At 43.4% G+C, this 140,532-nt stretch overlaps 9 protein-coding genes across 23 annotated transcripts in view; 4 read left to right on the top strand and 5 right to left on the bottom strand.

Annotated features, from left to right (window-relative positions):
• LOC133399999 (ral GTPase-activating protein subunit beta-like) overlaps positions 1 to 20,507 on the bottom strand; it is a 34,802-nt gene extending 14,295 nt beyond the window's left edge. For 4 of the 6 annotated variants that reach the window (XM_061672104.1, XM_061672113.1, XM_061672121.1 and 1 more), the window contains exons 1-19: positions 20,184 to 20,507; positions 17,831 to 18,052; positions 17,321 to 17,523; positions 15,609 to 15,775; positions 15,240 to 15,426; positions 14,619 to 14,750; positions 14,059 to 14,237; positions 13,667 to 13,735; positions 13,140 to 13,291; positions 11,663 to 11,906; positions 8,778 to 8,979; positions 6,495 to 6,662; positions 6,235 to 6,349; positions 5,988 to 6,135; positions 5,633 to 5,697; positions 5,369 to 5,513; positions 4,103 to 4,224; positions 1,521 to 1,703; positions 1,268 to 1,416 (exon numbers count right to left, since the gene is read on the bottom strand). In XM_061672104.1, coding sequence (XP_061528088.1) covers positions 1,268 to 1,416; positions 1,521 to 1,703; positions 4,103 to 4,224; positions 5,369 to 5,513; positions 5,633 to 5,697; positions 5,988 to 6,135; positions 6,235 to 6,349; positions 6,495 to 6,662; positions 8,778 to 8,979; positions 11,663 to 11,906; positions 13,140 to 13,291; positions 13,667 to 13,735; positions 14,059 to 14,237; positions 14,619 to 14,750; positions 15,240 to 15,426; positions 15,609 to 15,775; positions 17,321 to 17,523; positions 17,831 to 18,007 — 2,807 coding nt within the window. In that variant the 5' untranslated portion in view covers positions 18,008 to 18,052; positions 20,184 to 20,507. The remainder of the gene's footprint in view (positions 1 to 1,267; positions 1,417 to 1,520; positions 1,704 to 4,102; positions 4,225 to 5,368; positions 5,514 to 5,632; positions 5,698 to 5,987; positions 6,136 to 6,234; positions 6,350 to 6,494; positions 6,663 to 8,777; positions 8,980 to 11,662; positions 11,907 to 13,139; positions 13,292 to 13,666; positions 13,736 to 14,058; positions 14,238 to 14,618; positions 14,751 to 15,239; positions 15,427 to 15,608; positions 15,776 to 17,320; positions 17,524 to 17,830; positions 18,053 to 20,183) is intronic. The other 2 variants (XM_061672139.1, XM_061672146.1) reach the window with 1 other exon arrangement.
• A 1,104-nt stretch (positions 20,508 to 21,611) lies between these two features.
• Positions 21,612 to 31,126, bottom strand: vwa1 (von Willebrand factor A domain containing 1). The gene is made up of 6 exons (XM_061672092.1): positions 30,748 to 31,126; positions 26,589 to 27,146; positions 24,661 to 24,990; positions 24,248 to 24,523; positions 23,249 to 23,518; positions 21,612 to 22,684 (listed from the first exon to the last, which is right to left on the bottom strand). The coding sequence occupies exons 1-6, from the start codon at positions 30,827 to 30,829 to the stop codon at positions 22,656 to 22,658; spliced, it is 1,545 nt and encodes a 514-aa protein (XP_061528076.1). The 5' UTR covers positions 30,830 to 31,126; the 3' UTR covers positions 21,612 to 22,655.
• An 11,512-nt stretch (positions 31,127 to 42,638) lies between these two features.
• Positions 42,639 to 58,725, top strand: tmco4 (transmembrane and coiled-coil domains 4). Its single transcript, XM_061672024.1, is given in 17 exon segments — positions 42,639 to 42,848; positions 47,349 to 47,499; positions 47,612 to 47,786; positions 47,868 to 47,895; positions 49,269 to 49,398; positions 49,517 to 49,614; positions 49,727 to 49,870; positions 50,022 to 50,141; positions 50,798 to 50,883; positions 50,885 to 50,963; positions 51,911 to 52,047; positions 52,247 to 52,331; positions 53,868 to 53,985; positions 54,121 to 54,238; positions 55,591 to 55,888; positions 55,977 to 56,075; positions 57,302 to 58,725. Coding segments are annotated over 17 exon segments (2,085 nt in total). The 5' UTR covers positions 42,639 to 42,805; the 3' UTR covers positions 57,478 to 58,725.
• Positions 58,726 to 64,438: 5,713 nt separating this feature from the next.
• micos10 (mitochondrial contact site and cristae organizing system subunit 10) lies at positions 64,439 to 69,035 on the bottom strand. 2 transcript variants are annotated; one of them, XM_061672079.1, is made up of 4 exons: positions 68,267 to 69,035; positions 67,117 to 67,164; positions 65,955 to 66,055; positions 64,439 to 64,640 (listed from the first exon to the last, which is right to left on the bottom strand). In XM_061672079.1, exons 1-4 carry the CDS (start codon positions 68,328 to 68,330, stop codon positions 64,632 to 64,634), a joined length of 222 nt encoding a protein of 73 aa, XP_061528063.1. In that variant the 5' UTR covers positions 68,331 to 69,035; the 3' UTR covers positions 64,439 to 64,631. The 2 variants fall into 2 exon arrangements, with proteins under 2 accessions (XP_061528063.1, XP_061528055.1); XM_061672071.1 differs by lacking the exon at positions 64,439 to 64,640 and having other exon boundaries at positions 64,986 to 66,055.
• A 74-nt stretch (positions 69,036 to 69,109) lies between these two features.
• sike1 (suppressor of IKBKE 1) lies at positions 69,110 to 75,746 on the bottom strand. 2 transcript variants are annotated; one of them, XM_061672058.1, is made up of 5 exons: positions 73,835 to 75,746; positions 72,736 to 72,841; positions 72,508 to 72,650; positions 72,281 to 72,394; positions 69,110 to 69,518 (listed from the first exon to the last, which is right to left on the bottom strand). In XM_061672058.1, exons 1-5 carry the CDS (start codon positions 73,967 to 73,969, stop codon positions 69,390 to 69,392), a joined length of 627 nt encoding a protein of 208 aa, XP_061528042.1. In that variant the 5' UTR covers positions 73,970 to 75,746; the 3' UTR covers positions 69,110 to 69,389. The 2 variants fall into 2 exon arrangements, with proteins under 2 accessions (XP_061528042.1, XP_061528035.1); XM_061672051.1 differs by having other exon boundaries at positions 73,811 to 75,744.
• On the top strand, positions 74,688 to 98,012 carry csde1 (cold shock domain containing E1, RNA-binding). Of its 4 annotated transcripts, none has more exons than XM_061671969.1 (21): positions 74,688 to 74,778; positions 79,373 to 80,052; positions 82,445 to 82,627; positions 84,449 to 84,647; positions 84,730 to 84,896; positions 86,083 to 86,169; positions 86,844 to 86,941; positions 87,029 to 87,110; positions 90,830 to 90,958; positions 91,052 to 91,177; positions 91,268 to 91,483; positions 91,628 to 91,768; positions 91,868 to 92,032; positions 93,286 to 93,393; positions 94,261 to 94,439; positions 94,547 to 94,659; positions 94,785 to 94,904; positions 94,994 to 95,172; positions 95,260 to 95,423; positions 95,545 to 95,677; positions 96,657 to 98,012. In XM_061671969.1, exons 3-21 carry the CDS (start codon positions 82,466 to 82,468, stop codon positions 96,702 to 96,704), a joined length of 2,616 nt encoding a protein of 871 aa, XP_061527953.1. In that variant the 5' UTR covers positions 74,688 to 74,778; positions 79,373 to 80,052; positions 82,445 to 82,465; the 3' UTR covers positions 96,705 to 98,012. The 4 variants fall into 4 exon arrangements, with proteins under 4 accessions (XP_061527953.1, XP_061527963.1, XP_061527973.1 ...); XM_061671979.1 differs by lacking the exon at positions 82,445 to 82,627 and adding an exon at positions 81,225 to 81,491; XM_061671989.1 differs by lacking the exon at positions 82,445 to 82,627.
• Positions 98,013 to 99,557: 1,545 nt separating this feature from the next.
• rassf11 (Ras association domain family member 11) lies at positions 99,558 to 101,835 on the bottom strand. Its single transcript, XM_061672038.1, has 3 exons — positions 101,804 to 101,835; positions 101,210 to 101,322; positions 99,558 to 101,123 (listed from the first exon to the last, which is right to left on the bottom strand). The coding sequence occupies exons 2-3, from the start codon at positions 101,310 to 101,312 to the stop codon at positions 99,865 to 99,867; spliced, it is 1,362 nt and encodes a 453-aa protein (XP_061528022.1). The 5' UTR covers positions 101,313 to 101,322; positions 101,804 to 101,835; the 3' UTR covers positions 99,558 to 99,864.
• On the top strand, positions 100,043 to 117,504 carry ampd1 (adenosine monophosphate deaminase 1 (isoform M)). Of its 2 annotated transcripts, XM_061672011.1 has the most exons (16): positions 100,043 to 100,167; positions 100,316 to 100,434; positions 109,191 to 109,356; positions 109,889 to 110,018; positions 111,035 to 111,200; positions 111,482 to 111,701; positions 111,982 to 112,111; positions 112,182 to 112,376; positions 112,659 to 112,790; positions 113,834 to 113,997; positions 114,082 to 114,208; positions 114,529 to 114,692; positions 114,778 to 114,898; positions 115,543 to 115,716; positions 115,798 to 115,908; positions 117,190 to 117,504. In XM_061672011.1, exons 3-16 carry the CDS (start codon positions 109,205 to 109,207, stop codon positions 117,343 to 117,345), a joined length of 2,142 nt encoding a protein of 713 aa, XP_061527995.1. In that variant the 5' UTR covers positions 100,043 to 100,167; positions 100,316 to 100,434; positions 109,191 to 109,204; the 3' UTR covers positions 117,346 to 117,504. The 2 variants fall into 2 exon arrangements, with proteins under 2 accessions (XP_061527995.1, XP_061527986.1); XM_061672002.1 differs by lacking the exons at positions 100,043 to 100,167; positions 100,316 to 100,434 and adding an exon at positions 107,066 to 107,144.
• Positions 117,505 to 118,471: 967 nt separating this feature from the next.
• dennd2c (DENN/MADD domain containing 2C) lies at positions 118,472 to 139,789 on the top strand. Of its 4 annotated transcripts, XM_061671937.1 has the most exons (21): positions 118,472 to 118,715; positions 119,358 to 120,082; positions 122,268 to 122,321; positions 124,329 to 125,260; positions 127,564 to 127,688; positions 128,114 to 128,196; positions 128,615 to 128,761; positions 129,802 to 129,880; positions 130,111 to 130,155; positions 130,825 to 131,009; positions 131,153 to 131,262; positions 132,522 to 132,591; positions 133,049 to 133,126; positions 133,324 to 133,464; positions 135,860 to 136,008; positions 136,132 to 136,309; positions 136,506 to 136,547; positions 137,203 to 137,329; positions 137,642 to 137,884; positions 138,719 to 138,805; positions 138,891 to 139,789. In XM_061671937.1, the coding sequence occupies exons 4-21, from the start codon at positions 124,443 to 124,445 to the stop codon at positions 138,920 to 138,922; spliced, it is 2,739 nt and encodes a 912-aa protein (XP_061527921.1). In that variant the 5' UTR covers positions 118,472 to 118,715; positions 119,358 to 120,082; positions 122,268 to 122,321; positions 124,329 to 124,442; the 3' UTR covers positions 138,923 to 139,789. The 4 variants fall into 4 exon arrangements, with proteins under 4 accessions (XP_061527921.1, XP_061527904.1, XP_061527912.1 ...); XM_061671920.1 differs by lacking the exon at positions 119,358 to 120,082; XM_061671928.1 differs by lacking the exons at positions 119,358 to 120,082; positions 122,268 to 122,321.
• The last annotated feature ends 743 nt before the right edge of the window (positions 139,790 to 140,532 follow it).

The following is a 140,532-nucleotide window of genomic DNA, read 5'->3' as shown; positions in this document are numbered from 1 at the left end:
TGACATAGTGCAATCGTGAAAGACTAGATTTGTCTAAGAATAAGTAAGAGAGTTTTTGGGTTGTGGTATTTTTAATGGGGGGGGAAGGTCATTGGGGCAGGGCCCTGGTGCAGAGGGCTCCTTGAGATGGTGTTTTCTCACCCGGATGCTCTGTGCCCAGCCTCAGGTTAGCGCTTATGCTCACTAGGGTCTCGGGCTGCTGGAGCCTATCCCAGCTATCTTCGGGCAGGAGGCGTGGTACGCCCAGAACTGTGAAGCAGATGTGCTAACCATTCGCCCACCGTGCCAGCCATTTTGGGATTATGTTTTTTTTTGTGAGCATGTGTGTTTTTGGTCATTACGATATATATATATTTTTTTAACCCGTTTTTGTGCGCATGTCTGTGTGTGGTAGTGGTGGTTGGGGGGTTGATTATAAGTGAAAAGTTCTAAACAAATAAAGTTTGATTGATTGATTGACTGATATTTGGGCCATGTCCACACGTGCACAGATATTAAAATGCTGATTTCTCTATACCTTCTGGCCATTCACACACAAACATTGTTTTATGTCCTTAAAAACTGAAGTTAGCTTTTGGAAAACACTGTCCAAGGTCGAAACTGTCCACAAACTGCTTATTCATGTTTGTGTGCAGACAGGAATAAGTGCGCTTTTTTGGCTTTTGTCATTTTAAATGTGTGACATTATTAACTGCATTTATACTTTATATAATAAAATCGCTAAAGATATTATCGTGTGCCGACTTCATTTTGTAGAATAAAAGATGCACACGCAATTAAAAATATATTATTTCTTGTCTATCAGGATCTGTACAGAGAAGCGCATATTTTAAACAATGTATGTCAGCTGATGTTGCTTTTTCACGCATATTTGTATAAACAAATACACAATGGGGTGTAATTTTTTTATTATTTTTTTTTAACTTGGAACTATATATACATATTTTTTAAATATCTGTGTTTATGCCATACTAAAAAGACAGCATGGCTTCTCTGGCCAAAGGCTGAATCATGGCCGTAATGTTCCGATTTTATACTTGGAACAACTTTGAGCCTTGCTTTGTGGAACCAAGTTGCGTAGATAAGCAACTTTATTGTCACTGTCATCAAACAGCAGTAAATCAAAGATAATGAACTCAAACATTTTTATAATACAGTGAAATGTGTGGTTTAGCGTCAATAACTTAATTACTGGAGAGAGCTTGACTGTTCACAGCCAAAAAGACCGACTCTGATGCATTCTGTACAAACAATGATTGCATCTTACCATGATAGAGTGGCCTCGGCTGCATCTTTCACCCTCATTGAAGCGGGGTTATGCTCCTTCTCCCCTTTGTGTCGCACTTCCTGTTCCTGTCGGGACTTGCTGCCAGAGATTCCCAGCTCCACTATCTCCAGCACTTCCACCAAACAATCCTTATGCAAAACAAGGTTATTATTAAAGATGAGCTAGTACACAATAGAATACTATTTTAATGGCTGATTTAAGAATTATTCACTTTGGTCCATTTAAAATGTACCTTTTCATCCAGCATGTCAGGATGTTCAGTGAGCCACACACAAAGAAACTGGAAGGCAGCTACAATCATTGAGTGAAGGTCCCTGGACTGAAGAGGAGCTGGACGACTACATTGGTACACAATGTACCCACATATAGAGCTGACGGCCCGTTTTCGGTCCGCAGAGTCAACCCCCACCTTGACCTGAGCAAAAGACAAAATGAACATAAGTGTGCTCATATGTTTCACTCACTCAAAATCAACCCTTAAAATGATTGGGAGACATCGGTTCTACTTTTTTTAGCAGCAGGAAGTAATAATATACAATACATTAATTTCATATAATTAAAAAAAACTTTCAGATGTGCAATTATTTTGGGATGGCTTTTGCCATTTTCTTTTATATTTCTGTGAAATTTTGTCTCTCCAGAAATTGACATTTTATGATGGTTACTCTTCCCAGGATGTTCCCTTCAAGTCATGGTGACAAACCACATATTAATGATGTTTAAAGAAAACCCAGAAATGCATGTCCACAATGTATTCTGTTTGGCATCTTCTGGATTTTGAGATGCATTTCAAGACGCAAATAATGAAAGCAAAATTACAGTCTAATTGCTTCTCCTAGTGGGTAGATTGCTATTAATTAATTAGTGTCATTAAGGTTTAAGCAAAAAAATTAAACACTCAGCCTAGTGTATGTATTTATGCTGGGCTTGTGTGATTTTTTTTTTTTTAAATGATATATTCCACTGGTTGCAGATGGCATTCTGGATCGGAACCACCCTTAAGCTACGAGGCTCTTAGATCGTAGCAGTTCACTTGTGATTTAGAGGATTATGCTACTCTTCCTTTAAATCTATCTATCCATACATACATATATATAGCGATATATAGATAGATAGAGAGAGAGAGCGAGCGATGTTTCCCATCACCAAACAAATTTAAATATTAGTCGAAGACAACAAGTAAACACAAAATGCAGTTTAGAAATGTAGGTTTTTGTTTTGTTTTTTGTTAAGGGAGAAAAAAAAATCCAAACCTACATGGCCGGTGTGAAAAGGTGATTGCACCCTAAACCTCGTAACTGGTTGGGCCACCCTTAGCAGCAACAGCTGCAATCAAGCATTCGCAATAGCTTGCAATGAGTCTCTTACAGCGCTGTAGAGAAATTTTGCAGAATTGTTGTAATTCAGCCACATTAGAGGGTTTTCGAGCATGAACCGCCTTTTTGAGGTCATGCCACAGCATCTCAATAGGATTCAGGTCAGGACTTTGACCAGGCCACTCCAAAGTCTGCATTTTGTTTTTCTTCACCCATTCGAGGTGGACTTGCTGGTGTGTTTTGGATCATTGTTGTGTTGCAGAACCCAGTTGGTTTCAGCTTGAGGTCACAAACAGATGGCCGGACAGTCTCCTTCAGGATTTTTTGGTAGACAGCAGAATTTCATGGTTGCATTCACAGCAAGTCTTCCAGGTCCTGAAGCAGCAAACAGGCCCCAGACCATGCCACTAACACCGCCATATTTTACTGTTGGTATGATGTTCTTTTTCTGAAATGCGGTGTTACTTTTATGCCAGATGCAATGGGACACACACCTTCCAAAAAGTTCAACTTTTTTTCTCGTCAGGAGATCATCAAGACATCTTCTGGCAAAATTGAGACCAGCCTAATGTGGTTGCCGTCTTGGAACTCTGCCATGCAGGCCATTTTTGACCAGTCTCTTTCTTATGATGGCGACATGAACACTGACCTTAACTGAAACAAGTGAGGCCTGCAGTTCTTTGGATGCTGTTGTGGGTTCTTTTGTGACCTCTTGGATGAGTTGTCGTTGCACTCTTGGAGTAATTTTGGTCGACCGGCCACCCCTGGGAAGGTTCACCACAGTTCTATGTTTTTGTCATTTGTGGATAATGGATTCCCAAAGTTGTAGAAATGGCTTTATAACCTTTTCCACTTTGATAAATCTCAGTTAGTTTCCTTCTCATTTGTTCCTGAATTTCTTTAGATCTTGGCATGAGGTCAAGCTTTTGAGGATATTTTACTCTACTTCACTTTGTCAGGCAGGTCCTATTTAATTGATTTCTTGATCGAGAAGGGGTGTGGCAGTATCAGGCCTAGAGAAATTGAACGGAGGTATGATAAACCACAGTTATGTTTTAACGGGGGGCAATCACATTTTCCACACAGGACAATGTAGGTTTGGATTTTTGTTGTCATTTAAAAACTGCATTTCATGTTTACCTGCGTTGTCTTTGACTAATATTTAAATTTGTTTGACGATGGGAAACAGTTACTTTCCGTTCATGTATTTTGCGCTCTAAAGCAATTTCGTGGTTTACCAAATATGTATGAGATGCATATAATCAGTAGGGTTTCTTTTTCTGCCTAGAACAAGAGCCCAGTTGAGCTGTGAGTCATTGCTGCCACATTTAAATAATTTAGCCTATAAAACTGACGGTATCAGAGATGTGCATGTGAGTAACTGCACTACACTGACCTTTAAAAAAAATACACCATGCACTGAATCTTTAATAAATGAACCGCTATATAGCAAGGGATTATTGTACATCTCTGTGGGGTTTGGACATACTAGCTTTACCTTGGCAAGACCAGCTAGAAGTTCCAGGGCAGCTAGTGAAATGCTCATGTCTTGCCTCCACTGGGAATTGAGCCTCTGAGTGACCAGATGGATGCTACGCACCAACAAGCCTGCCGCTGTATCTGGAAGAACTAAAACATATAACAGCCCGAAATACCAAATAGAGCACAGCATAGAAAACAGACCACATTTCTTAGTGTTAAAAACATGCCTTAAAACCAAAGATGGAAGGGGGGGGACAAGTTGAACAGAATTTGCACATTTTCAGGCCTAGATATGAATGTAAATTGTGCAAAATAGGGCAGGGCAATGCTGACATTTTACTTTGTTCATTACTTTGCTTTTTAATTCTTTTCACGTTTAAAATAAGTGATGGTTCCATGGGTTTGGCGCTACTTTAAGAACATCTTTTTTTTTTGCTATGTCACAAATCCTAGTCAAAACTGAGTGCCTCGTGGTTGTTGTGTCCATGTTAACATTGGACCATAAGAATGGTACATGCCTACTGTCTGCACTTTTGTAGTTTGTCACAATCAATGTCAAAAATGTATGTTGTAAACATTGCTCAGCCCTAGAGTACATTTGAAAAGGATAACATTGTGTTTGGGAGGAGAATTTTTTTTTTATTTCAGGCACAGCATCACAGCAAGTTTGTTTGTCATCACCTACAGAGGCATTTTATCCAACGCCTCTTAACTCTGCATACCACTTTAACCACGTTAGCTATTAAGGAGGAAAATGGTCATTTAGTATTTCTCATAGTCTAAATAGATCAGAAAGCAGGCAAAGATGACATCTGATGATTTTCATGTTACCGTATACAGTAATGTCCATCCCCCGCTACTTCGCAGATTTCTCTCTTAAACGTATCTAATTTTTCTATTGCAGAAATTCTTGCTATACTGCGGAAATCTGCAGTTAATAACGCTTGTTGTTGTTTTTTTGTTGGTTTTTTTAATTATGGGCACAGCAAAGTCCCCGGCTTGAAGGAGGAATTTCCGGCCAGCCACGACACAGGCAAGCGGGAAGGTGACGGTGGTCGGCCAACTTAAACGCTCACATTCGCCCTATGGAGCGAGGCCAAGATACTTGCAATTTTGTTTGTGAACAAAAGCTGTGTTTTAATAAGTTTAAATACATTCAAAGAGTCGGGGAGGGATGGGTCTGGAAGGCAACTCCCACAACGAACAGAGGATCATTGTAATACCATAAACATTAAAGGAGTATAAAAAAAAAAAAATCTTTTTTGTGTGTTAATGCATCCACCATAGTCTCGAAGCAGGGCTTGGGCAGGACGCTCAGAATCTGGGCTGGTGGCCTCTGTGCTTCCCCCACTGCTGAAGCTAATGCCACTGTTGTTTCTGCTGTGACTCCGGGTTCTCGCAGTCACATGGCTGCCATCTACGCTAACCTAGCGAGGTCAAACATAGCTGGTTAGAAGGCTGGTCCAACATGCTGAGCACGATACCATGAAATACTGCTTTTTAATGAGCTTTAAACTAATTATAATATTTCAGTACTGAGACTTACTGTTTCAGTCTGTGCACCTATGGACTCCAACAGTGCTGAGTCTTGAACGATATTTAGCATTGCACCTGAGAAGGGAAAACAGATTAAAATGTCGACAAAATTAAAAAAAAAAGGAACATTGGCTACAATGCAGTTAAACAAGAACTCTTTTCATAACTTTGATGATTACAATCACGTTTAATTCTTGTGAATTAGAATGTTTAACCTAAACAAAAGGTTTTCTGTTGTAGACATTTACATTGAGTACTGTACTGTACAGTATGCATTATCAAGTGAATAATTCAGTCAGATTAGAAATGGGTACAACTCATGGGATGGCTCATTTCAAGTACAGAAAAGATGTGTGCGCGAATACCCAAGATGAGCTGTGTGTTGGCGGGGTCAGTCTCCGTCTGCAGGGCTCCGATCAAAATATTGACGAGACGCAGCCTCAGGGACAAAAAAGACACGGGCTGGTCATGAGGCAATCCTTCCTCCTCGTTAAACTTGCCCTCCAACAGAACCTTTGAAGAGACAGCATCCTTCTCAACACCGAAGTGGATGTACTGTGCAGAACAATCAGCTACTAAAAGCTTAGGGAATGAATAGACGCTACAATTTACCTCTGATTTGATGTTGCCAAAGTGATGTGGCAAAGGCAGCATGGCCAGTAGAATGTTGATGGAGGCTCTCCTCAGATCAGTGGGATTCACATAAATCTTGAATTTGGATAGCTCCCTAACAGAAATGACCATAGGATGTACACTTGAAGAAAGTCAAGGTGATTATAAATGAGAATGATGCCCAGTGGAAACAAACCCATAGAGATACATAATTTGCTATTATTAACCTGAAACTTATTGCAACACGGTACTAGCCTGACCTGTCTGGTACAATAGTCTCCAAAGCTGCTATGAAGTAAGGTACAACCACATTGATGCCCTTCAGGTCAGTACAGAAGAGAGAGGAAGAGTTAAGAATGATGGAGGCCAAGACGGGTCTACAGATGAAATCAGAGATCTGGAGACCTTGAATCAGCACCATGTAGAACCTGTTGGACAGGAAAAAGGAAATCTCTCAATATTGTTAAAAGATTTGAAACAAAAAAAATGTGAGCTAGAACTAGGTTCATTAACTAGGAATGGGCACATGTCCTAAACGAATGCAAAAGTAATAGTAACAATCAAGTGCTTCTACAGTATGTACAGTCAGGTCCATAAATATTGGGACACACAATTCGTATCCTTTTGGCTCCAAACACAACCACAGCAAAATGCATTTGAAATGGAACAAACAAGCTGTTGTTTCAGACTTCAGACTTTCAGCTTTAATTTGAGGGTATTTACATCCAAATCAGGTGAACAGTGTGGGAATTACAACAGCTTGTACAACCGCAATTCCAACGAAGTTGGGATGTTGTGTTAAACAAATAAAAACAGAATACAATGATTTGCAAATCATGTTTGACCTATATTTAATTGAATACACTACAAAGACAAGATATTTAATGTTCAAACTGATAAACATTATTGTTTTTAGCAAATAATCATGAACTTAGAATTTTATGGCTGCAACGCGTTCCAAAAAAGCTTGGACAGGGTCATGTTTACCACTGGGTTACATCACCTTTTCCTTTAACAACATTCAATAAACGTTTGGGAACGGAGGACACTAATTGTTGAAGCTTTGTAGGTGGAATTCTTTCCCATTCTTGCTTGATGTACAGCTTCAGCTGTTCAACAGTCCGGGGTCTCCGTTGTCGTATTTTACGCTTCATAATGCGCCGCACATTATCAATGGACAGGTCTGGACTGCAGGCAAGCCAGTCTACTACCCCAACTCTTTTACTACGAAAACACGCTGTTGTAACACATGCAGAATGTGGTATGGCATTGTCTTGCTGAAATAAGCAGGGGCGTCCATGAAAAAGACGTTGCTTGGATGGCAGCATATGTTTCTCCAAAACCTGTATGTACCATTCCGCATTAATGGCGCCTTCACAGATGTGTAAGTTACCCATATTATTGGCACTAACACAGCCCCATACCATGCTGGCTTTTCAACTTTGCGTCCATAACAGTCCGGATGGTTCTTTTCCTCTATGGCCCGGAGGACACGACGTCCAATATTTCCAAAAACAATTTGAAATGTGGACTTTTCGCACCACAGAACACTTTTCCACTTTGCGTCAGTCCATTTTAGATGAGCTGTTGTTGATAAAGGGCTTTTTCTTTGCATAGTAGAGTTTCAAGTTGCACTTACGGATGTTGCACCAAACTGTATTTTTACAATACAGTCTGAAGTCTGGAACACATATACATCACCAGACGCTGGTTTTTATCACTGATGATGCTCAGCCAGGCCTCTGCTGCAACTGTCTATAGTTCCTACTTGCTGTTGCGCAGGGCATTTTCCCTTCAGTTTTGTCTTCAGCAAGTGAAATGCATGCTCAGTAGGATTCAGGTCAAGTGAATGACTTAACCATTGCATTCCATTCCAATTCTTTGCCTTAAAAAAAAAATCTTTGGCTGCTTTCACAGTATGCTTCGGGTCATTGTTGCTTTCAGACTAACTCCTAGCAGCAAAAATGCCCCTCGCAGGTGCATGAAAAATAATCTGCTGGCACTGCATTTGTCTTTGCCAATTAATATCATGTAATACGTCGACGTTCGGATGCGATTGGCATAATGTGGTAGGGACAAATTACTACCATTGAGAGTATGTGGGCCAGGTGTCTCCCGGACCGCCAACACGAGTCAGCCGCTGGGCCGCCACCAGCCATCGGAGGCTCGGAGCAGCACGGGAGCTAATCAAAACGTGCAATATGTTTCACCTTCCCAGGGCACTAGATTTACTACAGCCTCTGGACTGCAGATGAAGAAACGTGCTTAAGTCTTTGGCAGAATGCGTGCTTGGCCAGATATGAGAGGCAACGCCCACACTTCAGGGTTATTCCACCCAGAGTCTAAAAATGGCCAGAAGGTGCACAAATGATAGAATTAAGTGGACGGCAAAATGGGCGCAGTCATAAAAGCGCGGAGCTGCAAACGTTTTCTGACTTAAGTATACGGAAGAATATGGCCCTAGGTGAGTTGGGAAATGGCATCTCTTAGAGTCTATTGCCATATGCTACATTATCAGACAATATGATTTCCGAAGACTTTACCTGGAGAGGTAAACGGGTAGAATTTCTTCACCAGTTTTCTTGCTACAGAAGATACGGCACAGAGTCCCACAGGCCTCAGCACGGCCAGCCTCGTAACTCTCTGGGAACTCATTTGCATCAAACATGGGGTTGGCCACCATTGAGTCAGTGGACATTTGGGAACCTTTCCTTCTCAGCTCCAGGCCTACTTGTGTCGCTATTGCTGCATAGGGTGAGAAGAGACAGAATGAAAGCAACCTGAATGGTAATGTGGCTATTCACGTACGTGACTAGTACTCATGCACATACTGTATTGGCAAACTTAGATGTTAGCACAACAAAAAGTAAACGATGCCTTCGAAATGAAACAAAATTGCTATCACATCCATATAGAACTAAATACATCCATGACAATCCATACACTCACATAATTTCATAGCATAGAATAAGGGGAATTCTGACACAAAGAGTTTGCCGTAAAATTTTGCCATCCGGGAACATAAAACATGACAGAGTAAAGAGAAATTACATGTGCCTGTTGCAAGACCACAAAACAAAATCCCTGTGTCAGCTTTCTGGCTGTTGCAAATAAACAACTATCACTCGGGGTACAGATCATTCACATCATGCATTGAGGCACCAAACCAGTAAAACCAGAGTTCAAGTCAAACTGACAATGCAAAATGAACAAAATGAAGCTGAACTTTAGATGATCTGAGGCCAAATAAGGATTAGTGTGACCGAAGGAAAATAAAATAAAACGTTATGGTCGAGACAAGTGGTCAGTTGGTGAAAATCATTCCATCACCTCGAGATGACGCTGACAGAACGCTGATGGAACTTTTTTTTTTTTTTTTTTTAACAATGAGGAGTTACAACATAAAACGATGGCAGTAATGGCAATGATCATGGGGCAACTCAACATAAAACCAGGAAGTTTGGTGAAGAAACGCAAATCAAGTGAGGAAAAACAAAGCTGCTGTTCCTACTTACAAGATTTATAAGAAAGGAGAATTTGGATAAAAGAGGCTGCAAGATAACAGAAATAGTGGAGAGACACAAAATCAAAGCACAGCCAATTCATTTCAGGCATGAATTGTGTTTTTGTTGGTGGTGTTGTTGTCCTCCATAAATGAAATTGACCCACTGTACTCAGCCATGGGAGAAGCGTACATGGCACTACACAAAGAGAAAGAGACGGGAAGGGAGGGAGCACTAAGCAAGTACCAGGCGTGCTGTCACTCAGTGGTCTTTGAATTTGCATATACTGTATCCCCAAAAAGTGTTAGAAAGCCATGACCCAATTAATCACCAGATGTGTCATAGAGTTAAATAAAGGCCTTGGCTCAAATACGTTGTTGTCCCCCCACCCACTCAGGTAGTGCCCCTACGTAGACCTAATTAGCTTTAAGTTATTTTATATAAACAAGAACATTTAATCACTGTAGACGTATGCTATAACAAAGACATCAGATTGGTCTTACAGGCGTGCTAGAAATTGCAAACATGTCTAATTGCTAGTGCTGTTCAGGCAGGTGTCTCAAACATATATGATAATGCAGAAACTTGGAAATGGAAAGCATGGAAATATTAGCTCGCCTCGAACTGCATTATTGATAGAAACTAGAATGAAACTTTCTTAAAGCGTTCCGTCGCCCAATAGACCGCAGTGGGTCTAGCTGCACCCTTACACAACCTTTTGTTGAAATAGGGCCGCCACTCAAATAGATCTCTTATTTCCAAATGAACACCTGGCCCTCTCTGTAGTTGTGTAAATAAAGACCACTATGGGAGGAAATACGGTATTTTGTATCCAATATATCATGAGTAAGATATCCTCCACTATGTTCAGCTCAACTCGTCATATCTCAGTACTTTGTATACGCGCCTGCTCTATCGCAGATTTTTAAACTATTGTTTTCTATGGGTTCTTACAGTATTCTGTACAAGCAAGTCACAATGTGGAGTCGTTCGCCTTCAATGGAGTAATACATTGTACCGCAACATGGTAGGCAGCACTGAGGTCTACTGGAAGAGATGCAGCGTAATTCAAATCAAGAGGCGGCAGAGAACGAAGGTCCCCAATGAAGCGCCAGTAATAACCGTTTTTCCCACAGAACAGAGAATACATGCCTGTGAATATTGTTGTATGTTGTATTTTTGTGTTGCTGCTCTGTGTGTGGTACAGCAGCAGTTGTTTTAAGGTTTATAATTACCGTGACATGTATGTTCATTTCCGTTTACCACGTCCTGCGCGTTTCACATTATATGTCATCATTAAACTAGCGGACTTTCGGCCGACAGCTTGAACATTTTGGTGTTTAATTTCACAATATTTAGTTTGTTGTTGTTTTATGTGTCAGTTTTACAATAACCTTTAACTGGGAGTAACAAATAGTTTGAAGCAAGCACGCTTTGCCTCTTGTTTGGGGAACTGTGTGAGTGAGAGAGTGAAAACAAGAGCTAAGGAATATTTTAATGTGTGTGTCTTAATGAGTTAAAGTGTATTTAAAGAGTGCAGGTGGGGTGATTTATTTATTTGTAATATCTCTGTATCGCATATTTGCACCAATCGAGGGAGGGTTTGGAACATATCCCCGGCAATAAACGGGGACTGTAGTCAGACCTAGATTGTTGGGTGATTTCAATGGATTAAAATCTGATGATAATCTAAAACCAGGCCACTTCTAGCCAAGCCCTCCACACAGAAAGGCACAAAAACAGTTTAAGTCAATGGTTGAGAAAGAAAAATAAAAGCACATCCCAACAACATACAGTTCAAAATAAGACACCAAAAACACAGAAAACTCAAACTAAAGAGGCTTTTTAATTGGCCAGCAAGAAAACACCCACCTGCCCATGCATGGAATAGAAAAAATAGAGTGGGGTATAATCTCGTGCCTTACCAGTCATGCTGGGGTCTCGACTAAGGCCGCTGTGGAGCTTACAGTGGACTAATGCAGCGTCAAACAACCACTGGCCAAACAGGTTGAGGATGCTGTTGACCTTTGGCCGCGCCGGAGCAGGAAGCGGCCGTGACTCCCAACTGCTCTGGTTAGGGCTGGACAAAAGGGTCGGAGACGAAGATGTTTGTTGCTGCTGCTGCTGCTGCTGCTGCTGGGATGCTTTTGTAGGTTGCGTCCCACTGCCCTGCATGAGGTAGATGTCAAAGATTCAAATGAGTGACATGACAACAGTAATCAGTTCGATGTTCATAAAAGATTTTTTTTTTTTTTTTTAAATTTTAAACATTCTCCCACAGAAAATAAAGAAAATAGAAATACATTCTGGGATCAAACTTCCACTACAATAAAACATCTAGTAATTACACAAGCAATGTTTTAAAGATGCAGTGCGTAGCTTCTGTCGCCCCCTTGGCTGGAATTTTGCATTACAACAACAGAGCCGTTGCTTTGATAAACACAGGCATAAGCCCCTGCCTCCTCATTGTGTGATTCTAGAACGTTTTTATTCTGTTTTGAAGGACAGCCGGTGGGGTGGAAAAAGATGGATTTTTTTCCGCTGTACAAACTCAAAATAATATTAGCTTTTTACAAACAGGAGATAAGATAAGGGGCCGCTCTCCGCCCATTGCCAGGTAAAATACATGATTTCTGGTATGTTAGTTTCCGAAAGAACGGGAATTTCAGTGGTTGACACGAAACATAAAAAGATGAAATATTGAAAAATACAGCAAGATGTTAGATGAGCTGAGGCTTGAGTGTGTGATTCCACCCCCAAAGAAAAGTTAGACACTGCAGCACTAAGGAAACGTTTAATGTTATTAATTGTAATCAATGTATAAGAAGAAAATAAAGTCTAATAATAAAATAACAATAAAACACTCATAAGTTTAATGACTGATGTGGAGGGCATACTAAAAGCTTCCCACATCTCATTCATCAACTGTCCCATGAGTGTAAAAAAAGTTAACCACTAATGTAATGCAAACTGTTAAAAAGCCTTAAAACAAGTGACGACATATACAGCAGCTAGCCGGTTGGTGGCCGGTTTAGCTAATAGCTAGTATAAGCAGCTAACAATGACAGTCGTCACCGTCTTCAGACTCACAATCACAACAATCCCAAATTCTTTTCAGGGCAGAGAAAAGCAAACGCTCACCCATCCCTGATGCTGCATATTGTGTTCAGTGATGTTGCTGCTGTTAGGCACAGTTAAGCTGCTTCAAGATAATAATGACATGCAAAAAATGTACACAAACTGTACAAAAATGTAAATTCCTCTCTTAAGTATTCCAAACAAATGGCATAGGGCAGAGTCACGGTTCATTGTGAACCATTTTGAAATGTAACCCAGTTTAGTATGCACAAAAAATAAAATCTAAATGTCAATCACACAACACTGTGCATAAGTTGGACTTACAGTAGAACTCTTGCTTGTGGTTTTGGTGACAACCGTGTGCCGCTGCTTGCGGCTGTGAGGGGGCGTGGTGTTGGCAATGGAAGGGGGCGGAGACATGCTCATTCTGTTGACTGGGGTGGGCGGGGCACTGTCAGCTCGAGGACGGGATATGCCTGATGAGACAGAAAGTTACAGTGAGGTCTGTTCACTTCCGTAATCGCCGGATGGGAAGACAACAGTGACAATCAAAGCGTTTTTCATGTTTGTTTGTTTTTTGCCGTTATGACAGAAGGAAAATAAGGAGACAATGACAACTGAATCTGTGAGTGGATTTTAGGCAGAATTAATTTGTTAACATGCGAGACAAGTGGTTAGAACCAAATCACAGGTGCTTGATATTCATCCTGATTGACTTATTCTTGCCCACAAATAAGCCCTTCCAGGTGTCTGGAACTCCTTCCCCTCCAGTTGTTAATATCATTACCACCAATGAACAGACCACTCTATCATTTGCCCATATTAAACAACATGGCAGCTGGTGTCTGTACCATGGGAGAGCAGCACTGGACAAAAAGAGAACACCCTCTCCCGCACATCTCTCTTTTCAACTGAGACACCTATAGCGTGGAGAAAAAAATACACACTGACATGTAGTGATGCTCATGACTTAATGGACAGCAAGCATCTGGATTTACGCAGGCGAGAGCTCAAGTAACTGCAATTAGGTACAATAAAAGAAACAAAACCTGGACTTGCAATTTTTGTAGCTTTTATCTATCCTGACTGAGTTAAAGGGTTTATGAACTTTCAAGTATATTCATACTACCTACAAGAATGTCATGCATATATGACGCTGAACATAAATGTTATAAACAAACCGGTGAACTTTCAGACAGCACCGTGCTCTTTAAGGCTTACATATATATTCATATCTTCTTACCGAGGAAGGCATCCACAAGGCAGCTAACACCCCTCATGGCCCTGAAGAAAATCTGGGGAAGTTGTTTGAGACAGGGATGCAGTACAACCTCGTGTGGGATGCTGCTGGAGTTAAGAAATTGTTCTTGAAACTTTGGAGTAGTGCTCACTATCGCTGGGTTGCTCAGGTCCACTGGGTTGCTAGAAACAAAAAGTACAATTGCAATGGAATTACTTGAGGAAAACTCTCCGGTATAGCCTGTACTGAAACTGTACAACAGACATAACTCATTCGATAGAAATAGGACATTTTTCATTCGTCACTCTGTTTTAAGTAACCACTGTGAAAGGAAAACAAGTACTAGGGATTTGTCTACATTATATAGCATCACAATGTAGGAATTGACTTGACATGTGAGTCGTGGCCAAACAACCCAATGCTTGGTGAATTCTGCTTCTAAGTTTAGTTCCTTGTCTATGCCACAACTTCTCTGTTGCTCCCAACACAAACACAGGTTCATTGGAGAAAGAGCATTACATGGAGGGTGGCGATTGCATTTCTATTGTGGAAGATTCACGTACCTGAGCATGTGTAGAAAACGATACCATGCCTGTGCCACACAGTCATTGTCCATCTCTAAAGGGATTAAGTTGGCATCCTCATCGGGAACTTTAAAAGTTGGAAAGGAAGGTCCGTGGGTGAAGCGCAGAAGTCTGAATAGAGGATGACAGAGAACAGTGTTCACAGAATACTCGTAAGAGGACAATAAAGCTCCTCAACAACTTAAATGACCGTGATTACGTTTTGTGTTGAATAGTTATATAAAATGTTTTTTTAAAAAGCCAGGGCAGCCAAGTATAATCACTTTTGATAACTACGGATTGTAACATTTTCAAAAATTGCCAAAGAAATTTAAAAAAAAAATAACTAATGCCTAGTCTATTATAATTTGAAGTAGCACAGCATATTATTGCAATCCTCAAATACAATGCAAACATGACAAAAGTAACACCTGTCTCAACTTGTGAATTGTTTTGTTGTTTAAGTTTGAATCAACTAAGCAACAGAGCTTCTTTTCAGTGCAATAAGGAAAAAAAATTGTTGTTACTTTGTGGGAATGTTTATTTCAGTAATTTTCTTGTATGACATGTTGAGCATTCAAATACCAACGGGACTTGAAGTTGACTTGCCGCCTAACTAACCTGGATGTCAGGGCACAGGCTACCCGGCTCCACTGCTCTACAACCGGCGGATGATGTCTCCAGTTGGCCAGCATCTCCCTCGCCGTCTTCCAGTACGGCGGCGTGGGAAAGCAGCGGGCGCACGCCAGGAGCCACACCTCAAACAGCACGGCCATTAATTTCTCTGCTAGTTTCTCTGCCACGCCCACTGGTAAACAACAAGTTGCGATGTTGTAGTAATTAATAATGCAATGCAAGTTTATGACCTCAACTAAGAAGGTTGAGTTTTCATGTGGTAAACTCCTACTTGGAAATGGATAAGTCTCTCCCTTGAACAGGGGATTACATTCGTCAATACTACAAATCATGTAGACGGATTAGAGGAATTACCTCCGACTGTAGGCGGAGCAAGCAAGGTGTCGTTGATGCGAAGCAGGAAGAGCAGCAGCACCTCCCAGGTCTCCCTCACCATGCAAAGAGATTCCCGTGCCAATTTTTGGACGGCAGTTAGGACCTGCTGGCAAAGCCTAATATGATTCAGGCTGTGCTGCTCAGGCCTGGAGGAAGACACCCACAACAGTTGGACGAGAGGTTCATGGACAATTTATGAGATTACATTTTATACTACTACAGCTATATAGACCTTATTGTACTCTACCAGATTAAAATAAAGAGCGCACATATCTAAACAAAAACAATTACTGTTCACGCAATAAACACAAATTGCGGCACTCTCTGGTGCGCAAGCATCATCATCATGCGCGACACTATGTGAGATATTAGTAAATCTCCGAAATAACTTAAGTACTGTACTGTTTAGTGAGCATTCAACAAATTAACTAAAGTTTTTTTTTGTGATTCTACCACCAGTGATGGTGAATAGTGAGGTGAGGATATTGCTTTATTTTGTGTTTTATTTTACTTTAATTGTTTGTAATTAGGCGGAACGGTGGACGACTGGTTAGCACATCTGCTTAGCACATCTGCCTCACAGTTCAGAGGACTGGGGTTCAAATCCCGGCCCCGCCTGTGTGGAGTTTGCATGTTCTCCCCGGGCACTCCGGTTTCCTCCCACATCCCCAAAACATGCGTGGTAGGTTGATTGAAGACTCTAAATTGCCCGTAGGTGTGCATGTGTGCGTGAATGGTTGTTTGTTTATATGTGCCCTGCAATTGGCCGGCGGCCAGTTCAGGGTGTACCCCGCCTCTCGCCCGAAGATAGCTGAGATAGGCTCCAGCACACCCGCGACCCTTGTGAGGATAAAGCGGTACAGACAATGACCGGATGGCTGTTTGTAATTATTTAAATTTGGTTTTGTCATATCCATTTGAAAAAAAATAATAATAATTTGTTTTAACAGTATATGTTTTAGTATCGTATCAGATGACTACGTGGTGCCTTTTATGTTAATGTTGTTTACATGTTCAACTCTGTAGCATGAATTTAAAGTAACTACTGTATCGATGAATCATGTATAACTACTGTATTTATGTGTTATACTAATTCATTATTTGTATTTTTGATTATATGTGGAACCCAGGAAGATTAGCAAACTGCTACAGCACAAGATCCTTTTAAATAAACAAATGTGAGAAGTACAGAATTAAAAATTGAACATCACGGGACTGGCTGCTGAGTACAACATGAGTACTACAACCAATTAGAGACATTATTTTTGCAGATGCTAACAAACAGTTTCTTTAACAGTTCACAAAATGTCTAGCAATACCCATGAATGTCATTAGAGAAGAGTATCATTCCGCAAACAGTTTCTTGTTTCCTCCTTATTATCTTACGTGTCTGCCAGGCATCATCTATTTTTTACATTAAATTTGTTTTCTTATTTTCGTTCTGCAAAGGCAAACTTGTCTTATACTTTATGACAATTAAGAATGCTAATGAAAATGTTAGTTGACACAGTTAATACAAACATTTTGTGTGGTTGCAAACTTTTGATCCATCAAATCCCACATGACTGATTTACAAAAATAATAATACTTATGAATAGATCCCGAATGAAGACCCGAAACAGGCTAAAGCCAAACAAAACCAAATAAAGGAAAAACATCAACTAGTCAAGAGACACATTTTTGTGACCCACCTTGGTACAAAGACATTGTGGAGATGTTTCAGGATGGTCTGCACATACATATTGGGCTCTTTGACCACAGGCTGAGGCATCGAGTCTCTGGGTGACACAAGGGCCATCATCCAGTCTGTGTACACGTCCACACAAAGCTTGACAGTGTCGCCCTCTAGGGGAAGGGTGAGGCCATAACACAGCACCTCCATGGTCCACTTCACCTTGGGGGCCAAACCGTTTTCATTAACTACTACTATTACCATTAACATTAAAACTAAACAGACAATAAAGACAATTGCACACATTTAAAGAGAATGAGAGAAGCTGCTTTGATTGGCAGAGAATCGAGTCGGCTGTAAACACTCCCACAGTAACGGAGTGTCGTTGTCAACAGGGCTAACATTAAAGGGAATAGGATTTAAATCCGACAGATCCTTCCAAAATCTAAGCAAGGTTTTGGCACCCTTAAGGCAGACTTTCTAGGGTATTATTAAGCGACACAGCGCATATGATACCGGCTTCTCTCACCTCCTTGTCCGTCTTGAGGATGTTCTCCGTGGCTACGGGGCTGACGGCTGTGCAGAGCGGCTTGACCACAGCGTTGGCCACCTCAGTGCCCACATTGGTGGGATAAGAGTGCAGAACACTGAGATGGCCCTGGTCGCTTTGCACCACCAGCTGCAGCGAGCGCCACTCCGAGTACATGGTGCCGACGTCTGCTGCGCTTCTACTCGCACCTCATTCCCACACCTGCAGACACGCGTTCAAAGGTTAATCACATATTGATAAACAGCGAGCCCTCTATCGTTTATATTGTAATTTTGCTGTATGGAGTACTGGGTTAAATCTGTTGCTTGCTGATACACAAACAGTGTATATGAACAATGAATGTAGCTACAGCAGCTATTACTAATGCAACTACTTTGCAGTAGTTTTTTTTTTTTTTACATCACCTGCAAATATTAATTTATGGCACTGCTAGATGAGCATGGATGCCAACAAAATGGCAGACACAAAGTGGAAACAGAGCCCAAAGGGAAGTTGGTGTCAAAAAGAGGGAACCATAATTCCATGGTTTGCCTTTGCTTTGGTTTTAAAAGGTCAGACACCAACCAGAAAAGCGTGATCTGCAAAATAGCTGCCAACAAGTCGTTACTAGCAACTCGAACAACGAAGTTTTTATACCACTTAAAGAGGCGATATCCAGTGTGCTGCAGAAACAGCTTGAAGTTGCGACAAAGCATGAATGTTACATCAAAACTACTAAGTGAAGAAAAGAAAACACAAACAACAACCAGGCCCAAGTAAAATATTCATTAACCTCAGGCATCTCGTATGACAAGCAAGCAAGCCAGACACCATTGAATTACAGATGCCTTATTTATTTATTTAGTTGTTTTTTTATATATACATTTACTCTAATTATGACTTTAGTATTACATTAGCATAGGTTTGAGATAACCCACGACGGCGTAAGCACTTACAAATTTATTACATTACGTCACAACCACATAATTGGAACTCCATTGTAAACTTAGTACCCCTGTAAATCAGAAGTACAATGAACCACCACTTAGTTGCGGTTTGCTGTTAATTAATTCCCATTTCTCTTTGGAACCCACTCTCAGATCACCTGGAAAACTCAACTTTTTTTTTTTTTTTTTTTCTTCCTGTATTGCATTAACATGCAACACGATGATGCTAAATCTCTGGATAAGTTTAAAAAAAAAAAAAGTAGTAATTGGTTTCAAGGTAGTACAATGGAGTCGTACATCTCGGCTGCTGTCAAGACTTTTGTGTCTTGGGGAGGAGCTACGTTTAACCTGGGTTGTAAGCGGAGGTGACAGAGTCTTTGCAGCATGGGTTTTTGCTCTGCTGAATGGCTATTATTATAACTCAAGCTGACAGAGGTCTTGTTATTGCTTGGCCATTGATGTTTTCGTGCTGTGAAGGCAACATAGACACACCTTCAGAGATAAAATCATTCTAAAGCCATTTATTGTTAAGGGTAATGACTTTTAACTGATGTGAGTGTACAATAAGTGCTTTGGGCTCACAGTTTGTGGTATATTTGCGGCTTAAAAGTATAAATACAGGAAAACAAACATTTGGGGGGGGGCGCCGATTGCTGTGGCAGGGCTCAGCCTCTATTTTTGCAGTATTTCCCGACGACAATACAGTTACACTTCTGTTATTTGGTCATATACTTGTATGTGTACTCGTATGTTTCCTCGGTGGTCCTACATGGTGGCAATGACAAAAGCCCCCATCAGCAAGCGTTTCACTTAATGCCCAAAGTTAAACCAATTCAGCTGGGGCACCATTGCGTGCTAGAAAACAGATATATATTAAAGTGGGTGCCATTTGAGCAAGGGTTACCACAATGCAGAAAACAACATTGCATAGCCGAGTGTTAATACATGCTAATTGATGTGTATGATGATAGTAACGCCCCCTATGTATAAATAATAGTGAAATTATGTGTGAACAAAGTGAACAGGCCACAATTAATCAGTGAGCGCTGAGCTTCGGGTCAGAAACACAAGCCGGAAACGGTCCTGAAAGCCCATTAGCCTGCTGATGCTAGTTAGCAAAACATCACAATATCTCGGCTAAGCTGGCCTGCGTTAGCCGCCGCCGCTTGGCATCCGCGGCGCGGCAGAAGCAAGACCAAATGTAGTCACGCGCATCCACGGGCGAACATAACATTTCTCCAAAAGCAAGGCTGAAGTGTATTCGACTGGCAAGCGAGCTTCGCCGAGTTAGCGCCATCGTTGACATTAGCTTGGACACGCTTGTTTGTCATCGGTCCTCACTAAACCAACACAAAAGCGAAATGCTGACCTTTGACTCATATGCAAGGAACGTTTTTTGACTTTACCTGGACCAAATGAGGTTTTCATAACAGGTCTCGGAAACGCGCAGTTTGTGCTCCAGGTTGTGGCCCGGGTTTAGACCCTAACAGCCTCCATCTTCGCAATGTCAAGGCTTGAACGCTACAGTTTGACACGGGAAGCAGGATGTGATACCGACGCCTCCAACTGGTTGCTAAATAAACAGCAGCAGACTTCACCGAGGGCTCCCCGCTTTACGACGAGTCAATTCCGACACACATACCCATTTTTAACATCTTAAACCATTTTGTAAAAATGTTATAGATGACGAAGAAAAAAATACAATGCTCTAATGTCGTCCCCAAAACCAGATGCCTGTCGTAGTACCAAGAGTGACCTGCGGGAGGCAGCATTGCGCCACTAGGCATCCAGATTGCCCGAAAATACAGTACAAAGAAATAGAAGTACACTATTGGTAGTTGTAATAATAGAGAGTTGAAGTAGTAGCAATGGCTGTCGTAGTAGTCGTATTTACATCCTAAATACTAGTTTTAATTCATTTATTCCTAACAGTATATGCACTTCATTTCATAAAGTTTCTCTTGGCTGTAGCGCTTCCAGTATACCTGTTTGTGGACGTGGATGATTTATTTAGTGATTGATTGATTTTATTTTTTTTAATTTTTGTCCAATCCGATTTCTGTCTCTATGTGTTGCCATGTCAATCTGACCTGCCCAGGGTTTTAGTGCTGCCTAAACTCTATTAGGCATGGGACAGTTTCTTTAACCAATCACATTTCAAATTTGCCACAGTGACGGAGGCATGTGTTCGTTCATCCTTCTGATTGGTTGGTCAGAGCAGGCCAAGTTCGACTTCCAAAACATAGTTAGATTTGCACACATTAATACAGTTAACATGTGAAAATGAGAAATGAAATTGGTTAATCAAAATGTATTGACTCGTTTTTTTATTCAGCCCAATGAATAATTTGTTAATTGGTTGAATTTAAATAATAAAATAAAATCGTATAAAAAGTTATTTATTTTAATTAACCAATTGGTTAATTGATTATAAAAAATAGCATACCAAGGACAAATAATTATTCATGTATTTTATAATTAAAATAAATATTTAATTTCACCATTATAACTATATTTTTAGATACACATTTCAATATTTTTATTTATTTATTTATTTTACAAATGAAATGCACGATCTATTTGTTTTAAAAATTTGAATGTGGCCCTTTCGCACCAAATTTTACCCACCCGTGCATTGCACATGTGTATATATCTTGTGTTGAGTGTGTGTGTGTGTGTGTGTAAAAACTGGGATTAAAGCAGTTGCACTAATTGAATTATTGAAAAAATTATATTCAGATCACTTAATTGCTGATCCCTTCCCAATTCTTAGACAAAAAAAGCCGCTGAAAATGACAAAGGAATGAATAAAAGAAGCTGAATAATGTGACCAAAACTGTTAAATGAATTTATTGCAAGATGATGTTATAAAGTGGGGCAGGTCAACAACAACAACAACAACAACAAAATTCTCTTTGAGGACATCGAGCTTTTAACATTGAAAGGAAACTGCCGCGGTTGGTGACAGTAGATGGCAGCAAAGACTAACTCAGTAACAGCCTTGAAACGCAAAAAAAACCCAACAAATTTACTGTATACGCTATTAATAATGTTAATTATAATCCCAGCCTCCCGGGTATCTGGGGTGAATAAATATGAATGATGGAATCTAAACACTTCTTCAGACATTTGTAGTATATATTTTCTTTGGTCATGAACATGACTTTTTAACTGAATGGTTATTACAGATCAGTTTGTTACGATCCCGAAATTACCAAACATAATGCTTATTAGTACTTATTACAAGGAAGGACCAGATGTTCACTTTTCGCTTTTGGTGTATAAAAAAAATCTAATCAACTGCTTAGTGCATGTTGTCCTCCGATGGTGCAAAACATTCTCCAAAACAAGCCACATCTATTACCGTATGTATTCCCAGTAAAAAGGAAAACATTACATTCTTTAAAATCCATAATTTAACAGAATCCAATGGGCCTCTGCTACAAAAGCTACGCACTCATTTTTGCATTCGAAAAAAATGATCGATGCTATTAATTAACCATGTATCTGTGAATTGAGATATGTTTGTAATAGTTCATCTGATAGGGCCAGGATTTAAAACTTCAGCAATAAACATCACGTTGAACAGAGTCTATACATTTAAACGGGGAAAGTTAATAGGAATATAAACCCAAATAGTCCTTTTGCGTTCCTAATTTTGGCAGACGGCATGCGCACACATTGTCCCGGCCCACTCCTTAGTGTCTATGGTTTCCACACGAGTGCTCTGTACACCAAGGTACACATCATTCCTGCATGATATCCACAGAGCGAGGAGAAGCACGGGGGGGGTTGTGGGGGATGAATGAAAAGTCAACATTGCTCTTCTTGCCGTGAGCCTCCATGTTTGGTTAGGAACACTCGCTGTTTTGGTGGTGCTATGATTGGAAGCCGTACGTTGATGCATCTAAAGGGCAGAAGGAGAACACGATGAGCCAAAATAAATTGGAATAAAACTGAGAGTCTGCATCAGGACAAAGTGCAGCACCAGATCCAATAGATGCCGCTGTAGTAGTAAAACCGTTTACTTTTTCAATGAATCCTAATATATTTATGAAACTTGTACATTATTTGATGAATGCGCAGAAACAAACCTGTCTCCGATTTCAGATTCATCTCCAATGTGTTAGATTTGAATCGTATATCTGTCAATGTGACATCAGGCTAAATGGGCAGATTGGATAAACACCGTCAATGCGAAACGGATAACACTGAAATGCATTAATTGACCACCCGTATACAAGCACAGTGATATGTATCACTTGCAAGTAGATTTAAATAAACAGCGAAAAAATGATTGCGGCACTAAATTAAGATTAGGTGTTTAGGTACTGAACAAGAAAGAGGGGTTAGTTTTTTGTTTTTTTTTGGAGGGGTGCTCACACAAAGCAGCATTCCGACGAATTTGTGTTCGTGAATGAGCATTGTCCGAACATTTAGACCACTAAACGTACCCAAGCACGCTACTCACCCGAGGCAAATTTTGCCGTGCAGCACAGTCCCTCTCCCCGTGCTGTCTTATAAATGGGTGACACGCACACCCTCGCCGAAGGAGGGAGGTTGGTGAGTCGCGTCGACTGAGAATTGGGCGGCAAGTAGAAGGAAGACCGCTGGGCAACACTTTGTTGTCTCCCCCAAGTGAGCCAGTAGCCCTTCAAACCATCAAAGCTGCCTCTCCAGTTCACCTGCACAGAGTGGCTGTCCACTGTGGTCAGCTGCAGGTCAGCCAGTGCTGGAGTCACTGCAAAACACATCCAAACTATTGAAGGGATACAATCATGATAATATCCTAAATAAGTCTTATTTGCCCGCACGCACGCACGCACGCACGCACGCCGGGCTACCGTACACTCATCTGCCTATTTCAACGTCTGCTATTCCGTTTGTTTCTTTTGTGCCAGGTGGCAGTTTTCAGTTTTCGAATGTAATAATTGTACGACACGCCCTCGTTTGGGCGCCCTCGTTTGGGCGCCCCCTGAAAAGGAAGTGTACTGCCCGTCGGAGCACTCACGCTAGTCGAGCGAAGCGGACTCTTTCAAGCATGCCCGCGCTTGGCACAAACTGCACTGAAAGCTTCCTTAACTCAGGAACCTTGATCCCATAGCCAAGTTCTCATGGAGTGAGCCACTGCCACCCGCAAAAGACTTAGGATGCACAGAGGATACGTTTGTTCGCAGTGGTGGGCCGTGCATTTGATAGCTGGGTCTTCAGTGGGGACTTAGCCAGCTTAATCCATTGCTCAATACCAACACTATCACTTACCTCTGAAGAAGAAGAATTTCAAATCGGATCGCTTAAAGAAACAGTCCCATTGCCAATATTGCATAGTTTAAGTTACCTCTGCCAGCACTGATTACTGAAGACTGTTGGGAAGTCATGACTAAACCTTCGTGGAACAAATATTAGAATTCAGCTTGTAAATGTGGGTCAGCCACGGTTAGTTGGTCGACAAGTTGTTCACGTAGCTCACCTTCCTGCGTGCAGACTTTGACCGACATTGCCGTCTCCTTGCCCGATGAATGCCGAGCGCTAACGGTGACCAAATAGGTGGTATCTGCTTGGAGGTTCTTGAGGAGCGTGGAGTTTTGCCTTTTGTCCACAGTGACCGTTTGCAGCTTTCCAGTGGGCAGTGCAGAGTATTCTACGTAGTAACTTGTAACGGCCTCCGGCTGGAGAGGACCCCAGCTCACCCGAACACTGGTCGGCCCCGACTCCGAGACCGTGACCGTGGAAGGACTCTGTACCTCTGGTGGGACAGCGAGAGCCAAAGATAATAGCAGGAAAGATACTCATCAATCAAGATCATGTTTGTCTTTTTGTACAATACCAAATGCTTGGCAGCAAGAGGTCGTGCCCCCAAGTTTACAAGGTTTAGAGTCCAACCTGATTGTGTCGTGAAGGTGACCGACAGAGTGTTAAAAGCTTGTTCATTGGACTCCGGCGTCAAAGTGGCACTATAGGTGGTGTCAGGCGTCAGGCCTGTTAGCCTGACAGTGTTGGCATCTGACGACTGGACCAGTCTCTGGTACTGACTACCGCCAGTGCTCGGACTGGTCCCGGTGCCGCTTCCTCCGCTTCCCGTTCCGCCTGATCGTAGTGGACCGAAACGGATCTCGTAGTAGCCCGTCAAACCGGACAGAACAGGTCGCCACTCGAGCGTGGCGGCATTGGAGGACACGTCCCGGACATTGATGCGCTCAGCACGGATTATCTCTGTGGAAGGCACAATGGTAAATATGTAAACAACAGTGGTGTTTTCTATGAAAAAAATGGATTTGTATTTTCCGACTTATCGTAATGACAATCTTACGTGCCTTTTTTCAACAGCAAAGTACTTGACTACAGAGACATGCATGGTTAGTTGGAAAACATTCATAAAATAAAAAATGACCTCGCTAGCAGGCACTGCAATACATTAACTGAATTCCTGAGATTTTTTTGTCCTAGTCAAGAAACACTTTTTTTGTTTTTGTTTTTTTTGCGCTGCCCCTTGTTGCTAAATTGAATTCATAGGAGTCACCAGTTTGTACCCCAAAATAAAAAAAAAAAAAAGAAAATCGGTAAACAAGTCCATTCGTGTTTTATTTACAAGGAATAAAATGTACATGGTGTATAGTACTACTGTGCATTATTGTATGTTTAAGAGTTTAAAAGGTGCTTGAGAGTGCAGAAAGTGTTTATACAGGAAGAATATGGTAGAGGTTAATAGCAGTGTGGGAAGATTAATCAGAGTCTGGGGAGGTTCATACAGCTTTAAAATACGTCTAAATAATCCAAAATATATGTGGTTGTTACGTCTCAGATGTGACCTACTGCGGGGGGCGGTCAGGAACTTAAATCGCCGCGATAACGAAGGATTACTGTATACAGTAACAAGTGCATTTATAGACATCGATGATGCAAATCATTCTGTATACGTGCCCCCGTTGCAAAAATCACGATTCGAAAACAAGCCGACATTCTCGAACACGCTATCGTTCAAGAAAGCCGACGGGGAAAGACGGAGTGCTAAAAATGTCTCAATTTGAGACAGAAACCAAATTGCAGACCAGCTTGGGGTTCTCAATACATTCATAACCCCTGCATAAAACCTTGATATAGCCAATCCAGTCAGGCCCTGTAGCAAAAAAAAAAAAAAAAATAACACAGAGGTGGATATGTGAGATTATTTGTTCGTCTTTGTTGTGCGCATATGATAAATTCATTCATGCAATGCACCAACCATGACTTTGAGCTGCAGTTTGAGTGTAAAATTGTCCAGGAGTCCCTGGAGGGTGTCATGGCAGCTACCGAATCTGGAAGCAGAGAACTGCACAGTCTCTTGTGTCTATATATAGGAGAGAATATATGCATCTGTATATGCGTCTTGTCTGTCACAGAGCGCTGGGCTGCAGCAACTCATTAATCCCCGAATAGATCATGCTATCTCATTACACATGTGGTCATCCATACTCGACATTGCCATCCAGCGTCCATGTCTGCAGGAGCACGCTCGGAACTCGGGTGAAGTGCAGCAACTTACGATGTGAGCGTGGCAGTTCCAAGTGGCCATTGCAGCGTGCAGGAAATTGCTCATGTCCAGCCAAGAGCAATGACCTTGCACTCGTGAGGCCTGTCGATGACTCAGCATAGTGCTTCAAGAGAGACGCTTCGTTGGTGTTTTTGTTTGTATAGTAAATACTGTCAATATTAGCATGGTATCAATATTCCAATTTACGTGTCCTCTTATTTCGTTCACAAACGTTTAAGACCATTTATTCATTGAATTTCAGAAAGCTTCTCAGTCTTAACCTTTGATATGTCAAACTCACCGATGATGGCTTCCCGCAGATCCTCTAAGATGATGCTCATGTCATCAATGTCCACAAAGTACAGGTGGTTCTCAATTGGTGGCGACACAACTCGCCTCAACACCTGATAGTTACTATGGCCAGTGGAGACCACCAGCACGGCCACACCTTCCTCCCTCAGCTCAGCCATCGGGCCAATCACATCACCCGGTTTCACGCCGTCCGTCAGCCACACCAGCACCCTGGGGATTCCCGGACGGGCCCCGTCCCCAGGTCTTGGTCTCAGCACTCCGTCCTTTGCGATCTTCAGTGCCTCTACGGTGTTGGTGTCCCCCCTGAGGGCTTCGGTGCCCTTCAAAGCCGCCTGCAGGCCACTTTGAGTGCGGTACGTATCAAAACCGAACTCAAGGCGTGGTTTGGTGCCCACCTGTAGAAGTCCAATCCTCACCTGATCCTCTCCCAAAGAAAATGGCAGGAGGAGCTCTGACAGGAAGTCGAGCATGCGGGAGTGCTCATAGGACGACACGCTACCAGAGGAATCCAACAGGAAAAGGACGTCCCCCTCGCAGCAGTTAAGAACTGTGGGGGGGGGGATTGAGGAAATGTTGTCAATGGCAATGTTATTTATTTATTTATTTACTTATGTTGTAAAATTGTGACCTTAACTGTGCCACTCTTGCTCCCTAATTGACCTGCGGGGATAAATAAAGTTTTCTTCATCTGAATCTGTCGCTCCGTACAATTCGAAAGTCTCCACCAGGCTCCGAACTTGGCCTTTTTTTTTAAGAAAATAAATCAATTATTCACATTCCACACGTTCACATTGAAATTCCAATCCATTCCTATAATTTTAACACATCAAAATGTACATATCTGCGCACATCTGGCTCTCTAAATCTTACTCTAAACTCCCCCCACCATTCCATATCTCTCTCCTTAAAATTGCTCTCCAGACAGGTTGCTTGTTATGATAATCTACAGTGTCAACAATGCCGAAGTTTTTCGAGAGGCTGCAATCGAACACACTCTTGACCTCATTTGGTTGAGGACACCATTAATCAGCGATCAATTTCGCATAATTGCCTGCTTGTAAAATCGGGGGGATTTGCAAAACTGGCTAACTTCTCGACAAATTTAGCAGACTGCAGGAAGAACATGTCCGATTTTAATGAGGATAAACCTGGTGATTTCTCCCAGACAAACAGAAAATAAATGTTAAAGAGGGACTTAATCTTATAAATACGAAGATGATGGGGATGATTTGTAAAAATTAGCAAAGTAAAACTTTCTCTAAATATACTTCTGTAGTTGTCTAGGGTTTCTACTGTTCCATCCATCCATCCATCCATCCATTTTCTTCCGCTTATCTTGAGGTCGGGTCGCTGGGGCAGTAGCTTTAGCAGAGTCCAAAATAAATGCCTTAGGAATGGGTATAGTAACAAACCGATGAATGGATCATTCAAAGAAAGTACAGCTACATCCACGCAGACCACCATCAAATGGCAACTCCGCTGGATAACATTATTCCATCCATCCATCCATCCATCCAGCCATTTTCTGAGCCGCTTCTCCTCACTAGGGTCGCGGGCGTGCCGGAGCCTATCCCGGCTATCACCAGCAGGAGGCGGGGTACACCCTGAACCGGTTGCCAGCCAATCGCAGGGCAAAAATTGTCAAAAGTCAATAGTGCACATTATACATAGGTATAGGGCAAATGGAAAAAAACGTTCACATTTTATACATGTATGCCGCCATCTAGTGGTTATGAAAAAGCTGTACACTTTCATTCCAAAATGCCAACGCCACCTAGTGGTTATAGAAAATGTGTAGCCTACACTTTCACTCCACTATGACAGGGGTACGTATGACTGCATATACGTACAGATGTGCTCACGAGTTTACATACCCTGGCAGAATTTGTGAAATATTGTTGTTGTTGTTTTTTTTTTTTTTAAATATGACTGATAACTGAACAGCAACCATCATTTCTTTAAGGTAATGTTTTGTTTAACGATAATGCTTTTCTGAAATGCTTGACTGCTTAATTTGAATATCATTAAAATAAAATAACGTGTTTCGCCTGCTCCTTCATGGGTTTTTTGTAAAGAATTGTACCCATTTTCCAAATTCTGCCTGGGTAATCAAACATATGAGCACAACTGTGTGTTTTCTAATTTACTAAATAAAAGTGGGGCTGTGAATTTCAAAACAAGAGCAAGTAAATGAAAAAAAGGATGAAGTGTTCAAACCATGTGCTTAACTTCAGAATAATTCTTTGAAAAAAAAAACCTAACAAATTACAGATAAAAATTCATGTTTTTATCATATGGGTAGAAGCAAAATCATGCATTTAAAAGTGTATTATACATAGGTAGAAGGTTTTTCCAGAATTTTGAGGTCAACTTTGGGGGTGCGTATGATACATGGGTGCGCATTATACACGAAGAATTACGGTAACAAAACACTGCCTGAAATCTGTATCATCCGACAGCGAGTCTCCCATCCCACTAAAAGTAATATTTAAAAACCAACAATTTAACGATTACTTGAAAAGTAAACAAAAGTGAACTAAACATACAAATATCAGATATGAGGTCACCAAGTATCCAGACTGTTCCTTAAGTATGATCCTTATCATGTTTCTGAACTTCTTTCCTATTTGAATGTTGTGACAAAATTGTTAAGTTGGAAGGTTGCAGTTATGTGTGCAGCAAGGCGTGCAGACGTAATTGAACAACGCACATGTGCAAACACACCCGCACGCTTGCTGCTTGTCTTTCCATCAGCGTGGAGAATTCATCAAGTCTCATTGTTTGGACTTTGGAGCGTGTGGAGGTTCTCCATATCACAGCCACTGGCCCCCTCCCCACTATTTGCAGCTTTGTGCAGGTATGCCGTTATCTTCAACATCTGGACGTACACTATAACGGTGGGAGGTATATAATATAAATGCTTGGAAGTTAACCGACAGGAAGTGATACTTGAGGACAATACGGAGCTGGTCCTGAGAGAGGGCCTGCTGTCTCTGCTAGAGTCTCTGTTCTAGTTTATTCCTGACGTGTTCGATGGGTTTAAAGGTCATACGCTGTCAGGTTGTTCCACACCCAACGCATGGAAGCGTGACATCATAGACTATGGGAAAAAGAATTGTCCGAAACGTCTCGGTCGGTAGAATTAAGAGTGAAGAGGTTAAAATAGGAGTCGAGTCAACCCCCTGATGGACTAATTGACAGATGAAGGTGTGTCAATACGGTTGATATTTCGGACCTTTCCTAGTTCACCACAGTGCAGCAATTGGGCCTTTAAGAAATTCAAATTCAACAGAAAATGAGGTTCTGCATTTGAATTTGAAATTTCACCCAATAAGGCCATTGTTCTCCAAATCCACACGCAATCCAGCGCATTTGCCTTTTATTTTTTCCACATGTTTAGGTTGAGTCGATGACCTGCGCATATTAACAGGCGCACAATTTTGTGGTTCAACGCCATCGTCGCCTATTCATGGACATAGCACAGTGGCAGCATCTCGCTCGCAACTTCTATATTAACGCTCAATGACAGACTCAGCAGTTATACCACCGGGTTTAGCCTCTTGGATGCTTGAAGTTCCTTTGGGGGGGGGGGGGGGGGGGAGTCGAACCATCTCCAGTATTTGTGTCAAGATATTAAGATGTTTTTTTAATAGATGGATGTGACAATTAATAGCAGAGACCGCTTGACGTAATTGTGATCATATGTTGATAAACGACCTAAACTCGAAATAGATTATACACGTGAGAAAGAAAAGTCCCATTTCCATATTCACATGTCAAAACACTGTTACACAACACGACACAATTATATTTGGTAACTAACAAAACACAACTGTAACTAACAACAATAATATAAAATAATAAATACTCAACGTAAACATATGACTTCTGTTCTACATTTCTGAACTTTTCTCGCCATATCAGTAAGGCTACAATTCTAGAAATGACAAATGCTATTATACTATGGCTCAAGTCTTCCATGTGTAAGCAAAGCGGAAAAAAAAAACTTTTGCTTGTTCCTCTGCTTTTATGACTCATACAGCACGTTTTTTTGTTTTTTTTTTACGAGCATCCTATCTTGTTCCCTTGAACTACATCCCTTTCTTTGATTATGATTCCTTTTGAACAGAATTCAAGATTTGACTCACCTCCCGGAGGCGCAGCAGCCTGTGCATTCAAAGTTCTCGGAAGCAAACACATGAGCAACAATGTCAGCAAGTGGCTTTCCATTGTTGCAACGACAGGTGTACCGGCCCACCCACCCGAAATTCAATGACAAATCAAACACTAATGTGTTTGAAGAGGACTGTAAATCCACCAAATCAACCCGGAGCGACGAACTCCAAGTTTGAAAAGGAAACTCCCAGTCAGCGCCGTTTTTTGTTTTGTTTTTTGTTTGTTGTTTTTTGTTGTTTTTTGTTTTTGTCTCTCTCCGTCTGGAATCTTCTCCTAAGTCGAAAAGGTGGACGGTCAGCCAAACACAAGCTCAAGTGAGACGCCAAGTTCTCGTTCAGTGAGCAGCCCTGACGCTCCTCGGCTATGCAAATGAGCCCGATAACACTCTTGTCAAAGTCGCTGCAATGAAGTGCGGCGTTTCCGGTTATTTTAGGATTTCAAAATAAAGTCATTATTTGCTTTGGCGACTTCACATTTGAATACATTTTTTTAAACCAGTTGTGAGCCGTCAGGGTCAGCAAGACCCTCTCAGCTGGCCTAAACAATATCAGAAGCACAGACCGATATATTTTTTTTCTAATTCTAATATTTGCTCCATAAAATTAGTTTTATTGAATCCCAATAGTCTATTTTGTTCATTTCATAGCATTTCTATTGGCCGCACTACTTCCAGTACATATCGATTTTTGGGCTTTTTTTTTTTTTTTTTTTTTTTGTCCAATCGCATTTCAGCCTCTCACAGGGCCAGACATAAGAAAGTCTGGTCAGTGACATGCACCGCCGCCATATTGTTACTCAATTTAACAAAGTGCAATGAAATGCAAGGCAATTGACTATTTCCCAAAATTAGCTCCCAGAAATATAGAATTAATTAATTTCCATCCCCACGTTGACAAGTTGGCCGAACGTTACATGAACATGATGATGGTGAAGAAGCCAACGCTGGTAACACTGGTAGCTAACATTCATCTGTGCTAACAGTGCAGCTCTGCTCGCCTTTTGTCTTTGACATCATTTTGCTTCAGTAGCCATGTCACAGTGGTTCTTTCAGAGATCTCGATCTTCGGCCGGCCTAGTTGACCACGTCATTTACGGAGAAACACGTCGCGGAGGTGGTTACGACGTGAATTGTCCCCACTGTTACCTAATCGTCGTGCAAAATGCAGAACGCCTCACTCACAGACGCACTTTCAGTAATAGGTAGATAAGTTCAGATTGACTACTAGTTGCTTAATTCTAATAATTTTCTATACGCCTGCATTGCCACTTTCAGACTTTATTTTGAAGGGAATGCCATAGGACAGCCCTCAGGCATCTTCTGTCTAACTTGACTTTCCTCACTTGTCTTCTCTGCTCTGTTTCTCCAACCAGGAATAGTAAATGAGCTTTTATTCAGCATTCAGGCATCAACACCTTGGATGTGAGACAGAAAGGTTCCCCACTTTGCAAGGACTGAAATACATGTTCACTTTCAGTATGATCAGATATCAGAGATCATAAACAGGGAAATGTCATCTGATTTTGGATGATCCTCAATGGAATGTTTCTTTTAATAGCCTTTAGAAAGTGTCAGTCAGACAAAGATGGCCATACGACAGCAACATTTATATTTAATTTGATTTTTTTTTTTTCAAGTTACTTATTCAGAAGATACGATGTTGTCAACGCTATCCTCATTAACACAGCAGTGTAAGAATAACTGAAAATGCAGTAATTTGCATGTCCAGCCAGTAATTAGTGATGAAATTGTCTTTTGATGATCTTCCGCAGCATATGTCTTGGTTTTCGAATTTGTCACACAGGTCTCCGTTCCGGTCCGATAAACGCTGTGCCCCAGTTAATCACCGAGTTCGTCATCCCCAAATACACGTCTATTTTGTTCCCCCTCTGTGGCCCCACTTGGACTGGATCTACACTGCATGGCTCAAGTGACACAATTCCACATTTTTTGGCACAAGTGGATTATGGGTCATGGCAGAGTAAAGTGAAAAACCGTATGGAATTGGCTCGTGTTGGCCAAATGTGGATAAAACTCTGATCCGTATCGCGTATCTGCAAATGCAGAGGGCAGTGTAAAAAAAAAAAAAAAACGTCATTGTTGAAATTTTTGACATGGTTCTACACCTTCGTTGGAGTCCAGCTGTGTTTGATGATACCGATTGGACTTGATTAGGAAAGCCACACCCCTGTCTATATAAGACCTTACAGCTCACACTGCATGTCAGAGCAAATGAGTATCGTGAGGTCAAAGGAACTGCCTGAAGAGCTCAGAGACAGAATTGTGGCAAGGCACAGGTATGGCCAAGGTTACAAAAGAATTCTGCTGCCCTTAAGGCTCCTAAGAGCACAGTGGCCTCCATAATCCTGAAATGGAAGACGTTTGGGACCACCAGAACCCTTCCTAGAGCCGGCCGTCCGGCCAAACTGAGCAATCGGGGGAGAAGAGCCTTGGTGAGAGAGGTCAAGAAGAACCCAAAGATCACTGTGGCTGAGCTCCAGAGATGCAGTCGGGAGATGGGAGAAAGTTCTAGAAAGTCAACCATCACGGCAGCCCTCCACCAGTTGGGCAGAGTGGCCCGACGGAAGCCTCTCCTCAGTGCGAGACACATGAAAGCCCGCGTGGAGTTTGCTCAAAGACACCTGAAGGACTCCAAGATGGTGAGAAATAAGATTCTCTGGTCTGATGAGACCAAGATAGAAATTGTTGGCCTGAATTCAAAGTGGCATGTGTGGAGAAATGCAGTCCCAACAGTGAAGCACGGTGGTGGCAGCATCACGCTGTGGGGGGGGGGGGGGGGGGTTCAGCTGCAGGGACAGGACGACCGGTTGCAATCGAAGGAAAGATGAATGCGGCCAAGTACAGGAATATCCTGGATGAAGACCTTCTCCAGAGTGCTCAGGAGCTCAGACTGGGCTGAAGGTTCACCTTCCAACAAGACAATGACCCGAAGCACACAGCTAAAATAACGAAGGAGTGGCTTCAGAACAAGTCTGTGAATGTTCTTGAATGGGCCAGCCGGAGCCCTGACTTGAACCCAATTGAGCATCTCTGTAGAGACCTGAAAATTGCTGTCCACCAAAGTTCACCATCCAACCTGACAGAACCGGAGAGGATCTGCAAGGAGGAATGGCAGAGGATCCTCAAATCCAGGTGTGAAAAACAACAATTCCGTTTTTTTTCTGTCAATATGGGGTGCTGTGTGTACATTAATGTGGGGGGGGAAATGAACTTCAATGATTTTAGCAAATGGCTGCAATATAAAAAAAAGAAAAGAGTGAAACATTGAAGGGGTCTGAATACTTTCCGTATCCACTGCATGTGTTGTATTCTGGCTTGACCACAGTTTGTGGAAACACAATATGAATGTAAGTGTTATGAGCAAAAAGCACACCGACGGAACACTCGTGGTCCTCAATTATTGTTTCAGTACTCAAACATGCTTACACGGAACACAGAGGCTGTTTTCAAAGGCCACCGTTTTCAGCATTTTTAGACGGAAACATGGCCACAACAACGCCCTCCTCCCCCGAATGTGCTTCAAGAAACCCCCGTTCGTAGCATTTTGGCATCTTAAACTCTGTGACTGATTGGGGTAAAAGAGTTCCAGCTATCCAAGGGAGGAGGAAATGTCTGGCACACAGAGAAGGGCACCGCGAACACTTCAACACCGTTTGTGTATGCTTGTCGTGTGACAGAAGCCAAGTGGAAGCAAAGGCAGTAGGAGGCCCCGTGGGGTTAATTAACGGTGGAGGACGTTGGAATTCAAGTGGATTGAACAAAGGTCTGGATTCCACTGCGCCACTTTGGATTCAAATGCGTCTTTTGTTGCCGTCAAGACACTGTCTATGAACACGGCCTTTTTTTAAATACACACCTCGTAACTAAACGCTGCACGGCCATTACGGTCGAGGCAGAGATTGGGAAGTTTCCCTGTGGAGTCTAGCGCTGCTTGACCTACTTCTAACTGCATCTGCACCAACAACGCCGGCCGACGTGATCGCCGAAATCTGCTCATCTATTGATTGATTGATTTACAACACACACACACCTAACATGCAACATTCATTCTTTGACGGCCCTCTTCTGGAGAACTGAACATGTTCTCGCATGGATTTGCGGCACACGGTCAATGACCATGTTATTACCGCACATGGGAGTCCTCATCCAGTGTTTTGCGAGTGAATCGTTGAAAAGAATATTCCCACTTGGAGAGAGTATACAAGGTCAGGATTAGCATAGGACCTTTTTTTTTTTTTTTTTTGCGCATGTGGGGAGAAGGAAAATCACATAACCTACATTACACACAGCTGACTGACCCGTGTGGAGCGCATGCACATGCAAATGGCATTCTGCGTTTGTACTGCATTGCACATCAATCCGCAGACATTTCCACCTCTTTCCAACCGCACGGTCTTGTGTCAGCACGTCCTCGCGTTTCAATCTGTATGAGGGATTCGGCAATTCGGGTCCATTTTTGCATACCGTCCGCGTCGCGAGCGGAAGCATTTCGGGAAAGAACATTGCGCCAGTTGTTTGCCGTAAACTTCAGCTCGGAGCAGTACCCAGTGCGGGAGGTGCAGGAAGAGGAGGCCAAAACCGTCAGATGTCAGCAATGGAAAACTTTCTGACATTTTGTTCAGCTCACTGAGGGCGTGATATAATGGAATTTTAGCAGCACATCCTTTGGGGGTGGGAGGGGGGCTGAAAGAGTCAACGAGCCACTGCTTAACTCATAACTTGGAACCTTGCAAGCAGCCTACCCATAATTAACTATTCAAATTCTGTTTTGGACGCGCACAATATGATGGCCACTGTCAGCTCGTCGGTGAATTCCACAGGGCCACAGTCGCCTATATTTTCTTCCTTTCTGTCGGTCTGTGGTATTTGAGGTTTGGTGTCGCACGGGTCATAGTGCGCGGAGAGAAAAACATGCAGTCTGTCCCTCAGCCACAAAGGCCAAACATAAAGTCAAAAGCTTGAGGAGTAAAGAGATCCGAGCATCCCGTGGCTCGATGCAGGAAGGGGAAACATCCGGAAAGGTGCAGCTCCATCTGCGGGGTGTGGTTGATCGCTGTTAAGTGGTTTGTAAACAGTCAAAAGGGAAAATAGCGCGTGTGTGTGCCAAATATTGTTGCAGAGGCTATCGTGGTAGGACTCCCAATTTTTGGGAGATGCACTAACATTGCAAAACTGTCCAATTCCATCATTTCTCCGACCTGAGAGGGTAAAGATGATTTGAAACGTATCAAATTAGACTGCAGAACATTGATTCCCAGCCAAATATGCCGCAGCACACGAGTGCGCTTCGAGAGATCGTCAGGTGTGCCATCGGCAATGGAACAATTTCGCTTCGTTGCTCGTAAAATCCTAATCTGCTTACAACGAATAATGTTTCTTTGTTCATATAGCTACGCCAGTGGAGGGCAGAATAAATGAATGCCACGACGTACAGTTAACTGTTGCCATTCATATAACAACATAATTGCTTTTGTCTTACTTAGCAGGGGCAGTGACTTTTGTGTTTGGGGTGTGCAGTGAGATTTTTGTACTTATGTAAAATATGTGCCTCGGCTCGAGGAAAGGCGGTGAAAAACTGCAGTCGAAGCAAAAAGGCTCCTCACCTCGTCAGTCAATAATTTACCAGATCATCAATAACAACCCCCCCAAAAAAACAAAAGACAACCAAAAATAGAGACAAAGAATTGAGCGGTGCTGCCCCTCACTGGGATATGAAGAGGACCAGCTTGTCCCTTCCTGAGAAGCACTGATAGGATGGCACCTCCCGACTTGCGTCACTGGGACTTCCCTGCCCTCGTTAATCGGCATCCTGTGTATGTCCGCAGCGGGTATTTATGTTTTCTGTCGCGCTCCATCTCTTAAGGCATTTAACCTTGAACCTTCGGGGACAATGTTTGCTCTTTCCGAACACGGCAGTGAGCGCATCACAGAGGAAATCCCAATTTAGATGTCAGGAAGATATCACTGATGTATTTGTCACCGGCTTCAGAACGTGTCCTTCTATTACTTAAATGAGGATGCCGCAAGGTGATGTTATGGGCAGCAGTAGCTCCGTCTGTGAAAACTGGGGATCAATGGACAAAGACTTTGATGTGTGCAATGTGCCGGTGAAAAATATAAAACGGCAGTGTTTCACTTGGAAGCTGCCTCTCGACCTCAAACGCTCAACTTTTGGACTACAAGAACCTTTGAAAGTCCAAACAAATATGACACGTTAGTTTCAACGCAAGCCACCGCGAAGCTGGGTTTGCATTTTCCCAGAGTAGCTCAAAGTTTCCACACGCCCGCTCACTTTCTCGGATTAAACCACAGCGCTACGGCTTCTCTCTGGCTATGGTGGGCACATCTGTTTTGTAATAAACAACAGCAAAGAGGCCAACGCCCACAAAGAGTTTCCACAGCGAAGTGGCGCAGCCTTTCAGGCAGTGGAGCTTCTCTCTGCAGCAGCCTTGGCTCCTCTTGAGAAGTCACTTCAAACAATGGAGTCTATTGTCCAGAAGAACACGTACGCATAAATGTGCGTATTGGCCTAGCGAGGACACAAAGCGAAGGGATGGACCGTGAAACGAGGCACAGACGAGGGAAGTTTCGCGGGAGAGGCGCATCGAGGTAATGATTTTCGGGAAATGAAAAGGTCACGCGTACGCAGCCCATCCTGACAAACTTGACCACTAATGAGCCTATAAGTCGCATGGAAACACTTCAGTGGCTGTTTCCAAAAGCCCTCAGCAGAGTAACTGACACACCCGTACGCCGAATCCTCCCCCTGTCGACTGGAGTTCAACAATATAAAAGGAAATCGAATTCCATTCAAACCATCTCCGTGTGCCCCGAGCGCTCCCTCGTACCGAATGGCACAAAGGACTCTCACCCAAAAGAGCAAGCAAGGCGCAAAATAATTTAAGGAGCAGATCCGAAAGGTCAGCAGCGGTGAGTCGTCGGCTTCAGCCCGCCGCCGGTGGGAAGCGGGGGCTCGAATAAACCCGCTTTGCTTGGCAGGCTCTGATTTTGCCCGTGCGTGGGTTAGGTTTTGTACTCGCTTAGCTCGATACTGTAGCTGGCACAAAAGCAAAACGTTTCATTTTTCACGGGAGCGATGTTTGTTAGTTGGTATTTCACAAAACAAAACAAGCGGATGACCAAACTAACAGGTCGGCGGTCAACTGAATGTTCTCCGAAAGAGGGTCGTTCACACAATACAACAATATTTTTCAACAGAAATTGCTCTAAACTGTGTCATGGGAAGAACAAACAGCTGGTGTGTCGGCGCAGTGTTTGTTTACGTGACGGCGCGAACCACAGGGGCCCGCCACGCATACCGGGCTGTTTTCAGGTCTGTGTGACACTGAACACACAGGTCATTTCGGTAACATTTGGGCGTGTACGTCACATCGGGCTTTGGGCTTTGGGCTTTGGAACTCTCGGGCAGCGTGCTTTCTTCATTCGATTTAATGATGCGCACTTTAACAGCTGCCTTGTGAATAACGGCCGATTTGACTGGTTTTACCATGTATGCAGATTTGTATTTATTCATTCACGGTTTTATTACTGTTTAATTGTTCTTATTGTTATTTTGTTTGTTTGTTTGTTTGTTAGCATGTACTGCCCATTGTAAATCCCACCCCCAAAAAAACCAAAAAAACAAGTTGGAGCGATGTTTCCTGATGCTCCAGAGTGATTCAGGCCGCAGAGGACAGCAGCCGGATTGTGCATTCATTCCCCCTTATTGTGATTCATCCCGCTCTGACTGCTGCTTCACATCCTACACACTCCCTCCGCTGCAAACCCAGCTGCTTTCCACCCTTAGTGACGCGCCACACAAAACACTCACATACACGCGCACCCACACAAGCCCTCACATGTACCATGACAAGTGCACTTGTGGAATAAATGCCCTCATTGACCGAACACACTCACACACGCACACGCCAAAGGTAGCTGAAGTCACTTTTATGGTATGTGAGTCTGATTACAAAAAATAAAAAAAAGAGGAGGAAGGGACATGTTGTAATTACACGCACGTTTGCAGAGGAATTTGTCGGGGCGCGTTGAGTTAAAGGCGGAGCTTGTAACCAATTAAAGGTATCAGGCAAACCGCGCCTCTCTCGACACCGACCTAAGAGAAAAAGGAGGATGGACACAAAAGGCAACAAAAGCCACGATCTCCCCACCTCGTCAAATCTTGCCTGTTGACCGACATACCGGAGCAAGACCTACAGGCGAGGCCGAAACTCAAAGTCGTATCCGAACGCCTCACCAGGTGTGCCCAACATCCTGACATCCTTTACCCTGATGGAAAGATGGCAAGCTTTCCTGTTAACACTGTCCCCTTGTCATCCGCTCGACATCCGCCGCTCATGACTTCCAGACCTTGTCGTCTTTTGGTTCGCACGCACGCGCACGCGCACGCGCACGCACACGCAACCTCCAGGAGTGCCCTCAAGGTCAAAGAGTCCAATGAGTTTTGGTTTCAACTTCTGCAGATTGTCAAGGTGACAGATGGAAGAAAAGGCTTGTCATTTTCTGCTGGGGATAGGAAAAAGGGGAGGGGGGGATGGGAGGGGGGGGTATTTGTTTGAACCTGTCTGATTTGAGCCAAGCTCGTCTGCCTGCCTGCTCACCAATGAGTAATCCATTGTGAGACTGAGCACACACAAGGCGAGATTATGCAGGGGTGGAAGAAGGAGGTTTTGGGTTGGAGTGCGGCTCGATGGCTGACGGCCGACGGAAGGGGAGCTGATGTCAAAGCATTCGTCTCGTCTTGTCGCGAGAATGTTTCCAACGCTTCTGTTCTTGAACACCAAATCCACGCCGTCAACTGCCATTTTCACGAATATTCACTGGAATTGTGACATTTCGAGGTTGCAAACAGGATGCAATGAAGGAGCTCATGCTACATGCAGCAGCATAAGAACGTGGCAGCGTGTGGCACAAGAAGAACTGCAATTGCAATTTTACTATCGCTTTAATGTTGGTTAATAATTATGCATGTTCCGGCTTACGTACGAATGAATTTACGTCGCTGGCATAAGAATGCAACTTGTAAACTGAGGACCGACTGTAGAACAAGTTGTTTATCTGTGATCCTTTTACTTCCGCCAAGTAATAGTTTGCTTTGGTTCCTTGTAAATCCTGATAAGTCTCGCCTTTGCATAGCAGGCTGATAGCTGCATCAACTACATAAATAGTCTTAATTATTTCTTTGCTTAGTGGTTTTAGCAAACCTTTCTGCATCCGCGGTACAATACACCAATCGGTTAAATCTCGCGGCAGTTTGGATCGGTAGCCCTGGACCGCCTTGCGCTTCCACCGCTTGGCGTGTCGGTGGGCTCGCTACCTCAGCTATGTAAATATGTGACATCATGACAGCGAGACAACGCGTTGACACGATCTGTAGTCGAGTGACGCTCGCAGTTTGAATTCCAGTCTCCCTTGTCATTCCATTTTTGTTCCCATTCGACTTTTGCCTTCCACTGAAACACAATTCTCTGTTGACCAATCAATGGATTAACGCTCGCGTTTTTTAACCATTGCAACATGTTGAATTGGGTTACTATCAACAGCAGTTACTTGTAGAACATGTAAATGAAGCCGAATTGGATGAGAGGCAAAACGCCTTTTCGGACAACAAGATCAGTCCAATGGTTATCCAATCATAATCAAATGATAATAATCATCAAAGTGATCAATTCAATACCCTGAGAATAAAATGTAACTAGTATACTGTAACTACATATCACCAGGGCAGCACAGTGCCCTAGTGGTTAGCACATGTGCCTGACTGCTCCGCGGTGACCAGTCTCGGGTGTACCTCCCCTCTCACTCAAAGTCAGCTGGGATAGACGAATATGAATGAACGATGAATGCAAAGCTGCGTTCAACGATTACTGTGCATTATACTTCAAATAAGGTCCACAAGGAGCGGTATTTTGTTTAGTTATGGTTTTCAAAGTCATCATCACTATAAAAATATCACTGAATTCTCAACACTAAACATTTCGTGCCATTTCTTTTTCCCTCTACACGCGAGTCTTGGCAAGATAAAAAGGTCGATCACTTGTGTCTGTTTATCAGTCACTGGCTAGTTGAATGATTTGTACGAAGCATTGTATAATGCTTGAATCATCACGAGACAGAGATGCCAAAACACGAAGGCTACTGTGTATCATCTGCGGTCTCAAACGATGAGGTCTACAGCTGCTAAAGTTCTGATGCGTTACAGGCTGCTCAGTTGAAACATAAACAGGAGATACACAAACTGCACGTGGTTCTGGAAATTCTTCTGTGACGAGTGTTGTATTTTGTCAAAGTACTTTCATCGCACAGTTCTTCCATGAGACCTTTACTGCCTGCCTTCACTTTTGCACTTTTTAACACTTTTAATGCACATGCACATGAGTCAGATCTTATCCCTATGAAAACGGTTTAATGGATGGAAGCAAGACCAAGTGAAGACACTCTACTGCACTCTACTGTACTGTACCGTACCTCACGTCTATCTGCAGGTTGAAACTGCCCCCTATTGGAAAAGACTGATACTTCATGTGCAAGTTGTAGTTGTCGTCTTAAATTTGACGTGATATGATCAAAACTAAAGAATAAGTGTAGTTCGTTTTATCATTGATTTATTCGTGTTTGTAGGGCTGCTACTCAGACCCCAAGGGGAAATTAGGGTGGCCAAGCAGCAATATTAAAACGCTGCATTTCTACATATTATTACTGCATAGTACACACTGAATACCCCATTGTCCCAAGTCTGTCTTATCATACAAAGTAGCTGCAAATATTTTGCCATTTTTATACATTTAGATAATGTCAAAAATATATTTGCACACAAGTCGGTACATTTTTAGACTAAATGTAAAAAAATTGTACAAACATAAGAAAAACATTCCAAGTATTGAATAATAATAGAAATAAGTTTATAATTGTATTTCAATTCGGGTTTATCTTATTTTTGTTTTGCCCTGAGTCAGAGCGACTTGACCATAGATATTTACAGGTAGATACGACACGCTGCTTTTTGACCTCCGTGCCGACGGCGACGCTAAGCTAGGGAGGTCAAAGTTGGAGGCGCATTCCATGTGTGTGGACGGCGGTACGTTGTGCTGCACACGGTTGGGCAAAAAGCCGTACAATTACGAGAAGAGAACTGGGGCTAACCTTTCCGATGTAAAAATATTTTTTGAGACTTTTCTTTTTTCAAATATTGTGTATTTATAGTACATAAAAAGTAAACAATGTGAAAATCGGTGGAGAAATAAGCAAGTTACGAGTTGACTTCAATGTCCATGCATTGCCTCTGATTGGAACGTCGACCTCCCCAACGTGGGCGCCATGCAGGCACGTCATTTAGCCGAGCTGCTATAGCGAACTGGCAGCTCTAGGGTACGTTCGGAAAGTCACTCCAAGCACACTCTCTAAACTCCGGAACGTTCGGAAACTCAGAGCTGCTCTTGAAGAGGAGAGAGAGCGACCGGAGGGTCAAGCCAGTACGAGATGTTTACAGGCGGAAGTGACACATTCAATATGACGGAAGCACTGACGTTTCCCTGCCAAAGGCCAACACGCTCGTTCGTAAATTCATAGAAAATGGAGCGCGCTCTGTCTTTCCGAGCACTGCACTCAGAGCGCAGGGATAGCGTCAAATTAATTACCGAATGTACCCCTATTGCTCATATCTACGATGAAACCTCTTCCACTTTGAAAGGCTCCGCCCAGTTTTAGGCCACGTGGAATTACGTCACTGCCAAATTTGCCACCCAGAGATGCCTTTATGGTAAACGTAAATTTTAAAATGTACTATTTGAACGTATTTTTTTATCAGTAACAATAACAATGGTTACATGTTACGTTTCATTTTGTAATAAAACGTCTATAAAACACGTTCTGTGGAGTTTTATAAAAACCTTAACGTATGTGGGCTCATGGGCTTGTTACATATCCGAGCTCGGTCGGAAAACGTGAAGGCAACAAAAAGTTCAACCCTGTGAGTTGTGACATCGTAACCAATGGAGGAAAAACACAGCAGTACCGACACTAGTTTTACCCCTGGTATGTGAAAAAAACAAACTGTTTATCTCCATATTACACCAGTAAAATAAGTCATGAAGCCGTTGACGTTATGAAAACATGCTCGTGAATCACTAGCTTGTCAAGTAACCGACAGTGCGCGCGCAATCTGTCTGATGTTGCTAACTCGTGTGTTACTACTTGTTATTGCCAACAGGCCCTTTTAGTTGGAGTTACATTTTAAAAAGGAGCACAGAGCTCCCACGTTCACAATTCAGGTTAGCTCATTAGAGAAAAACGATGTGCGAACCAGTGGGCCCCCGTTTGTTTTGTGTGTGTGTGTGTGTGGGGGGGGGGGTTGTGTACTCAGTAAATACAGTGGCGGAAATAGGTCACCAGTTTTCTCATTCAATATATTTCCACAGGTGCTATTGACCTGAACATTTCACCAGATGTTGGGAACAACCCAAGTAATCCGTACATACACAGAAAGTAGAACAAATAAGCCCAGAAATGAAGTTGTGTGGAATAATGTGAAATGACACAGGGGAAAAAGCATTGAACACGTCGACTGGTATTTATTTAATACTTTGTACAAAAGCCTTTGTTTGCAATGACAGCTTCGAGATGCACCTCTATGGCGAAACTAGTCGCATGCATTGCTCTGGTGTGATTTTGGCCTATTCCTCCAGACAAGCAGTCTTCTTTATTATTTTTTTTCTTTGAAACCATTTGAGAGTTTCTTTGGCAGTATGTTTTGGATCATTATCCTGCTGAAATGTCTACCCTTATTTTATTTTCATCGTCCTTGTGGATGGCAGCAGATTTTTGTCAAGAATGTCTCGGTAGATTTGCCCATTCAACCTTCCTTCAATCATGTGACGTTTACAAGTACCATTTGCTGAAAAGGAGCCCCACATTTCTTTTTTTTTTTTTTTTGCATGGTTGTCCATCCATCCATCCATTTTCTACCGCTTATCCGGGTTGGGTCGCGGGGGCAGTAGCTTTAGCAGGGACGCCCAGACTTCCCTCTCCCCAGCCACTTCATCCAGCTCTTCCGGAGGGATCCCGAGGCGTTCCCAGGCCAGCCGAAGGACGTAGTCTCTCCAGCGTGTCCTGGGTCGTCCCCGGGGTCTCTTCCCGGAGCTTCTCACCCTATCTCTAAGGGAGAGCCCGGACACCCTGCGGAGGAAACTCATTTCGGCCGCTTGTATCCGGGATCTCGTTCTTTCGGTCACGACCCACAGCTCGTGACCATAGGTGAGGGTAGGAACGAAGATCGACCGGTAAATCGAGAGCTTCGCCATTCGGCACAGCTCCTTCTTTACCAGAACGGACCGATACAAAGTCCGCATCACTGCAGACGCCGCACTGATCCGTCTGTCGATCTCCCGTTCCGTTCTTCCCTCACTCGTGAACAAGACCCCAAGATTCTCCTCCACTTGGGGCAGGATCTCATCCCCGACCCGGAGAGGGCATGCCACCCTTTTCCGACTGAGGACCATGGTCTCAGATTTGGAGGTGCTGATTCTCATCCCAACCGCGTCACACTCTGCTGCGAACTGCTCCAGTGAGAGTTGGAGCTCACGGCTTGATGAAGCCAACAGAACCACATCGTCTGCAAAAAGCAGAGATGCAATACTGAGGCCACCAAAGCGGACCCCCTCTACGCCTCGGCTGCGCCTAGAAATTCTGTCCATAAAAGTTATGAACAGAATCGGCGACAAAGGGCAGCCTTGGCGGAGTCCAACCCTCACCGGGAACGAGTCCGACTTACTGCCTGATATGCGGACCAAACTCTGACTCCGGTCGTACAGGGACCGAACAGCCCGTATCAGGGGGTTCGGTGCCCCATACTCCTGAAGCACCCTCCACAGGACTCCCCGAGGGACACGGTCGAACGCCTTCTCCAAGTCCACAAAACACATGTAGACTGGTTGGGCGAACTCCCATGCACCCTCGAGGACCCTGCCGAGGGTGTAGAGCTGGTCCGCTGTTCCACGCCCAGGACAAAAACCACACTGCACCTCCTGAATCTGAGATTCGACTTCCCGACGGACCCTCCTCTCCAGCACCCCTGAATAGACCTTACCAGGGAGGCTGAGCAGTGTGATCCCCCTGTAGTTGGAACACACCCTCCGGTCCCCCTTCTTAAAAAGGGGGACCACCACCCCAGTCTGCCAATCCAGAGGCACTGTCCCCGATGTCCACGCGATGTTGCAGAGGCGTGTCAACCAGGACAGCCCCACAACATCCAGAGCCTTTAGGAACTCCGGGCGAATCTCATCCACCCCCGGGGCCCTGCCACCGAGGAGCTTTTTAACTACCTCGGTGACCTCAAACCCAGAGATAGGAGAGCCCGCCTCAGAGAACCCACACTCTGCTTCCTCATGGGAAGGCGTGTCGGTGGAATTGAGGAGGTCTTCGAAGTATTCTCCCCACCGACTCACAACGTCCCGAGTCGAGGTCAGCGGCGCCCCATCCCCACTATACACAGTGTTGGTGGTGCACTGCTTTCCTCTCCTGAGACGTCGGATGGTGGACCAGAATTTCCTCGAAGCCGTCCGGAAGTCTTTCTCCATGGCCTCACCGAACTCCTCCCATACCCGAGTTTTTGCTTCAGCGACCACTAGAGCTGCATTCCGTTTGGCCACCCGGTACCCATCAGCTGCCTCACGAGTCCCACAGGCCAAAAAGGCACAATAGGACTCCTTCTTCAACTTGACGGCATCCCTCACCGTTGGTGTCCACCAATGGGTTCGGGGATTGCCGCCACGACAGGCACCGACCACCTTACGGCCACAGCTCCGGTCGGCCGCCTCAGCAATGGAGGCGTGGAACATGGTCCACTCGGACTCGATGTCCCCAGCCTCCCCCGGAACATGAGCAAAGTTCTGTCGGAGGTGGGAGTTGAAACTCCTTCTGACAGGGGATTCTGCCAGACGTTCCCAGCAGACCCTCACAATACGTTTGGGCCTGCCACGTCGGACCGGCATCTTCCCCCACCATCGGAGCCAACTCACCACCAGGTGGTGATCAGTTGACAGCTCCGCCCCTCTCTTCACCCGAGTGTCCAAGACATGTGGCCGCAAGTCCGATGACACGACCACAAAGTCGATCATCGAACTGCGACCTAGGGTGTCCTGGTGCCAAGTGCACGTGTGGACACCCTTATGCTTGAACATGGTGTTCGTTATGGACAATCCGTGACGAGCACAGAAGTCCAATAACAGAACACCGCTCGGGTTCTGATCGGGGGGGCCGTTCCTCCCAATCATGCCCTTCCAGGTCTCACTGTCATTGCCCACGTGAGCATTGAAGTCCCCCAACAGAACAATGGAGTCCCCAGCGGGGGCGCTCTCCAGCACCCCCTCCAAGGACTCCAAAAAGGGTGGGTACTCTGAACTGCTGTTTGGTGCATAGGCACAAACAACAGTCAGGACCCGTCCCCCCACCCGAAGGCGGAGGGAGGCTATCCTCTCGTCAACCGGGGTGAACCCCAACGTACAGGTGCCGAGCCGGGGGGCAATAAGTATACCCACACCTGCTCGGCGCCTCTCACCGTGGGCAACTCCAAGGTGGAAGTGAGTCCAACCCGTCTCGAGAGGACTGGTACCAGAGCCCAAGCTGTGTGTGGAGGCGAGTCCGACTATATCTAGTCGGAACTTCTCGACCTCACACACCAGCTCGGGCTCCTTCCCTGCCAGAGAGGTGACATTCCACGTCCCTAGAGCCAGCTTCTGTAGCCGGGGATCGGATCGCCAAGGTCCCCGCCTTTGGCCACCGCCCATCTCACACTGCACCCGACCCCTATGGCCCCTCCCACAGGTGGTGAGCCCATGGGAAGGGGGACCCACGTTACCCTTTCGGGCTGTGCCCGGCCGGGCCCCATGGGTGCAGGCCTTCAAGCCCCACCACCAGGCCTGGCTCCAGTGGGGGGCCCCGGTGACCCGCGTCCGGGCAAGGGAAAACGAAGTCCATTGGTTGTCGTCATCATTAGGGGTCTTTGAGCCGTGCTTTGTCTGGTCCCTCACCTAGGACCTGTTTGTCATGGGTGACCCTGCCAGGGGCATAAAGCCCCAGACAACTTAGCTCCTAGGATCACTGGGACACACAAACCCCTCCACCACGACAAGGTGACGGCTCAAGGAGGGGTTGCATGGTTGTGGCACTTAAATTTCTCCCGTCATCAAACAAATGTAAATGTCAAAGACAACACAAGTCAAGACAAAATGCAGTTTTTAAATGTTTTTTTATCATTAAGGGAAAAAAAAAAAATCCAAACCTGCATGTCCAAACCTATCGCAAACACTTGATTGCAGTTGTTGCTGCTAAGGGGGGCTCAACCAGTTATTAAATTTAGGTGGCAATCAGTTTTTCACACAGGGCAACACACACACACACACACACACACACATATATATATATATATATCGAACACTTTTTCCTGACACGAAAAGTATTTGTTTTTACACGAGCCACCTGAATGTTGTTGCTGAACTGATTAATAATTAAGACGATAGTACCCGTTTATCTCCTCAGAGCCAGGGGGGGCAAAAGCAACACAAGATGGCTCCTGTGACCAAAGCCCCATGGGAATCATCAGTAGACAGATGAGCGAGCAGGGCCGATTTGCCTACGCTGCAATGTGTGGAGTCTCACTGAGGAAGTTATATAGCGGGCATGAAAACAGGTAACAAAAGCAAAATTGGACACTGTCAAGTTAGGTACACCACAAAAGGGAATGTTAAAAGGGCGTGAGAGCGATAAATGTGTGTTTTCTTTTTTCTCTCTCTCGATGACAGTGCGTTCAGGGAACAGTACCTGCAGGGCCTGGTCCGCTGGCTGGATCTTGATGAATCTGTGATGCCCGTCATGGGGGCCTTCCTGTCAGGCCTGGGCTTTGAGGGCTCTGACACCTTCCTGTCCATTCTGCAAGCTGAACAACTCATGGCGACAGGCGCCGTACCCATCATACAGGTGTCACTCTTAATAGCAAATGAGAGTAAGGGAAATATTGTATTTTGCTCGTCTTTAAACATGCATATTTCTGATTTGCAGGACCTGGTGTCTTTCTCTGTCAAAGATGGTAAGTAACCTTCCATGAAAACCTTCCATGTAAATGTAGTAGGGTTTTGTACAAAAAAAAAAAAAAGTCTCATTATCATGAGACTTTTTGTTTTTGTTTTTCACGTTCACTTCAGATTCGCTTTGAATTACAGAAATATATGACAATGATATCCCCGACACTCTTAATAATCATAACGTATAGTGTCCACCCTCGTTCTTGGAGTGTTTGGCTGTTGAACTCTATCTTTTCGTGTGCGTCTGTTGTGTGTGCGTCTGTGTTTGTTACGAAGGCGTGTACTCTTAACTTACAGGATGACAAGGTCTGCTGGAAAATATTAAATTTTTAGCATGATGTGAAACCGGTAACGTCAAAAATTGTACATTCGGAGACGCTCATCAATTTGTTTCGGTTTAAAAAAAAAAAAAAAAACATTTCCCATAGGAAATAATGGAAAACAAAATAATGGTTTTACAGGGTCCAAATATCTATTGTAAAAACATGTATTAACTGTAGAGGCAATTTTGTTAATTTTGAACATGATTAATTCATGAGAAATGACTAAGGCTTACAGATCTGACGTAGAGTGACACATCTCAAACGCTGATGTTTTGTATGACTTTACACATATTTTTACTCCAATAATATATTTGGCATTTTTTGTTTTGTTTTAGTTTTTGTTCAATATCATACGAAAATTAATTGCCCATTGACCCCAAAGTAAGACGTTCTCGCTCATGCAGTGTTGTACCTGAATGAGTTCAATGACGGAAAATTCATGAACTCGTTCATATTTTGTGCGAACGTGAACTGAACTTAGTTCATTTCTCCCTGATGAACGTCATCGAGAACACGCTCATTCTGTCATTCTTCATACTTTAGTTGAAACTGTACGATCCCACTGTCATGACATGTCAATGATTTTGTTTTGCAATATAAGAATAGATAACATCAAATAATGTGGTAATATAGTCAGCCAGAGCTGCGAGGAATGCAAAGTGATCAATGTCCTTTCGCCATCGTTCCTGCCATACTGTGTTACGTGTTTTTGTTTGCACATTAAGGACAAAAGTAAAAAAGACCATTCAAGCAACACGTTTTTGAGAGTGTAGGGTGAGAGCTGCAACTGGCTACTAGTGTGGACTGAATGGGTGGCCACAATGGGAACATGAAATGCCATTGTCATTTTAAGGGCAATAGCCCGTCAGCCACACATGAAGAAAAAGCAAAGAACAACCATGTACTCGTTCATTTTTGGAGTGGTGAACTCCATTCAAAATGTTGAAGTATGAACTATGAACTGAACTCGTTCATTTTTGGAACAGTGAACTGAACTTCGAGCTAGTTCGCGGAGAAGAAAATGAACTTTCTCAACACTGACCTCGTGTTCTCAGGCCACTACGATGCCAGAGCGAGGGTGCTCATCCGGCACGTCAGCTGTCTGCTCCGAGTGTCTCCGCAAGAGCTGGAAGAGTTTGAAGAGACGCTTGGAGAGAGGCTCAGGGAAGGAGGAGAAGAGAGCGAGTGAGTTGCTTCAAAAGTGGTTTCCTGCTTTCATAAATTTGCCTCAGCTCCACATAAAGATTGATGAATCGATACAAATTGTAACAACCGCAGCTGATCCCGATGCTTTGTTTACTAGGGAGGAAACGTCTCGGCGACGGAGGAGAGAAAAGGGTCGAAAATTAAGACGCTACCTCCTCATTGGACTTGCGACAGTCGGTGGTGGAACCTTGATTGGTGACTCTGAATATGAACAGTTCCTAAGCACTGTTGATGAAAGAGGCCTACTGTTTTTGGTATGCAGATTATTTTTTGTATTTTCTAATTAGCCCCCATCCTTTTTTGTCAGGTGTAACTGGTGGGCTGGCGGCCCCCTTAGTGGCAGCTGGAGCCGGCGCCGTGCTCGGGGCTGGAGGGGCCGCAGCTCTGGGCTCAGCCGCTGGCATCGCAATCATGGCCTCCCTGTTTGGAGCAGCTGGTGCTGGACTTACCGGTGGGTGCAAAGAGGAGTAAACGTTTCTGTTAGTTGCTCCAAATTCTTATCGTAATGTTTTATTTTCTACCCATTTATTACTTTCACCAACCAAAGAGGTTTTGTTGTCTGTGGTGTGTATTTGCAGTTCTTACATGACGTTTCTCAACAGGCTATAAGATGAAGAAGTGTGTTGGTGCAATTGAGGAGTTTGAATTCCTGCCGCTCAGCTCCGGAAAGCATCTTCACCTAACCATAACAGTGACAGGGTGGCTCTGCACTGGGAAATATAGTAAGTATTGATCATAGTATTATTTATATTTGGAGATAGTAACACAACCACACTGATTAACCGGCACTCATTTGTAAAGAGTTATTTGTTACTTTTCCCTCTTCTAATTAAGGCCACAGGAACATTAGTAACACCTGCAGTCTCCAATGAGATCCATTTAGAACTGAATCAAATAGTATGCCTACAAATGCGAATGCCCGCTTTTATTTTGGTAGATACAGTAAGTTACTGATCAGATGTTTCCAAAGTGTGGAGCAACGAGACCCTCATTTTCAGTGGTTTTATTTGTTTGACCTGTTTTAGAGGAGCCAGTGCCAAGGTAGTTTGCCTCCACATTCTGTGCAAGCATATCATCGAATTGATTGACCGTTAACCATTTCATTCAATATTCAGATTAGATGGTATTCTCTCAAAAGTTTTTTGCTAAATCATAAGGTCTAGCAGGGTAGTCACCGAATATCTCGTTGTCTTGTTAATGTGGACAAATTGTTGGTAAAAACAAAATTCCGACGTCCATGAATCGTCAGCGTTCTCTTCGCCCACCTACGCACTCCAGGTCGTAGTAGTACATACTTCGCACGCAATAGCTAAGTAGCGCTTCATTTGGAATGGCCACCCAGTCGACTTTACATGAGAGGCTAACCGCTCTGGTCCAGGCTCGTTCCAGGCCCCTTGGTGCAGCCTGGGAGAGTGCGGGGAGCAGTACTGCTTGGTGTGGGAGTCGCGTTTCCTCAGGGACTTAGGGCTCGGCCATGACCTCTCTTTTGGACGGGCTGGTCAGCATGATGGCTCAGGAGGCCTTGAAGTACACCGTTCTCTCAGGTGGGAGGAGATCATAGGCCACCTGAAACATCTGAATGTCTTTTTCCCATCCAGTCGAACATTCAAGAGTCAAACAAACTGTCACCACCATAAAGCTTTCAACATTCTTGACTATTGCATACAAGTGTAAAACGAAGTTGCCATTCCACATTAAAACTTTGAAAACCATAGGATTTATACCCACCTTTAACGGCAGTGCATTAAAGCAGCTTGTGCTTGTGCCTGCTATATGAGTGTCCGGGAAGAAAAAGACCAAACGGTGACGACTTTGTAGTGTTCCTTAATGTTGTTTGAGCCATGTAGAGTAGTACAGAGTAGCCAGGACAGGGATACCTGCACGAACGTCGCTGCTAGGCTACCACTACATCATACTGTATTAAGCGAAGACAAAATGTACAATTCCATGGTCATTGTCACATTTTTCCGCATCTGCCAAAACCCAAAGAAGGAGCGGAACACCTTTGTAAAGTTAATCATCAGATCAGTGATTCGCTGAATTGGTGTGACGTTGATTTGTTACAAAGGCGATGCTAAATGATCACTGTATGTTGCCATTCATGCAACAGAATAATAATACTGTCGCTTTGTGTTCAACTAAACAGGCCCAGATTACAGATTGAGGGAAGACAAATTTGTGAGCAAATTGAGACAAGAGTGCCATTATTTCAGTTTATATAGTTTTTGTGACTGTGAGATTTTTATAATGTAAAAGTGACATTAATAAAGGATGCGGAAAACGGCTTTAGATTTTCACCGAGCTGAAATCTCATGTAATATACTGAAGTGTCACACGACTGGCTTTAAACCTCAGAGTAGTGTTTTCCATGATGATATGGATCAAATTGCAAATTGTGCGATTTAAGGGGCATTTGACTTCAGCGCTTCCGCTGCATTCAGCACATGCCTATTATGACTCTCACTTGGTTTTCGACAATATCGTTGTCAAGGTATCGTAACGGCGCTGACGTGGCCCGCCTCTTTGCTGGCTGCCGCCAGCGTCATCGACAATCCCTGGTGCGTTTGTTTGAACCGCTCTGCTGAGGTGGGGAAACACCTTGCTCAGGTTTTGAGAAGCAGGCAGCAGGTAAGAAGGCGTCTTCGTACGACTAATAGAACCCTGTCGTCTGTCAGCTGACAGAGATGTTGGAGAGCATCTTGTCAGAACGAGACTCGAAAAATTCAAATTGGATTGATTAAATAGCAGAGATCCGTAATTATGTACAGTATATGTTGCAACAAAATGCTTCTAATGTACATATATGTTCTCGCCTCTGTATTTAAAGGGAACGCGGCCAGTCAGTCTGATAGGTTTCAGTCTCGGGGCCAGAGTTATCTACTTCTGTCTTCAGGAGCTCGCTAACGATGAAGGTATGGACCTCTCGCTATTGGCACCTTTCTGGAAAACCAGGTAGTACAAGGTGCTATTTCTAGCATCAGTTGTAGTTTCACTCGTGGAGGCAGCACTTGGCTCCTTGGCGATAAAGTGCTGCCTGAATTATCCATGCGTGTGCTACATGCTGTACAACAGACACATTGCCCAACACTGCGGCATCACAGTCAGACCAAAATCTGAACGGCTCGCTTATACATTCACATTTATGGAAAAAGGCACTTTACAAATAATGTACTTGGTTGTGTTATTTTATGCTTAATGGGTGCGCAGAGATTAAAATACTGTACCTAATGTGTATACAGTACAATAATCAAACAGTCAGTTTTCCTTGAAGCATTCAAGCTCAAGCTCGTCTATGTGTACCATCGCTTCCTTACGCAATGCTCCATTCAGTTTATTTTGATAATGAAAATTGGCTATCGTCGTTAAAAATGGCCAGCGAAGCAATTGACAGATTATTTTTAGTTGTTCTGTTCATTTCTGTTGTGCACAGTGGCGGTTATCATCTATAACTGACAGAGGAGCGATCACAATAATTATAGGACGAGCTCGGGCCAGTCAATTCATAGATTTTATCGGTGAATTCAAGTTTATCGCTTTTTACATTTTCGCGGCTTCCGTAGTTCAAAGCGCTTCCGTGCTTGTTGTGCGCTACTTGCAGTAAAAACAATGAGCCTGTTTACAATAGTGCAGTCAGTGTTACCAAATTTGCGACTTTTCCGACTCCTCTTGCTCGTTTTCCCAAAAAGCGACTCCGCATTTTAATTCCTGTTAAGAAACAGACAACATGAGCGGAGTCATTTTCACACTGTTTTCCCCAGTGGAAGGCGATCAAAGAGTCAAGTCTCACTCAATTAACATTGGTGACGTGGTGCCCATGTATAAGTTGGAGAAGCAGGGATTTATCGACATTTTGCACATTTTTGACGAGAAGTATATGCTTCCAAGCGGCAAATATTTGCTTTGCCTCCCCCATACAACTCCACATAAGAAAAGAGGGTGAGAGAGCTGGCGGGGGTTCGCAGTGTTACCGTTCAACCGCAGACATAAGCGTCAGCCCAGCCATGCAGTTTGATGGCTCATTTTATGATGTTAACCCACTCACCATTTACCATGTTAATGTATTACGGATCATGTTTACATACTGTAGTATACATGTTTTGACAATTGGTTTATTAAAATACTCAGATGTTTGTTATTTATTTCAAGGCCATATTGCCAAGCCCAAGGACGTGTTTGCGCTTGACTGTGTTTTTGTAATCGTACTGATTTTATAATTTCAATTTTGGCTTTGATTTAATATCGCGCAAGGTGGCAATTACCGTTCGTAAAGAACCAATCGAAATACGATATTACACAAACTGTGCATCGCGACTGTATTTGTAATAATAGTATGTATTTATTTATATATTATACAAAGTGCCACTTAACATGAATAACTGGCAAGGAAGGACCGCATTACAGTCATGGAAATGTTTTTCTTCTTATTTTTTTTTGTCACGGTTGCTCAGGCAGTGAAGGTGTTGTGGAGGATGTGGTCCTGCTGGGGGCCCCTGTGGATGGCTCGGAGAAGGCCTGGGAGAGAATGACCCGGGTGGTGGCTGGAAAAATAGTCAACGGGTACTGCAGGTAATCTGTGTTCACAATTTAGAGGAAATGAAGGTTGTCAAGTCGCAGTCTTTCAACAGCTGCTGTCTTGTCAGCAGGATTTGTGATTTAATTGCAGCCCACTTAAATGTGCCTTGTGACCCGTCCACCTTTCAGAGGGGATTGGCTCCTGGGGTTCTTGTACCGAAGCTCAGCTGCTCAGCTCTGTGTTGCTGGGCTACAACCAATAAGCATCCAGGATCGCCGGGTTATCAATGTAGATCTCTCCTCCTTGGTGAGTCATTTTTTTTAATCAATTATTATTATTATTATTATTTGTTAATAGAGTCACGGAAGTGTTAGTAGGTTCTCAAGTGCATATGATCAATTAGTGCACGGTCGCAGACTCCACAGCTTGACCATTCAACTGTAAAATCTCTTGGAGTCTATCGATTAAGGCACTCTCATTGGGTGGAAATTCAAACATAATAAAATAGGTTAAATTCATACTGGACATGTAAGAGAGCAAGATCATACAATAATACATACATTCTGACCTGTTTGAAATGTAACATAAAAATAAGCTTTTTGAAGAATGCCAAACAGCAGAAAAGTCCGCTCTCACAAGATTGTGGGACATTTAGATTATTTTCGTGTTTATGTGATTTTAAAATTTCCAAATCGATTAAAACCATTATTCTTTTGTTCTTTTTCAATTATTGGTACTTAGATTGGTACTGACAAGAAGAAAGCTGACTCGGTGACGGTTGCGGGTCAACATTGCTCCGTGACCGCCTCGCCCCATCCCCCCCACCAGTCAGCCCAGTTTTAATGCACGACACCCCACCACACACGATCGCGGTCCGGGGATCACGGCCAGTCGGGGGCCTGATAACCATATCAATAGGGTGGGTGGTGGGTATTCACATTTCTCTCGGCTTCACTCCTGGGCCCTGCGCCTCCCTCATCCCCTTCGGTTGTCGGGCAGAGGGGAGATGGGTGGCGCCCCCCTGGGTCACCCCGCGGGATGGTCTTGCTGGCTCATCTTGTTCTCTTAGTTAGTTATTGCATGTCCTCACCGGGTGTGTGTGTGTGTGTGTGTGTGTGTGTGTGTGTGTGTGTCCGTCCCCCCCCCCTCCTCCATCCACAAATAAGAACACGATTTTACTGTTGTAACGTTACTTGTGCTCAAAAATCAAGATTGTCTAACTATTGTTCTGATGTGGTTCGCGCCCCTATTCCCCTTGCCCGTTCTGTCCTTCTGTCTGCCCCCGAAAAAAACCCTTTTTCTGTCTGGCTGCACTTTCAATAAACATCAGAATAATAACAAAATAAGCAGAGGGAGTATTGCAGGAAAGAAAAGAACCGCGATAACCTGGTGAAATTATATTCCAGCCGCTGGGGGCTTTTAGCAAACGTTCATTTTCACTTCACGGGGACTTTAATGTCAAACATTGTTTTAGATCCATTGCAACTGTACACAAAGCTAAACATTGTTAAAAAGAGTTTGAAAATATGCAGCCTGAGCACAGAACAAACGGAATTAAAAAAGGTTTATACGAAAAGAACGTTTGTACATATTTGCAGAGTAATCGGAAAATTCTTATATTTAAACACGTATTTAGTATTTATTTTTGTGTTCCCCAGGTGAAAGGTCACTTAGACTACATGCGTCAAATGGACACCATCTTGGTGGCAGTGGGAGTCCCGACCAAAGAGGTCCCAGGATCCTCCTACGTGCCTCCTCAACCTGTAACTATTACAAAGGGAACGGTACGCACTGAGGACCAAACCCAAATCAAGCAGCAGTTGCAGGAAACCAAAAGTCCAGTCCAGGAGGCTGAGACTTCTGCAGCAGACATTGCTGAGGACTCAACAGAGATGGCCGACGGCTGGGACGTCCCCGATATCTCAGACCTGTTGGATGCTCTCAATAGTGACGATAGTGAGTCCAAAGGTCCACCCAGAGCAGGGAACAACGTACCTCGCTGTCAGGAGAATACCACTAACCCTAGACCTGTTTTTAATGAGAGTGAAGAGGAGGCTGAGGCGGATGACGAACACGTCTCATGGAGCTGGGACGATACACACTGGACTCCAGCGCACAGCCATAAACAACGTGGACCGAAAATGTAAGGAGGCTGCTCCAGGACCAGCTGCTTAATTGAAGGTTTTGCTGAGCTGCAGTATTTGTTTGAGCATCACAGAGTTATTGAAGAAGGTAGGAATTTTAACTAACTCGAGCCTCAACTCATGACAAGTGAAACGTATTCCGTCCAAACATTAAGGCACTGGGTAGCGGCGTGACTCAGGGTGCCGATAAGGTGGTTCGATTTCTGCTCAAATCCTAATCCTGGGGTGCCGGTTCTGCGGTAGTGCACATAGCCGAGGGAGATCTCGATCCAGTTGCGGTCACAGGCCCGAATTAACGGTTAGACGCGTTGGAGGCATCACGTACTGCGGTGAGTAGAGAAGCAACACACTTTCTCGGCGGTCTCGAAAAGCCACGCAAGCACAGAGAGAACTCCACAGCTGAGACTCGAACTGCGCAGCTTCCTTCTGTGAGGCAACCGCATGCTCCTCCGCCTCTTCGGCACACTGAACGTTGGGCTGCGTGCGGGGCTCTGACACTAGTTTTCATGAGTCTGCGATTGGAATTGCAATTGCAGGTAACGGCGTGGCAACGTTGCAGTTGTAACAATCAATCAGCGGTCCTGCCAAGCCATACCAATACAGTATATACAGTACATATGTAAAGGGAGCGAGCTTGGCTTTGCGGATGGACGGTAAGGAACGTCAGTGCGCGGCGGGCCTGAGAGAACATTGTGAAAATACGTAATATGACCCAGCCTGACCCCAAAGTAGTCCAGTTGGTATTACGGTATAGCGCTTAATTGTCCGCGCATTTTCCTACTCTATCACACAGCCAGAAGTATTCAGACCCTTTGCTCAGTATTTAGTAGAAGCACCGTGTTGAGCTCATACAGCTTTCCATACCCACTGTATATTGTAATCTCCTAATGTCCACTGTATCTCCAGTTTACAGTGAAACCCTGTTTATTGTGGGGGGTACGGTACAGAAAAACATTGAATCAATGGCCTATTTAAAAACATATCGAACACTGTACTGTTACAGGTCACAGAAAAAGGCTCCAACTCATGAATGATCACAATTTGACTTTAACCCCTTTGACGGGAACAATGTCGTTCCAATCATGTAATCCCGTGATATCCCTGATATTGCTCCCCAGTCTATTCATTCAGTCCAACGTGACTACCTGATTGGGAAGAAGAAGAGGCAGTTCAATCCCAGCATGCTCAGCATCCAGCAAATTCACGGCGTCGGTTGCGGTGGCAGGTGGGGGCGCGGCGTCAGAAGCCAGAGGGGACGGGGGCTCGCTGCAGATGTTCGGTTCTCCCGAGTTGCGGAGGGACAGCGAGAGCACCGGCGACAGTTGTCTCGGCAGCCGTGAGGAGGAACAGGGCAAGAGCTTACCTAGCGCTCGCTTGAAGTCCCTCATGAAGAGCGGGTAGATGATGGGATTCATGGTGCTGTTGCAGTAGCCCAACCATGTGATGGCATCGAAGAGTGCCAGGGGGACGCACTCGCACACTGCCTGAATGAACACAGCGAAATTCACTGCACCTCTCCTTTAAGATCGACGGTCATTACGATTTTCTTCTTTGGTTTGACAAACTTTCGAGTTCTTAGGATCAACTGTAGTGTATTTGAAGCTTTATCTTATTGTGTCATGCATCTTTGTACCTGAAGAGGTGATCGTGATTCGCAGCAGTGTGAAAGAGGATTTATTGGAAGAACTGACATTTTGTGCTCTTGGTTATGGCACAAAAACATTTGTTTTTTTTTTTTTTTTTTTTTTTCCACAAAACGTTGGAAGTGTCGTGTGTTGCAGAACAACCACTTTTGGAAGCGACACCTATCCCGTTAGAATTGTATTTTCATTTTAATGTCCTGCAAACCTTCTGGGAGAAAACAGAATCTTATTCAGATGTTGTATTATGAATGTTTTTTCTTGATTAAAAAAAAAAATAATAATAATAATAATAAAATTGACGTGGGTGGAGGGGATTACTGCTGAATTTGCATTCAAACAAAACATTTCCCTTGGAGTAGGAGGCTACGCAGGTGACGTGTGAATGATGAAGGGCTATATAAATAAACTTGACTCGTGAGTGAGCCTGTGAAGCACAGTGATGAACATGCACAAACATTAGCTTTAAAGGGGACTCGTGAAGAAGGACACAGCTGCTAGAGGACGGCTTCCAATACTATCAAGATGAAATGGTGGGGGTGGGGCAGTAGTAAAGAAAGGACACACCACATTGAGTGTGAGAAGAAAGATGAGTACAGTCTGTGCCTGTGTGCTCTGTGTGAGGCGGTTTTGGGCCTGTTGTGAGAGGGCACAGATGGGAAATCCAAAATGTCTGGAGCGTTGAAAGCTCGAAAAGCAGCACCGGGTGTCGTCAGCAATTTAGACGCCGTCATTGAAATGAAAATCAACAAGCGAAGGGGGGCGAATAACAAGCGTCAGTGGTGACCACAAAGGGTTATTTTCTTTGATTCCGGAATGAGCTGAAATGCCAGTCGACATTGTATGTCTGTTGGATTGCTTGGACTTGACGCCGGGGCTGGCAAATACACAAATAGATTGGTAGCCAAGGTTCTTGCTTTGCGGCTTGTGCATGTATTTAACACTATAACGGTCACGCATACATATTCATTCGAGAGAAGTGACAAAACAACCTCTGACTCAGTGGGACGCCACAGACTGGAGTGGGGGGGGGGGGGGGGGGGGGGGGGGAATCTGCTAGTTTGCTGTTGTTTCTTGAACAGACAGAGAAATCATATTATTAAGATTACAGAGTTAATGCGGGGAGACAAGCATTCACGTTAACATTATTTTTGCTGGGTTTGAAAAAGGAGGTGCAAATGAAGTAATCCAGTCGTACAAGTAGAACCCTACTCCCATACACATTTAACCGTCCTGTTATGTTTCTTCCTATATATAAATAAAAATCGTGGATCCGCAGTGGTGTACTTAAGTACTACTGTATCATACCGTGACAGATTGATTGAGATTTTGATTTTGCCTTAAGAGAATTGTTTGATGTTCTCATCTCCAAGAATGATTCATGGCAAATACGTCGTGTCTTTTGGCAGCATAAAATAAACACCAATTTTTACCATTTAAAAATTCTCAGTTTTATATATATATATATATATATATATATATATGTATATATAGGCTACTGAAGTAAATTTCAGTTTTTAAGTGAAGGAGTTGAAACACTGCTTCTTTTTTGACACAGGTACCTGTACTTCTACTGAAGTGCAGCGTGAGTACTTTTCCCACCAGGAAACGCTGACAGCATCTGATTAAGGCTGACGTGACAGCTGAACCTGTCAGCAGGGTAGGAGAACTTCTCTCTACCGCCCCAAACATTCGTCTGAACACAAGAAATCGAAAGCCTATGATAAAAGAAGACTCGGTGAACGCTATAGAGCCATTGTGTCTCTACCAGGTCAATATGTTTAACATACGATGAAGAAAAAGTACAATGCTATCGGGCCTTTTTTAAAATTATTATTATTATTAACACTGGTGGATTTGACCTGCAACAGAACAGGAGGGTTAGTGTCCCTGTTAGTTATTGCAGTAGTGCTCGAGGTCTGGACCATAAGCACGCGCAAGCAACAACTACGGTGGCCTTCAAGGGTAAAAAAAAGACTCAATTCTAGTCTGGAGGTTTCATGGAGTGGTAAAGGTGACTTGTTGGGGACAGTGTAAATACAGTACATGACTCACCTGAGACACAATCAGGAGTGTCATGGAAATTAGTGGGAAAATTGCTGCATGGCACGTTTGAATGGCACCGCATCAAAGTACTTCATCGTCTCGTGACGTGAATGTGATGGAGGCACACGGCCATGAGGGAGCTCGCGCGGTATCCGGATTGCTGGGGTGTGTTACAGGAAGCTGGCATACTTGACTGACCTGAGCCATGTTGGTGATGAAAAAGGGTAGCCAAGTGCAGAAGAAGAGTCCCAGAAGAACTCCGAGCGTCAGGCTGGCCTTCAGTGCCCTCCGACCCTGTCTGTGAGCCAGATGGCGCTCGCTGTTCACCAACAGCTACGAACACAAGTGAATCGGAAATGGGCTTTGACTTGATTTGTACAAAATATGACGTATTATAAAAGCTGCAGTAAAAGCTGCTCACTGAGCACGTTTTGACGTTGACCAAACACTTTTATCCATACAGTTGGCCAAATCTAAAGGAATATCACGAGCTCTAGGTACCAAGGGTAAGACGTCAAACCGAAAGAAGAAATGCCATTTTGTTTATGATACGATATTTGTTAGGTTTTTTTTTTTTTTTCTCTCGCTCACACCCTCCTCCAATCCTTCATGTGCGAAAGTCTATTTTTTTTGGTGGGAGCATTGCTTTAAATTAGAATCAGATTTCCATGACATAAGTTTGGTTATTGCACTGACTGGCTATAAGAGGCACGACCCTTTAGGAACCATACCACTCTGGTACCCTTATGCAGTGGCACAGCATGGGTTGGCTGATGCTGTGGTTGCCCAAACCAGTAAATTGAGGGGCCAAAAAAAAATACAAGAAGATAAAAAATAGTCTTATATTTATCCATCCATTTCGTTAGCCTATCCCAGCTATCTTCGGGCGGGAGGCGGGGTACACCCTGAACCGGTCGCCAGCCAATCGCAGGGCACAGAGAAACAAACAACTATTCGCACCTATGGGCAATTTAGAGTTTTCAATCAACCTAGCACGCATGTTTTTGGGATGTGGGAGGAAAACGGAGTTCCCGGAAAAAACCCACGCAGGCACGGGGAGAACATGCAAACTCCACACAGGAGGGGCCGGGATTTGAACCCCGGTCCCCAGAACTGTGAGGCAGATGTGCTAACCGGGCTATTACATTTATTTTAATTAAAATGCAAAGAATCTTTGCCCCCCTACCATGGTGAGGACTGCAGGAGTTTTTCCTCATTCTCGGACTGACTGACTCACTCACGCATCGCCGAACCTTGCTAATACGGCGGCCCTTAAAGATCGAAAAGTTCTACAAACTAGTTGAGGTAACCCACTCGACAGGTCAGCAGGTTGAAAGTCAACCATTTGGGTTGGCTTGCCCTGGACCCTGGCAGCCGACACTCTACGCCACTGCCACTTCAGATAATCCAATGGACACCTGGCACGAGTGACCGTACTTACCGGTACATGTTGTGTTACTGGGGCTTCCTGATGATTGCAGTCATCTCCATCTTGGTGAGCTTCATCCCCGAGTGAAGGAGGCTGAGATGGTTCCCCGAGAGAGGGATGAGGGTGCGGTGGGTGGCTCAGGGCCGCGACCCTCTTGGCTTGTCTACGAGCTGCCAGAAGAATTCGACAGTAGGTGAAGCAGATGGCAGTGGAGGGCAAAAAGAAGGTGAGCAAGGATGCCACCAGAGCGAAGGGCAAGGTGACCTGCAGGCGGCACTGAAAGTAAAGGTCGTGGAGCTGGAAGTAGGACGCCGGGTACAGCAAGTCAGAGTAGGAGGTGATGTTGGTACTTCCACCTCCCGGAGCCAAAGGGTGCCCGCTCAAGTGGCCTAAACTGTGCCACTTCATTTCGATGGGCAGAAAGGAAGCGAGCGCTGCCAAGCCCCAAGCCGCTGCGACCAGGAGCAGCGCTCGAGGCAGGGTCATCCTTTGCTTGTAGCGCAACGGCGAGATGATGAAAAGGTAGCGGTCCAGGCTGATCACGCACAAGTTCAGAATGGAGGCGCTGCAGCACATGACGTCAAAGGAGAGCCAGACGGGGCAAAAGGCCGGCCACAGCACCCAGGCCCCGCACAGCACGTTGAGCATAGCAGGGGGCATGACCACCAGCGCCACCATCAGGTCTGACAGGAAGAGAGACACCAAGAAGCAGTTGGACGTGCACCGTAAAGAGCGGTGGGCAAAAACCAGCACGATGAGCAACACGTTGCCGCACACGGTGATGAGGATGATGATGGTCAGCAGGAAGGCGAGCAACCAGGGACCGGCACCGCTGATGTTCCAAGCGCTCGTGCTTGGAAAGCTGCTGTTGGAGCTTCTGAAGGAGCCAGGCTCGTGCATGGTGCTGCTTGTTCAGTAAAGGAACTGACTCCAGATGTTCCTCTGTCTCTTTGGGGACAAGCCACACGCAAACTGGCTTAACTCGATGAAGATCCAGCGGTGGGCATCTGGATGTGTCCTGATGTCCGAGACTCTTTTCCACAAAATTCCAAATAGCCTCATCCATCCATGCTGACTACTTAATCCTTGCTTTGTCCACAGCAAGGCGCATGAATGAGCCACTCAATAGCTACGAGAGTCCAAAAGAAGAAATTCTTCAAAATTTCCACACAAGTGTAATTGTCTTCACAAGCTCGGCGCCGAGCTTGTGCTCTGCCTGCACTTCTTTCTATTCTGGGAGACGCAGCAGCGAAGCAAAAAGCGACACAAAATTCATCTTTAACGAGGTGCATAGGTATCGCGGTCCTTGTAACGCTGCGTTACGAGTTTAATCCCCGCGTCGGCCACTCCAGCACGCCTCGCCGCACAGATTCTGAGAAGGAGTGTGTCAAAGCGTTGGGCTGTTCATGCATAAGCATGCACAATCACAGCCAAGACATACTAATTCGACATCATTGGCACTGCTGTGGGTGGTGGTGCTCCATATTTGGTCATGCTGGGTTTTTTTTACTAATAGAGAAAGATAGGATGCTTTTTTTTTTAAAAAAAAAAAGTTAAACGATTAGTTTAAAAGGTGTTTCAAGTTTAACTCAACTAATATTGTGGTTCTATTCAAAGTATATTGGGATTCAAGCAAGATTTTTGCAAGGTACAGAAATTTAGGAACATCGAACCAAAGGTTAGAAATTGTTTTATTCCATTAAATGGTGGTTTGAAATTATAGGGATGGTATATATGGCTTAAATGTCGTCCGTTTTGTTTGTTTGTTTGTTTTTATATTCCCCAATTTAGCAACAATATTCAAATAGATTATCCCTCCATCTATTACACCGCCTATCCTCATTCAGGTCGCCAGCCAATTGTGGGGCACTTATAGACAAACAACTATTCATACTCACATTCACAACAAAGGCCAATTTAGAGTCTTGAATTAACCTAACATTCATGTTTTTGCTCAAGAGTACGGGGTCGGGTTGCGTATGTCAGAATGGTTTCAGTTGCGCCGTTGGCGGATGAGGCAGAGCGCCGACCGACACGGGCGGCGGAGCTTTTGTGTGCGATGCAAATCTGCTCATCCCAGCGTGAGGAAGAGAGCGGGCAACATGTGCGGCCTGCTGTCTGCTGGGGGTGTGGACAACCGCATCATCCGCTGGGGAGCTGCCCAAAAATGAAAGGCCAGCAGGGAAAGGGGAGAGCGTTTGTGTAGCCTTGACGACTCGCTCGTTTACCAGAAACTGCAGCCCTTAAACGAAGGGACGGTGTGCAGAAATGTTCCTACATCGCTGCGCCCTAGTTCCGCCTTTTCCAGAATAACAAGTCTTTCACTTCACGCGGAGGGGATGCAGGAAGAGGAACTGGGAAAGGCACATTCCACTGGTGATGACGGCCTACCGTTCGGCTGTTCCACAAGCTGAACCCCTGCTCTGTTGATGTTGGGCCAGGAGATCGGAAGAAGACATGTTGCCCAGATTTGGACAGCCAGAAGCCGTAGTTTTACAAAAGTCACAACAGTGTGATATCTGTGTTGAAAAGCGACACAAGTTTTGCGATGTTGGTGTGTCGAAATGTAAATAAAGTTCTCGTGAGCACACAGTCATCGTCCACATTGTTATTTGATATAACATTTCCGTGACGAAAAGGGAGCTTCACTTCACAACGCTGCCCACTTTCCTCGCCCTGCCCAGTGAGCCGCCAATCCCGTGGTCCCGCTGCCGCTGCTATCTATTGTTAAGAAAGTTCCTGGCTGCGATCGGACTAGCCGAAGCTAGCGACGTGAGGCTAACCGCCATATTCATCCACACCGTGGGCAGCGAGGGCCAGTGCGTTTGACGTACTATCGGACCCATGGCGGCTTACCTAAAAATCTTTTACAAATAAAATTTTTGACACGCAGAAAATTTCCTATTGGTGACATTTGTCATTTTAACACGAAAACATATACATTTCCTTTCCACAACAGATAAAAGTTGTCTGGAAATACCCCTCACACCTTGTGTTACGACTCGAGACGGAGCGACAATCAATAAAAGTTGTGAAGACGCTACATGAATTGATATTCCTGGAAAACCCCCTGGAAATATTTGACATGGAGTGACATGTTCAAGAAATACAATACAGCATTTTAAATTGTTACTAGGCATTTAGACCTTAAGAAATATCCATCCATCGATCCATTTTCCATACTGCTTATCCTTACAAGGGTGCCCCTCGCATGTGTGGAAACAACACAACTTTCACATTGTCTCGTTTTCATACTGATTTTATTACATAAATACAGACTGTCCCGATCAATCATATGTAATACAGAGCCACACTGGGTTAGACGGGTGTCTAATAGGAGGACGGTGCAAATGGTGACTCCCACAGAAGCCAAACAAAAAAAACATCAAGATGTTTCAAAAATAATAATAATGACAAGACAGTCCTTTGATGACTTGAGACTACTGGTCCTGTTGAAGAAAATAGACATTGGTTACATAAACTTATGTGACACAGATCATGAGAAAACAATTTTTGCATTGCCTCAACAAAAATGACGAGAAATGTGTGGTTGTAGACGACCACCGTGTATCCCACTGCCCAGCTTCTTAATGTCCTCGTCCCTTCCAAAACACAAGTGGGTAAAAGCACAAGTGTGTTGTTGCGCTACCTCGTGGTGATTTTGGTAAATGACAATTCATTCAAATCACGTCATAAATTCATCAGAATCGAAGTACTTCACAAGATACGCCCCCCTGTTTTTTTTTTTTTTTTTTTTATAAACATTACAGTTTTAAATATTTTTATAACACAAAATGTGAAATATACAAAAAAACAAAACAAACAAACTGTGATTTGATTTCTGTAAACAATGTTGTGTTTCAACTTACTTGGATTTTCTCTCTCATATAGGGTAACCAAAACCGTATTCCCTCATGTACACTAGTGTGCATTGGCTTGACTGCAGAATTCATTATTTATATGATATGGACGTATTAAAACACTGGACAAACCACAGGTATTGCTTTAAGTGTTTTAGCACGAGTGCTAATTCTTAACACTTGGCCACAGGAGGCGTATTAGAAGATACAAAAAAGAAGGTAGTTGAACTACACAAAGGTAGATAGACTATAGACAAGTTAACTAGTCCATTTAAAATGAAATTTAAAAAAATCAGTGTCATGGTCGGTAGTTTCCGGAAGTATTGGGCATCTAAATTTTCATGCAAAAACACCAGGCGTAGATTTGAAATAAAGCATCTATTTGGAAAGGGACGTTTATTTGTATAAATGCTGGAGTAAGATTGGATGATGGATGAATGGAATGTGTAAATGAACAGTAGTGCAGTAGGAGGCAAAACGAACTGTTAAGTTTCTAATTACTGCACATCTATTTAAGTTTGGCTGTCATGTGATTTCTTTTCCAACCACTTCTCATAGTCTTTTGTCCAAATGATTTATATGTAATATTTTTGTGTGCTACTTGGGGATACTTCAGAATGGGAGGAAAAAAATAAAATTCAGTGGGTAAGGACAGAGGGAGGCATTTATTTATTGAGTGGATGTCACACTCAGCGATGAATTGGGCAGATGCCACTATTTGAGGTTATATGGCAATAAAAAAACAGAACTCAGTACTACTGTCAACTAAAACTACAATAATAAACATGGATACTTCTCCGCATTATAATCTTTGTCAAGGCAGATGTTCTTTTCTCATTACATTGTGCTGGTGTAGCTCATGTTGTGACCTACTATATTTGTGTGTTTATCAATCATACTCACCTTTTTATGCAGCAGGTAATGTAACCTCAGGTCATTCTGACAGTTGGCGTATGCCATGCCAAGGCCCATCCCCGAGCCCAGCGTAATGGGCCAAGTGTGCCCTAAATAAGAGACATGAAGTTCAACCCCAATTCCAATGAAGTTGGGACATTGAATACAATGATTTGCAAATCACGTTCAACCTATATTTAATTGAATACACTACAAAGACACGATATTTCATGTTCAAACTGATACACTTTATTGTTTTTAGCAAATAATCATTAACCTAGAATTTTATGGATGCAACACGTTCACCTCTTTGTGAAAAAGTGCGTAAGAAAATAGTCAAACAGTTTAAGGACAATGTTCCTCAACGTACAATTGCAAGGAATTGAGGGATTTCATCGTCGTCGTTCCATAATATCATCAAAAGGTTCCGAGAATCTGGAGAAATCACTGCATGTAAGCGGCGAGGCCGAAAACCGACATTGAACGCCCGTGACCTTCGATCCCTCGGGCGGCACTGCATCAAAAACCGACATCAATGTGCGAAGGATATTACCACATGGGCTCAGGAACACTTCAGAAAACCAACGTCAGTAAATACAGTTCGGCGCTACATCCGTAAGTGCGACTTGAAACTCTACTATGCAAAGCAAAAGCCATTTATCAACAACACCCAGAAACGCCGCCGGCTTCTCTGCGCCCGAGCTCATCTAAGATGGACTGAGGAAAAGTGGAAAAGTGTGCGCATTATGAACGGAGACCCCCGACTGTTGAACAGCTGAAGCAGTACATCGAGCAAGAATGGGAAAGAATTCCACCTCCAAAGCTTCAACAATTCGTGTCCTCCGTTCCCAAACGTTTATTGAATGTTGTTCAAAGAAAAAGTGACGCAACACAGTGGTAAACATGACCCTGTCCCAGCTTTTTGGGAACGTGTTGCAGCCATAAAATTCTACGTTCATGATTATTTGCTAAAAACAACGAAGTTTATCAGTTTGAACCTGAAATATCTCGTCTTTGTAGTGTATTCAATTAAATATAGGTTGAACATGATTTGCAAATCATTGCATTCTGTTTTTATTGATGTTTAACACAACGTCCCAACTTCATCGGAGTTGTATTATGTGCCACATCAGATGGTTTTCTTTTCATAGCAGCAACAATGGGAACTTACGTTTGAAGAATATAACCGAAAACACAATTCCCAAGCCGAGACCCGTGCCTAGAAGAAACAAATCAAAATTTAAAAAATTAAATAAAAAGAAAGCTTGTCAACACACATTAATACATGCTGGTGACACTCAAATATGTTGGTCATATTATTTGATTTGCTGCTCCATATAATGTTCTAGATAAAGGTTGAACATAGTGTCTGTATTAAATTAGTCATCCTTTCTACAATAACCACTACAGGGGGTCCTTATCTATAGCAGCAATTAGTTCTCTACCATCTACAGGTAATGGAAGAGCACTTCATTGTTCTGCCTATCATAATATGTGACTGGCATAGATAGTTCATTAATTTCATAGATAAATTCAAGTTAGCGTAGAAGTTAAATTGGATCATTTCCCATGGCACACCTGACGATCTCTCATCTCACAGTGGTTGGGAATCACTGACACGGCCTGAGGCTGTCGTAAAGTCAGAATTACAGTACTTATTGTTTGTGAGGACAAAAAAACTTTATAGACCATAAATATGAAACAACCAGATGAAACAGTGTTAACCGAGTGTGCAACATGACAACGTATTCTGCTTTGCTAAACACACAATAAATCATTACACTCCGTTCGTATGTCTGTTACTATTTTTTAATTACTGTATTATTATTTTCATTATTCATGTTTTTAACAGTTTTCCTGTTCAGGGACACAAGCATCCATCCATCCATCCATTTTCTGGGCCGCTTATCCTCACACGGGTCGCAAATAACTCATTTTCTTCTCCAAGAAATTATAGATCCAATGAAGACGCAACGCGCGGCTGTAATTGGACTCTCAGCAGTCACATATCAAATTGCTCATTCAAAAGCATCAAGTTGTCTCGGAATAACGAAGGCCCGGGCAATGTCGTAATAATCACACACACAAAAAGCAACCGCATTAAAATGGTTTGTGGACGAATTTTCCACCATTATAATTAAGGTTCTGATGTTTTATTCGTGTAGAAAAGTGTGTTATTTGGCAGTCATTGGCTTGCCCTTCGCTAGCTAGTTAGCTACTCCACCATTCAATGACAAATGCCGTTTTAAAAGCCATTGCCCTTTCTGCCCCACACGTCTGCCATGACTACAGTAAATGCAGCGACACTGAGGGATATTTACCAAGCTTAATGACACCATCCGCCAGGCATCGGTCCCACTTTTTCCCCAGCTCTTTCTCAGACATGCTGAGTTTAGCTTGAAGCAGGCTCCAAGTGTCAAAAACGGACTCGTGCTGCGTTCAAGTGCTAGCGGAAATAGAAGAATTACCACATATAAAAAGAAAAACAACACCAACAACAAAAACACAGCTGATGGGGAAAAAAGGAGGACAGAATGGGTTACAACAACGGAGGATTCGAACACAGAGAACGTATCAAAAACACGATGACAAAAGCATTGAAAAGAAATTTCCTCTCGTACATGTTTACGTGAACGTAGCATATTGTTCTCGCGATATTAAGATATCACGCAGTGGAACCATAGATATTAAACGGGATAGGTCCGCGTTGACGACTTTGAACCTTCTCGCTTAACGTCGCCGTACGCACGCAGCTTAAAAGGGACTTGTCGTATCTACCTATTCATATCTATGTATAACAATGTCTGCGAGTGGAGCGCCCAACCAAATCATCGCAATCAGTAAAAATAATGTTTAGGAGTTGTATTGATAAAATTTCATTTGCAATTTTCTGAGTGACACTGCCTTTGCCAAAAGTTAAATCTTATTTCATGAGACATCTAATAAGTTGGCAAAAAAAAAAAATCCCCAAAGATATTTGGGGAATACTACATAAGCGCGCAGTCATCTAAGGCTAGTATAAAGGATCTAGTCAGAAAGTAGCATTTAACACAGTCAACATAGTATTTGACATTGTGTATCGAGCAGTCTTTTTTTTTTTTTTTTTTTTTTAAATGGTGCACAATATACATTTGGCTGCTTCAAGTAAAGAAGTCTAACCTGGGTAATTGTGAGCGAGTTTATGAAAAGCAAAGCGGTAGAAACCATGTCCTTATATATGAATTAAATACATCTTTGGCCAAACATCATACCGTAAATTCCATTGTTCTTTTAAAAAGCAATCACTGAATTTACATCAACATGGCCATGTGCCTAATTAGAAAAATAGGCAATGAGAATCACTACAAAATAGTGATATATATAGTGGTTTAACAGATCATCCATCCATAGTGAACACAACACCAGGGACCATGGGCCTAAAAGTTCCAAATGAAGCACTTTAGATCAATGATTGGACTCTGGCTGGGAATTGTTTTCATGTGTTGCTGTTGCTGGCTGGCTGCTTTCCTCTCTCGCTGCAGCCATCGAGTCATTGCTGATGGCCAGGAGGTCTCGCAGCTCCTTATTCTCAATCTGACCAAGAGAATGTGAGAAAATAATGTTTTCTTTTTGCATTTTGTGTATCACAAGTTGTAAAAGGCACCAAAATAACAATTCTGTGTAACATGGTTTCCTGTATAGACTCATTAGCTTGCCAATCACTTACATTATTCTTAATTGCTTTCTAAGCTTGGCAAGGTTGCATTTTAACCCAATTTGTGGAATAATGAATGTTTTTAAAGTTTAAGGCAAGATGTTAAGATTTGTAAGTCTGGAACTCAAATCTAAATGTTAACTATTCATGTTAACATTTGCACAGCATCATTTTATTCAGAAAATAATATATTACAAACAAAATATACATTTTGAATAACTTCTTCATGGACGTGATGCAGTGCCGTGTCCGATGTTAGATTTGAGTACTGCATGTAGAAAAACTACGGTACACTCGGTTAGTTCATCCTTCACCTCCCAGCTATATTGTAGATTGTTGATACGACTTACGAACATTCACCTTAGGGACATTTCTGACATACAAGCAGTTCCGTGTCAGTTCAAATGTGTTTCTATTCAGTATTGTTGTAGGCGCAGTTTGTATGTGTTGCTGCGCCATGTGTTAAAGCAAGATAGATGGTTTATAATAATGCTAATTGTCATTAGCCTTATGGCATTTTGTATTATATGTTTTGCGTGTATCAAGCAGAATTTCGCGAGCGAAAGTTAAATGGTTTGGATGCACAATGTGATGTTTAAGTAGACAATGTTTAATTCTCTCTTGTTTTATGTGTCAGTTTTAGAGTAATCAACTAGGAGTAGCAAATAAAACAGCTTGAAGCATGCACGCTATGTCTCTTATTTGGAGAACTGAAAGCGAACAGGCACGATGGAATACTGTAAAAAGTGTGTTTTAATACATTTACTGCCACTGACGGCTATAAAAGTCAAATATCCCTTTTTACTGGGAGAGCTGGAAGTGAAAGAGTTGTGTTTAAAGTGTGTAGGAGGGGTAGAACGACATATACACATACATACATACACACACAACTCCAATTCCAATGAAGTTGGGACGTTGTGTTAAACGTAAATAAAAACCGATTACAATGATTTGCAAATCATGTTCAACCTATATTTAATTGGATACACTACAAAGACAAGATATTTAATGTTCAAACTGATGAACTTGATTGTTTTTAGCAAATACTCTTTAACTTAGAATTTTATGACTGCAACATGTTCCAAAAAAGCTGGCACAGGTGGCAAAAAGGACTGAGGAAGTTGAGGAAAGATCATCAAACACCTGTTTGGAACATCCCACAGGTGAACAGGCTCATTGGGAACAGGTGGGTGCCGTGATTGGGTAGAAAAGGAGCTTCCCTCAATTGCTCAGTCATTCACAAGCAAAGATGGGGCGAGGTTCACGGTTCAATGTTCCTCAACGTACAATTGCAAGGAATTGAGGGATTTCATCGTCTACGGTCCATAATATCACCAAAAGGTTCAGAGAATCTGGAGAAATCACTGCATGTAAGCGGCGAGGCCGAAAACCGACATTGAATACCCGTGAAACTTCGATCCCTCAGACGGCAGTGCATCAAAAACCGACATCAATGTGTAAAGGATACACTTCAGAAAACCAATGTCAGTAAGTACAGTTCGGCGCTACATCCGTAAGTGCAACTTGAAACTACTATGCCAAGCAAAAGCCATTTAATCAACAACACCCAGAAACGCCGCCGGCTTCTCTGGGCCCGAGCTCATCTAAGATGGACTGAGGCAAAGTGGAAAAGGGTTCTGTGGTCCGACAAGTCCACATTTCAAATTGTTTCTGGAAATTGTGGACATCGTGTCCTCTAGGCCACAGAGGAAAAGAACCACCCGGACTGTTATGGACGCAAAGGTCAAAAGCCAGCATCTGTGATGGTATGGGGCTGTGTTAGTGCCAATGGCATGGGTAACTTATACATCTGCGAAGGCACCATTAATGCTGAAAGGTACATACAGGTTTTGGAGAAACATATGCTGCCATCCAAGCAACGTCTTTTTCAAGGACGCCCCTGCTTATTTCAGCAAGACAATGCCAAACCACATTCTGCACGTGTTACAACAGCGTGGCTTCGTCGTAAAAGAGTGCGGGTACTAGACTGGCCTGCCTGCAGTACAGACCTGTCTCCCATTGATAGTGTGTGGCGCATTATGAAGCGTGAAATACGACAACGGAGACCCCGGAGTGTTGAACAGCTGAAGCTGTACATCGAGCAAGATTGGGAAAGAATTCCACCTCCAAAGCTTCAACAATTAGTCTCCTCAGTTCCCAAACGTTTATTGAATGTTGTTCAAAGAAAAGGTGATGTAACACAGTGGTAAACTTGACCCTGTCCCAGCTTTTTTGGGACCGTGTTGCAGCCATAAAATTCTACGTTCATGATTATTTGCGAAAAACAAAGTTTATCAGTTTGAACCTGAAATGTCTTGTCTGTGTAGTGTATTCAATTAAATATAGGTTGAACATGATTTGCAAATCATTGTATTCTGTTTTTATTTAAGTTTAACACAACGTCTCAACTTCATTGGAATTGGGGTTGTGTGTGTGTATATAAAACATGTTCTATATCGCAGATTTTTACCTATCGTAGGTGGGTCTGGAACATATCCTGCGTGATCGACGGGCATTCACTGTACAGACTTCAAAAACTTTTGAAATAGTTGAGTAGACTTGTCGGACCAAAGTACAAATACGCTCCCGCGACCCAAAATGTGAGCACGACAATTTGAATGTCGCCAAATATAATGTTCACCTCGAGCTGGGCAAGCTTCTCTCGAATGGAGCAATAGCGCTGATCATCCACCTGCACGGCTCGTCGCATCACCTGGCCCATCTCGCATATTCGCTCCACCTGTGTCTGCACTTCCTGGATAAGATCCAACGCCATTATTTCTGAATGTAGTGGATTGAAGCTGCAACTGCATTTATCTTTGCATTAGCTATAGCAATAAGTGACTATTGTAAAGACAGCAACGGTACTTTTGCGTGGTCCTCGTGGAGGGTAAGGACAGGTTTGGTGTCCAGCTCCTCCTTCGCCATCATCATCTGGAGCATCTGCTTACGGTAACGGCCCATGATCAACTCTAACGTGTACTGATGCTCTTCAAGAGACAACCAGAGCTCTGGAGACATTCAAAGGCATGTCAAAGGGTCACATTGGGAATATAAAGTAGAAAAAAAAAAACCAGTTAATTTATGTTTCTAAACCTTTATTCTCCTGCTGAAGTTCCTTGATTTGAGTGTTCTCCTGAGTCAAAAGGATGTGAGGCTTGTACTTGATCATCTCCTGGACCTCTGTAGTGTCTTCAGCAGTCTGAGGAGAAAGAAAGGGAAAGTGTCACGCAAACGCCAGTAGCAGACCGAGGAACGCGACTCAACGAGACGGAACTGGACAATCATAAACAAATAACAGTCGGCAACCAACCCTCGCACGCTTACTGACGACGCCCAACTCTGCAACAAAAAAATAGCAAGACTTCTGGCATTCTTATTGTTCTTACTATCTTATTGAACCACAAACAACATGGCGTGATTGTCAAGGAAAATCAGCTTGCCCTCACCACATTAGCTATATTTCTCTGTCTGCATAGAATAAAAAGTGAGAAAAGAAAGAAGAGCCTGTGGATTTATTTGTGAGGCTCCCATTGACCGCATGAACACGAACTTCTGTGAATCCATTTTGGCGGCACAAAGACTCCATAACGCTTTTGCCACTGACGAGTCCATCCATCCATTCTGATAAACTGGAGGCTACCAACGCTGCGAGAGGTAATGCCTGGACTGGTTGCCAGCCAATAGCAGGGCATATATAGGCAAACTATTTACACTCACACCTCAGGACAATTTAGACTTCTGTGAACCTCACGTGCATGTTTTGCGAACGTGGCAGGTAGCAAACTCCACACAGGAAGCCCGAAGACCAGATTCTAATCCTCAGAACTGTGAGGCAAATCTGCTAACTACTTGCCACCGTGCCGCCCCTACCCGTGTGTGCAATTATAAATAAAGTATTTAAAAAAAAAAAAAAAAAAAACAATGTAATATACTATAGTAATATAATCAAATGTGACTACATAAGTCATTTCAAAAACGTTACTTTCCTTTTACACCACAAATCGAAACTACTGTCCACTAAATAAGGTCATGTGATATTTTCTGTCCTAATTATTGCAATGAGCAATAATTCAGACACTGAACACCTACCTACAGAAGTGGATTGTTGCAGTTGACTTTGTCAGTTCTGGAATGGTACGGTATCGTTTATACTTCAATTAGTCTTTACCTTGTCTGGAAGAGCATTCCCCACCTCTTTCATGCTCTGCACCCTCTGACTGAGGGCCCCGGACTGCTCGATGAGGCCCTCGGCGGCTGTGTCGTGATCCTTTAACCTCTCCAGCAGTGTCCGCGCGTCACCCAAGACTTTCTCTAAAGTGCAGGCCATCTGGCTGGAGGCGGACCGTGTATGGAAGACAGACGAACTACTCACACACCCGCTGCCGTCGGCGGAAACGAGCTCACAGCGTTAAGCCGACACACTTCGTTCGCCCCGCAAAAAAAAAAGCTCCTACTCTTTTGCAGCTACGCGATCTACTTCTACATACTAGATTATAGCATAACGAATACAACGAGTCGATTGAAAACAAACCTCCAAAGTACAGTAGTACGATAAACACACGAACGAGTGCACAGCCTGTTTTGCAGTCAAAACTCGTATCGGCACGCGAACGACGCATAGCGACGACGTCACATCCGCATTCACCTTTGGTTTCGTTTATATATATATATATATATATATATATATATATGTATATATATTATTATCTTTATTTGCACGGTAATGTATTGTAGTCGTTAATTACGGAAAATAAAACATTTGAAAACAAGGAAACGTTGTCTTATTATGAAACTTAGTCAACACATTTCAATTCAATTTCCCGAAAGAATAATTTTAAACGTTCATACATGCATACATACAACCATAAAGACAAAACCAAAATTAGTCCTCGTTTATGGTTAAAAGACATTCAAGTGTAGTTTCAGAGCGAAATGGGTTTTATGCACGGATAAATCATTACGAAAGGACCGTTCGAACGTGAACAACAACATGTAAGGTACGGGTCCCTCTCTTCACCCTTGAAACTCTTTGTCGTCGAATCTTTGGCAAATATCGCGATAGCAGCCGTCAGACTTACTACGTAATGTGCCGTGCTGCTTCTAGCGGCGCTGGTGACAGTGCTGAAAGCTGTTGGGGTGAGTTTTTATCAATATTTACGGCCAGTTATTGTATTTAAACACATGTATGGCTATATCTAGTGGGTAGGTACAAGTTGCAGCGCTGGCGACTTTAAAAATGGACCGTTTTTGCCGTCGCTGCGCCGAGCTTGTGGGGCCTTGCCGGGAGCAGACGTTTTCTCCTCGGCATAAATCACCCCACACAAGGATCCACCACATTAGCATTGCTAGCTAGAACTAGCTAGCTTTAGCCGCCTAGCACCGGTTACGGCCTATCGACATTCTATTCTCGTTGGTAAAACACGTTGTCGACTATCTCGGGACATCACTGTATAGTGGTGAAACAACGAGTGTGTAATAGTTTGATTTGATACCGTGTCGGTGGAACGGAATGGTAATAAAGATGGATAAACCCGATCTCGGTTTACAATCGTGGCTTCTTTGTTGTCCAGTCCTCGTGCGGTTAGCTTTTTTTTGTTTGTGTTTTTAACGCTTCCCGTTTACCGGAGACTACTGGAACCATGAAAAGTCGACAGTCACACCAACTTTTAAGCCTCCGTTTTACGGACTTCAAAATCATTTTTCGAGTGGGGTACGTGTCGTGTATAAGTGGGTGTTTTACCACGAAGTTAATCTTAATACAGAAATCCAACTTAATTATGAACAATTCGCTTCAAATAGTGACCGTCGTACCGTTTCCAAGTACGGCCCATTACTTTCCGACAATGTAATATTTTGAACGTATTAATCAAACATGTCCGGTAATGAGCTTATTGTGGGACCGTGTCGCTTAAATCGATCGGAAACGCCCTGTCCAAAACCACCAAATAATTAGCTTAATGCTAATCTGCGTGGCTCGGTTTGCCCAGGCAAGGTCATCGAGATAACGCAGTTCTTTATTTAAACTGACAGCCTTGTTTTCCTCGGAACGAATAACAGCAAACCGCCGTCGCTTGCTTTAGGCCATATTTATTTCTGATGATGTCAGAGTACGGCTGTCGTTGGGGATGGTTCTTATGTGTTGCAACGTGTTTGGTCAGGCCGAGCAGGTCCAGCTGAGCATGGCGGACTGCTGGGAAGTCACATGGCGAGTCCTGTCAGAGGGCTTGTTGTTTTGGAGCTAGCGTGGGCCTTCTGCACTGGAGTCGTTACAAAACATTTTCCTCATTATAAATAGTCGAAATAGAAATCATCTATTTTGGGGTCAAGCTGGTACAATAATAAAAAAATAAAAAGTTCAGCTCTACAGGCAACGATTCGGGTAAACTGTATAGTCTTAAATGTGACAATAAGTAATGAATAAAAAATGTTTTATACCAAGTAATTTTTTTTTATTTTTATTTTTTTAAGTACTCATTCCTAACTTCAATCAAGGGTAAATATGTGACCAAGTACGTTTAACATTATGACGTGTCATATAGGCTAGTTAAAAAATAGTTAACCACTGTAATATGTGATACTGTACCTCAGTGTTTCCTAATGTTTGTTGAGGCAAGTTACATATTATACATTGGGGAAAGTATCATATCATCAAACTGTAACAAAAATGGAACAAACTATTGATAATTTTCAATAGCATGACTGGTGTTTGTTTGTCTTGCCATGCTGCAGGTAGAGAGCTAGAGGATAACTACCGGTAGGCGTGGACGAGGAGAATAATCGTGTTTTTTTTTCTATATTCTGTAATCAGGTGCTATCAGCTATGTTATTAATTTTCCAATCTCATAAGATGTGCTAAACATTTGAGAGAGTACAGAGAGAGGTTGGATGTAGTGGCAGAGAGACATAATAATGTGGCTGTCATAATGCGATCCCTACACAATTCTAGCATCTCGCACCACCTAACTGTGCAATGACGTGGAAATAAAAACAAGACTGTTTCGGTTAATGACCTGGAATAGTTTATAAAGTCGACATCTTGGCTTACTTTAGCTGTAACAACACTGACTTTGTCTGGCATTAGCCTCAAGGGTTGATAGCCGTTAGACTAGTGAGTCGGCTGATAGTCCCGGCAATCAAAGAATCCAACATTTTTTACGTGTATGTACGTTTGATACAATGCTACAGCAACAATCGACTAATATCTAACGTTAGATATATATTTTATAAATCTGAGTTTACTGAACTAAAATATAAACTACAGATGCAAAGATGAATTGATTCCTCGACAACTAATTGATTATTGTGCCTGTGAATATTCTCGTTCATCCACGTCATTTCATTCTGAGGAGTTTGTCCCTCCCACCTGTAATTGTTGCAACCAAATACCACACATTAATTCACCTTTTTTTTTTGGGACGTTGGTCGTCAATCAAATTTCTCTATTCGGGCACTCAATAAGCACTGCGATCTCCGAAATGGCAGCCGTGGCCGTGTCCAGAGATATGCGACGTCACAGGAAACCCATCTACATACAATGAATTCTCGCTATATTGTGGTTCATCTTTCATGTTCCCACCTTGTGGGGTGGTTATCGAGCACTACTTTTTTGTTAAGGTTTTTATAGTGTACAAATTCAGATGTGGGGTTGTGCGCAGTCAATGTACGTAAAGTCACGTTGTGCTGCAACATGCCGGGCAGCACTGAGGTGTACAGGAAAAGGTGCAGCCTCATTAACAGCAGGAGACAGAAGAGACACATCCAGTGTAATACATTACATATTACAGTTTAATTAGACTTTACACCGATTTTATCGGCCTGATCGGTATTGGCAGATAATTAGCATTTTATGTTGATCGGCTTTGTCATAATTCGCCGATCGACCAATGACGTCATTGATCGGCTGCGCAAAAGACATTGACTCCGCCTCGCCATTGTGCACAGTATATTTGAATCCAAAAGCTATCTTATTTTTAGCCTTGTCGCGTGTCTCTTGACATAGTACTGTAAATGTCTGACAGCCAATAGTTATTAAAAAAAAAAGAGTTACCGGTGTCGGGCAGACAGCGCATAATGACGGATCAGATTACAAGACAAATTTGCTCTTTCACGAGTGCACTATGTCAGACTACTGCAATAAAATCTTGTATTGCGATACCACCGCATCCAGTTTTTTACGATCATTGGGTTTATCTTATCAACTCAAATGCGACCGGATACACTCGTTACCGTGGAGACGACAACAAGAGTGGATCGCGGTGACTGTATTATAAGGACAAAATGGGGGGAAACGTGTGTTGGTGGTCACCAGTGCGCAGCACAGGAGAGGACGTTCGTTTAAGGCTTGCTTGAGGTATGTTTACGTACTTTTAATAAGATACGGCTCACAAGCAGGTAACAAAAACTATGTAGCCTAGCAAGCTAGCGCTAACAGTTGTACGTAAACATGCCGCCATTCTGTCGAATCATGCTCTAAATTTTCGGTGTGGGTGAAGTCATTTCATTACAATAAAGTAATTTAATTACAGTAAGTTAGCAGCCATTATTTCTGTCACGTTGTAATGTTGGTTAGACCTGACTGATTAGAATACACAATCTCACTCGAGCAGTGATTTCCAACCTTTATGGAGCCAAGGAACATATTTTACAATTGAAAGATCTCACGGTACACCAACAAACAAAAATGTCACAAAAAGTGGACACATTAATTACTGCATGGACTAATAGAAGACCATTCATTTTAATAGAAGACCATTCATTTGTTCTGTCTGTCACTATGCCTCACTGGGATAAACAGATGAACAAGTATTTATTTATAGTAAATATATTTTTTTACGGTCGGGGTTTTAGGGTCTCTCTCTCTCTCTTTCTACCTTTGATAACAAGGCTTGGCGGTTTGAAATATAGTGACTTAATAGGCTTATTTTTTCAGAATTGGGTTGACTGTCATATTGTCTGACTTAAGGGGCATTCAACTTTGGAGTTTCCACTGTAGCTTTAAATGCAAAGCAACAATCCTTAACAGATTTATTAGACAACCACCCCTTTTATGCCAAGAAAGCAGTGTACATGTGTATACTCTCAATGGAACACATTGAATTACTTGTTAGATTAGAAAAGAAAACTGAGTTGTCCTTGGCCTTGCTTCTCAGCTTGTTTTCAAAGCTGTGTAGAGTATTTAGGTCACCAGTCTCATATCTAACCCACTGACGGAATCCCTTTTCTGTTAGGTGAGCCCTTATCTAGTCTATGACCGAAGATGTACTCTTTGAGTATACAAAACATGATTGTGTTCAAAACTGTTAGCGGTAGGTCACATTAGAGAAATGCAACCATAAATATCATGACATGATCTGAAGCTATGCACTTAAGGTTTTTTTCTCCAGGCTTCTTGCTGTGCTCTATCTGGTCAGCGGCATTCACAGGCATCTAAGAACCTATTTTTATACCAGTGAATTGGGCTCCTCACAACGTTTAATGGCACATCCCCTTTGCATGTGACAGAATACATAGTTGATTGAAGTCATTTTAGAAAGTATTGCCTTATGTCAACAGTGTGATCTCCGAGCCTGGTTTTATTTACACTGCAGGTTCAAGTGCCTAATTCTGATTGAATGCTTATCAGACTTTTTTGACCATCTGTTTACGTGTCCATTTCAAGTGCCACATGATTAACATTAAACAATATATAATAATAATGCATCGTGCCTGTCATTGTGCTTCTTCCCTACAGTATGAAGTGAAACGGGACTGAATTTTTTGTACCATCCGCAACTGCTTCAAAGTTCAGATCACAAGAAAGAAACCGAAGAGAAACTTCCAAAACAAAATAAGCAACGTTGCAACTCCCAAGACCCGTTGGATCCAGGATCATTTCAAGGGTTTTAAACAACACAGGTAACCAAATCCTGAATTGAACAAAGACCGACATCAGGCCATTCTACACAAGCAGAAGAGAAGCAATCCTAAACCCAAACCTATTGTGAGAAGACAACAACTGATCTGAAACCAGAAGTTTGTGCCTACTCAACAGCTTTGACAAAGCACACGTCCCAACGCTGCTCCTAGCTCTCATCCTCAACACACCACCGACTCGACACCGGGGTGTGGAGTGAGCTTCTGTCTGCTAGCTTTTGTTTTTCCATAACTCCCCACACTTTAACCCCCTCTCCTCGCCTACTGTTTTCACCCCCCCCCACCCCCCAAAAGTAGTGTTTTTGTACCCGTGTTTGTCTTTTTTTTGCGCTGCATTTCTTCCTGATTTTGCTTGATGCAAGCATCTACAACTTGTACCACAAGCCTGTAACAAGTGTGTGCGTGAGTGTTTGTGTGTTGGATCGTGTTTGAAGAGATCTGCAGAAGCTGATTAGTCACCAAGAACCTGCAAATTGCCTATCAAGACAACAATTAAAGGTGGGTCTGATGTGTATTTAACATGTTAAAAATGTAGTTATGCAACAGATATTTTCTCCTTTTTCCGTAAGCTTTCTATAATTGTCCCTGGAAGTTTAGTTAAATTAATTAACATAATTGGTAGTGGTTGTCTTTTAATAGTTTAACATGTATAATGGAGCATTTCTCAAAGGTAAACAACTAGTATTTGGGTTCAGTAGCTGTATTTCACAGGAATGTAAAATAGACAGAAAAACAGTCGTAAGTATTTCAGTTTCTTCACTGGAAGTGTTGGTATTTATTATTCTTATCACACAAGTACTGATTTGCTACTGTAGGAATAGTCAGGTAAGAGCTGCCAAGAAAACAGTGTACGTATAATATGACCTTCTGGGGAAAGAACTTTACTGCAAGCTAGATGGTAATTCCTCAAAAAGAAGCTACCTACAAACAACTAAATATTTAAATTGGGTTATTTTAACAAAATATGGGAATTACCTGCAGAAGTTCCCTTGAGCAAGGCATGGAACCATCCGCAACTGCTAAAACTCCCTAACTGTCCTCAAAACGTGAAAAGAATCCTCGCTGGCTATCAATATAGTAAACCAGAATACCAATGGGTGGAATGACACCTTCGCCAAGGCTGAACAACACTTTCATGGAATACTGCTTTTAGGACACTACACTCTTTGGGTCAGCGCCACACAGATCCATTCATCTTGGTTTGGGGCTGTTGTTGGGTTTGCCCTTGAAAGTAGTCACAATGTTTACAAAAATGGGGGGTGGATTTGTGCCTTATTCGTAAGAAATGTAAATTTAATGAGTTCTGCCTTGAACCATGCCAAATCCTTTCACCAAACCTGTCAATTTGGTATCTTTTGTTTTGTGTAATCCTTCGAATGATCAAAGGCAATTTGTTATCTCCAACATGTTAAGGTACTTAAATGATTGCAAAAGATACCCAAAACTGGAACAAATTTAGTTTTTAGGTAATTTTGCTAATGGGAGAGAGTGGTTTGATTGGCTTTTGTAGACACCACCTTGCAGCTACTGTTTCAAGACATGTTCTCAACATTCTGTTCAGTTCCCTATCAGGGAAGAAGAGCCCACACCCCCTTCTTTGTTTGTGAAATCGTGGCCGGCTGACCTATTTACCTCACCCATCTTGTTTGTTCCTCTCTTCACCCCTGCAGACATCCAGCGGTGTATCATTGGGTGGTTGCATTAGAACTATTTATTACCATCAAGCAAAAAAGGAAAAAAAATACATTAAAAACACTAATCAAAATCAGCAAAAGTGCTCAAGCAAGTGTGGTTTGAGTTTTTGGGAAAATATGGGCAGCCCCTGGAAAGGCTTTGTTGAATTTACCATGCCCGCGTCGCCACCCACTACGTTTGTTAGCGCTGACCTGAACAGCACCTCCCCTGTCGGACTCAGCCTGTCGCCATATGGCCGATCTGTAAGTTCCACCTTCCCACCTCTTTTCTAAAAAGCCCCACCACTCTCCCTCCCATCGAACGCCCATCCACCCTTCCCATCGAACGCCCATCAGTCTGCCTTGCCCTGCATCTCTTTGCTGTGAATGGCCTACAACCTTCCATCCTCTCTGGGCTCCAGAGACTAGCCTCTGCTCAGGCGTATTGTCCCAGGATGACTGTCTCAAGAAGAGTCTCAAACTTTTCACATTCAGAAGTCCCTGTTCTCACTTCCCATGTTATATCCCCCCCCCCCCCCCCCCAACCTTCAAATTAGTAAAAGTTTAATCTGTTTCATCTATACACTGGCAGATCACTGCCCACAAATCAAAATCAAGAAAATATTAGATCTGGCTGTTGGCCTTTGAAGATTGATTTTGTTCACAATCTTAACACTTTTAATGGAGACAGAGATAATTGAGATAATTTCCATTCATCGGACGGAGTTATTACTTAACTGGGCCACCAAAAGAGGCTGATCTTGGACCCCCTCCTCTCCCCATAACTCATTACTCATCACCACTCTCCACTGTAGATGCACTGCTTTTTGCCTCATCATTTGATAGTCCCTAGTCTATAGTGTAATCTTACACTTACACCATTTGTAAGAACACTGCTTTACAACTATTTGTTGTGAACTGACTGAAGTTTCTTTTATTAATTCTTACGCTATTGGGAAAAATGATCGTGATGGAAGGTGATATTCTGTTTGGTGTCCTTGTTTTGGAAGGTTTTCCAAAAACCTTTTGATATTGATTGCCATTATGTTGCGCTGTAATGTGGCAATGGTGTAATTGCTAGTGCATAGGAGGACAACAAATTTTGGCGATGCTTGGATGTCGTGAGAGTTTGAACGAATACTTTTTGGTACTTACTGCACATCAATCTCTACTGTCTGCATGAAGGTAGTTAAATGCCAAATGCTCCTCTCCAACAGCATAGCCAAGCCCAAGCCACAATGTCAGAAATGGAAAGAGGTACTTCCGAGCCACCAGTGACTCGCAACACTCGGCCATCAAATTCTACCGCTCCCATGTCTATTCCCCGCGCCTCCTCAGTGTCTTGCCACCCCCAGTCAGGAAGTAAAAAACACAAGCGGACTCCCTTGTACCAGAGATCAGTAAGAGGGCATGCCGGGTGTCCTTAATTTTTTACACCTCTACAGTCAGGTCCATAAATAATGGGACATCGACACAGTTCTCATCTTTTTGGCTCTAAACACCACCACAACGGATTTGGAATGAACAAGATTGGCTTTAACTGGAGACTTTCAGCTTTAATTGGAGGGTCCTTACATCAAAAGCAGGTGAACGGTGTAGGAATTGTGCCTCACATTTTTTAAGGGCCTAAAAGTAATGGGGCAATTGTCTGCTCAGCTTTTCCACTGTATCAACTGTTTGGAACATACTTAAAAAGAAGGAATCTACCGGTGAGCTCAGCAAAACCACAAGGCCATGGAGAACAACTGTGGTGTATCACCGAAGAATTCTTTCCCTGAAAGCTGAAAGTCTGCAGTTTAAGCACATTTTGTCCATTTCATTTCACATCCATTGAGAAGGTGTTGGAAGCCAAAGAGATGAGAATTGTGTCCATGTCCCAACATTTCTGGACCCGACTGTATAACACCTTTAGTGTATCATGTGACTTAACAGCATGGACTGTGTGGTGTTCTAAAACCATGTTTAACCAAGGTGTGTGGGCTGGTTCTGGCAATGATTTTACTGTTATTATTTTTTCTCGTTGAATCACAACTTCTATCAAGGGTCCTCAATCAAGGGTCCTCAATCAAAAGCTAGAGAGATTCGGTTCAGGAAATTATCTTGAAGCGAAGGTCCTGAACATCATGATGTTCAATCGCAAATATTTTGATACCACCAAATGAAGAATTATAAAAAAAAAAAATAAAAAGAAACAGAGGAAAATATTTTACTGTTCCAGCAATTGTTACTGGTGATTTTCACACTGAATTGAAATTTCTAGGATTTATTTTGACTAAAGTTTGCATTTGGGGGGAAAAAGCATCCCAAAGTGCCTGAAAAGGAAAAATACAGTAATTTGTTTGAATAAAACAACAACAGATGAAGGGTTTAATTTTTTAAGTGCTGTAGTTGCATTCTTCTCTTTAGCTAAGGCTAATTTATTTGCCGGTCTATTTCATACACAAAACCATTTTTTAAAACTCCATTTCCAAAAGTAACTCACCCACCTTGCTGTAAACAGTCATAACGAATGTGAAATGCAAAGTTTCAAAATGTTCTTGGCTGTTTACTCGTTTTATAGCACCACCTTGTCTGTTTACCATAAACTTGGTCCCTCTCACCACTGACTGCCATGAGGACACACTCTCAAAGCGCTCTAAATAAACTATTTGATCGTCACTTCGACCACATGACACTAGTCGGTCAATGTACACTTTTGGTTTGTGCTTTTCCAGTGGCAAGATAATGCCGAATAACCCCCAAGATGTGCTTTAGTTACAAGTACTTGTGAAACTTGTATAGTAATAGGGTTAGCGCTATTAAAACATGTTTGTGTTTACCTAAGCAGTATCTCTGACTTAGTTGGTAGAGGGAGCTGAGCAGTTTTCTCATGTTTGATTGGAAACCAGTATTGGTATTGCACGTTACTTAACACAACAAATTAGGAGGTAGTCTTTAGTGCATACCACTTAAAACTATGGTGCGACAATTTCTCCTTCCCCTTGTATAGTTCAGTTTTCAGTGGAATTTTTTGTTATCCAGACAGCCCCATCAGAAGGTTCTTAGACTTTTTTTCCCCTCTCTTCACTTCCCACCTCTTAACTGCTGTAAGCATGTTTTTGTAAATGCTTTTTATTTTTTTTTCCTTCAAGGTTGGCAGGAAACTAACTTTATAGTTGTCCATGTTTTTGGTTGATTATTGTCTGCGATGTGTTAACTCTTAATTCTTTCATCTTCCCTAGATGAGTTTTGACCCAGGCATGCTCCATAACAATGGGCACACTGCATATGCTAATGGGACTGGTCCTGGCATTAGAGAGATGGGTGTGATAGAGAAGCTTCTGACTTCGTATGGTTTCATCCAGTGCTCTGAACGTCAGGCACGTCTTTTTTTCCACTGTTCTCAATACAATGGTAACCTGCAGGACCTCAAAATAGGAGGTGAGGGACATTGGACCCAGATAATCTTCTGTGCTTCTTTCTGCCTACACTACATTGTTTTTCTCTGCTCTTCTCCCCGCAGATGATGTTGAATTTGAGGTGTCCTCTGACAGGCGCACTGGCAAGCCCATAGCAGTGAAGCTGCTAAAGATTAAGCCAGAGGTGCTGCCAGAGGAGCGCATTTCAGGCCAGGTGGGGCCAGACGTGCACGCCTATCCCTTTACTGTGCTGCATGGTTATATTCATCCAGTTAAGGAACACCGTTTTATAATTTGGTTCTGTCCTTGTCTGTCAACTTACAATGTATGCTATTTAATTTCCAAATGTTTTGAAGGTATGAGTGAGATGAGCCCCAGCCAGTTCTGTATGAAAAGACAAAACACACAAAGAGACAACATGCACATTGAATGAGAGCCACAATAAAAAAGCTGTATAAAAATTCTGCTGTTACAAAGATAATTCTGAGTACTTGGATGCTAAAAAATTGTTATCAATATTTTGGTGACCTCATTCACCTACATGTCAAAATATTTGAAACTGCTCTAAGTCCATACTGCAAATTACAACAGGAAGTACAGTTAAATTAGTACCTCTGTCAATCAAAATTGCGCTTTAACATTTTATTTAACTTTTTAAAGGCAGGAATTTTTATGCAGCTGTGTATACTTTGTTTCATTTATATCAATTCAGCGTAATGTCACATGTTAGTATGTTGTCCTTAATTTCTTCTCCTCAAGGTAAGGGATGTTTATGGAACATTGAATAGTCCTGCTCAAGTGGTCTGTAGTTGTGGGTGAATGCTCTCAGCAACTAGTATGTCTCAATTTGGGAGTCTTTGAAACTTCGTGCAAATCACTTGTATGGTTTGGCCCAATTTGCAAAGCATTCAGTGTGATTGAATAAGAATCCAAACAAACTTGTCATGTTACCAACATTCAAGAGGACCTCTGACAGCACTGTACTCAAAAGCTTGGTCAAGTACATGCAGACACATGGAGAGTTATTCAATTATGGGATATTTTTTGGATGAGATTGATTGCAATCTCAAATCAAGTTAGAAATATTTGGAGGAGGGAGGAGTAGTTTAGATTGTTTCCCGTGACTGAAGGGTGTCATGTTTGACTCATCTTACCAGCATAGAAATATGGGATGGAAGAGTTGAAGAGCAGCCCGCACCTCCTCCTGTAACACCCCACAATGACAGCTGATGTACCCTTGAGCAAGGCATTTAAATCGCCCAACTGCTCTCCTGCTGCTTGATTAGTTGACCACTGTGCCAGTGTGTCACTAATGGTGTGCGCTTGTTGTTGTCATGATTTGTGATAGGAACAACCAATTGTGTGCTTGTGCCTGTCCATGTTTTCACCAAAATTTTACAGTTGAATTACTAAGATTGGCAAAGATGTTTGTTAACTAACATCTTGGTTTTCTGTAGGTTGTCTCCTCAATTCCTGTAACTTTAGATGGGAAGTCTGCTCCCAGCCAGGCGCCCACTGGAAGTGTATGTTATGAAAGAAATGGGGTAAAGTGTAATTTTTTTTCTTCATTACCAGCCTACTTGTAATGTACAAAAGGCATAGTTTTCATGCTTTACTTGATTTCCATTGTGATATCAGAGTCTCACTCTGCCACAAAATTAGTGACACCTGCAAAATATAATGAATCCAATCAGTTATATCAGAAACTCTGCTTTTACAAGGATGATAATGCCAAGACATAACTGACACTGTGTGCTAATTAGGTACATATTTAATGGTATGCTTATTCCCCCCACCATCGTAAATCATGCAAAGTTGTAATATATGGTGGTTGATTGGAATTCAGGAGGTTTGGCTTTCTTCATTGTTATTGTGGTGTGTAACTAAAATGCATGATTTAGAGAGGTCTTGCTACTGTTTTGCAAATTTGGAGCTGAAGTAGACAAAACGATAAACCTCTCAGTACTCATGTGTATACTGTATAGGTAAAGGCACAATGTTTGAGGTAGCTCTTTATTAGTTCTTATTCAGTCTTTGTACTTGCTATACAGTATAACTAACGGCGCGCATAGTGATTTATGTCGGTCTTCCTTCCATGCCCTGGAGAACCGAGCATGTTAAGTTTTGTCTCAATGTTTAAGAAGATTTTGTACATGTGATTAAGCAGTCCACGTTCCATCTCTGTAACCAAAGCTTGACAGTGGTCTCATTTCAACAGGAAGTGTTCTACCTTACCTACACTAGCGATGACGTAGAGGGCAATACCCGCCTGGACACTGGTGACAAAGTCAGCTTTTATATGGAGACCAACAAGCAGTGAGATTTAGCTTCCTTCCTCGTTGTCATGAGTGTTTTCTTGGTCCGATAAGATTTTATTAACTGTATCCACCTCCTCTTTTTCAGTACTGGTGCAGTGAGCGCTCGTAATATTCAACTTGTGACAAAAAAGCAAATGAGGTGCCAGGGTGTGGTGTGCGCTACAAAGGTGATAGTCATTGATAACATTGCTTGATCTGTCTCATGAAAGAAATCAGCACAAGCAATCTCTGGAAGCGCTGACTCAAAAACTAAATGCTGGACTTGAATAGTTGTGTAATAAACCAAGGTTGTTTCAGCCTGAACGCTGGTTGTTTTATAATACGCTCTTTAAATTCTCACATTCATTTATTTCCCACCTGTCTACATGTAGGCAGTTATTCTCTCAACTGGATACACTACATGAGGGTTTCCTAAATTTATAAATTTGATTCCTCCCGCTTTCAAAACGTATGAAAATAAATAGTTTTGTCAATTTATACAACCCCAATTCCAATAAAGTTGGGATGTTGTGTTAAACATAAATGGAAACGGAATACAATGATTTGCAAATCATGTTCAACCTATATTTAATTGAATACACTACAACGACAAGATATTTAATGTTCAAACTAATAAACTTTATTGTTTTTAGCAAATAATCATCAACTTAGAATTTTATGGCTGCAACAAGTTCCAAAAAAGCTGGGACAGGGTCATGTTTACCACTGTGTTACGTCACCTTTTCTTTTAACAACATTCAATAAATGTTTGGGAACACTAATTGTTGAATCTTTGTTGGTGGAATTCTTTCCCATTCTTGCTTGATGTACAGCTTCAGCTGTCCAACAGTCCGGGGTCCCCGTTGTCGTATTTTACGCTTCATAATGCGCCGCACATTTTCAATGGGAGACATGTCTGGACTGCAGGCAGGCCAGTCTAATGCCCACACTCTTTTTACGAGAAAGCCACGCTGTTGTGACACGTGCAGAATGTGGTTTGGCATTGTCTTGCTGAAATAAGCAGGGACGTCCGTGAAAAAGACGTTGCTTGGATGGCAGCATATATTTCTCCAAAACCTGTATGTACCTTTCAGCATTAATGGTGCCTGAGGGGATCGAAGGTCACAGGCGTTTAACAGGGCGTTTAATGTTGGTTTTCGGCCTTGCCGATTACATGCAGTGATTTCTCCAGATTCTCTGAACCTTTTGATGATATTATGGACCGTAGATGATGAAATCCCTAAATTCCTCGCAATTATACGTTGAGGAACATTGTCCTTAAACTGTTCGACTATTTTCTCCCGCACTTGTTCACAAAGAGGTGAACCTTGCCCCATCTTTGCTTGTGAATGACTGAGCAATTCAGGGCAGCTCTTTTTCTACCCAATCATGGCACCAACCTGTTCCCAATTAGCCTGTTCACCTGCGGGATGTTCCAAACAGGTGTTTGATGAGCATTCCTCAACTTTCTCTGTCTTTATTGCCACCTGTCCCAGCTTTTTTGGAACGTGTTGCAGCCATAAAATTCCAAGTTGACGATTATTTGCTAAAAACAATAGTTTATCAATTTGAACATTAAATAGCTTGTCTTTCTAGTGTATTCAATTAAATATAGGTTGAACATAATTTGCAACTCATTGTATTCTGTTTTTATTTGTTTAACACAACATCGCAACTTCATTGGAATTGGGGTTGTACATTAATGGTATTCAACACCATGAGATTGATTCACAAATAACAATCATTAATCAAGAAGGCCTTTGGAATGAAAGTCTGTCTGGTTGATGAATAAAATAGCTTTTAGCATTTTAGTCCAATCCCCAACATAATAAAAACTGGACCAAACTTGCCTAAAATGGGTCTCCAATGTTGGTTTGAAAGACTTTTTTTGCTTTTTGCCGCTACAGAGATTGTTTGTGTGCCTGTCTATCCTTTGTTTTACTGACCTTGACATTTTTTTTGTTGAAGTCTTGTTGAAACTGTAATTTACCAACTTCCCCTCGAGGTATAGCAGCTCCACTGTGTGGTTTTATCTAGTTGGATATTAAGCTATTGTGTATTACACCAGTTTCTGTACATATTGTTTGGAACATTTTATTTTTTTGTATTTCAGATGCCCTAAAACAGGCATTTGAATAAAGAGTGACGCATTGAAAGGACCGTCTTAGGAAGCGGTTCCATGGTTGCTATTTCATTTAACAGAAAACATGGAACCAGGTTAATGAGACAAGTGTACATTATTGGAATAATGTTAATCCTTACTGGATGAGTCTGAAGATGCAAATTGCTGGTAAAGTTATCGTGTGGGCTGGGGTATAGGGCAACAGAATTACAATGGGTACGGAAAGTATTCAGACTCCCTTAAATTTTTCACTTTCTTTTATTGCAGCCATTTGCTAAAATAATAATTTTTTTTTCCCTCATTAATGTAAACACAGCACCCCATATTGACAGAAAGTGCCTGGTTTTCTCCAGACATACCACTTACAATTAAGGCCAAAAAGTTCTATCTTGGTCTCATCATACCACAGAATCTTATTTCTCACCATCTTGGAGTCCTTCAGGTGTTTTTTAGCAAACTTCATGCAGGCTTTCATGTGTCTTGCACTGAGGAGAAGCTTCCGCCAGGCCACTCTGCCCGACTGGTGGAGGGCTGCAGTGATGGTTGACTTTCTAGAACATTTTCGCATCTCCCGACTGCCTCTCTGGGGCTCAGCCACAGTGACCTTTGGGTTCTTCTTTACCTCTCTTACCAAGGCTCTTCTTCGCCGATTGCTTAGTTTGGCCGGACGGCCAGCTCTAGGAAGGTTTCTGGTCGACACGAAAGTCTTCCATTTCAGAATTATGGAGGCCGCTGTTCTTTTAGGAACCTTAAGTGCAGCAGAAATTGTTTTGTAACCATGGCCAGATCTGTGCCTTGCCGCAATTCTGTCTCTGAGCTCTTCAGGCAGTTCCTTTGACCTCATTCTGACCTTGATTCTCATTTGTTCTGACATGCACTGTGAGCTGTAAAGTCTTGTATAGACAGGTTTGTGGCTTTCCTAATCAAGTACAATCAGTATAGTAAAACACAGCTGGACTCCAACGAAGGTGTAGAACCATCTCAAGGATGATCACAACAAATGCAAAGCACCCGAATTAAATATGAGTGTCACAGTAAAGTGTCTGACTACTTATGGCTGTGTGATATTTTAGTTTTTCTTTTTTAATAAATCTGCAAAAATTTCAACAATTGATTTTTTTTCTGTCACTACGGAGTGCTGTGTGTACATTGAGGGGGGGGGGGGGAATTAACTTAAATTATTTTAGCAAATGGCTGCAATGTAACAAAGAGTAAAAAATTTAAGGGGGTTCTGTACCCACTGTAAATTTTAAATGCCCAAAGTATCTTAATATGTTACAAGAAGAGACTTTTGCATCCCTGCTAAATGAGGATTGTGACTTCTCATTTTACTTTCTTTAAGATGAAGCTCTATCTTATTCTGCTATGCATGTCGGTGGTTAGAGTAGCAGTTTGCAGATGCTTGGATTTGGTCGGTGTGGTCCTGTGTAGTGCCCTTCCAAATCCCCAGATCTCACACCACTTGATTTTCATATTGGGAGACATTTGATGGCCCTTGTGTATCAGGAAAAGATTAAAACCACAAATCATCTCAGAGAGTGTTCTTAAGCAGTGGAGGACATGCATTGAAATCTTTTTAAAACAATGGTAGTGATGTTGAGCATATTTATATAAAAATGGCTTTCATAATTTTTTATTTTGATCATGTATGGAAAATTATGGGACAACTTGTACAAGTAACAATCCGAAAGATGATTGGGGAAATACGTATTATTATTTTTTTTTGCAATTATATCAATTTTAGACAAATCTGTCAGTGTCTTTAACCATCCATTGTCATTTTAGGAGGCCTTTGGATTCATTGAAAGGGCTGATGTGGTGAAGGAGATCTTTTTTCACTACAGTGAATTTAAGGGTGATCTTGAGGCCCTGCAGGCGGGAGATGATGTTGAGTTCACAATCAAAGACAGAAATGTAGGTATCTTCCAGCTTTTTACTTGACTATAAACACACGATTCTACAATAATCTATCCTGACCTCTTGAATCATTTGTTCTTGTGGTCATAGGGTAAAGAGGTTGCTACAGAAGTGAGACTTCTCCCCCAAGGAACTGTCATCTTTGAGGATATAAGCATTGAACAGTTTGAAGGAACAGTCGTCAAGGTCATCCCGAAGGTTCCCACCAAAAACCAGGCAAGTTGATCACCGGTCAAAGTTGTTATCGCATAGTAGTTTTGGAAAAGTACTTGAGCAGAACCCACATTTTAGTCGTTGCTCTTCCAGAATGACCCTCTCCCAGGCCGTATAAGTACTCGGATTGGATTCACAGACAAAGAAATGCCGTTTGGTGAAAAGGACACAAAGTCAAAGGTGACTCTTTTGGAGGGAGACCATGTACACTTCAACATTTCCACTGACCGCAGAGACAAGCTGGAGAGGGCTACCAACATCGACATCCTCCCAGACTCCTTTGATATCACGAAAGAGACTCGTGAAATGGTGAGCAAGACAGTAGGAGGGAAAATGGGATGTTTCTTTGAAAATGATCAGTGAGTTAATCTGAATGCACTCTTAAGTGATAGCAAATTAGTGGGTTCATGTGGAAGAGACAGTACTTCAGACTAACGTCGATTCTTATTTCAGGGGGTGATTGCTGCTATACGTGACGGCTTCGGCTTTATTAAGTGTGTGGATCGTGATGCGCGGATGTTCTTCCACTTTAGTGAAGTCCTGGAAGAGACCCAGCTGCACATCTCTGATGAAGTGGAGTTTACTGTTGTGCCCGTATGTTACATTTTCCCTGTTAAGATCTATTTGGAGTTTAAATGTGATTTGTAATTACTTAACAAAAGAAACTCAATCCCATGATCTTGTCTTTGCAAGGATATGCTGTCTGCTCAGAGGAATCATGCAGTACGCATCAAGAAGTTGGCTAAAGGCACAGTGTCCTTTCATACCCAGTCTGAGCAGCGTTTTATGGGTGTGGTGCAGAAGGAAGTTGTATCAGCCATGGCTAAAAATGCCAGTCCCACCAAGGGCAAGGAGAAGGTATCGTGTTATTCATTTGAACAGATATTGGCAGACAATTTAGCCATGTTGCACTAAAAACGGCTAGTTCATTTTCTTTTTGCTTTCTTTTTCAATGACTCTCTCCTCTTCTTGTGGTTAGAAAAAAGACAAGGTAGGACTGAGGCCGGTGCATGCAGCAAAGAATCAATTTTATCACAAAATCTCAAGATCTTTTTAGGTTAGCAAATTTCTGTCTAATAGGTGCCTGTTACTCTTGTCTTTTTAAGGGTAAAATGGTTGACAAGGTTCGTCATTACAGGCCAAAGGTCACTTCCTTTACGACTTTTGCAGCTGATAGCATGCATTTGGTCACCAATTAACTCATAGAGCTCTGGAGAAGAGCATTTTAGTGAGACGTATGTCTGCAGAATTATTGATGGTAAAAATAACTTCATATGACCAATTGGGCAATATCCAGGTTTGTATTTTAACAATATTTGGCCATTAAATAGTTAAGTGGTCAGTGATGTTAAAGAAGACAGTCTGCATTTTATTTTCACAATTTAAAGCAGCTTTTAGGTGTATTAACATGTCTGTGACATGCTTGTTACAATAAAATGAGAATAAAAAATTGCAGAACATTTTGCCTCTTTTTGAGCCCCACTAAACTCGGCCGGTTTTGGAGGGCTGCTAATGTCTCATGCAGAGAAGCCATTGCTCGACCTTTCTCTTTCGCCATTCTGGTTGGAAAAGTCATTAAATATATTGACAAAAATAACTTGGCAACACAGTCTGCTTTTGTTAAATAGCTCTTCTCCATTCGTACCCATGTCGTTGGAGTCAGCAGTGCATATCTGGTGCGATATGCCTCGAGCCGCTAAAAACAATTGTCCTGACAAATCTTGTTTAAGCAATAATCGCCCAGCCTGAAAACATAGTGGAAACCTTTTAAAATACCAAACTCTTTTGACAGGGAAAGGTGTGGTTAAGGTTACAAGAGAGCTTTGCTATAACAGATATATCTGTCATCGCCCATGCTTGACCATACTTGGATACTTGACTAAGTGCATTATGAATTGAGCTGACATGCTGCACGCACTATTTTTCACAAGCTCTTGAATCATATGATCCACCTAACTTGTGTGTTTTGATGTGGCTCATTGCTAATTTTTTTTTGTGAAGAAATGTAAATTTCCATTTTGTTACAAGCGGTCATATATTTATCCACACCATTGTCATAAATATCAAGTTGATGTACAGTAAATTTTGTTTAATTTGGTCTCGCACTATAGGAACCGGAGGATGGTGTGATCGCATATGAAGACTGCGGAGTGAAACTTATTGTGGCATACCATACAAAAGACCTGGAGGGAGCATATCGCCCGCAAGTTGGAGACAAGGTATCATCTGATCTAATAAATTGAGGTATTTGCTGAAGGGGTGTAACCCAGAGGTTACTTGCTGCGTTAAAAAAAAATAATAATCTATTGCTACATTGCTAGTTCAGTCATTTTTCTAGAATCATGACCATTTTGAGAAACTACAGAATATTTACAATTTAAACTTTTGAACAGCCTAATTTAAAACTGGAATTAGAACAAACATGCACCAAATGTTTTTTATTTTATTTTTTTATTTAATTGGTAGGCTGCACATTCCTGTTGTGTTGTGGTCCCATTTGGACCATGTTTTAAGTAAGCTGCTACTTGCCGTCCTTTTAGTTGCGCATATTTAGTCATAGTTGACCAACGTATCAACATGTCAACAACTGAGTAAAAAAGGTAACATTCTATCGTATGCTAAAAAATTTTCAAAGGGCATTTGAACAGGGCATGTGAAAGAAACTACCAAAAATCTTGCGTCTGAACACTTATTGCGTTCTTTCTTGATACACTATATTTGCAGAAATATTTGAAGATGTTGTCACTCTTAAATAATGTTAATGTTCTCATCAGTTTAATTCCCCTGGCAGAATTTGTAAGATGTGTACCATTCTTAAATAAAACATGAATAATCAGACAAACATTTTGAATGGGTTTCAAATTAAACTATTAAGGCATATGAGCACAACTGCTTTTAACCCCCATGTATGCGATTGCATTTTTTTTTGTGCACTTGGATTGTAAAGACAGGAAATCATGCTAATATTAAACATTCTCCACCAAATATTTTAAGCATTCATATATTTTTGCCAGCCATCCACATGCGTGGCAGTAGGAAACCTTTGTGTAGCCACTTGTGATAACATGGCCACGTTTAACCTCTAGGTGGAGTTCTCGATCAACGAAGTGAAAAGAAGCGGCCAGCAGAGCGCAGTTTCCATTCGGGTCCTGAGCCGTAATGCAAGTGGTGGCAAGAGACTGCAAGGCTTCATCGCCACACTGAAAGATAACTTTGGCTTCATTGAGACTGCGAATCACGACCAGGAGATCTTCTTTCACTATAGGTGAATTTTTAAATTGAATTCTTAACATGGCTGTTGAAGACGTTTTTGCACATGTACCAGTGACAAAAGTATTTGTTGGAGTGAGTCCTGTTCATTTTCAACTTCAGTGAAATGTGCGGGGACTTGGATAGTTTGGAGTTGGGTGACACTGTGGAGTATACTCTCTCCAAGGGAAAAGGAAATAAAGTCAGTGCTGAAAAGGTCACCAAAGTGGCTGCTGGTATGAGTTTGGATTATTTATTCATATATATAGATTATTTATTTTTTTTTTTTTTTTTTTTTTTTTTTTTGGGAGCAGTCATTGTCCTTGTATGCAATGAACAAGATGCAATCCATTTTTTTCAGTGAATGGCATTGGAGATGATGTTGGCACCACAGTGATGGTGGGGAAAGTCATCCGTCCAATACGCAGTGTGGACCCCTCTCAGACAGAATATCAAGGGCTTATTGAGGTCATCGAGGAAGGTGGGTCTGATCTTTTAATTCCATTTAGACAGTTGTGTTTTTTTTTTCCCCCCCGTCATTTTTCATCTACGTACGCTTTGTTGTTTCAGGTGGAGGTAAAGGCCAGACTTATCCCTTTGGAATCATGGGTATGGCTAACAAGATCGACTGTCTGCAAAAAGGAGAACAGGTGAAGTTTCAAGCTTGCACAATATCCCAGACTGGACAGAAGATGGCCTGTAATGTGGTGCCCCAGCGTCGTGCCATGGTGGAGTGTGTCAAAGACCAGGTTGTTGTCACGTACCAACTCCGTGCATCAATATGACAGGATTCTTGCCAAATGTAAACTAGTCTCAAGTGGTTGTGTTTTTCCTAGTTTGGTTTCATCACATACGAAGTTGGTGAGAGCAAGAGGCTTTTCTTTCACGTCAAAGAAGTGCAGGATGGCTTGGAACTCCAGACTGGGGACGAAGTGGAGTTCTCGGTAGTCTTCAATCAACGGACAGGAAAATGTAGTGCCTGCAACGTGCGCCGAGTCAGGTAGGACCGCTCTGTGGCTTTCATGAATTAAATTGTCTCGGTCGTAATTTGTCAAGTGTCACACTGTACGTAGTGGAATAAAACCAAACTTTAATGATATGTGTTGACCCTGACATTGAAGTGAGGGGCCAAAACCAGTGGTGACTCCACGTCCTGACCGTCTGGTCAACAGACTGAAGAGCATCACTCTGGATGACGCCAGTGCCCCACGTCTTGTCATTGTTAGACAGCCGCGTGGTCCGGACAATTCAAAGGTATTTCAATCTGAGGTGACAAATGAATGTCTCTCCTCTATAAATAAGGGAAACAAGTGGTGAAACTAACGCATTCGAATGCCAAACGTGTCTTTGCAGACATCTTTATCCTGGCAGATATAATCTGTAACGCTGAAGTTTATGGTTGAGTCAGTGTAAAGAGAAATTGCACATGTATGCATTGCTGACGAAGAGTGGCTCAACATTTAAACGAGAAAAAAATTGGGGATGAGGAGGGGGGAAAAAAAGAACAATCTGTCTGCCGACATACATTATCCAGCTATCCGTTTTCCGTACCGCTTATCCTCACTAGGCTCGCATCTCAGCCAACTCTGGGCGAGAGAAGGGGTACACCCTGAACTGGTCTCCAGCCAATCGCAATATATATTTAAATTCAGAAAACATATTTGTAAATAGATCATTTTAAAATGATAAACAGGATAGTATTATACAAATGCATTTGCACTTAATGCCTCTTGTAAAACCCCGTGACTCTGGTTTTTAGGCGATTACGTAAACCCAGTGTTGTCACTATTTTGATCTCTAATATCAACAACTTCTGTCATTGGTGATTTAGTCCCTCCAATAAATCTAAACCCATTCCAGAATTGTTTTGAAAAAATAGCTTCAAACCTGCTCCTGATTTTTAATAAAGTTAGGTTTTGCCACCTTTAACCCAGAATACATTTTTGGATCTTTTTTTGTTTTGTTTTTGTTTCCCCTCAGTCTCTAAATAAAATTTCAAACAAATTTTATTCAGTGCCTGGATGGATTTGTCAAAATTTCACTGAAGAGTATTGAGACAAAAACCCCATCAAAATGTTTGTACATGGTTAAGATTCATTTAAATCTGCACACAAATAATCCAATCCAAATCATTTTAAACAATTGATTTTCATGGTATGACAGAATATCTCTTTTATAGAGCATACAACTTGTGTGTGATCTTAAAAAAGAAAATCTATTCTCTTCCATACAGGGCTTCACTGTGGAGCGCAAGACTCGCCAGCCTGGTGTCATTGACTGAGTAATACTGTTTGGTGCTGGTAGGAGCAGACAGGGGGTCAGTTTGGGGGGAGACAAGTGAACCCGATATGTCATGATACACTTACAACCCAAATCACACGCGCACAATGCAGCAATTGGCCCACATAATTCATGGAGCCATGGATAAATGTGGGGTAAGTTTCCCCCACCCCGCCTCCCACTATATGATGTTCTTGATGAGTGCACATAAGATCTCTGAGCGTGTGCATGTGTGATGTATCCTAGCTGTGAGTCAGGACAGGGCCTTGTCCCTCTAAATCAGACTGTGTGGCCGTCTGTGCTCCCAATAGTTTTGGAATTAGCATTGTCTGGAATTCTGCACCTGTAAAATGTGTCCACTTGTTCAGTTGGAATGAATGAGTGCGTGGGCATGCGTGACTGCATGTCTTTGAGTGTCTTTTCTATATATTGTTTCCCTATATTGTTTGCTTCTTTACCCACAGACACTTGAAATTGTTTCATTGTAAGATTTCTGCTACTGTATGCTTTCCTACAAAATGCATAAAGCAAAGTTCCCTCCATAAGGAGGATCATATTTCTCATGTGCGAGCTTCAACCGAGGATTTTCCTCTGCTCGTTTTTTTGAGCAGTTTTTAAATGCTTGACTTGAGAGCTTTTTGAAAGCATGGAGTGCGTGCGTATGTGTGTGAGTCTAATGGGATTTACTTTTACCAATCTGGAGCCTTTAGATACTTTTTTTGGTATTCACAAGCTCCACTAAAGCAATGTCTCCCAGGTGCAGAATTCCTTGTGGCATCTTATATCTGCAATTCTTTCATTTTTATTTTATTTTTTTTTTGCACACGTAATTGCTTTTTCCATTGAAACTCAAGTCTATTATGAAAAACAAGGTGCCTAAAAAAAAAAAAAAAAAAAAAAAAAAAAAACTAAAAGCAAAATGAAGGGGGGTGGTGGGGCTTAAAGGTTTGTCTGGTTCCCAGCCAGCCACCAATATAAAGAACTATCTGGATGGCTTTCTTGTTTAGTAGAGATAATGATATGCATCCCTAACCTGTGGGTTGAACAATACTGTATGTAATGTGTGCTTTTTTTCTCTTAGTTAAAGTCAGACTTCATATATCAGAGAACAAATTTATGGGGGAAAAGTAAGGTATTAGAAACTAAGTTTAAAAAAAAAAAAAAAAAAAAAAAAAAAAAAAGGAAAAAAACAATCAGGATCAATCAGTCTGCAGAGATCACTGGGTTTCAGTTGAACCGCGTACAGAGGTTCCTGTGTATGTTTGTTAATGGTCTTGAATGAATAAACAAATTTAAAGTTTTATGAAAATCTAGTGCGGTGGTTTTTTGTATCGTTGTATTCATGTAATTTCAGCATATGTCTGTGTCAGGCCTGAAAATGTCTTATTTGTCACAGACTCATGAGTTCTATAAAATTAAGGAAAGTCTTTCAAATTCGTAATGGGGAGCGGGGTTAATTTAACACTTATTTGGGCTGAATCTCTAGCTTCTTTCATATAGATTCCATAAAATAGTTGCAACCTGGCGGCACGGTGGACGACTGGTTAGAGCGTCAGCCTCACAGTTCTGAGGACCCGGGTTCAATCCCCGTCCCCGCCTGTGTGGAGTTTGCATGTTCTCCCCGTGCCTGCGTGGGTTTTCTCCGGGCACTCCGGTTTCCTCCCACATCCCAAAAACATGCATGAATTGGAGACTCTAAATTGCCCGTAGGCATGACTGAGTGCGAATGGTTGTCTGTTTCGATGTGCCCTGCGATTGGCTGGCAACCGGTTCAGAGTGTACCCCGCCTCCTGCCCGATGACAGCTGGGATAGGCTCCGGCACGCCCGCAACCCTAGTGAGGAGAAGTGGCTCAGAAAATGGATGGATGGATGGGTAGTTGCAACCTCCAATTCTCCTAATGGATTTGGTATTGCACATCTTCCACTACTTCTTACAAAAAGTTATGGATAGTCTGCTTTCGGGGGAAATTTCAGGATGAACCTAAAATGCACTAACCTTTACAGGTGAGCTTAATTACACCTTCACTGAACTTCTGAATGCATTTGTCAATGTCAAAAACTGTTCCAATATTTCAGTTCTTTTTTTCACCCAAATTGCCGTTCTGTAATGGAATTTTTTTTAAAAATAATGTTTTAAATATAAATGAATATAAAAATAGACCAAGTCATAATTTTTTTACATTAATGTAAAAATTATTTTTGAATTCCAAAATTGCTGATGTACGTTTTTGTATGCATGTGTTTTTACACTTTTACAGTTTACAAGTTGGGCATATCCCGCCCCGCAATACTGCTGGGCCAAAAGTGAATCCGACTTGCGTTAGATTAGAACTGGTGGATCTAGTGGGCAATTTCCGGCCGGTGTTTGGTCGTCTCCTCTTCTACCTCGCTAGGCAGCGCACCCCCACACTTTTTCAGAGCAGTGAAATGCCTGAATTTCAGAAGGCAATGCTGTCATAATACTGACCTGTGCTTTGACCACACACACACAAGCAACCGCCGATGGATTCCATCGCATTACCACTCGTGTGGCGGCAGTTTGACATCGCCAAACAGAAATACATCCATACCCACGTTGACAACTTAGCCACTTATTATCAGAACTTTATGCTGGTAATGGTGTTAGCTAAAACTAATCCGTGGTACTGCAGCTCTGCTTATCTTTTGACGTTGGCTGAGAAACATGGGGTGGTTATGTTAACTAGTCCCAGTTTTGCGACAGTGGGGCAGAAAGACTCTCTCACTGGCATTTTCAGAAATGGACCGATTTAATTTTCTGCTTGATGGGTGGACAGGCACTCACAAGACTCAACCGTAAGGGCAAAAAAATGTAAATGTTCCTTATGTCCACATATTTAATACAACAAATATAAATGTTGGTCTTGATTGTGTACAGAATACTCAATAGGGTGAGTATGGACACAAGATTAGGAGTCACTATTACAGTAATTAGAACTTGGAGGCGGTAATTACAAAAACTCATATCGTGTAAGATTTTACACATCTGAATATATGCAAGCAATGTTTGTTTTACAACATGAGGATACATCGTTGCTGTCTGATGAGGATCATGTATTTCCACATTTTGTCATCCGATAACATGAGAAATATAAAAACGAGCATAGGGAAGCACCCATCGACTTCAACTTTCCCCCCTTCGTTAATCTTTGGTACCACCCAAATAAATTGTGAGTTCAGAGCGGTGGATCTCAGTCTTCTTTATGCTTGATTTGGAGTTTTGGACTGCAGACCAGCGTGCCCACCACTCCCTGAGCTCAGTTGGCCCAGTGGGCCGGCGCTCCTTTATCTGACTAGGAGGAAATAAAGCAGAAGTGTTGAAATTTCTTCTGGGCGGCCACTTCCTGTCACTATTTACATCCAGTTCTGTCTCAAATAGCTGCCAATTTGAGCCCCTTGTCGGATTGTCGTCAGCAGCGTGTCGGCGCTCTTTGGCGTCAACATTGTGAGTGCCACGCAAGTCCAGTTTTTGCATGTTGGTCTTGTATTCCTCCAGTTTGGCCTTGCAGTCCACAATCTTAGCTTTCATTTCATGGAACTGATCCTGCAAATCTCTCTCAAACACTTCTTCTGCCTTTAATTCATTCTCCCAGAACCACATCTGCTCCATCTCGTCTTCAATCAGCTTCCGCTCTTCTCTGGTCCGCTCGCTTTCCTCCAGCTCTAACATCTCCTTGTCTACACCCTCCATCTGGACCTGGAGCTTTTGAAGGTAACTTAGCTGGCATATGATAGTTTCTCTTAAAAGATTCTTCTCTGCTTCATTGTTTGAATCTGAGATGCTGTTGAGTTTTTCTCCCTGTGTTTTCGAGTTTTTTTCTTTAACCTTCTGCTGAGTTCCCATGCAGCAAGATGTTTGATCCAAGTCCAACTTTGAGTTTCTGTGACCTCGAACTTGGCTCTGATCACGTGGACTCTTTCTCACAGAAGAAAGTGTGACACTCAGAAAATGTTTATTTTTTCCAGTCTTCTTGGTGCTATCTTTATCACATGCGGTACTATAAACCTGCGTTTTTCCCAGGTTCTCCAGCCATTCCCAAGCCTCTTCCATGAAGGTCAGGGACTTTCTTTTGGGTCTTTTCAAGTGCTCATGGTTCTGATCCGTGTCCCGCCTCAAGCAGGACAGCGGAAAGCTCTCGCGATGCAAATTCAGCGACCCGCTACGACGCCACACTCTAGTGCTGGCTTCTTTCCTTCGCAGTGGCGGACAAGGCTGGTGTCGACCCACTTTGGCCCGGCTCATTTCGTCGCAAACTAAAGGCCCGCTGTGGAGCAATGTGAGCTGGACCTCCTTGGCGTGTTCCCCATACTTTCTGAGCATCTCCAGGGGGCGCTCATCTGGTGCCATGCACCTTTCAAAGTCTTTGAAGGTCTCGCGTAACACGTAGCGCCCCGGCTGGCCTAAATGAAAATTATGACAGGGTTTTGTTGTCAGGTATGTGAGGTAATACAAATAAATGAATACCCCCCACCATTTCGGCACGTACCCAGGGCTTGAGCCAACACAGTGACCACCTCTTGGCATGTTGTCTCATCTGTAACTCCACAAACTAAGCGTGGCAGACTATCCACAGACACTTTGATTTCCATCACACCCAATCTGATAAGAAAAAAACATTTTTTAAAAAGGAGCCAAAACATATAGGGGCATACTTTGTGAATATTTACATTCACTGTATTCTGGTAATCATTACACCCGATGTAAGTTTGAGTTCAGTTCAACACAATTTTGTTCGTGTAGTGCCAATTTACTAAAAACGGAGAAGACTTAGGACCATGCGTCTCATACAACTACAGGGCAACTTCCAATTGTGGAGGATACTACGCAGTACAATACATTGGTCTACAATCAGGTTCCAGTAACAAGGTCAGATCAAATAAAGTCCTATCCCATGTTGAAAAGCTCAAGTACTGTTCAACACAATGTGAATGGAGGAGACCTGTGTCCTGCCCTAAAAAAACCCAACAACAACTCACTGGGAATACAACAATCAAATAACTGAATCCCTTAAAATACCCACAATTGAGGACCTGAGTTTTCAAGTACAGCATTTGTAAATACAGTTCATCAAGGGTCCTACCCGTTCGTCCTGCTTGTGGTAAAGATGATCGGACCTGACTGCTGGGCTAAGCGATCTGCTTGGGAGGGGGAAAAAAAACAGCCCAATTAAGAGTAATTAGAACTCCCAAACGGCCGAAAGGCGGGCTACGATCCCACCCATATTATTACGTTCGCTGACTTTTCTTCCCCTCTTTAATTTGATGACGTTACTTTTGCAGATTGTTGTCAAATTTACTCCCCCCTCCTTTAGTTATTTAGTTTACCATCAAAATGAATCCTCCTCGTCCTCCTGGCTTTTTCTATCAACTCCTCCACACAGGAGCTCCATCAGTGACCATCGGTTTCCTGGACCTTCTCGCCTTCATGTATTGGCTCAGGCAGTAGATTGGCTGTTTTGATCTTTGCTCTCAACGTGACCATGTTGAAGTGTCCTTGAGCAAGAAACTGAACTTGTTGCTCCTGATGCTTTGTCATCAGTAAGTGAATGAAGATACTTTGTTAAAGCAATTTGTAAAAGGTAGGAAGGCACTGAACAGTTGAAAGCCCATTTATCATTGTTTAGTACAAGTATAAAAGGCTCCAATTTGTCTCATCCACAGGAAGACAAAAAAAACTAGTTTACTGTTGTCAGTCATGCTTTTTTGTTTACGGTAGACTGAGATTGTAAAAAGGCCGGGCCGACTGTAATTGCTTCAAGTCCAGCAGTCTCAATGCAGCAAGTGGCTTACTTTAATCCTCCCATATTGTTGCCATGTTTGAGTGTATTGGCCTCAAGTCCCTATTTGTATGTGGGCTCCTTCTAGTGGACACAAAAGAATTGATACCAAATTGTGCCTTCACACTGGACGCAAGTTGAACTATTCACACGACATGCTCGCATATAAAGTCAATTCAAATGTGCAAATTTGTGCCGGGCGACTCGACCCGAGTCAAACAAACACATTTCTGTCTTTGCCGATTCACAGGAGTTGAAAAATGTCAACTCGAGCAACAAATTCGCATGAGGCTGCGTCACGACAGCCAATCCGTGATGAGAATATCGTACCTGACACACACGACACAATATCTTGAGTTGCTGAGCAGAACAATGGAGGATAAAATTGTCATCGCTGTTTGTGGACACGCAAAACTCGTTGATAACTCCTGCTACCGGGACCGTCTGAAAAAAGAGCAGGCCTGGAGAATGGTGAGCAAGGAAGATGGCGTATCTGGTCGTAAGCATGTTTACTTGTTTACAGCTCTGTCTGGTGTACTTTACTGTGAACCGAGCTAGCAATAGCATCAGCCAAAGGAAGGACAACGCCCGCCCACTGGTGATACCAACACGGACTGCAGCGCAGTGTTCAAAGAAATTGTGTCTTCTGGTTACATTTGGTGTGTACAAAACTAATACATACTGCAGGGGGGGGGGGCACCGTATGGCCAGCAGCTGTTGGCTATTCGAGGGGGAGGGCGATGAGGTAACGTGATAGGGGGCAACTTGGACACCTCCAGCTAGCTCCATGTTGCCATGTAAACCTCATGTCCAGCAGCTCTGTGTCCACTTTGGCAACCGGTTAGATCTGCTGCCAAGCCCTTCACGCCTTCAGGCGTCAGTATCATGAGAACCCACTAAGATCAGATATTCGATAACCACGATTTGTTGTTGTTGGATGAGAATTTTTATGGAGCGGCCCAACAGCCAAGACTGGAAATGCTGGAGCCATCTCAAGTGTCAAGATAGTTGTATCATACTTAATTCACTCCGGTTAAACAGTTGGTAGCACAATAAATACTGTATTTGCTAATCGGAAGTGTATTTCTGAGGTTTGCACCAACTGGTTTTTTTTTTTGTAACTTGATCTCTTTAACTTGTTCAACCATAAACTGAACTTTGACATTTCAGCTCACGTTCCCTAAAAATAGAAGTCTTGCTGACTAACTTCACGCTCCAATGTCTTATGATGGATGGAGCAACAGAGGCGTGTTGCATAAATCACCAATATCGGGTGTTTCGAGCCACACGGGATGTGACTTGAAACGGTAGTCGTCGTGCTTTTAATATCAATATATAATTTAATATATTTAATATCTTAAGGGTGGCTGTTTTATTTTCAGTGGTTCACTTTTTGCACTTGCGAGACCTTTAAAAAGTGACAAACATTCGGCACATTTTGGGTGAGTCATTTTTTTGTCGTGGGCCTTCATCAATAAAGTTTGGACTTTCTAATGGCCCAAATTTATAGTTTGTAGAATTAAGAATGTCCACCAGCGACCCCAAAATGAGATTGTGTTCAACTTTACAGCATCCGCTCTCGTTGGAAGTGTAAATCAAAACATTTAGTACTTCATTTTGGTTTTAGTTTTAGATATGACCTGGCAATCAGAGCCCTTGGAGTTTTCCCCAGCCCTGCTTGGGTTGTTCATTCATTCATTTTCCTCCGCTTATCTGAGGTCCGGTCGCGGGGGCAGCGGGCTCAGCCGGGAAGCCCAAACTTCCCTCTCCCCAGCCACTTCTTCCAGCTCTTCCGAGGCGTTCCCAGGCCAGCCGAGAGACACGGTCTCTCCAGCGTGTCCTGGGCCGTCCCCGGGGTCTCCTCCCAGTGGGACGTGCCCGGAACAACTCAGCCGGGAGGCGTCCTAATCCGATATCCCAGCCACCTCATCTGGCTCCTCTCGATGCGGAGGAGCAGCGGCTCTACTCTGAGATCCTCCCGGATGACCGAGCTTCACACCCTCTCTCTAAGGGAGAGCCCGGACACCCTGCGGAGGAAACTCATTTCGGCCGCTCGTATCCGGGATCTCGTTCTTTGGGACACGACCCGCAGCTCGTGACCGTAGGAGAGGATGGGAACGTAGATCCACCGGTAAATTGAGAGCTTAAGCTATCGGTTTAGCTCCCTCTTTACCACAACGGACCGATACAAAGTCCGCATCACTGCAGACGCCGCACCGATCCGCCTGTCGATCTGCCGTTCCGTTCTTCCCAAGATACTTGAACTCCTCCACTTGGGGCGGGAGCTCATCCCCAACCCAGTGAACCCAGCTGCGCCAGTGAGAGTTGGAGATCACGGCTCGATGAAGCCAACAGAACCACATCATCTGCAAAAAGCAGAGACGCGATACTGAGGCCACCGAACCGGACCCCCTCGACGCCTCGGCTGCGTCTAGAAATTCTGTCCCATAAAAGTTATGAACAGATTTGGTGTTGTCTGACTTGTTTCCTCACCGGAAACGAGTCCGACTTACTGCCAGCGATGCGGACCAAACTCTCGACTCCGGTCGTACAGGGACCGGAGCCCGTATCAGGGGGTTCGGTACCCCATACTCCCGAAGCACCCCCCGCAGGACCACCCGAGGGACACGGTCGAACGCCTTCTCCAAGTCCACAAAACACATGTAGGCTGGTTGGGCGAACCCTCGCGGACCCTGCCGAGGGTGAAGAACTGGTCCGCTGTTCCACGGCCGGGACGAAAACCACACTGCTCCTCCTGAATCTGAGGTTCGACTTCCCGACGGACCCTCCTCTCCGGCGCCCCTGAATAGACCTTACCAGGGAGGCTGAGGAGTGTGATCCCGCTGTGGTTGGAACACACCCTCCGGTCGGACCACCACCCCAGACTGCCAATCCAGAGGCACTGTCCCCGATGTCCACGCGATGTTGCAGAGGCGTGTCGACCGGGACAGCCCCACGACATCCGGAACCCACACGTGTCAAACTCGAGGCCCGCGGACCGCGACCGGCCCAACGCATTATTTGATGTGGCCTGAGAAAGTAAGTCATGTTTGTCAAGTTCCATGATTCTTGCCGAAAGCTGTAGCAAAAATTCATTTCAAAATGATCACATGTAATAAAGGGCGGTGTAAATTTGCTTTGAAATCCAGGAAATGGTCCATGTAACAGACCTTACTTACTCAGTGAATGCCATTTTAAATGCAATAATTAGCGTACCGTGAGGGTCACATGGACAACAATTATGTATTTAAAACCCGCATAGAGCACTGGTTCTCAAAGGTATGGTGCGCGCTCCCTCTAGTGGTGCCTGAAAGAATCCAAATTCAAGGTTCAAATTGAATGTTCCAGCGGTTTCAGCTCTTTTTTTTTTTAAAATACAGCGCAGCACTTTTCAGTTGTATTTAGCTTTTAAGTACAATACACTTGTATTTAATCATGTCAGAATGTTTTCAAACATTTGAGTTATCATTTTTATCTAACTCAATGTGCAATACATTTGATTCAGCAAGTTCAGTTTTGTATGTTCTATATTTAAGCACAGTGTGAATGTTCCAACTGTGCAAAATATTAAATGCGCTTTTTAGGAATAAAACCTGCGCCTCATTTTTGATGAACACTTGGGCCGGCGACGCTACTGTATTATTTCATTTTATTGGCTATTTTATTCAAAACCAGTTGTCTATTATTTTGTTGTGTATATGAAATATTAATATTAAAAATAATATTCCTAATAATAATTTGGCCCTCTGAGGGAAACCGTAAACTACAAAGTATGCGTTTGCCACCCATTTCTAACCACTCAGCCGCCACGCGTACATCTGATCAACACTATTATAATAATAATTAAGAATAAGAATCGGATTATGTCAACAAGCGCAACATTCCTCCTTGGATGTAATCCAAATAGCCTTGAGTTTACATTTTTGGGGGGGTCACCATAATCAACGATACACCGAAGAAAAATGTGAATTTTTACGTCTGAATTGATGTACATCAGTTGCATAGGATTAAAATGTGTTCAACTGAGACGATTGGATTATTTTGGCGGAAAAGAGGTGAAAATGACATCAGCGTACCTCGATTAATCGTGTGTCCCCGGTGTACTAATGAATATAACGTCTGAGTAATGTAAAAAAAAAAAAAAAAAAAAAGAATTACAAGGGCATACTGTACCTGCTTTTCAAGAGTTCCAACTAATTGCTGTGTTTTTGTTTAATTTGGGGGGGGGGGGGGGTCATTTGACTGCCTTTTGCCAACTTCAAAGCGTATGATGATTCCCCCCCCCCCCTCCACCAGCCTCCCCCTCCCCCCCCCTGACGCGCGTCTTTGTAACGCGCGCGAGTTCTGAGGGCGCGTGGGCCACGCCAACTGAAAATAGAGGCGCGCGACCCTCTTGCGTGCGTGCGTGCGTACGTGCGTGCGTCCGGTGGCGGCGGCGATGCGCGGGTCTCGACTCGGCCTGCACATTTTTTTCGGGCTCAGCGGATTCCGGGTACGTGCGCGCCCCCCCCAGGAGTCTCATATTGCCGTAAGCCAGCACTTGGACTGCGCGCCACAGTGGTCCAAGTGGCCGACCGCCCCTCTTCATTCACTCCCGGAGAGACGCACACGAAGCGAGTCGCCATGCCGAAAGTTCTGGTGCCGGGTGAGTGTGGGCAACGTGCGCCAACGCGGAACAGCACAACGTGGACGACACGGTGCATGTAGAAATGCTATTCAAGTGTTCTGCGGGGACTGGGGAGGTCAGAAAAATGGAATTGAGCCCTCGTCGTCTTTTGAATGCATATGTCAGAGGTCACGCCTGTGCTGTGTTGTATATTAGCAACAACAGCTCAGATAACAAAGTGCAGGTTCTAACTTTAGAAGGCTGCTTCATTGTGCACAATGTTGAGAGTCAACCATGCATGTTATGGTGTTGGCAAACTTTTCTTCTTCCTCCAGTGCTTTTAAAATGTGTGTGTGTGTGGGGGGGGGGGGTGAATAGCTGGTGTGCCACCAAACACCGAGGTAGACAACATATAAGGAAAACCGTAGCACTCTCTTGTTGTGGAAATCTTGTATCGTAATTTGTATCGGTCAAATGTGCCCAAAAGATGCACAACCGAAAGGAGTTCAAGCGAAATGAAACATTAAACAAAGTTGGATGTCATTGGAAGACACTTCGTAGAAAGCCACTGCTGTCCCCAAAACCAATGAAAATGTGCAAAAAGAGCACCCGGATGTTCCACAGCACCGGTAAACTATTGTTTAGACAGAAGAAACACACGATGCTGTTTTTGGTGGGGGGAAAAAAGCACAGTACACCAATATGATGAAAGGGTCATCATGGTTCGGGACTGCTTTGTTACCGCAGGACCTGGACGCATCGTGATCATCGCCGCCAAAATGAATTCCCCAAGACGTTATGTAGGAGAATGTAAGAGGACTTTTCTGCCAATCGAGCCTTGGCAGAAGATGAGTGATGGAACACGACAAAAACCCAAAGCTCAGAAGTCCATCAACAATAGAGTGGTCGCCCAGTCAGAGTCCTGACTGCAACCTGATTGAGATGCTGTGGCACGACCTCGAGGAAACAATTTTGTAAAGGGGAATCGTCCATTTAAAAAAAACCAAAACAACAAAAAAACCCTGGACATGGTGCAGGTCTGATCTGCAACTCCAGGGATATCTGAAGGGGTTTTCTGAAGGTAGGGAACCTATTGAGCAACAGTGGAAATCTTAATAAGAGTTACAATCCATGTCTTGTCTTTTCCCACTAAAAACCCAAAGCACAAGACGTCTTTACTCACATGACTTAACACTTACAAAAAAATATTTTTTAAAGATCTTTTTTTTTTTTTTTTTATTCCACAAGCAATTTGCACGAAACAATAAATAAAGAAATAAAAAAGTGAATGAATCTACTTGACTATTTGGAAAAACAAGAGTTCTGAAAGTGTACTTGTTTCAGTCCATCCATCCATTTTCCGAGCCAGCCAATCGCAGGGCACATAGAAACAAACAACCATCCGGACACACGTTGACACCTACGGGCAATTTAGAGTCGTCAATTAACCTAGCATGCGTGTTTTGGGGGGATTATATGTGAAAAATAGCAACAAAAACATTTGGAGACGCGTGCCTTTTAGATATTCAACACGAATAATGTTTGGGTTTCCCGCATTAAAAATTTGGCGGCCATCAAGTTTCAACCATAATTGCTTTTTTGGGATAATGACCCGCATCATGTCGTCACGGTCTCTATTCCTGATTCATTATGTGTGAAATGAGAACGATAACATTTCTCTCTGTTTTTACAACTCCCTTCTTTCTCGAACTCTGGGCGGTGGTGGTGCTGCTCTTGCCGGCGATGATCAGGTCGCCGTAGTAAGTATGCAGAGTGAGGCGTGGGCCGGCCCCTTTGGCCACACGGCCCACAGCGGAATGGTCGTAGACGAGCGCGTGCCGGCCGCCGCTTCATCCGTTGCGGCCGTCGTGCTGTGCGTCGTCCTTCTTTTCTCCCCGCTTAGTTAGACCTTTTATCGTGTCATCTTTGCCCTCGTCTTGATCGTGTCTGACCAGCGTCTGATCACAATATTGCTCGACGGGATTGCAATAGCCCCTTTTTTGTTGTCGTGCTCGCATGACGCTATGAGCGACGTTGCGGCATTGCTACGCGCTCGCCGGCAACGCTGCCATTGCTGTCCTCCAGAGACCGATGACAAGATGCGGGCCTTCGCCGAGCAGATCTTTGCATCGGAGACCAAAGGCGAGGAGATCCGAGATGAGATCTCCGTCTTCGACGTGCCCGAGGACTGTCCCATCCTCCACCAGGAAATGGCGCACCACTTGCATGCTGACGACGATCCTGAGAAGCGGTGAGTTTGTTGGGGAGAATTGTTTGCGGGTTGGGAACACGCTCCCACTTTTCTCACAGTACTTGAGCAACAACGTCCCCTTAAATTTGGATAAATGTGACAATGCTACTCGAAGTGGACCGATGGTTTTTCCAGAGCCAATGCCGATACTGATCATTATTAGTCGAGGAGGCCGATAACCGATATTTGGAGCCGATATTCATTTGCAGTCAAAGGGGAAATATTGGCGACCGAATTTCGATGAATACAAACGCTAACATTTAACATCGTCTTAAAGTCTTAAAGTATATGTTTATTCAACGGCTTTTCAGATGAGCAGGATGTTAGTTTTTTTTTTTAAATCTTATACAATCCGAACACAAACTGCTGGGAGCTCCCCGACTCAGCATCATGTCTTATAAAGTTAGATGGGGGGGGGAGTGTTTTCAGATGCTACATAGTTAAAAATAGCCTTCAGCAACACGTCAAATATCGCTCGGCTCTTAACGTGACCAGGGACGTATTGATTATTAATTCTACACCCCGTCCACAGCAAGAGGCGCTTTCGTACCGGTGCCCAGAAGACCGCTGCGCCGGCCGGGTCAGTGGAGGTGGACACGCCCGCCTACCTGGAAGTACCGGACTTCCAAAGAGTGGCCATCATTGGGGACTACGCTTCTGGGGTACTGTCCTCCAATCTATTCACCTTCTGCGCTTGCCAAAAACTAGCCAGATAAAAACAGTACCTCCGTCCGGGTTTGAACGTTTGGAATTTGAGTGAATGACGACCAGCTAACATCTTATAGTAGCTTCTGCAAAAGGCGATATACTGTACTTTTTAGTTCTTTTTTTTTTTTTCTGAGCCGCTCAGGTAAAAATCCAAATGAAATTCGTACTTGTGCAGTCATTTTCTTAATCTGTGATATTGACTAACGAACATGTTCAATATGCCAAACTGATCTGATCGGGATCTGATCCAAATGAAACTGGATTTGGCATTGTAGCTTCTCATCCTGCAATTTGGGATGAAATAAAAGAGTAACTTAACAGAGCTATGCTTTTTCTTTACATTTACAACAGTAACTGTTGCAATTTTGTTTCTTTTTTACATTTGGGGGGTTGTTACCCAACATTTAAGGCTGTCTTTGGAAATCGACGCAAAATACAATCACAACCCAAACAAGCGCTCCTATCAACCTACATGGTGTGCACAGCATTTAATTGAAGGCTTTAGGTTTAAAAGGGCCAATTTTAAATTGCAGTGACTTTTTGCGTCTGCCGTCCGAGCTTCCTTCTCACCAGCAAGCAGGAGGTTCCGACGAACGGAGCTCACGTGAAAGTGTGCTGAGGTCAACTTTCATTTCTTTCTATCGGGGGGAAATCAGGATGCGTCGATTCTGCTTCAAACGATTTTAATACTTGAAATCGCGCGTGATTTAATAGTTAATATGTTGCAAACGTGTCAAAAAGCTGCGTGTTACCTCCGAGCCAATTTTTGTGGGTTTGTTTTTATGCGACCTCCTGTCATCATTGTTACAGATGTCTTATAGGGAAAATAAACACTACTGAAGTCATCAAAAATATAGCGACCGAAGAAAAGTTAGCAAGACATGCCTCACGCAACAACGTAACAACTAGTACAAATCGAAATGATGCTCCAACTGAACTCAGACTTGTATTTGACCTCTCTTCTGTCCAGGTTACCATGGACGACTTTGAGCTGTCTTGCAAAGGTCTGTACCGCGCGTTGTCCATCAGAGAGAAGTACATGAGGCTGGCCTACCAGCGTTTCCCGCGGACGGCTTCGCAGTACCTGCGCGAGATGGAGGGCGAGACCTTCGAGGTGGAGGACCAGGTGCAGCCCGGTGAGGACGATGTGCCGTCCGCGCTCATTCGCAACCTCTGCCACAGATCTAGATCCACTTGACTTGACAATATTGTCCGAATTGGTCATAGTTGAGTTCTTCCCTGGATTGTTTGGGAATTGAGACCCGTAGAGTCAGTTTGACACGGATGTAAGCTTCGAAGGCATACGGCAAACCTTTCTGGCTTCTTCTAAAGCATCTGCAGGGCGTTGGTGCTATTACATTCTATATGTGGCGCATTGTTGAACAGTCCCACACTTTTTTCTTTCTTTTCCTTTCAGTCTTCACCCCCCCCCCGAAGAACGACGAAGACCCATTCGATAACGCGGATCTGCCGGAGAATCTGGGCTACGTTGCTCGAATGAGGGAAGGTCTCATCTACGTGTATAATGACGCCGAAGCCGCGGACAAACATCAGCCCAGGGACGTGCCGTGCGCCAACTACGCCACCTTCATTGACGACATGAACTTCCTCATCGCTCTCATTGCGCAGGGGCCCATGTGAGGCTTTTCCCGACGGGGCTGGTCTCCGCATTTGAACGACGGGAGCCAAAAGCTTTCTCGGTTCACTCTGGTGACCAATCGCTCGTGACTAAATTGGGAGCAACCATTTGAAGCGGCAGTATTTAAGGATGAGAATGAAGTCAAAAGGATTAGAAAGCTTTCACTGCCCACATAGAAAGTTCAAGTTCAGTCCCTGTTCAAATCAAGTTCAGACGTTCTAGTAGGCTTTTCCTGACACTTCCTTCCTCCATTGACGTGACTGCTCCTCTGTTTTCAGCAAGACCTACACTCACCGTCGTCTGAAGTTCCTCATGTCCAAGTTCAACGTGCACGAGATGCTCAATGAGATGGAGGAGATGAAGGAGCTGAAGAAGAACCCCCACAGGGATTTCTACAACTGCAGGAAGGTAAGCCGTCAACTTAGCAGGGCTTGCCTTGGCGCCGGACTTGTTACCCGTGCGACATGTGCCCCGTCAGGTGGACACCCACATCCACGCCGCCGCCTGCATGAACCAGAAACACCTCCTGCGCTTCATCAAGAAGTCGTACCGCGTGGACGCCGACCGTGTCGTGCACAGCCTGAAAGGCAAAGAGGTCACCATGAAGGAGCTCTTCGAGTCCCTCAACCTGCATCCGTACGACCTCACTGTGGACTCGCTGGATGTGCATGCAGTAAGTTACTGACGTCATACACCGTTGCCGGAAGGAGATGTTAGTCTGGATGTAATTATGGATTGTATCATTGGATATTGTGATGGCTGCATTTGATTCGTTTTTCACAGAGATTGCACAACGAAGAGAGGTGATGATGGTTTTGTAGTTTGAAAGAAACACACACAAAAGCATTACTCAGGATAGAGTCAACGTAAATACCAACGTTGGCCAGTCAGTTTTCAAACTTTGAATAGAAACTGAAATCAATGTTTTTCTTCTTCTTCTTCTTCTTCTTCAAAGGGCAGGCAAACCTTCCAGCGTTTCGACAAGTTCAATGCCAAGTACAACCCCGTGGGAGCCAGCGAGCTGCGTGATCTCTACCTGAAGACGGAAAATCACATCAACGGCGACTACTTCGCCACCATCATCAAGGTCGGAAATCTTCTTCCACCGTAATTATTCTCCACCGAGGATAATCGAGTCATCGGCACGTACTTTATCTCCACTGTGCGGCGGAGATCAAAAGTTGAAAGAAAAAAAATGTGAATTTTGATTTGAATGAAATTCCTCTTCCGAGTTTTCTGTAATTACTCTGGTACTTCACAAATGTAGACTCAATAACTTTCAGTGAGCTCGAGATGTTTTTTCATTGATCTAACTGATGATGATGATGATGATGATGATGATGATGATGATGATTTGGAACGGGAATGAGGAATTTCATCCAGAATGCCGCCTTTCTACCAAAATGTAAGCTTGCTTCTGTGAGAGTTGTCCCAGAAGTCCAAATTTGATCCACCGTAGCTTTCAACCACTAAAACGGGAATCTTAATGAAGAAATAATGATGGGCGCCATTTTTGGGGTGTCAAAATATATCCTCTACATTTAAAAAGTAATGGATACCAATCATATTCATTGTATTTTAACATTCAACAAAATAAAGATCTTCTACTTATTAACCATTATAGAAACACATGATTTTGGTCATTCCCACTCATCAGAGCATTTTGCGTTGCCTGCATTTGTTATTGCATTTTGGTTTTTCATCCTATCCTATGCGATCGTCTACATTTTTTTTGTCACTGCTTTTTGGAATAGTTGTGATGGAGCCCAGTGAACTCTGCCTAGCAACGTGTGCAAATAATGACCCGGACTTCCAAATTGCAGGAACATATTCATTTATTAGTGAGGTTTTATAACAGAGAGTCTGTGTGATTTGTAAAGGTGAGGTAAGAAGAGAAATTCAAAATATTAATCATTTAAAAAAGAAACGTAAGCGAGGACTGTAAGTCTTCACAATTAAAAGGTTGCCCCTAAGATTTTACTCTTCAAATGGTTCCACAATACTTGGCGTTGTTCGTTAAACACTGGAAAATTAAGAGCGCCAGTGTTTTCCGGCTTACCTGAATTGCCCCAAAATGTTTTACAAAGAGAAGTGACCTCCACATTCGCTCCTCGTCGCTCGTTTCAACAGGAAGTAGCCAGCGACCTGGAGGACGCAAAGTACCAGTATGCCGAGCCGCGTTTATCCATCTACGGCTGCGCGGCCAACGAGTGGACCAAACTGTCCAACTGGTTCGTCAAGCACAGGGTCTACTCCCCTCACCTCAAGTGGATGATTCAAATTCCCAGGATCTAGTGAGTCCTCTCTTTGTCATCAATCCCAGTTTGACGGCAGCTCGCCATCCTAATGCCTCCTTTTTTGCCTCTCTTCCACTCTAGCGACATCTTCAGAGGCAGGGACTTTGTGCCCCACTTTGGCCAGATGTTAGAGAACATTTTCCTGCCAGTGTTCCACGCCACCATTGACCCAAAGTCCAACCCCGAACTCAGCGTATTCCTCAAGCATGTGAGCGAGAAAGAAGTCAAAATGGATGGCTGCGTTAATCACGGCGTTTGAATTTCCGCAGAATTTGCATGCGAACGCTGAGGCTTACGAGAAGAAAGTTGTACGTTTCGCCGACACGGAATTCCATAGTCCTATTTTGGAAACGGGCGTGACTATTCCCTAACACTTCATTCGATTTGCGATGCGCTCGAATTATTCGGCCCGGCGACCCAACACGCGGCGGCGTGCGCAAAATGGCCGCGTCGGTCTGCGAGTCGCTCGAAATTCTCCTTCGGGAGCAGCTCGAAGCTTTGAACGAGCAGTTGCTTTCTGGCGTGCAGGTGACGGGTTTCGACAGTGTGGATGACGAGTCCAAGCACAGCGGTCACATGTTCTCCACGAAGAGCCCCAAACCGGAGGAGTGGGACATGGCTAAGAATCCTTCCTACACCTACTACATCTACTACATGTACGCCAACATCGCTGTGCTCAACCAACTGCGGAGGTCAGTGGCCTCAAGTCGATCCGTCCCGTCGATACCGGTTTGCATTCCTGACGAAAAAAGCGACGTTGGGCGTTCTGCGCTTCAGACGACGGGGGATGAACACGTTCATGTTCAGGCCTCATTGCGGTGAAGCGGGCGCCATCACCCATCTGTTGGCTGCCTTCATGACGGCCGACAACATCTCGCACGGCCTCAACCTCAAAAAGGTCAGCGGCGGCCCGGATGCCGACGTGCACGCGCTGTGCAATAATCGATCCCTATTCTCCAGCGGACACGAATTGAATTCAATTCAATGCACTGAATACAAATGTTTTTCATTCAAGTATTTCAAATATGTCAATGGTCCAAATGCTTTTCAAATCCCGCAAATAGATGCAGTCTGCGTGTCATACTTGGTTGACGTCTCCAAAAAGAAAGCTGCAAGTGTACACCGCAATCTGTGCTGGTGTATAAAAAGGCGAAATTGTACAAAACTACTCGAATACGTCTGGACCGAAGCGGACACGACTGCTAGCAGATTCACGTGGAGGATTCTCGGAAAGCTTTTCGCCACCACGACGAACAACGCATTCTCTTGCGATGTTCGAACGTTTGGAATGACAGCCGATGAGTGACGCGGCATATTGACCATTTGTGTCAAACCGTTGCAGATGTTTATTCGATGAACTGACGACAACGAGATTGTGGTGGTTGCACTACTTTCATAGAATTGGATTGGATTGGATTTTTAAATTGTTTTTTAATTTTTATTTTTTTTAAAAATGTGAATCAAAGTCAAATTAGGAAAGCAACTGCATTGAGGTCGTTCGACTTGCTCTGAAATGTTCTGAACGTATTCCTCAACCACCAGAGTCCGGTGCTGCAGTACCTGTACTACCTGACCCAGATCCCCATTGCCATGTCCCCTCTGAGCAACAACAGTCTGTTCCTGGAGTACGCCAAGAACCCTCTGCTGGAGTTCCAAAAGAAAGGCCTGGTGGTCTCTCTCTCCACCGACGACCCCATGCAGTTCCACTACACCAAGGTCTTGGCCATACACTGAACAAAATAAGCCAAATAGGAACGGTTCGCTATCTCATCCTGTCGAATTGTGTCTTACCTGCAGGAGCCTCTGATGGAGGAGTACGCCATTGCAGCGCAGGTGTTCAAGTTGAGCACCTGCGATATGTGCGAGATCTCCAGGAACAGTGTGCTGCAGAGCGCAATGTCGGACGAGGTAGCGCGACACGGCGATTGGATTCAAAATGAAACGCAAATGTTTTGAGTTTGGGTAGAGGCGGTGCACTGGCGCAAACATCAGGGTCGGAGTCTCGCTCACGCGGTCCGAAAACATACGGCTGATTGACAGGTTGTAAATTGTCTCGGCATTGACAGACCATTCGAAAGTGGAACCTCTTAAGGTCGACCGCACAAGCCAAATTATGGGAGTAGAAAATGTTCAGTTCCGTGGTCGCACTGTCGCTATCATAAAACCTTTATTAACTGCACAGGAAATGTTTGCGATAAGATTTTAAACATACTTAAATTTCATACGAGTGTCAAAAGAAGCATGCTAAGAAGATATAAAACACTCATTTTGGGCGACGAGCAAAGGCAATCATGCGTTCTCAAGTGCCAAAATAAGCCAACCACCGATGAAACACGCGACACCGCATACGGTGACGGCGACGGCGACCGTCTTGAAAGTGCGCAACTTTTGCTTCACAGTCGCATGTTGGCTTCCTCCATTTTTTTTCGCTGAAACACTCGCCGATTTGCTGTGTTTGGGCTCAGGCCAAAGCAATGAAAGTATCACTGCGGCGGCATCTTGGTTGCCAGAACTACGTTGCACTTAACCGAGGAGCTTCGGATCCTTGAATGGACTGGGCAAAAGTCGCAACAACAACGATAAAGTCGTGCTTTGCTGCCATCTTGTGGCATCCTGGTGCCAAGAAACTATTTTGAAGTGAGTTGAGGAGTTTAATTTCGACAAAAGTAGTTGTATTCTGCCATCTTGTGGCGTTTACGAACGTTTTTAGGGTGGGTCACTGATTTTCGTTATTCCCAGCCGCAGCCAACTGCTCACGCACGCTCAAATGATGCTCGCTGAACTGATTGAGGTTCGTACTCTTGAAAGTTTCGTGTAAGCGTACAGGCCCGTTTCCTCGAGAAGGCTGATCAAATTCCAAAATGTAGGGGCATTCAAATCCCATTTTCAATCGCGACTCGTCGATCCTGCGATTGACAGGTCATCGGTCCGAGGCGAACTCGGGCCTACCGTCTTCAATGACCCGGGAGTGACTCCATGTTGACTCGCCATTTAGTTTCAGTTTCCTTTTCTGTTGGACACGTGTCACACTGGCTATAAAGAGTATTAGAGCGGGTAGATTGTGAGCCTTCGCCGACGACTAAGCGTCTAAGAAAGAAAGTCTTTGTAAGATGACGTAACATGACTTTATACCCGTCGACGCCGAATGAATCGTTGTAACATCACCTTCGCTATGTTGTGTGGGCGCAGGAGAAGAGTCACTTCTTGGGTCAGAACTACCTGAAGGAGGGTCCGGAGGGCAACGACATCCGTAAGACCAACGTGGCCCAGATCCGTATGGCGTACCGCTATGAGACCATCTGCTATGAGCTGAACCTCATCAAGGAGGGTCTGAAGGCCGAATGAAACAATCTCACAAATGCTGCGCGTGAAAACCAAAGGCTATTAGTTTTCACTCAAAGCGCTGACGATGTTTCATCTGGCGACTGTTGATGATTGACAGCACTGTAATGTACTGTGTGTGCATTGTTGGTTTCATCACAGATAAAAGCACATTAAAAGGAGATTCCGATCAAAAAAAAAAAAAAAAAAGTCTGTCGGTGATGTTTCCAGTGGATCGCTACTCCAGGATAATACGGTGACATTATTTGCTTTGCAAAAGGATCTTGTCCGGTGTTGACCTCGTGACTCACCGCCTTTCTTTTCAGCATGAAGTAAAGTGTAAAGTGTATAGTTTGTGTCTATGCGATTGACTGGCAACCAGTCCAGGGTGTACGCCGAATCTGAGGATAAGTGCAAAATGATCAAATATACCCCCCCATGAAGAGGCACGATTTAGTCTGCATAGACATTACAATAAGTATGCGACCAATACAATGACATCAAAATGTTTGCCGCAACATTGGATTCATATTCAAAACTAGAGTTTTCTCTTTACATTGAAGCATTTTATATGAACCGCGTCGGCTAACTTGTGAAAACAACAAAACTATAGCCTCCAGTCCCCTTCCTTAGAAAAAGTTACTATTTCCCAGGATACCTTGAAGGCAACAGCAAACGAGGTTGACAGCTGCATGAAGTGGGAGTTGTGACGTCACCGCAAGACGCCGCTCCACTTTCTCAGTTAACTTTTGTCAAGCTGCAATGAATGCAGATCGTCTGCGTTGTTTTGGTATGACCACACTTCGCTTGTAAAAATCTTTTTTTTTTTTCTTTTCTTTTGGGCTGAGCTGAAATGAAAATGAAATCCTAAGACATTTATTATTATTTTTGTAATTCCACGAATTTAAATGACAAGTAATTCTTGAGTCACTTGCAGGCCGTATTCCGAAATTACTGCCACGGAAAAGTGAAAAGTGAAATCGTGATCGTATGGCACTGAAAGTTATTTTGAAAACCGTTACAACGTATTTGTTTGTTGCTTTATTTTGGAAGCTGTCAACGGAAGTGGTTTGAGCTGAGTAGTTTAAACTTGTAATTGAGGGCGGGCGAGGGGCCGTAAAATTTTCCTCTTTTTTTTTTTTGTGCCACTTTCTTTGTTGTTTTTGGACTGCACAGAAATCAGCGACACGCATTCGCCAACACTTTTGTGAGTCGAACCGAATGTTTCCATTTGGCGCTCCCGTCTTATCGCCACTTGCGTCTTTTTGGGCGCCGTCAGATTTCCACGTCGCAGAAGTTCTCATTGAACGATGAGCGCCACTCGAGTCTTCACGTTCAATCCAATATTTGATCGCCGAGCGGGACGAGGATGACAATTGCACTTCAGTCCACGGGTACGTTATTACGATTACTTTTCCCCTGATGATCGTTAGCGACTGATGACGTCTCGCCTCGCTTTATTCGCATGCGATAATGGCTATTTTTTATTTACGTTTTGTTTGATTCGATGTGACATTTAAGGGACAATAAAATCCAGTGCAGTACTTCCCCCCCCCCTTTTTTTTTTGTAGCTGCCTTTGTGTGTGAAATGTAAAAGTTGCACTTAAGCTTTCATTATAGTGCTCTTTATAATAAGTCTTATTGCAGACACATGTCCGTGCATAACAAGAACACAGAAGAAGAGAAAATTACAATAGAAGATATATATATATATATATATATATACAACGTACAAAACTACTTCTTGAAATTCATGCAGACATCTGTCGCATCTTTTAATTGGACTTGTATGATGTGTTTCTTTGACTTGTCTGGTCGACACAAAGCTGAAGATCAGCTGTCTTAATAGTGGCTCAAAGGTTGGCACCGTTCTTTTCCCCTCTCCCTTCCTGATGATCATTGAGTCACTTGAGAGGAGTGTTTCCCAGAACTTCCCCAGTTTCTCTAAATTGTCACCAAAAAAGTGTGTTGTGATGCGTGCTTGTTTGTACCTTCTGCATTGCCGTGAAAGAGCATTTCGTTGTCCTCTATTTCAGTGTACATTGCCGCCATTGATAGTTGAACAAAGGCAGAAATGAATTGAAGAAATTGGAAGGAATTTCCCACGGAATACCCGAGCACCTTCCAGCACGCTGGTTCTGAATCACCGCTGTAGACGAGAGCGCAGATTTGAGGTCGTGCCCTCATTGTGCATCTCAAGCCGTCTCTTCTTGCGACTCTTCCGGCAAGACCCAAGAACTGTGTTCGATGGGCTTCTTCTTCTTCCGCACCGCACTCGACCGAGCGTGCCTTTCGCGGACCACGTGTTGCTGAGGCACAAGCCGTGCTGAAACAGAAAAGGACTTCCCCTTAAATGCCAAGCGCACAGTTGTCCAGAATGTTCACGGGCTTATCCTGGAAAAACCAGCAAATCCAGAAGTGTGACGAATGGGCTTCTACGGCGGCGGAGCGGAGCGCAGCTCCTCAGTCTGCGCGCTGCTCCCTTCGACACTTGGCATTGGGCCTCACGAGCAGACACTTGCGAGACTTGCTGGCGGCCGCACGGCAACGGGAAAGCACGCCACGAAAAACACTTTCTGTGAGAATCCTTAACGCCGGAGGACCTTTGGAATTCTCCGGTTCCGGAGTCGGCGTTCGACAGGCCTTTACGTTGTCTGCCGTGTTGCACAGACATCTCTTCATCTGGGATTGGTCCCGATGACGGTGATGGCGGCGACGACGACGATGATGACGGTGTTTCCCCCGATCGTCGAGCCAAGCGGTCAGCCCCGAAAGTCGCGTCGACCCGTGCATTTCATCACCGAGCCGCCAAATTGCACTTGCCAACGAGTGCAGCGGCGCGGCGCGTGACCTCGCCGAGCGCAACCGTCGTGTCGACAATTTAGCCCAACGCGATTGTAATCATATTACCAAACGCTCATGCTGGTCGCGCTGTCGGCTCATCCTGATCCGCGCTTTCACCGCGTCTCTGCTCAACCTCCGGCTTTGCCCAGATGGCGCTTCAGCCCCCGCTTGGAAGTATCTGTGGAGTGGATATTATGTGAATTAGCCCCACTGTTTCACGACACAGAGACCCAACTATTTGAATGCAAACGAACCTACGTATCCCATAATATTTCCCCGTTTAACACGAACATTACTAGCAGTAGTCGTCTTCACACGACTTGTGATGTTGCGCAAAGTTTTCCATCGCAGTGTCTTTGCTGTTGAGATGCTGATGAGTACAATCCCGATCCAGGGAAACCTCGAAGGCAAGGGTGCCAAACGCGTTTTTGTCACGGGCCGCGGCGTAGTTGTGACTTCCCTCGGAAGGCCGTTATGACCGTCAACCCGTACAAATGAATGATCACTCTACAATTAGATAGAGAAGCCTATAAAAAGATGTTTTTGAACATAGGTCAGTTCGTGCGGTGCACGGCCATGTTTCGCGTCTTGTCGTCGGCTTCTTGTCGCTTCAGCCACATCGCGCTGAGCAGTCGGGACGGAGACGTGCGGGACGACTTTCCCGTTTCTTCTTCCTTTGGTCTCGATCGCATTTTTGGCCGCCCCAAATGATCCACCAGCCGCTCGCGGAGTTAACCCTTTCAGATGCTCACCAGATATGCTGACGCGATGCCGCACATGATGACCGTTCAACTGTGTGATTTTTGACACGCATTTGTTTCCCCCCCCAGAACATTTTGATCAGTCCGCATCTCTTCAAATTTTACGACCTTCAGAGGATTCGAAAAACGACTTTTGAAAGTGCAATCCTTTCTCTTCATTTGAAGTCGGCCTTCGCGCCGACTTCAAATGTAAAGTGCCTTCAAATGCAGCATGTGCGGGACTCGATTCCGTTCCCGCCTTATGAGAGCACATGACCTTCCTTTTTTTTTTTTTTTTTTTTTTGGGGGGGGCGGTTTCTTTATTGTGCCTGATAAACCACAGCTGTGCAATAATCCCTCACCTGCTGTGCTGTGTCATGCGATTCATCTTGGGCGGAGGGGGTCGTGTTGCACTGAAGGTGCAATTAGGATTAATTGATCTCGAGTGATGACAGGGTACCTCACGCTTTGTGGTCTCATGTAGGTTTCGGGGGGCGGGGGGTGATGAGTCGGCGCAAGATCACAAGCGTGCTCCGAGCAGATGACGGCCACGTCGTTCTCGCCTCGTGTTTTTAATGTAAAAGCCGACTCTCTCCTGTATTTCGTGTATTGCGAAGATGCTCTTTTATGACCGTCACGTGTTTTGCATGTGTCCCATCCTAACATAGCTCAAATAAGTGGTTGCAACTTGTGCACCATAATTACGGATCGTCCGCTGATCCGTCTTCCCGCAGTGCAGGAAACACAACTCAGACCTTCCTGTGAAAATGTGCAAATAATGCAAGTGGGTCAGTTCGGGAGACAGATTGTCACATTGTCATCGCGCGCCACTGGAAGCGCATTCCGGTCCGAGCGCACATTCGATTGAGGTCGGGCCAAAACAAAGATGGCACTTGGTTCTGGTTAAAAGTATTCCCCAAATTCCTTCATTATAATAACTCCAATGGAATTTAGCTCATATCATTATAAAGATCATGAGTTGTGTTGTGGAATTTGACAACCCCCCCTTTTCCTTCGAGCGTACACTGACTGCATTGATGTAGTCAGGGTGAGTGCTGCTGATGATGAATATGTTTATTTATTGAGGGGGTCGAGTCTGCAGTTATTCACTCTTCTGTGTGCAAATTGAAATCTGAAAAGAAAGTGTGTGAACTTATTATTACAATTTTTTTAGGACAGCCTGTTTAGAGCTCCAAACAATGCATTCTAATCCGAGTACGAAGGACTAAATTCATCATCGGATTCATCTTTTTCATGAGACTGTATTCCTTGACAATTGGGATACCCAAACTGCAGATTAAACGTAATGCTATTATAATTATTATTATTTATTTTTTCTTTTTTTTCTCTTTTCATTTGCAGCCAGAACTGGCTGAACACAAGTGGAAGAGAAGATCAGATACACAAGGAAGAGAGGTTGGTTGGCTCTGGGAGAGTAAAATGAACATTAAGTTGGAGGCTCCATTGAAAACAATAAAAAGAAAAATCCAAATTGGCAGAGTTGTAAGACAGTTAAAAACTGCCGCACATGGTTCCAGAATAGCAAAAAAAAAAACAATTGCTGAAGACGTGCGCTTGCCAGCTGGCAAAGGAAAGACATGCTAGAATGTATGATTGGAAAGAGAGAAGCAAACACGTTGGCTCTGATCTTGGTGTCCAACAACACCGAGTAGCGCCTCATTGATTTTTTATTTATTTATTTGTATTTCTTTATTTCTACTTTTTAAGGGCTGGACGATGAATCAAATCTTTTTTCACGGGTCACATTCATTTTTTTCCCCAAAAAGTATTTTTTCCTCTGAGCAGCTTCAGTAGGCCGCCGATGCGCACCGTTTACGCTGAAGCGAACGGAGACGAGCTAGTTTGCTAGCCGTTTCGTCAGTCGGTTGGAGTCGGTTTGAGCTTGCAGCAGCAGACAATGAGCCCCCCCCCCCCCCAAAAAAATACACTGTTTATAGACTTTTAAAGTAAAGAGTTTCAAGAAATAAGAAGACCAAAGTAAGTAGCGCGGGAGGGAAAACTGCTGCAAAGAAACAGACAACATGAGTGGACGTTGTTTTCCGTATGACAAGAGCCCAGCCTGTAGGCAATCGGGCTGCACATTGTCAAAGATAGATTGCAAAAGCAGTCATTTATCTACACACACACGTCGACTTCAATGGTGGTCGCGGCTGTTGCGATGATGAACCGCATGCAATCCGCACTGTCGCTTATCCACCGGGGTTTTTTCCCATCGAGTCAGTGTATCACCTTTTACTCGACGACTTCCGCCGCTGTGACTCCTTAATAAGTGTTCTTTTTTTTCTTCGTGCCGTGGGTGAGTTAATTTTTTACCTTGAGGCGGCTTGGACTTTGTAATATTATTTTTTTGGAACCTGTACTGCTTGGTCATGCAATATAATATGCCTTTTAGTGCCACAGCAGTCCTGCCGTGCGACACGGTAGTTTCATCTCTTCCCGCTGTTGTTTGTATCGTGATGAATATTTTTTGTAAACGTAGTCGGAAAGAGCAAGCAAGGTTTGAGAGGGGCCAGACGGAGAGAAAAGAAAAGAGACAACAAACAGCCAAAGAAAAACAACAACAACACTGTGCTGCCAACTGGTGGTTTGTTTAATTTATTTCACCATGCTTTTCTTTTAACATATTTGTAAGGAAGTAGTTGATGTGTTCTTTGACATTCAAGTGTTTTTTTTTCAAAGTGCTATGGGAAAAAAACCAAAGCAGTTTTCTGTATACTGCAATGAGGGACTTAAGACATGAGATGACTTTGTCCTCACATATGGTACTTGGCCGAATACGACGACTTGGATGTGGAGGTCTGCAATCATTCTGTGTGTCGTATTTTTTCGTTTTTCTCCATTCACATATTGTGCATCATGTTAACTTGTCTGAGAGGGAAACAAACAAGGTCCACAACTCGTAGATGGCTACGGCCATATTCCTCTTAGTCGAAAATGTCCATCTGTCTTGTCGCAGGCTGTTTTTATACGTCCTAGCATTCTTGTGTGAAGCGTTTCACAACACTTGCACGTACAGTTTTCTATTTTGAAGCTCCCGCATGTGAAAGAAGATTCAATGTTCTGCCGTGTCATCGGCAATTCAGATTTGGCCGTCGACTGTATGTATGTGGGTGAGGACAAAACGAGCAGAATTTCCCCCGAGGTCTGAGCTCAAGACGTGACATGCAGTCACCCCGATCCTGTCACTGTTTTCACGTTTATTTCCTTATTCTTACTGCGTTTATTTTTGGAAAGTGGTCCTTCCTGACGCTCTTTCTGGCTCTGCGCACATCTTCTAGATGGCTTCACGTGTCCGCTTTGGTTGACCCGGCGGTGAGCTGTCTGGACTTGTTTTTAATCACAGAGTGGTTAATGGGTGATTTCTTTATTTTTGTTTTTTTTTCTGTGTGCGCGCCTTTTTAGGTTTACAAAAGGAGATAAGGGGGCAAACAGAAAAACAAGAAGGGACGTGAAGACTTCCTTGGCGCACTCGCGAATGGAGAACTGGCAGCCAGCTGACTTTTGCCCCCTCTGAACATGCTGGCTCTGAGTGTGGAGCAGGGCAGGCGAGGGGGTGCTAAAGGCGACCGTCTGCAGAATGGAGCTGCTGTTGGACGGCCGGGCCGCCAGTCTCCCGAGCAGGGGTGCAACATCAGGGAGAGGATCTCCCAGTGGGAAGGTCGCAGCAAGGATGTTGCAACGAAGGTCAACCCTCTGAACGTCGCTCAAATTCCGTCTGAGGATGTCCTGCGCGACGGCTGTTCGAACAGAGGCACGACCGGAGGCCTTCGTCTTAAAGATCTCTCTAAAGCTCAGAGTTTGGATTTAGATTTTCGGGAAGCTCAAGCGCAGACAAGAAACGGCAGGATTGGCACAACGTCCGAGCCCTTGCAGAAATGCCACACAAAATATTTAACCTCTACCCCAGGAAACAAACCGATGTTGCCTTTCTTAGATTCCAACACAGACAAAATAACAGTCGATGGCGAGCTAAAATCCGACTCTATCTCAGATGGTGACGTCGTGTCCAGACATCTACCACTCGTAGCCAGTGACAACGAAGACAACATGCCCGCTGGGAACTTTTATACTTCTCGGGGTTTCTGGCGGAATCTCGAGGAGGACCGATTTCTTTGGGAGAAAGGCGGAAGGTCCTTAGGCGAAGCTCCTCCAAAACCACAGCGGACGTTCAAGTATCGGGGAGCGAAAAAGGACGCAGTGCCACGGAGCGGCAGATCAACTCACACCAACCAGCCCGGTGGAAGGGGTCGCAGGGGAGCCCACCCGCCGAGCTTCCCACCTCCTCCATGTCCTGTCGCCAGGACCAACGGGCTTTCAAGGCATAAAAATAACAGGTGGGTTGATGGACTAATGTTGCTAATTGAGAGGGATTATGGGCCAGTGAAATCTCTTTATTCTTAAATTGAATACGTTCAACAACCAAGTTGTTCAGAATTCAACCCAAATGTTCCAATAGTAAATAATAAAAATAGGAACTTCGACTTTAAAGGTTCCGCCGTATACTTTTCCCACCTTCTAAGGCAGACGTTCCAAATTGGGGTATGAAAGTTGCAACTTGCGTTTGACAATGTTCGTCTTCCAGTTTGATATTGGACTTGTATCTGAACAATTGTATTGTTACCGTAGTTTCTCGTGTATAATGCGCACCCATGTATAATACGCACCCCCAAAGTTGACCTCCAAATTATGGAAAACCCTTCTACCCATGTATAATGCATTTTTACAATGCATGATTTTGCTTCTAAACATATGATCAAAATGAAGTATTATCTGTATTTTGTTAGTTTTTTTTCTCCAAATAATTATACTGAAGTTAACCACTTTATTTGAACACGTAATACTTTCTTTTTTAATTTACTTGCTCTTATTTTGAAATGCACAGCCCTACTTTTATTTAGTAAATGAGAAAACACACAGTTATGCTCATGTTTGATTACCCTGGCAGAACTTGTAAGATGGGTACAATTCTTTAAAGAAAACATGAAGGGCCAGGCGAAACACATTTAATTTGATTTTAATGGGATTCAAATTAAACGGTCAAGCCTTTCAGAAAAGCATTATCATTCAACAAAACATAACCATAAAGAAATGAATGATGGTTGTTGTTCAGTCATCAGTCGTATTTACAAGAACAACAACAGTGTATATTAACTTGCACAACTGTACATATATGCAGTCATACGTACCCCTGTCATATTGGAATCAAAGTGTAGGTTACAATCGTTTCATAACCACGAGGTGGCGGTGGCATATTAGAATGAAAGTGTACACCTATCTCATAACCTCTAGGTGTCGGTGGTGTTTTGGAATGAAAGTGTACAGCTTTTTCATAACCTCTAGATGGCGGCATACGTTTATAAAATGTGAACGTTCCCCCCCCCCCCCCGCTTTTCCCCTATATCTATGTATAATGCGCACTATTGACTTTTGACAATTTTTTGGGGGTGGGGGAAATGTGCATTATTCACGAGAAATTACGATAATTATCGATTCAGTACAAGAATAATCCTTCTGTTTTTACTATATCAGCAGAAATGGTTGTTTTTAGTGTTATTATTCAGGCCTTGCTCTGATAGATGTGGCGGCTTGCATCCAAGTGTGATGTCACATTGTATCTGTTTCAGAGTGTTGAACCCCCACCAACAAACCTCCGCAGCGTCGTCATCTCTTGGCTTGCTCGTGCGCTCGCTGGCATTCCCTTACATAACTGTCGATCATCCAAGTCCTGACTTGTTCACAAATATGATCTCAGACAAGGCAGGTCTGTGACGGTCACACCCAAGGGGTTGTGTGACGGTGATATGCTTGAATATTATATTCTATGAGGTATTTAACACATTCACTGCCATTGACGGCTTTAGAAGTCAAATATCCATGTTTAACTGGGAAGGCATGGCAGTGAATGAGTTAATGTCTACATTCTCAACTATGTAAATCTGAGTTGGCATTCGCACATATTCACAGTATAAAATACTGTTTAGACAAGGGCTTGACTTTCGATAATTACTTTGAATTAAATTGGCATTATCTACCAAATGTAACACTGCGTAGCATTTTTTAAAATTAATAAAAAAAAAATGTCTTTTCTCGTCTTGCATCGGTTTAGCTGCATCTATAAGTACTGCCTGAGTCCTCCTTACATATAAGTGTATTGTTACTTGTGAACTCAGCAGACATTAGACAAGGCAGGTTAATTTATATCATGCAATTTGTGCACAAAGGCAGTCATTCCGATTTATCAATGAAGCGAAATGAAAACAGAACAAAAAAAGCAAATTGTCACATTGAAACAGCACTACAGGTATTACCTAAAGTAAAGAGCACACACATAATACATCAATCCTGATGGAAGACATAATGGGGGGGAAAAAATAAATAAAGCTAAAGCTATTCCCTAGATACTTTTAATGAATTAATAAATGGTTAATTTTCACGCTGTTGCAACTGCATCAATCATTTCTTAACAGTTTATCACAAAGCATGACAGATGGCATTACCCGGAGCTAACAGCATATACGTCACGGTGACTGTCTATTTCTATCATTTTCTAGGTGTCAACGTAATGAAAATAAGACCGCTAAGGTAACAGCATTATGTGAATTGCCTTTCACTTCTCTTCCATCCCATAATTCTACAGGAGGTCCTTTGAGTACGAGGATGCGCTTCATCCGACGGCGAAGGAAGGCGCGCTGGGAAGCCAGGCTCGACACTCAGGCCTTCACCATGCATATTCTGATGATGATATTTATGAAGACATTGTCTGTGAGTTAACCTTGGGTGTTTTTCTTCAAAGTTAGCGATCGCCTGGTTTGCATTTTGTAGTCAACGGCCAGAGACTTTTGAGACACGCAACACACGATGAGACTTTTCAGGCTCAATTGTTTTTGCGTTTGGAACAGTACTTCACATTTCGACATTTTTGCAGCGCATATACACACGCGGTACCGTAAATAAACGGGAGGATGGCCCGATGGCATACACAGTACGTCGCTGTCACTGACCATGCACGTGTAGTTAATAACAGTCATATTACGTGACTATACTCTTGGACTCATCATCTTAGCGCGCAGGCGACCCTCGGATATTTAATCTTGGCAATTGCAGCTATCTGTTCCACGCTTGAAATTTGGGGTTTATTGAGTTTGTTTCGGTATTTAAATTTCTGCCATTACTTGGTTTCTCCTCAGGTGAAGTGACCAGAGATAATCCTTATGAGGATGTCAAGTTAGTCCCAACGTGCCTTCCTATCACCAGACCTCACGGCGCAAAGGTAAGGAATCGATACAGTGAACCTTCAATAATCGCAGTTCAGCATTTGCAAATTTGCCTTGTCATGATTTTTTTGAGGGAACCTATCGCTTGCTATTTGCTCAGGCGAAAGCCATGTCTAATATAAGAATTCTGCTTTGGGGGCATCTGGTGGTATCTTGGTGCCAAGCAGCTATGTTGAACTGGAGGGAGGGTCTTCATTGAGTCAGGCCATAGCCATGTCGAGTAGAAAAAAAGTGCCTTGGCGCCATCTTGTGGCATCTTTTTGCAATTAAAGACCTTTTTGGGCGAGTGTCAATTATGCCTGGATTTTTGCTATTTGCAGCAGTTTCTATCCCCCGCAAATTGCGGGGATTCACTTTAGAGCAAAAGTTCCCTACAAAGTCATGACATTGACATTCTTACAAACTGTTTTACAGCTCCACACAAAGCCCCAGCCCATAAAGGGGGGCTCTGGCAAAGACGAGAGGAAGACGATGCCACCTTTAAGGGCAACCATTGCAGATACTCCCAAGCCTGCCACCCCCCGGCGCATAAGCGATTATAAAATGCAGAAGACACCTCAGGTAATAGTTGGATTTTGTCATCGCCGTCCACGCGACATTCAGCCCGTGATACAGCTTTGCTGCAATGTGGTAGAACGAGTGACGTCATCCCTTTAGGTGGAGGATACAAATGAAGGCGGTGTTGTGTGTAGCAGGAAGTAGAAGACTGAGCAAGAGCGAGAGAGAGTGGTAGAGCAACTTAGGAGCACGTTTATGCGAATAAAGACGCAACAACATGAGCCATGGCGGTAGAAAGTGACTTGACAGAGACGATCTTTAACAGTAAGGTACTGTAGCAATTGAAACTTATCTTTAAAATTATATGTAATCGTAATCTTATGTAATTTGACCTTACGATAACAACTTGAAAGAGTTCAGATGCAACACTGACTTGTATTTACGAGAACAAACCCTGATGTTGCTATTCTATATTACCTATTAATGCCAAGACTCTCACGTTGCGTCGGCGTTAATGTTGCTGTTCAGAGCTCTGTGCCGGAAATCGGCGCAAATGTTTGTTTCGAGACATGATGTTAAAAGTTGAACACGTACTGTACGTTCTTTCACTTGACGGTTGTAGCTCGTAACCACGTAGCCACGTTTACCACTGTCCATTAAAGTCAAACCCAATCTTTTTCCGGGACGCTGGTTGATTTTGATGATATAATAATAAATCAGAATTATAGGTCAAATTCCAGATTGTCCAACCTCCAGGGGCATTCTGCATCGGAGGGTTGACTGAACCCCCCCACCCCCCACGTCCATTGTACTGGCAGTGCCCATTTGGCCTGTTAAAATGTTCGACTTCCTGTGAGGACTTCCACTCTGGAGTTTGTGTACGCTCGCAAACCTCCATTTTCAATGTCGGATTTAACATGATTCATTATTATTATTATTATTATTTCTTAAATAGCTCTTCGGCATTTATGCCACGCTTCTCGGTGATCGCCATTCTGTAATGGCTACAACGTCATGGGGGTCTAACAGATTCGTGTGTGTCCGTGTCCGTGTCTGTGCGCGTGTGTGTGTGTGTGTGTGTGTGTGTGTTTTCAACCACACAGTACGTTAATAAGATTGAGACCATATTTGACGACAAGCGAGGTAGGAAGAGAGTGAAGAATCAAGGCTTTCCAGTACGAGGTGAGACGTACACATACGCAGCCGCACACACGCAGACTTGCAGCTTCACCTAGCCTACGTGTCCCACGTGTCTGTATTCTAAGTGCTAAGTATAAAATACACACAAGGACCAACGTGGCCGACGACACCAGTTGAGAAACAAAAGGCCGACTGTCTGCAAGCGACGACGCTTCGAAGCCCTTTCCGCGCCGCTGCGTCTCGCTAATCTCTTCCTTTTTTCATTTGCCAAGGGGAGACCAGTGGAACTGAGAGCGACCCTGAAGACAATGGCAAAGGTATCGCGCGGAAGGGGCCCTTTTTATGTTTCAAACAATCCAAACACATTTAAACATAATATATAGAGAGAGAGAGCAAGAATAACGGATAACATCGGAATATTGTGCGGACGGTATAAAGAGCGACAACTGGAATAAGAGAAAAATCTGCGATCGAGCGGAACCACGAAGCTCGAACCGTGACATGGCGGCGGGATGACTCGATGCACAGGTTTTAAATGTTGTCATATAATATGAACTTTTCAAGCCTTAAAAACCCGCAGATCCTCTAAAATATGCTGACGATTCATATTTAAGTGTAAGAATAATTGGGTTTAAATTGAAACGGTCCTATCATATGAAGAATTGCATCTTCTTTTGATCAAAGTGTTGCAGGAGATTGTTTGTCATTTGATGTTGAGAGCATAGACATTGCATGGGAGTATTACCGGTATTCTAGTACAGTATTTTCAGACATTTATGTTCCCAGTTTTGCTGGCTTGTTTTCTTGGTCCAAATTTGCTTCAAATACAGAAAAAAAGCAAAATATAAAAACCTCCCTGTTGTGCTTTGACCTACAAAAAGTGACCAAGAAATCCATTTCCTACGAATCACAGTAAACTAAGTTTTGCGCACAAATTCTCAAATGTCTTGTGAAATGTGGACTCTTGACTGCGTGGTGGTTTGCAGGTTTGAGGGGATCCGTGCACAAACGGTCGACGGCGAAGCGCAGGTCCGGCTACCGCACGCTGGAGAAAGACCTGATCCAGGCGCAACAGCAGCAGCTTTTCCAGATCTTCGTGGTGGTGTCTCTGAGGAAAGGCTCGCCGGCCGACACCTACTCCCCAGAAATAACACAACAGTTCCCCAAAATGGTCTATTGCTTCTGACTTCTTCTGATGATCGATTAACTGATTGATTGTGATTGTCCAACAAACGTTTTTCCCTGGAGCAAGTGTAAATGTTCTTCCACTTGACAGCCCCTCGTGGATTTGAAACGCGAGTTGTTCCGTTTCAGTTTGAAAAGTCAACCAGACTCTCGAAGGAAGCCGAAGATCAACTGAAGGTCATTCCCAAATTCTGCTTCCCTGACATACGTGACTGGAAGCCTTCAGCGCACACACCGAGGTCAGCCACAGTGGGACTTGACATTTCGCATCTCTCGAACGGTGCCGTTGCTTCACGATCCATGACTCTGTTGGGATTCCCGTAAGATGATTCCGTAAATTCCGTAGAATTAAAATAGAACCGTCAGTAGACCCCTACACTCCCGGTTCGGCACCCGCGCATTCACCTACTCGCTCGTTTTGTTTGATTGATTGATTGATTGATTTTTTTTCCCTTCCTTTTTTGGGGAAAATACGTATTGGTCAAATACATCCAATTATTCATACATTTTTGGGTTTTAAAACTATACAGTTATAAATGGGCAATTATCCATTATCCCCAGATTTCTTTCTGTTCACAGTCGGGCCCGGTCCCTATCCCCCGCAAATAGCGGGGGTCCAATGTAATATGCTAAATTCTGTTCATATTAAAATGTAACATTTTGGTTGAGGTTTATTACATATCAAGGCAAATGACGGAAAACATCTGCAGCGCTAAACGCCGAACACATCGTTTTTTGTTTTCTTTTGTCACTCAAAGGTAAAACGATGAATAGCCTCTAATTTCCACGTACAACCCCTATTCCAATGAAGTCGGCCGTTAGTGCACAAGCAAAGACGGGGCGAGTGCGGGAGAGAATAGTCGAACAACGCTCCTCAACGTACAATCGCAAGGAATTGAGGGATTTCGTCATCTACGGTCCGTAATATCATCAAAAGGTTCAGAGAATCTGGAGAAATCGCTGCGTGGTCGAAAACCAGCGAATTGCATGCCCGTGACCTTCGATCCCTCAGGCGGCGCTGCATCAAAAACCGACACTGATGTGTAAAGGGTACACTTCGGAAAACCAATGTCAGTGAATGCAGTTCGGCGCTACGTAGTTCGCTCAGCGGTTTTCAGTCTGATGCAGTACAACCACGATAACAAAGATATTGTTCCAAAAATGGCTTCTCTGGATGCCAATACTAACCAAACTGAGGATTACTATCATCTCTGTAAAGGCAGCATTTGTGATTGGCAGGTATCGCTCATGTTCTACCTGGTAAGTGCATATCTTCGTTGGTCGTAGTTGGTCCGCGATGACTATTATTACCCGCGCCGCAATGACCTACTTCCTCTTTGTGCTCCTCCTCCTCAAAGTGAAAATTCCCAATATTCCTCAGTGTTCATCTTCGCGATGTCTTACTTGTTTGATGTGTAAAAAGACAATTCCAATCGTCCTCAGTGAATTCGGATCTTCGAAGGCCCGACAATCGAGTGTTTTGTGTGTGTTTTTGCAGCGAGACCTTCTCCTTCGTCCTGACTGGAGAGGACGGGAGCCGCTGGTTTTGTTACTGCCGTAAGATCCTGGTGAGTCACTTTGGTGTGATGTTTTTGTGATGACATGGCAGCCGGCCACACGCTTACTCAACTCTGGAGGCCCAGTGCGTGTGTGAGTCGCAGACCATAAACCACATGACTGGGAGCGGGAAGAATATCCCCCGTTTGTTTTGTTTTACAGGGAGCCGTCAAAACACTTTCTTCTTTTTGGGTTGAAGTTATACGGCCTCGCTGTTGTATTGTGTGGCTTTGGCCGATTGTGCGCTGGCAGAGATTTTTAGTTTTACCGTTGCATAAAATTGCTGCTTCTGCCATAAACAAGACTCTTGTTACACTGACTTAGTTATTTACTGCCTTTGACTGTAAATATAAAGGGCTTTTAAAGCCAGCTTTGTTTGCTGTCAAACATAGTGTTCGCTGAGCTGTTAACAATTGGGCATTGAGGTCATAGGTGTGTCTAACATCCAAAATCTTTGTCTTCTTAAAGCCCAGCGGAAAGGGCAAAAGGCTCCCCGAGGTTCATTGTGTCGTCAGCAAGTTGGGCTGTTTCAACCTGTTTGCCAAGGTAAAGCAAGCACACACTGCTGCATTGAACATCTTGTATTCAGGTGACACAGCGGTTGGTTTTTATATAGGGGCAGCAACCAACCATTTTGAGAAAGTCTACATACGAAATAATCTTGCATTTTCACTTTGTGCGGGAGAAGGTGTCCCAATACCTTTGCGGTGACAAGAATTTCTCTGCCGCCTCCTTCTGCACAGATTTTGGAGGAGGTGGAGCGGCGCCGGGAGATTTCCCCGGCACTCGTGTACCCTTTCATGCGCAGTGTGATGGAAGCGCCTTTCCCAGCTCCAGGCCGCACCGTCATGGTCAAGAGTTTCCTTCCTGGCTCTGGGAATGAGGTAAACCACTGAAGGGAAGTGTTGATTAGCAGTTTTGTCTTGCTTCTTCAACCACTCCATTCTGTGAGTTGTGTGAGGCTCTCTGCGGAAAGCGGCATTCTTGGCTTTCTTTGCTTTCTTTCAGCCCCGTTTGCCTGAAATTTAGTGTGTCGTGAGATTTTGAAAGGATAAGTTCAAGGATTCAAGGACTTTAATTGTCATGCCGACACACATTTATGCACGATATGGCACGGAATTCCATACCCTAGGTCTCAATACTTCAAATCAAATAAGACAAGTTAAAAAAAAGATAAAAGTACTTATTTGCAGTTGTGAATGTGTGCAAAGGGGCAAATGCAGCAATGATTTGGATGCAGTGAAAATACAAATGTCAGATGCTTGAATTGCACATAATATTGACATGATATTTTCATGATCCTTTGTACTTGAAAAGAAGTGTTCACCGCGCAGGCGTGAATAGGCTTAGGGGGCCCTGATGTCGAGGCTACAGAGCACCGTTCGAGTGTAACTGTCGAACAGCTTCCTTCCTGAGCCTGGTGGTCCTGCATCGGATGCTCCGTAGCCTCCCGCCTGAGGGGAGCGGACGAAAGAGGGGGTGTGCTGGATGGGTTGCGTCCCCCACAATCTTCTGAGTAGCCTTTACTGTCCTTGGAAAATCTATGCTTGTTTATCCATAAGTTCCGGAGTTTGTCTGTACAGTATTTAATAGTATATAACTTGATCAGGGATCTCGTTTGATGTGCGTCCCGCGTCTGAGACGCACAAAAATTGGCAGGGACGCGTAAACTGCGATCAATCTGCATCTTATGACGCAGAGCGTCTTGGCTTAGTAGTACTCCGTCGTGTGCTGGAAATCCGGCAATGATTTTGTTTTTGCGGGGGGTGGGCGAGACAGGACTCTAGTGTGCGACTAATTGGGTCACATATGCTCTCTAGTTTCTGAATGATGCCTCAAAAAAAAAAAAAAGAAACCAAAAACAGAGGGTATGTAGAGGTCCCAGTCATTAGAGGAAGAAAAAAACATTTCCGAGACTTAAAAGCGCACACATGAAACCCATCATGGTCTCTAAACCAATCAGAGAGTGAAGGGCGGGGACTCCCCATTCGATTTGCCGTGTGCGTGTCAGTGTGTGTGCGCGCTTTTGAAATGCAGGCGCTCGCGTACACGAAGCTTCAAGTTTTCTGACGGCGAAGCGGCAGCTGTACAATGACATAAAGTTGAGCTGCACAAATGGAATTGGTTCCAAAGCCTAAACGCCACCGCGGCGATGTGAGAACATTTTGGATTCAAACCAGATGAACGCGGCCTTCCCACTAACACCAACGAGCTGGTATGTCGAATGTGTATGAAGTCACAACAAAGACAACACAACTTCCAACCTCAGGGCGACATTTTAAACACAACCATCCCGCACAATTTCTTCAGCTGGGAACAAAAAAACACGATGACATTTCCCCTTTCCCGGCATCTTGAAATTACGGAACGCTTTGCCCGATAATGCAAATCGGAACGCGACGCTCGCATTCTGCGCAGTATATAGCGTACTCACTATTGCGAGAGATGTCGCCATTGAACATGTCGACAACGGCGCGTTTCACGAAAGCCTGCAGACTTTTGAATCGTAGTACAAATCTTGAAGCAAAACGGATTGCTTTCATCTACTTGTTGCGTTGTTATTAATGTTGCTACTTGGCACGTTTTCTGAACCAACTGGAAACTTGATTGGCATTGGCAGTATATTGCCTTCTAAGGTAATAATGACCGTTTATACCCCTGTGCCAAATGTTTAATATTTGTTTGAGTCCATTTTTCGGGAACAGAGCTAATGTTAATTTATTATTATTATTTTTTTTTTTCATCTAAGACATTTTATTTATTGTTCTGCATTACAGTGCCAATGTTGATTGTTATTAGAATTAGAATGTACTTGCATTATCGTGCGCTATTACTATTATTATGATATCAGTGGCATTAAAAAAAAAACCGTCAACGATGCTATCGTTTTTCGTGATAGTTTTGGGGAAAATATATCATCCTAAAACATCCGGGACTCGTACAGTCCCAAGTGTAAAATGATCGATGCTTGATTACTTTCTTGCTGAGTACTGCCTCCACTTCAATGTGTTCCGATGCGAGAAATTTTCCACAAAGCACGTAGGGGTTCACCGACTGAGATTTGCTCCAAAGATCCCGTTTTTTAATTGGGAACAATTCAGCACAAAACCGGAAAAACCCTTCAGATGCACACAAGCGCGATGGAAGGTCGATGAGACCCCTGAATTATTTCTTCACCGAGACACGAATGACTCAGTAATGCGAAACAAGGGTACAATAGTCAAAAACAAAAAGAACAAACCAGCACAGCAAATAAGTAAGAGCCCGCTGCCATCGCAGGTGCTGACTTTGTGTCGTCCCGTCGACTCCAGACTGGAGCACGTGGACTTTGACACGCTGCTCCAGTGTCTCAGTGTGGGGAAGCTTCTGAAGGTGTTCGCCTCCCTTCTGCTTGAGAGGAGGGTCATCTTTGTTGCTGAAAAACTCAGGTGCCCCCACCCACCCACCCACCCACACATACATCTGTTCTTTTCTTAATGACACTCCTCGGGGAAAGACATCTCTTCACCTCGCCTCAAAGTTTGCCTTGGATGTTTTATCGGACTCGCTAGTGCGCTGTCCCGTTGCGGCCACGCGGTGCTGGCACTGCTGTACCCGTTCACCTGGCAGCACACCTTCGTGCCCGTGCTTCCGACCGGCATGTTGGACATCAGCTGCTCGCCCACGCCTTTCCTCATCGGGGTGCTGGCCCCGAGCTTGCCGCAGGTTCTAGAACTCCCCATAGAGGAGGTGGGTCACAACTCGTTATCTACTTTACTCGACTACCGTATTGCTATTGTATTTACTTCTTGTGCTTCAAGGACGTCAAGGAGATGTTGTTTCGTTTTTGTCGATGTTGGTTTGAACTCTTTTGTCTTTGCCTTCCTTGAATGTGAAGGATGCTCGAATCAAATTGTTTTTGTTTTCTCTTGTCTTTTTTTCCCAGGTGCTCATCGTGGATTTGTGTGCAGATGAGATTGTCACTCAGGTGTGTAAAAACAGCAAAGTATTTTGGGATTGATGGGGTGAGCTTTGATTGATTGATTATGATTAGGATTTTTTTAAATTTCAAACATACAGTATTTGATTGATGATTTTAAAAAAGAACAACAAAAGTGAAGTAAAATAGTACGCTCATACCCCAATCTCTACTTCCTTAGAATCCGATATAGAGTAACGATGACTTTTTATGAACATTAATATAATCTAATAATAAGTAAGAAATGCTAATATGTGCCAATCTTTATTCCTACTGTATATATGCTAATAGAATTGTATCAGTAGCATCTTGTATATCAATGAAAAGAAAATGAAAATTCAACTACCACAAACAAAGCAAAAGCGCTCATAGAAAACAATCACCTATATCGTATACATAGAAATAAATATGTCTTTATCGTTCCATATTGTAATATGGATTTATATTGATGGTTATATTAAGTTCAGAGATACCGCTGATTTTTAGACTGCACCATACACAGCACAAAAAAATCTGTGAGATACGAAAACCCTCTGAATGCAGTTAATATGAATATTATGATTATTATGTATTTGAAAAAATCAATACAATGATGACCCAAAAAAAAAAATCAAACGCAGTGTTACTGGAAAACCGTGTAACATTGCGCCCGGTTGCGGTGCAGCTCGGGGATGAGGACTGCATCCTGCCCAGTAAACTGCAAGCAGCATTGCAGCAGATTCTGGAAGAGCGGGAAGATTTTCTGGAGCGGGACGACGACGACGACGACGGCGACGACGGCGCGTCTGAAGGTCGGTCGCGACGGCGCCGCTTATTTGATTCGCGAGCCGCATTGGACGACGGCCAGATCCTTCCGGGTTCCCGCGTGTATTTCGACACCGAGTCTATCGCCTCAATCTCACGATGCGCATACGTACTCGTGAACATCTGCGTCCATTCAATTACAACACCGGACGTAAACATCTGTAGAAACTGTACATACTTCACAAATCCGTCCGCCCGTACGCATCATGTAAATAGCGTGCTTATCCATCCATAACATCTGCCTAAGAAGAAAAAGTCATTGTGAGGTTGCCCTACCTAACCTTTCGGGTCGCATCCAGGCCAGCCGGTGGACCTGCGCTCCCTGGTGTCGGAGGCCTTTGTGCGCTTCTTCGTGGAGCTGGTGGGCCACTATCCTCTCCACATGGTCGAGTCGTCCGGCGGGAGCCGCGAGCTCCATCGCGACAACTTCCGCAAGTCTCACCCGTCGCGCGGCGTCCGTCAGTTCCTGCAGCTCTTCATGGAATCTCAGATGTTCGCCGGCTTCATTCAGGACAAAGAGCTGCGCAAGGGGGGAGGAAGAGGTAATGCTGACCGTGTCTCATTCATAAAAAAAAACCAAGGGAACCTTACGAAAGAATTGAGGCACCGTGTTCATTTTAACCCCAAAACGATGGGTCTGATTGAAACTGGACTGTACGTACGCGCAACACGACATGAAAGCGGAGCTACTAACCAGGATCCCGAATGTTGGGCTTTCCAAATTGGACATCGCCTTTCTTTATATATCTAATAAAAGATGACTTTCACGTGGCGGCTGGCTTCTCCAAACGTATCAGAGCCATAGACTGCCCTCATATGCAACTTGTTTCCCCCTCAAATAGTGAGTTCATACAGCGAAGCCCTGCATGTTCGTGGTTTGGCATTTGTGGCTTCACCTATCGCACCTCTGATATTGACTGAAAAGTCGCTTGTCACTGTTTTTTTTTGCGCTTAGGCCCGAGCCACGTCGCAAAAATATTGCTTTGGCTCCATCTGCTGGCATTTTGGGTGCCGAGCGAGCACCTATGTTGAACTCTGGAAATGAGCTTGATTTAGTCTGGTTGCCTCATAGCCGCGATTTGCAGAATAACAATAACGTTCATCAGTTTGAACATTATCTTGTCTTGGAAAGGATTTGCAAATCATTGTATTCTGTTTTGATTTAGCGCTTTACACAAGATCCCTACTTTGTTGGAACTGGGCTTTGTTTAAAAAAAACCAACCTTAAATAAATCGAATCCCATTCTACACAGCGCACACACAATTCCTGCACCTTCATCCTTACGTGCACTGAAATATAACCCTGCTGCGGTTTATGCGTCCTTTTTTGACGGATCAACATGCAATAATATCCGTAACGTGTTACTCCTTTACAGGTCTGTTTGAAGTCCGAGTGGCCGAGTATTTGGACTCTTCTCCCGACCCGGAACCGAGCGGAGTGAACAAGTTTCTTAAAGGGCTCGGTGAGTCTTACGCTATCATTTGTATGATTGTTATTCTTCCGAAAGTGACCGCTAACCTCAGCTAATAACTGTTGGCTTATTTCAGGGAACAAGATGAAGCTGCTGCAAATGAAATGAAAATGATCAAGCAGCTTCTCTGCTTCCCGATTTCAACTCTAATTTGAGGAGGAAACGAGTGACTTTTTAGGAAGTGATTGATTCCACTGGAAACGTCTTCGAGCTTTTCAGCAACAAATATTCCCTCTAATCGACCTTGTCAACGTGCGGCTGCAACAAATTTCCCCTGTTGAAATATTAGAATCTTACGATGAATGCGAGAAGGATGAATCTTAATCTGCATGCGGAATGTAAAATAGTGTGTTTAGTAGCAGGTTGATACATGTTTTTTGTACATAGAAAGGTGTTTGTTTGCATCTGATCTTAAAATTGAGACGTACTGCCTGAGCAGAACATTTCTGTGTCAGGATGAGTCTCCTCTCCCCAAGCGTAAACTGGATTTGTACATATTTATATTTTTATATACATTTTGCACATTAAGAACCTGTGAACTTTTTTTTTTTAAATTTAATTAAATCGTCAAGAACACACGAACAGGATTGCATTCATGGTTGTCTTTTCTTTGTGCGTGCTCCAACCTCCTATGAACACAGTCTTGCTAATCAGGCTGTTTGAATTTCGTGTTTTGAGAATGCACCAATAGATTTCAAAACCCGTTGATTCATGACCGTAACAACAGGATGCTCTTGTGTTCCAGTCATTCACTACATCTTCACAGAAGCAACCATTAATACGGTAATTCTGAGTGTCTTGAATGTATTCAAAAGAGCTGTGAACACCGAGGATTTTGGCACCGTATAACGCGAGATGGTTGATGATAGTGGTGATCAAGGCTTTTACACCAAGTACCACCTAAAAAAAAAAAAATAAAATACTCTGCTCTCTAAATATCACAATCATGACCAACATTAAAATAAAGTTTTGTTCCAGATGCTCCAGACTTTTTTTTTCCCCCCCCCCTACCGGTCAACATCATTTTGGTCATTCCAAAAACGTGCGCGTCTGAGGATTGACGTCTTAAATTATCCAAAGGTGTGAATTTGAGCGTGAAAGGTTCTCATGTGCACTGTGATTGGCTGACGGTCAGTCCAGGATGTGACCCGCCTCTCACCTGTGACTGCGGAAGTGGACGGATGGCTGGGTTTTTGCCTCGGCACAGCAGTTACCCTTCGATTTGGACGCGCGGCTAAAAATCGCACAAGTAATTATCCATTGCGAGCAATCTTCACTTTTTGAGCCCAGCGTCTCGGGACGTGTCATTCAAAACTAATAGCGCAATTTTGTGGGGATTTGAAATGGAAAAGAAATACTCATTGATTTGCTAATTGGACCCTTTGCTCCTCAATTATCGTCAATAAGCTCTTGAAATTTGAAGGGCTTCAAAAAACGGGTTATGGTTCCAAAGTAAGGTTTCAAAACAGGATTTGGGTTCCAAAGTAGGGTTTCGAAACAGGGTTAGGGTTTCAAAACTGTTTTAGGCTTTCAAATTAGGGTTTCAAAACCGGTATTGGGTTTCAAATCAGGATTAGGGTTTTAAAATGGGGATAGGTTTTCAAATTAGGGTTTAATTAACGCCCGCCCCCCCTGTCATAATGGTTTGAAAACCAGGGCCTTAACGGGTTAAATGCAGAAATACAATGAATGTACATGCAGTAAGTGTACATGCTGCA

Source organism: Phycodurus eques, chromosome 1 (genome assembly GCF_024500275.1).
Source record: "Phycodurus eques isolate BA_2022a chromosome 1, UOR_Pequ_1.1, whole genome shotgun sequence".
NCBI classification, from domain to species: Eukaryota; Metazoa; Chordata; class Actinopteri; order Syngnathiformes; family Syngnathidae; genus Phycodurus; species Phycodurus eques.
This window is presented reverse-complemented; position numbering and strand designations above follow the sequence as displayed.

Excerpts from the sequence above, each read along its gene's own strand:
- csde1 (XM_061671969.1), top strand. The coding sequence starts at position 82,466 with ATGTCAGAAATGGAAAGAGGTACTTCCGAGCCACCAGTGACTCGCAAC. Across the intron at positions 86,942-87,028 it reads TATATGGAGACCAACAAGCA|TACTGGTGCAGTGAGCGCTC; the intron begins GTGAGATTTAGC and ends CCTCTTTTTCAG. Across the intron at positions 92,033-93,285 it reads CCACCAAGGGCAAGGAGAAG|GAACCGGAGGATGGTGTGAT; the intron begins GTATCGTGTTAT and ends CTCGCACTATAG.
- micos10 (XM_061672071.1), bottom strand. The coding sequence starts at position 68,330 with ATGTCTGAGAAAGAGCTGGGGAAAAAGTGGGACCGATGCCTGGCGGAT. Across the intron at positions 67,165-68,266 it reads GGATGGTGTCATTAAGCTTG|GCACGGGTCTCGGCTTGGGA; the intron begins GTAAATATCCCT and ends TGTTTCTTCTAG. Across the intron at positions 66,056-67,116 it reads TTCGGTTATATTCTTCAAAC|GGCACACTTGGCCCATTACG; the intron begins GTAAGTTCCCAT and ends TCTCTTATTTAG.
- rassf11 (XM_061672038.1), bottom strand. The coding sequence starts at position 101,312 with ATGGAAATCAAAGTGTCTGTGGATAGTCTGCCACGCTTAGTTTGTGGA. Across the intron at positions 101,124-101,209 it reads TGTGTTGGCTCAAGCCCTGG|GCCAGCCGGGGCGCTACGTG; the intron begins GTACGTGCCGAA and ends ATTTTCATTTAG.
- dennd2c (XM_061671928.1), top strand. The coding sequence starts at position 124,443 with ATGCTGGCTCTGAGTGTGGAGCAGGGCAGGCGAGGGGGTGCTAAAGGC. Across the intron at positions 128,197-128,614 it reads CCAGACCTCACGGCGCAAAG|CTCCACACAAAGCCCCAGCC; the intron begins GTAAGGAATCGA and ends ACTGTTTTACAG. Across the intron at positions 130,156-130,824 it reads CCCTGAAGACAATGGCAAAG|GTTTGAGGGGATCCGTGCAC; the intron begins GTATCGCGCGGA and ends GGTGGTTTGCAG.
- ampd1 (XM_061672002.1), top strand. The coding sequence starts at position 107,123 with ATGCCGAAAGTTCTGGTGCCGG. Across the intron at positions 112,791-113,833 it reads ACTTCGCCACCATCATCAAG|GAAGTAGCCAGCGACCTGGA; the intron begins GTCGGAAATCTT and ends TCGTTTCAACAG. Across the intron at positions 114,693-114,777 it reads GTGCTCAACCAACTGCGGAG|ACGACGGGGGATGAACACGT; the intron begins GTCAGTGGCCTC and ends TCTGCGCTTCAG.
- vwa1 (XM_061672092.1), bottom strand. The coding sequence starts at position 30,829 with ATGGAAAGCCACTTGCTGACATTGTTGCTCATGTGTTTGCTTCCGAGA. Across the intron at positions 24,991-26,588 it reads TCTGCGGGAAGCCATCATCG|AGATAATCCGTGCTGAGCGC; the intron begins GTGAGTTTGACA and ends TGCCTTCCACAG. Across the intron at positions 24,524-24,660 it reads CACCTTCACGACACAATCAG|AGGTACAGAGTCCTTCCACG; the intron begins GTTGGACTCTAA and ends CTGTCCCACCAG.
- sike1 (XM_061672051.1), bottom strand. The coding sequence starts at position 73,969 with ATGGCCTGCACTTTAGAGAAAGTCTTGGGTGACGCGCGGACACTGCTG. Across the intron at positions 72,842-73,810 it reads GGAATGCTCTTCCAGACAAG|ACTGCTGAAGACACTACAGA; the intron begins GTAAAGACTAAT and ends CTTTCTCCTCAG. Across the intron at positions 72,651-72,735 it reads ACTTCAGCAGGAGAATAAAG|AGCTCTGGTTGTCTCTTGAA; the intron begins GTTTAGAAACAT and ends GAATGTCTCCAG.